Source organism: Gadus morhua, chromosome 12 (assembly GCF_902167405.1).
Source record: "Gadus morhua chromosome 12, gadMor3.0, whole genome shotgun sequence".
NCBI lineage: Eukaryota > Metazoa > Chordata > Actinopteri > Gadiformes > Gadidae > Gadus > Gadus morhua.
Genome location: NC_044059.1, coordinates 17,964,422 through 18,107,470, shown reverse-complemented (window position 1 = coordinate 18,107,470; position 143,049 = coordinate 17,964,422). Strand labels below are relative to the sequence as shown.

The following is a 143,049-nucleotide window of genomic DNA, read 5'->3' as shown; positions in this document are numbered from 1 at the left end:
TAATATGTTTAGAGGATGAGATAATGAAGGCTAAGGTTAACAAAAAGACTGTGGTGGCAGTATTTTTGGATGATGAGAAAGCTTATGCTATGTTATGGGTTGAGGGTCTTTTAATCAAGATGCAAACATTTAGGGATTGAAGGAAATATGTTTAACTGGGTTCTGGATTTTTTAAACAATAGGAGTATTCAGGTTAAAATGGGCCCAGAAATTTCTAAGAGGATTGTGGTAGAAAATGGTACCCCTCAAGGCAGTGTGGTAAGCCCGTTGTTGTTTAATATCATGATCAATGATATTTTTTCAAATGTACAGCCTGGAATTGGTAGATCTTTATTTGCAGATGATAGCAGTTTATGGAAAAGAGGGAAGAATGTTAAGCATATTGTGAAGAAACTGCAGGAATCAATAACACAAGTGGAGGAGTGGGGGAAAAAGTGGGGACTTAGGTTTTCTATGGAGAAGACCAAAACTATGTTCTTTACAATAAAGAAAATAGATGAAGAGATAAAGGTGAGGCTCTATGATAAGAATGTGGAGAGGGTTAAGAGTTTTAAATATCTCTGGGTGTTTTTTGATGAAAGAATTACCTGGAGGGTCCATATCATAAAAAGCAGGAAAGTTCTGAATATTATGAGATGCCTATCTGGAATGGATTGGGGGGCAAATGCTGCTTCATTAAAGCAAATATATGTATATTTGCTAAGATCTAGGATGGAGTATGGAAGTATTGTATTTGGGTCTGCGTCTAAGTCAGTTTTGTCGGAGTTGGATATAATTCAAGCTAAAGCACTTGGGATATGCTTAGGAGAACATCCCCAGTATGTGCATTGCAAGTTGAAGCAGGAGAGATGCCACTTGGTTAAGGAGAAAACAGTTACTGGCTAATTAATGGGTTAATTTGATGGGACAGAGAGAAGATCATCCAGTTAGAGTGGCGACTCAAGCAAGCTGGGAGAGGGGGGTAGCAAAGTTGTCAAGCTTTGGATGGACAGGGGAGGTAGTGGCACAGGAGCTGTTAGTAACAGATCAAATTTTTTGTCCAGCTGTTTTATGGCCTCGGATACCTCTCTGGCAATTGGATGTACCTAAGGTGGATGTAGGATTGCTAGAATGAAGGGGATATGGTATTTGAGTTTCATTGTTATGTGGAGAACATTATGGGGATCATCTACTAATTTTTACTGATGGGTCAAAAGATCAAGAAACTGAAGCAACAGGAGCGGCTTTTATGGTTCAGAGGTTAAAGATAGAGTCATCTAAGAGGACATCAGATTTTTTGCATGTTTTTACTATTGAGCTATATGCTATTTTAATGGCAATAAAGTGGACAGAGCAACTTGTAAATCAAAAGGTATTGATTTGTAGTGATTCTGTTTCAGCCATCACTAGTATTTGGGTAGGGACAGCGAAGAGCCATCAGGATCTTGTATACGAGATCCTGATGGCAATTAGAAGTGTGTCTGTGAGAGGAGTGGTGATCTCTCTGATATGGGTCCCAGCCCATACAGGAATCTCAGGAAATGAGAAAGCTGATAAATTAGCTAAAGCAGCTGTAAAGAAGGAAAATGTGGAAGTAACATTACATCTGTCTAAGGCTGAGGGGAAATGTCTTGTGTGGAGGGGGATCATGGCCCAGTGGCAACAATTATGGGAGAGAGAGACTAAAGGGAGACACTTATTCTAATTAAATGGAAGAGTGACTGAGTCAACTAAACCTTGTGGGATGAGAAGGAAAGAACAGGTTACTATTGCTAGAATGAGAATTGGTCACACATTATTGAATAGTACTCTTTTTATCATAGGGAAACATCAAGATGGAATGTGTGATGAATGTCAACAACCCGAGACAGTGCCTCCTGTTCTTATACATTGTAGGAGATACAGCAGGGAAAGGAAGGAGTTACTAGAGACATTGAGAGAGTTGGGTCTAGAAGAGATTTCAGTTAAAGGTATTTTAAATTTGGGGTCAAGTGGGAGGGTCAAGGGTGTTGTTTTTTTTATAGTATTTCACGCCACTTCGCCCGGGGCGGGACTTTACGTCCTACGTCACTCGCTATGGGTACAATGTATGTAGCCTGCAATGTAAACACATAAGAGAAGTTGATACACTTGCAAAATGGCATACAAACATCCAGTCCAAAATGAAAGAAAAAAGCTAGCTTCATTAAGGAATCGAACCCCTTATCCCCGCGTTAATGAGTTGTTCTCTGACCACTAACCCATCAGGTCTTAGTACATGTGATTCAAGAGTTAACCACTTGACAATCTTAAACTTCGGTTGCCTAGAAATTGTAAAGATAGTGATGTGTGTACATTGTGTGCGTATCCGTCACTCGCGATGTGTGTGCAGTCCAAAATGAAAGAAAAAACCTTGCATCACTAGGGAATCGAACCCCCAATCATCAGTCTTTAAACGTTGGTCGTTGGTAACTGTAAACAAAGAGATTGCATTTTGTTTAACTGCTAACTAACAAACGGGTTTATGCGTTCACTGACTGAACAAAGATTATGGAAATAAAAGACCACTTTTCCATCAGAAAAATCATCAGAACCGTTATTACCAACCCATAGACACTAAAGGTACGGCCACACCAACCGCGTTACCCGCGTACGATGCGTATAAAATCGGCAATTTTTCCATAGGGAACCATTGGTTTACGCATGCATGAGCTGCGTAGATGCGTTACATGCGCTAAAGCAACATTTTAGCCACGTTAGCCGCGTATGAGCTGCGTATATATACGCACCTAACGGTATGGCCACACCAAACGCGTAAAGGCCAATTTATGCTCAGTTACGTAAGCGTAAGCGCAAGCGCAAGAGGCCCTTGCGCGCCCTTGCGCACCCCTTGCGCGACTTCTCACGTCTTGCGTGCGTCGGGCGATTTTTCTAGACTTGCGTCATTTTTTACGTAAGCTTTTACGCGAGCCGCGCAGCCTGCAAGGCTGTGATTGGTCTGCTCGTCTGGTTACTACTTCCTGTCTGGAGTATCACATTTCCTGTTTTCATACCGCCACCTACAACCCGATCTGGCACATAATTATGCGAACCCTTTATGCGAACCCTTCCACAGGGCAGGGGCAAAGTGCTATTTTGATGCGCGACATCAAACAGCTGATGCGGGATTGTGAGCCATTTTAATGATCTTGTCACCCGATATTCGTTCTATTAGGCCTACTGGCCTTATTTGTTTTAGTGTTAGCCTATTTGAATTAATTACGTTATGTTTTGTGTTCACGTTCTATGTGAAACATAAGTGTTCATGTTCTGTGTGAAACATAAGTTCAGTAGCCTCTTTGAGTGAATGAAATTTGAAAGCGTGAGTGTGTAGTGAATGAAAAATGTGTGCGTGTATGGTGGGACTATTTTCTGTATTTGATAAATAAACCCCTTTTCTCTAATAATGCTGCCTACCATATAATTTATGTGGACATTATGCGCTATAGCTTAAAGCCTTTGGCTATAGGCCTACACTTAAATAATTCATTCATCTGTCAAGGCAGTAGCTGTTGTATAAACATTTTATATGGATATGAATTAATGAGTTTGACGTAAACCAAATTAGGTAACTTGTGTAACATGATAACTAATGAATCAAAAGTCATGCTTCCAAGTGACCAATGTATATATATTTATATATATATTTAGCCTATTGGTCAGTGCGCATACCCAATCGTAGCACATAGTACTGGTGGGGAAACACGCCAGCATCTGACAAAAAATAATCTGCCAGCTGCTCCCTGACAAGGGCCGGTTTTGGTGAGAGTCGGGAAGATATCGGATGACTCGCGAAAGGAGATCATCAAACTTTGGCACATAAACAAACCAACGACTCCCACAGACAAAGACGTCATTCTCGAGGTCGTCTTCAACGAAAAACTTTACTCCACATATTACTCCACCTACTGTTCTGGCGGTAAATTGCTTGGCAACACGCGCAACCTAATGGTACGGCCACACCAACCGCGTTGCTCGCGTTAGGGGCGTTGAAAATCGGCATTTTTGCATAGGGAACCATTGGTTTAGGCGCGGTACACGCGTTGAAGCGTTGAAGCGTTGCGTTGGGGGCGTTACGGTACGGCCACACCAACCGCGTTGCTCGCGTTAGGGGCGTTGAAAATCGGCATTTTTGCATAGGGAACCATTGGTTTAGGCGCGGTACACGCGTTGAAGCGTTGAAGCGTTGCGTTGGGGGCGTTAGGCGCGGCAGTTGCACGTAATTACGCACGTAAACGCAGTAACGCGCCCAACGCACCAACGCCCGGAGTTCAGAAAATTGAACTTTCAACGCTCCAACGCGTGACGCTTAGCCGCGGTAGCCAATCAGCGTGGAGCTTGACCCGACGTCACTGGCAGAGTAGTGAGCTTGCACAGAAGCATACGGCCGACATCTTTCTTTTTTCTGGGTGGAAATAGTAACATAGTTACGCCATTAAATGCGTTTATGGAAACATTTCTAGCGAGAAATGTGCATTTTACTTTCATAATGTTCGCTCGGTGAATGTGAAGGATGTTTGGTTTGATAGTTATGACGAAGAGGGAACGCTCCGTTCACTTGCATGGACAGAGTCTCTGGTTGCTAAGCAACCTCAACGTCTTGGCGGACTGCTTCTCTGCTGATCAACACTGCGAATGCTGGAAACACACCAGACACACCATGTGAAGTTATTTAACCCGATTATTGTTATTTATATCCGAGATTATTTAATCCAACCTGATCTAAACTCTATCACCCAAACACGGCGGCGTTTGGGTTTCCTACCTCGGACTCCAGCGCAGCCACGGCCGACATTTTTCTTTATTCTGGGTGGAAATAGTTACATAGTTACGCCATTAAATGCGTTTATGGAAACATTTTTAGCGAGAAATGTGCATTTTACTTTCATAATGTTCGCTCAGTGAATGTGAAGGATGTTTGGTTTGATAGTTATGACGAAGAGGGAACGCTCCGTTCACTTGCATGGACATGGACTCATCTAGCTGCGTTGGCGCGTTGACGCGTTGGAAGCGTTGAACCACCACACACTGGTCAAGCGTCAGGTTAGGCGCGTTACTCGCGTTGTCCAACGCGAGTAACGCGGTTGGTGTGGCCGCACCATTAGGCGCGGCAGTTGCACGTAATTACGCACGTAAACGCAGTAACGCGCCCAACGCACCAACGCCCGGAGTTCAGAAAATTGAACTTTCAACGCTCCAACGCGTGACGCTAAGCCGCGGTAGCCAATCAGCGTGGAGCTTGACCCGACGTCACTGGCAGAGAGTAGTGAGCTTGCACAGAAGCATACGGCCGACATCTTTCTTTTTTCCGGGTGGAAATAGTAACATAGTTACGCCATTAAATGCGTTTATGGAAACATTTCTAGCGAGAAATGTGCATTTTACTTTCATAATGTTCGCTCGGTGAATGTGAAGGATGTTTGGTTTGATAGTTATGACGAAGAGGGAACGCTCCGTTCACTTGCATGGACAGAGTCTCTGGTTGCTAAGCAACCTCAACGTCTTGGCGGACTGCTTCTCTGCTGATCAACACTGCGAATGCTGGAAACACACCAGACACACCATGTGAAGTTATTTAACCCGATTATTGTTATTTATATCCAAGATTATTTAATCTAACCCGATCTAAACTCTATCACCCAAACACGGCGGCGTTTGGGTTTCCTACATCGGACTCCAGCGCAGCCACGGCCGACATTTTTCTTTATTCTGGGTGGAAATAGTAACATAGTTACGCCATTAAATGCGTTTATGGAAACATTTTTAGCGAGAAATGTGCATTTTACTTTCATAATGTTCGCTCAGTGAATGTGAAGGATGTTTGGTTTGATAGTTATGACGAAGAGGGAACGCTCCGTTCACTTGCATGGACATGGACTCATCTAGCTGCGTTGGCGCGTTGACGCGTTGGAAGCGTTGAACCACCACACACTGGTCAAGCGTCAGGTTAGGCGCGTTACTCGCATTGTCCAACGCGAGTAACGCGGTTGGTGTGGCCGCACCATAAAAGGGAGCATGAATTGCTTTGAGTAAATTTTGCGCAACAACGTAACACCAACGCTGAAGCATGCAGCCGCCTTTACTCGCGTTAGGGGCGTCAAAATTCGGCATTTTCGCATAGGGAACCATTGGTATAGGCGCGTAGACGCGTTACATGCGATGAAGCGTCGCGTTAGGGGCGTTACGCGCGTCAGACGCACGTAATTACGCACGTAAACGCAGTAACGCGCCCAACGCGCCAACGCCCGGAGTTCAGAAATCTGAACTTTCAACGCTCCAACGCGTGACGCTTGGCCGCGATAGCCAATCAGCGTGGAGCTTGACCCGACGTCACTGGCAGAGAGTAGTGAGCTTGGACAGAAGCATACGGCCGACATCTTTCTTTATTCTGGGTGGAAATATTAACATAGTTACGCTATTAAATGCGTTTATGGAAACATTTTTAGCGAGAAATGTGCATTTTACTTTCATAATGTTCGCTCGGTGAATGTGAAGGATGTTTGGTTTGATAGTTATGACGAAGAGGGAACGCTCCGTTCACTTGCATGGACAGAGTCTCTGGTTGCTAAGCAACCTCAACGTCTTGGCGGACTATTTCTCTGCTGATCAACACTACGAATGCTGGAAACACACCAGACACACCATGTGAAGTTATTTAACCCGATTATTGTTATTTATATAAGAGATTATTTAATCGAACCCGATCTAAACTCTATCACCCAAACACGGCGGCGTTTGGGTTTCCTACCTCGGCTCGGACTCCAGCGCAGCCACGGCCGACAACTATCTTTATTCTGGGTGGAAATAGTAACATAGTTACGCCATTAAATGCGTTTATGGAAACATTTTTAGCGAGAAATGTGCATTTTACTTTCATAATGTTCGCTCGGTGAATGTGAAGGATGTTTGGTTTGATAGTTATGACGAAGAGGGAACGCTCCGTTCACTTGCATGGACATGGACTCATCTAGCTGCGTTGGCGCGTTGACGCGTTGGAACGTTGAACCACAACCACCACACAATGATCAAGCGTCAGGTTAGGCGCATTACTCGCGTTATCCAACGCGAGTAAAGGCGGCTGCATGCTTCAGCGTTGGTGTTAAGTTGTTGCGCAAAATTTACTCAAAGCAATTCATGCTCCCTTTTAGGTTGCGCGTGTTGCCAAGCAATTTACCGCCAGAACAGTAGGTGGAGTAATATGTGGAGTAAAGTTTTTCGTTGAAGACGACCTCGAGAATGACGTCTTTGTCTGTGGGAGTCGTTGGTTTGTTTATGTGCCAGATCGTGTTCTCCCCATACACAGTGAATCATGGCAACAGACAGAGGAACAGGGGTGATGAAGTCGTTGATCATTGGGGTTGTATAAATGTGCATATCTCTCTACATTTTAAAACGACATAATGTGTTGGCAGCAAAGTTAACTTCACTTCACGTTAATGCTTTTGTATATGAGCCTGCCGGGTCGTCCTTGCCTTCTGGCTTTTAAAAATGGCGGTATGAAAACAGGAAATGTGATACTCCAGACAGGAAGTAGTAACCAGACCAACAGACCAATCACAGCCTTGCAGGCTGCGCGGCTCGCGTAAAAGCTTACGTAAAAAATGACGTAAGTCTAGAAAAATCGCCCGACGCACGCAAGACGTGAGAAGTCGCGCAAGGGGTGCGCAAGTGCGCGCAAGGCCTCTTGCGCTTGCGCTTACGCTTACGTAACTGAGCATAAATCGGCCTTAACGCGTTTGGTGTGGCCGCACCGTAACGCACCTACGCGCTTATGCGCGGAGTTAAAAAAATTGAACTTTTTACGCTCCTACGCATGACGATTAGCCGCGTTGCCCAATCAGCGTTGAGCTTGACCCGACGTCACTGGCAGAGAGTAGTTAGCTTGGACAGAAGCATACGGCCGACATCTTTCTTTATTCTGTGTGGAAATAGTAACATAGTTACGCCATTAAATGCGTTTATGGAAACATTTTTAGCGAGAAATGTGCATTTTACTTTCATAATGTTCGCTCGGTGAATGTGAAGGATGTTTGGTTTGATAGTTATGACGAAGAGGGAACGCTCCGTTCACTTGCATGGACAGAGTCTCTGGTTGCTAAGCAACCTCAACGTCTTGGCGGACTATATATCTGCTGATCAACACTACGAATGCTGGAAACACACCAGACACACCATGTGAAGTTATTTAACCCGATTATTGTTATTTATATCCGAGATTATTTAATCTAACCCGATCTAAACTCTATCACCCAAACACGGCGGCGTTTGGGTTACCTACCTCGGACTCCAGCGCAGCCACGGCCGACAACTTTCTTTATTCTGTGTGGAAATAGTAACATAGTTACGCCATTAAATGCGTTTATGGAATCATTTTTAGCGAGAAATGTGCATTTTACTTTCGTAATGTTCGCTCGGTGAATGTGAAGGATGTTTGGTTTGATAGTTATGACGAAGAGGGAACGCTCCGTTCACTTGCATGGACATGGACTCATCTAGGCGCGTAGGAGCGTAGGCGCGTAGCTGCGTAGGACCATTTTTGACACAAAATGGTCAAGCAACATTTTAGCTGCGTTACGCGCGTAAATCTTACGCGGGTTACGCGTTTGGTGTGTTCGTACCATAAAGCCAAAACTCACATGCACACCCATCGCGAGTGACGTAGGACGTAAAGTCCTGCCCCAGGCGAAGTAGCGTCGATTTAGAGAGTCCCCAACATCAAGGAGAGATATGCTTCCGCATCACGGGAGCCTAGCCACGCCCTACTTCACGACGTACCGGATGCAGAAATATTCTTGTGTTTTAGCATTGTTAGCATTGTAGCATCATAAGCGAGAGGTCTGAGCGATCGTAGTCGCATTGTTTACCGACCATGGAAGTATAAATTACTAATCCCCCGATGATTCTCTATATGTTTAACAATTATTATTTTAGATTAGTTGGCCCCTTTTTGACTTTATAAGAAAAGCACCTTTAATTTTAAAACAGAAATCATAATTAATAATAGCCACTCGTTTTTTTATATATTTCTGTGACTGAAACGAGAATCAAATGCCCAATATATACACATCAGCTGGTCTACCCAGAGAATGTTAAATAATGTAAAACATTACAGCTCTCCAGAAATAGTAAAGTATGCTACCATTGGATGTCTACAGTTGATGTTTGCTGGCTGGAGTGCCGGGGCAACCCCCTATTCAACATAAGTATTTAGCATGTCTAACTGTACGTCCACACCAGAAGCGACCAAAGTGTCAAAGACGCTTTGGTCGCTCATAAAGTTTTGCTGCGAATATTTCTGTTCGCTTTGGTCGCTCAAGTCGCTCTTGACGTACAATTCAAAAGTGCCTGCCGGTGTTCCCTGGGATCCTCGCAAGCGAAGAGCATCTATGTTCTGATTGGCTGTCAGTGTTTTGCCGCTGAAACACGTCAAAGTAATTTGCATAAAGTTCAACAGTTTTCAACTTTTTTTGGACGCTCTGGTCGCTCGACTTTTGGCCGCTGTTAGCGTTGGTCGCTTTGGTCGCTTTGTTAGCTCTTGCCCATAGAAAGTGAATGACTTCCGGCGATTTGGTAGCTCAATTCGCTTCTGGTGTGGACGTACAGTAAGGAGAATATATTCACCGAATCTCATCTTGTATTGTCTGTGTGTTCCCTAATATGGCAAATTATTAGAAATACATGTTTACTGAATTCATACAAGTAGGCCTACTGCATATGATATATTAAGCTGTATTCGTCTATATGTTAACAGTCCATTGGAAAACAATCATTAACAAACTATTTGTGCTACATTTTCCCCTCATTCTGTATTTAAATGTACAGTAATCTGTGTTTTGTAATCTTTAGGGCCAGAAGTATGGATTATCGGGGACAGCTACGTCCGCAAGAGAGCCAGGGAAACCTGTGGCCCCCACCTTGGCCTGGAGTAGACCCCGAAGCCATTTGTTTTGAGAATAATGGCTGGCTGATGAAGTTATTGGCTGGCTAGCCGGCTCAGCCAAAACCTAAATGGCTGCTGCAGCCGCCAAATTTTTCATGGCTACAAATGGCCGAAATTTTTCGTGTGTATGTCTCTATGTGATAGGGCTTTGACTTTTGCCCAAAAATCATATTCGAAGTTTGTTTGTTTATTAATATTAATATTTGAATATATTTGAATATTTATTAATAATATTTTGACCATTAAATGCCTACAGTAAGACCTGGATTGGGCTTTGCGAGGTTTGTTTACCGGCGTTACTATGGTTACCGGTCTTACGCGATCTAACGGTTTATTAGGTTTCTACTAAATCGCTGTCTAATCAATACTTCATTCACATTCGGAGTCAAAGCCCTACTATGTGATGGAATTATAACTTGATGCAAATAATTCTAGATGGCTCAGCCAAAGTTAATCAGATGGCGGCTTATTTTGGCTTAAACAATTATTGGCTGGCGGCGGCTGCAATTCGAAATGGCGCAAATGGCGGCGGCTTCGGGGTCTAGCCTGGAGGCCAGGGTCAGTTGGTTTGGCTGGGGTGGACTGAGATGGAAGACCCTCATCCCTTTCTTCCTACAGTCCCTGAGAGGAAGAACAGCCCCGGATGTCCTGCTCATCCACTGTGGCGGCAACGAACTCGGACGCCTGGAGGGAGTTGAGGGTGTTGCCGCTGTCACGTTAAAATTGTACCGGGGGCGAAAATTGTACCGGCCTACGTCATCAGTTGTTGACAAATTCCAAACCTGCCTGGCAACAGACGACGCGATCGTCTGTTGCCTGGCAGCGGGCGATCGCGTCGAATGACGTAGGAAGGTTCTTGAACATTCGCAAACTTTCATGCTCGTTCATTGCACTTGTTCATTGAGCGTGACAAGACTGGTTTTTGAAACCTGCCATAAACACTCAGTTTACTAGCTAAATTCCATTAAACAATTCAATACAATACAAATATAAATATCGAAAAAGGAGGAGATGTGACCCGGCCCGGAGGAAGCCCGGGGCCCCCGTCTGGAGCCAGGCCCAGACGGAGGGCTCGATGGCGAGCGCCTGGTGGCCGGGTTTGCCACGGAGCCCGGTCGGGCACAGCCCGAACACACTACGTGGCACCCCCCCTCTCTTCATCCCATGGGCCCACCACCTGTGGGAAGACCCGTTAGGGTCGGGTGCGCAGCCACATGGGTGGCAGCGAAGGTCAGGGGTCTCGACGGACCAGACCCGGGCGGCAGAAGCTGGCTCTGGGGACGTGGAACGTCACCTCGCTGTGGGGAAAGGAACCGGAGCTTGTGAGGGAGGTGGAGCGCTATCAGTTAGATCTGGTGGGGCTTACCTCCACGCACAGCACAGTCTCAGCTCCGGTACCGTACTCCTGGATAAGGGTTGGACTCTATTCTTCTCCGGAGTTGCCGAGGGAGTGAGGCGCCGGGCGGGTGTGGGGATACTCATAAATCCCCGGCTGAGCGCCGCGGTGTTGGAGTTTACCCCGGTAGACGAGGGGGTCGCCTCCCTGCGCCTAAGGGTTGTAGGGGGGAAAACTCTGACTGTTGTTTGTGCGCACCAAACAGCAGTTCAGAGTACTCGCCTTCTTGGAGACCCTGAATGGAGTCCTGTATGGGGCTCCAGTAGGGGACTCCGTAGTTCTGCTGGGAGACTTCAACGCCCACGTGGGCAACGATGGAGACACCTGGAGAGGCGTGGTGGGGAGGAACGGCCTCCCTGATCTAAACCCGAGCGGTCGTTTGTTATTGGACTTCTGTGCTAGTCATGGATTATCCATAACGAACACCATGTTCGAACATAAGGGTGCTCATAAGTGTACCTGGTACCAGAGTACCCTAGGCCGAAGATCGATGATCGATTTCGTGATCGTGTCATCTGATCTGAGGCCGCATGTTTTGGACACTCGGGTTAAGAGAGGGGCGGAACTGTCAACCGACCACCATCTGGTGGTGAGTTGGATCAGGGAATGGGGGAAATTTCCGGATAGACCTGGTAAGCCCAAACGAATAGTGCGGGTGAATTGGGAACGTCTGGAGGAGGCCCCCGTCCTAGATATCTTCAACTCACACCTCCGGCGGAGTTTTTCTGGCATTCCTGTGGAGGTTGGGGGCATTGAGCCGGAGTGGGCAGTGTTCAAAGCCTCCATTGCTGAAGCTGCGGTGGCTAGCTGTGGCCTCAGGGTCTTAGGCTCCTCAAGGGGCGGTAACCCTCAGACACCGTGGTGGACACCGGTGGTCAGGGAAGCCGTCCGATTGAAGAAGGAGGCCTTCCGGGATATGGTATCCTGGAGGACTCCTGAATCGGTTGCAGGGTACCGAAAGGCTCGAAGGGCTGCAGCTGCTGCCGTGTCGGAGGCTAAGCAGCGGGTGTGGGAGAAGTTCAGAGAGGCCATGGAGAAGGACTTTCGGTCGGCACCAAAGTGTTTCTGGAAGACTATCCGGCACCTCAGGAGGGGGAAACGGGGAACCATCCAAGCTGTGTACAGTAAGGATGGGACTCTGTTGACCTCAACTGAGGAGGTTGTCGGATGTTGGAAGGAACACTTTGAGGAACTCCTGAATCCGAATAACACGCCCTCTATGTTGGAGGCAGAGCTTCAGGTTGATGGTGTTTCGTCGTCAATTTCCCTGGTGGAGGTCACTGAGGTAGTCAAACATCTCCGCAGTGGCAAAGGGCCAGGGATTGATGAGATCCAGCCAGAAATGCTAAAGGCTCTGGGTGTTGAGGGGCTGTCATGGTTGACACGCCTATTCAACATCGCGTGGGAGTCGGGTACAGTGCCAAAGGAGTGGCAAACCGGGGTGGTGGTTCCCCTGTTCAAAAAGGGGGACCAGAGAGTGTGTGCCAATTACCGGGGTATCACACTTCTCAGACTCCCTGGTAAAGTCTACTCCGAGGTGCTGGAAAGGAGGGTTCGGACGATTGTCCGAACCCTCATCCAGGATCCTTCACTCTCGCAAGGATCCTGGATGGGGCGGATAGGAGTATGCCTATCCGGTCTACATGTGTTTTGTGGATCTGGAGAAGGCGTATGACCGGGTCCCCCGGGATAAACTGTGGGAGGTGCTGCGGGAGTATGGGGTAAGGGGGTCTCTCCTCAGGGCCATCCAATCTCTGTACTCCCAAAGCGAGAGCTGTGTTTGCGTCCTCGGCAGCCAGTCAGTTTCGTTCTCAGTGGGTGCTGGTCGCCAGGACTGCGCCTTGTCACCAATCCTGTTTGTGATATACATGGACAGGATATCGAGGCGTAGTCGTGGTGGGGAGGGGTTGCAGTTTGGTGGTCTGAGGATCTTGTCACTGCTTTTTGCAGATGATGTGGTCCTCATTGGATCATCGGCCTGTGACCTTCAGCACTCACTGGATCGGCTGGCGGCCGAGTGTGAAGCGGCTGGGATGAGGATTAGCACCGCTAAATCTGAGGCCATGACTCTTAGCAGGAAACCGGTGGATTGCTTATTCCGGGTAGGAAATGAGTCCTTAGCCCAAGTGAAGGAGTTCAAGTACCTCGGGGTCTTGTTCGCGATTGAGGGTACTATGGAGCGTGAGATTGGCCGGAGAATCGGAGCAGCGGGGGCGGTATTGCGTTCGCTTTACCGCACCGTTGTTACAAAAGAGAGCTGAGCCGCAAGGCAAAGCTCTCGATCTACCGGTCGATCTTCGTTCCTATCCTCACTTATGGTCATGAGGGTTGGGTGATGACCGAAAGGACGAGATCGCGGGTAAAAGCGGCCGAGATGAGTTTTCTGAGAAGGGTGGCTGGCGTCTCCCTTAGGGATAGGGTGAGAAGCTCAGCCATCCGTGAGGAACTCGGATTAGAGCCGTTGCTCCTTTACTTAGAAAGGAGTCAGCTGAGGTGGTTCGGGCATCTGGCAAGGATGCCCACTGGGCGCCTCCCTTGGGAGGTGTTTCAGGCACGTCCATTGGGGATGAGACCTCGGGGAAGACCCAGGACTAGGTGGAGAGATTATATCTCAACACTGGCCTGGGAGCGCCTCGGGATCCCCCCATCAGAGCTGGTCAATGTGGCCCCGGGAAAGGGAAGTCTGGGGCCCCCTACTTGAGCTGCTCCCCCCACGACCCGACCCCGGATAAGCGGATGACGATGAGGACGATGAGGAGGACAAATATAAAGTAAAAACAAGTGTTATCTAGCGATCCGTTATCTGTATTATGTTATTTCATCTTTGGAAACATGAGCCGAATGTTTTTTGAAACCTGCCCGGCAACGGACAACCCAATCAAATCAGTTGTCAAGTTGTCAACAACTGATGACGTAGGCTGGTACAATTTTCGCCCCCGGTACAATTTTAACGTGACACCGCCATGAAGCAGGACCTGCAGTACATCCACCGGCAGTTCCAAGCAATGCTGATCGTCTACTCCAACATCAACGAGAGACGCCGGTGGAGAGCTGACCTAGCCTGGTCCTACCAGACCATCGTACTTCATTTCTTTTGTACAGAAGGTCTGGAACTGCTCAATTGACAAACGTTCACTCACTTGGAGGCGGGTGTCTGTAGAAGTTTTAAAATGATTGGATCTGCCCAGTGCCACTCCGGATCTGCCATAACCAATCGCATAGCGTTTGGTCGTGACGTATGTCATGCGACGGGGACCGGCCGGAAACCACGTTGCGCGCACGCGCAGACTGTACACAAACAAAACAAGATTAAGCGTGAAGATGTCTCTGAACGATAGCTGCAGGTTTTGTTTATCTGATTTAAAAGTTCAAGGAACAGTTGTACATTCTAAATTAATATTCGATAGTAAGGACGTAGATAATGTTTGTGGTCAACTTTTATTTAACAGGTGCATGTGCAGTTTTGTCAAATTGCACAAATTACAAACACATTTACAAAATATGTACAACTGACACCAACCATGATCCTGCAGAAGTACACAGAGGGTTTAAGTGCTCTTCTGATCACAAGCATCACCAAATTTAGTGTTCAGACTCAGAGCTACTGACACGGCTCATGAGTGCATCTTCAACATTGTCATCAACATTGTCAAAGTAGTTACTGTAATAGAGATCTGGGTCAGTTAAATACCTCTCTGAATCATATTGTAGATCCCCATCAATATTCCCCAAAACATCACTGATGATAATAAAATCTGGTTTCCATGGACACATTCATCTTAAAGATTGGGTATGGGATTTGCGAAAGGCCAGCAGATTTTGAAAATACACAACTCAAATAGTCCTACCCCCTCTCCTTCAACGCTGACTCTGACTCCACCCATTCCAAGTACCTGGACGCGCAATCATGCACGAGCGCGAACACAGATGCGCGAGAGCGAGCCAGGCTAGCGTAGGTTTTCGCTAAACAACATGGCAACATTAAAAAAAACAACATGGGGATGGTGGCGTCTTGTCTGCCATGGAAATTGTCTTCTACTGCTAGGTCCAAATGTGGATTAACTAGTTCCAGTAGGCTAGCTACCGCAGGATAACAACAAACAGGAGCTTGCTCTGAGTCACGAGCTATGGGTCACGAGTACTGCACGAAGGGGTCGCGCGCGGGGCGCGGGGGAGTGCAGTACGACCGTTTGATTGACGTACATACTTAGGCCCAATCCCATTTCTTTGCTCTGTCTCAACCCTAACCCTCATTGCTACCCCTCATTGCTACCCCTCATTGCTACCCCTCATTGCTACCCCTAACCGATCCCCTACCAAATGGGACAACCCTACCCTGTGACGTCATCATGGCCTCCCCGTGCCCCCGAGCAGATAACCAGACCCCTGGTAATGTTACAAGAGACAGACTGGCTGCCATTGTCTCGGGCAACAAGCAAGACCCATTGTAAAGATGTTTAACCTGAAATGGTATTTATATTTTGTAATTGGCATGTTTAAATAAAGTATTAAAAAAAAAAAAAAAAAAATTATACTATTTGTCCCTCGTAATATACCTTTATTTTGAATGTCACTTAGCTACATGTTAAAGGTGGTATTAGGGTGCACTCACACTAGGCCATCTGGCCGTGGCCGTTGGCCGTTTTCACACCTAACCGTGCTCAAATGGCCCCATTGTTCTCTGGCCTGCACTCACACTAGGCCATCTGGCCGTGGCCGTTGGCCGTCGCAGCTGTGGCCTGGCCACGGAAGGCTCTTGTACATACGTCATCACGTCGTAACACGTCATCACCAAGCGTCCGCTGCATGGACCATAATAAAGTCTGCCGCCAGTCGGAGTTTTAACAACAATGGACAACAACACAGAGAACACACCAACAGTTGAACTGCTTGACGCGATGTTTACCGTTTAATGGGAAAGAAGGCTCGTCGCCTTTATTATGTCCGTGGTCGTCGCATTGACTATACGTCATCCAGCTCAGGTTGCGTAGCCGTGCGTGTGCGCGTGTCGGCTCATTAGCATCTGTACCGTAGCGGCCCGTGCCGTAGCAGCACACCTCTCCACACCTCTCTGGCCACACTCACACTGGCAGATTTGAGCATGGCTAGGCCACGGCCACATGGCCTAGTGTGAGTGCACCCTTAGATAATAATCGGTTATGAACAAGAACACTTTAGAAGAAACACTTTATTTAAATAAGAAACACTGAACCACACATCTAAAAATACACACACACGCATCTAAAAATACACACACACGCACACCTAAAAATACACACACACACACACACTCTCTCTCTCAGCTTTTGAGAGAATGGTGGAGAATCACATCTTCTGAACCATTCCGCCAACTTTGCCTCGCTCTCCTCATGCCTCGCCTGCTCCCTGGCACTCTCCTCTTGGAAGGGGTGTCTGGGGTGGTGGAAGAGGTGCCTGGGGTGGAGGAGCATGAGGGAGAGGTGGGGGGGGGGGGGGGGGGCTGGTGGCAGTGGACTCAACGAAGTCCTGAAAGAAAACGAATAAGAAGGAATTAGGAATTATATGCCAGAACTGGTTGATATGGCCATATGTTATGTACAATATATAATAGCTATGTACACAATATAGTACTGCCAAAAAAATACATTGATTAACCATGTAATATTACTAATATAATATAATATATTAGTATATATAATAATACTTATAGAATATTACTAATATAATATTTCAATTTTCATTTCAATTTCAATTTTATTTATATAGCCCTTAATCACCATTACAGTCTCAAAGGGCTTTAACAGGCCAAATATTTGTGACACCCCCCTTTACCCATGCCCCCACACGGGCAAGAAAAAACTCCCTTGAATCAGCAAGGAAGAAATCTTGAGAAGAAACGCAGTGTAGGGGATCCCTTCTTCCAGGGATGGTCAGGAGTGCAATGGGTGCCACAATTGGCATACAGGTAAATACATGTACATCATATTAAAATGGTGATGGGGTTCTGGCCGGTTATCCATAAGGAGAGTCCAGGCATCCAGTCCAGCACCCGCAGCACGCTACAACTGACAGAAAAGTGAATTAGAACGGGAAAGTACATAGTGGGAATGTATAATGTAATAAGAAAAGCACAAGCAGACAGAGTAGTCTTCACTACGCATCTGTTGTTTTCACACTCCAAATGCAAGATTGTAGAGGTGCGTTTTGAGCTTCCCTTTGAATAGCTCCACAGAGTCAGCTTCCCTGATCGCTGATGGCAGCCTATTCCATAGAAAGGGGGCTCGATAGGCAAACGCTCTCTGTCCAGCCGATTTCTTTTTAACCTTCGGCAATGAAAGAAGGCCGGCTCCCGAAGACCGGAGAGACCGAGAAGGACTATAAGGAATGATCAGGTCCTTCAGGTACAATGGAGATAGTCCATGCAAGGCTTTATAGGTCAGCAATAGCACCTTAAAGTCTGATCTGAAAGTTATTGGTAGCCAATGTAAAGAGGCGAGAATAGGTGTAATATGATCAAACTTTCTCGTTCTGGTCAGCAATCTAGCTGCCGCATTGTGTACCAGCTGTAGACTCTTTATAGTAGAGTTCGGTAATCCCGAGAACAATGCATTGCAATAGTCCAGTCTTGACGAGACAAACGCATGAATCAGTGTCTCTGCATCCACTTCAGATAACATTGATCTGATTCTTGCAATGTTTCTCAAATGGAAAAAGGCAATTCTAGTTATACTTCTTATATGCTGATCAAAGCATAGTTGAGGGTCAAACAAGACACCAAGATTTCTGACGGATGCACTCTGTGGGATGGCGAAGCCATCCAACCACAGAGAGACATCCTCAAACTTTTCCCGGTCCCGCTTCGAGCCGATAATCATCAGCTCCGTCTTCCCAGAATTAAGCTGTAGGAAGTTTTGTGACATCCAGCCCTTCACAGCAGCCAAACAAGACTCAACCTTTTGAATCTGGGCAGAATCCCCGGAATCTACAGGAATGTAGAGCTGGGTGTCATCCGCATAGCAATGGAAACTAATTCCGAAGCCGCGGATAACGTCACCGAGGGGAAGCATATAAATTGCAAAAAGCAATGGACCAAGAACCGACCCTTGTGGTACGCCAAAGCGCAACTTACAATGCTTCGATTCTGCACCCTCATGAAGCACAAATTGGGTTCTATCTGTGAGGTACGATTCAAGCCAACCAAGAGCCGTACCCCCGAAACCAACATAGTGTTCAAGACGGTGGAGAAGAGTGCTATGGTCAATCGTATCAAACGCAGCGCTCAGATCCAACATCACAAGCATTGTGCTTGTATTTTTATCCAAAGCAAGAAGGATGTCATTTACAACTCTTGTAATAGCAGTTTCAGTTGAGTGGAAATTCCTGAACCCCGACTGGAAAGGTTCGAAGAGATTATTCCTCGCCAAATAGTCAACAATTTGCTTTGCTACAATCCTTTCCAGTACCTTAGACAAGAAGGGCAGATTCGATATAGGCCGATAGTTCCTGACTAATTCAGGATCTAGGCCAGGCTTTTTAAGTAGCGGTTTTAACACCGCAGCCTCTAAATTGGAAGGAACAATTCCTGTTGAAAACGAAAGATTCATAAGCAAGAGGATAACAGGCCCCACCGTTGGAAAAAGATCCTTAAGAACCCTAGAAGGGAGCGGATCCAACACACAAGTTGTTGGCTTTGAGGCCTTTATCACCCTTTCAAGTTCCACCAAGGAAATCGCCTTAAACTCCAAAAGAGTTGCGTCGGAATTCACCATCCTATTTGGCAGAACCCCATCCTGCCCCACAGGATGTGTAGGATTAGCCGCCCGGTAAGCATCAATTTCCTCTCTAATTGATTGAATCTTATTCTCAAAGAAATCCATAAATTCACCTGCCGAGATCGAGGAGCCTACGGTCTGATTCTGTTTCTGAGTGAGACTCCTCACCGTGTCAAAAAGAAATTTAGGATTATTTCTATTCAAATTAATGATACTAGAAAAGTAGGCGTTCCTGGCGATAGTCAGCGCGCCCTTATAGGTGATCAGACTATTATGCCATGCAAGATGAAAGACCTCAAGTTTAGTCGAGCGCCATTTGCGTTCAAGGATCCTGCAATTTCGCTTCAAAATGCGAGTTTCTGCATCAAACCAAGGAGCTGGTTTTTTCAATGTTCGTTTTTTAGTTACGTACGGAGCAACTGAATCAATGGCAACAGACAAGGCAATGTTGAGGTCATCAGTAAGGCACTCCACAGAACCACTATAGTTACAGAGAGGTGCAAGTGAACCAGATAACTTATCTTCCATAGCTGTAATGGTTGCAGGTGTGATGCGGCGACAGCTGAAAGTAGCTTGCTGATCGTCGCAGGGGCAGGATACCACCACCTGGAAGGTGAGCAAAAAGTGGTCTGATAAAGCTGAGGTGTAGGAAGAGACCACTAGCTGCGAAATGTCAACACCGCGGGTCAGAACGAGATCCAACGTGTTTCCACCGATGTGGGTTGGTTGCTGGACGAGCTGTTTGAAGCCAAGCGTATCTGTAATGGACAGAAAAGCCCTTGTGAGGGCATCAGACGGGTTATTCACGTGAATGTTAAAATCCCCAATAAGCAAAATATTGTCTGAATATGTGGCCAAATCAGCTGCAAAGTCAGAAAACTCATCCAGAAAGACTGAATACGGTCCTGGAGGACGGTATACTACAGCTAAAACAAAAGAGTCTGGAACTCGTTTTGCTTCTCGAGGAGCTGAGGTGCAGACCGCTAGCACCTCAAAGGATCTGAAAATATATCTATTCTTCGGCTTTAAATTAAGCTTAGAATTAGATATCAGGGCTACTCCACCACCTTTCTTAACTTCTCTAGATACTTGGGTGCTGACGTAATGGGGTGGAGTAGCTTCGTTTAAGGCTGGAAACTCATCTGGTTTTAACCAGGTTTCAGAAAGCCCCAGTATGTCGATCTTTTTATCAATAATTAAATCATGGACCAAGAGCGCCTTCGATGAAAGCGACCTTATGTTCATGAACCCTATTCTGAGTACTTCCCTTTTATTATTTTCAGAGGGAGTCTGGTTAACACTCAGCTCTGAAGCGGTCAAGGGGATACCGCGGTTTCGACATACTGGTTGCGGCCCTCGTCTGCGGGTTTTACACCTCGAGACAGCGCGAGGCCGCACCACCGTACATATAGGTACAGGGTTATTTTCAGAGGGAGTCTGGTTAACACTCAGCTCTGAGGCGATCAGTGGGATCGCCAGAGTTGGACATACTGGTCGCGGCCCTCGCCTGCGGGTTTTACACCTCGAGACAGAGCGGGGCCGCACCACCGTACATATAGGTACAGTGTTAATTTCAGGGGGAGGCCGGTTAGTTGTTAGTATTTGATTTGACGTGCGGTTTATCATGCGATTTGCCATGCGATTTTGCACGCCTGTACTAGGTACAGCGTTAATTTCAGAGGGAGTGTGGTTAACACTCAGCTCTGTCATGCAATTTAACATGCGATTTTGCACGACTGTACACATAGGTACAGCGTTAATTTCATGCGTTGCGTCATGCATCATGCAATTTACCATGCGATTTGACATGCGATTTAACATGCCGTTTGACATGCCGTTTGACATGCAGTTTTGCACCACCGTACATATAGGTACAGCGTTAGTTACAGAGGGAGTCTGGTTAACACTCAGCTCTGAAACAATTGGTGCAATAGATCCTGGTTCAGCTAACCCATCTGCTGTGCTAGACTCTGTTCTAGACTCTGCAACGTAGACTATCATGTTGCTAGCAGGTTTACTAAACTCCTGCAGCCCAGCGTGCTGTGAGTGGATGAGTCACGCCTGACTAAGACATCTGTCTATGTTTTTTGACATAATTGAGGCGCCTAACCCAGTAGGGTGTAGGCCGTCTCTCATGAGCACACCAGGGCGACCCCACAGGGAGGGCCAGTTATCTATGAAACCAAAGCCCTGCTCTGAGCTATATAGGGCCAGCCAGCGATTTAGAGACAATAATCTACTATAACGCTCATCATTACCCTTATCGGGTAGAGGGCCAGAGAGAATTAATCGATGCCGACACATCTTTCTGGCGAAGTCACAAAGCCTAGCTATGTTGCTTTTTGTGACCTCAGTTTGTCTTGCCCTAGCTTCGTTGGTGCCGACATGAACTACAATGTTGTCGAAGCTAATGTCGGTGTTTGGTGCATCTAATCTAACTCCGTATGAGGTCTCACCGCATGTTAGCACCCTAAGTTTAGCTTCAATGTCGGGAGCCCTGGCCCCGGGTAGGCAAATAACTGTCGCTGGCGAGTGTAGCCTAACTTTACATGTAACAGAGTCACCTATGACTAGCGTTTCTACCCCCGAAAAAGACTTGCGAGGCAGGGTACTGACCGCAACCTGCCTCGCAAGTGGTGCTGCCGACAGGATTGCCTTGACGGAGTCACTGCTAACGATAGCGTTAGCTCCACGAGTCCGCCTGGCGGGTCTCTTCTCTATACTTTCTGGAATATCTGTTTTCTCAACGCTCGCTACCCTTTTATCCTCTAACTGAGAGATACGTCTCTCTAACAGAGCTATCTTATCAATGAGAAAGGCAGAGCAAGGACAATCCCAATCCATGCTTACCGTGGTTGATGCAGACGGAGCTCCAGCGAAGAAGCAGCGAATACAATACAGAGTATGCAGAACAGGTCACAGATATAAATACCGAAAAGTAGATACAAACCGAGATAGCAGGTCGACGCTAAGCGTCCTGCTAACCAAACCAAACAAACCAAACCAAGCCGGCTACCCGGAAGTTGCGTCTGCGGCGTCACACGGCAGCCTCGGGTCAGCCTGTGGAGAGAGAGCACAGGTTACACAGGTTACACAACGATTCAACATAGATTAATATAATATATTAGTATATAAAATATTACTTATAGAATATTACTAATATAATATAATATATTAGTATAAAGCTTATTTTTAGCCTGGAGTCACTAGAACATGGAAGATCTGGATATCATACGACATGATATGCAGCCCGGTCTGCAGCCCCCGGTCGATGGCCGGGCTGCAGAGCCCGGTCGACGGCCGGCTGCCGGCCGAGAACCGGGGTCGGGCGGGCCGCGAAAGTCGGCCTCGCGATCTTCCGCGAATGTCGGCCACGGACTTTCGCGATCTTCCGAGAGTCCACGGCCGGGCTTCGAAGCCCGCGGCCGGGCTGCAGAGTATAATTAATAAAATAATTACTAGTTAATTACAGAGAAAACCCTTACATTTGGGTTTTTCCAATCCTGTCGCATCTTTTCGCCCTCCATCTTGTCTAGGATATTTCTTGATTTTCCGTTTTCTCGCAAGGTATTGTGGGAGCAAGTCACAACTGAAGCGCTTTGAGGGTACCCATGAAAATCTCAATTTTGAGGGGATGTTAGCCCTCCCCCTACCCCTTAAGCTACCTTTAAACTGGTATTGGGACATGGCTCCACGGCGCGTGAACGCGCAACAGCGAGGGTTAGGGCTGAGATTTTGAAGCGAGCCAAGTAATGGGATTCAACCTTACTGTCCAATGCAACTCGGTGGCTCTGGAAATCATTGGCTGGAGTTTTTCGAGCCCTGCCCGTTCCACAGATGATTGACTTGTTTAATTTTCATGTCAGTAGGCCTACTTCTAACTCAGTGGCTGTAAGTGGGTTATGATAAGGATTTCAAGTAATTCTGCAAAAATGGCCAAAAAAGCGAATTCCATACCCAACCTTTAAGCAGCCCCGAAATGAAAATTGAGCCGAAGAAGGTAGGTGGGCGGTGCCAGGCTAGGGCTGACTATCCGGGGAAGATAAATCACGCTGGGAAATGGGTGAACAGTGTGATGAACGCATTTGAGAATGAGGTCTGTTAGCAGAGTCCCACTCCCACGGCGGAATAATAATTCTAATACATGACAGATAACTTCTCTCTTTAGCCGTATGGCTAAGTTTGGCGTAGTTTATTGTAAACCTCGAACGGACACCCGCTCTCCAAGCGCCAAGTGCAGAGAGGGAAATTGGAGTAAACATTCCTATATAGTCACAGGCATGGCGCAACAGCGCCTCCTTTTGGTTCTGAACAGGTAACTACAGTTACATGCAATCATACATCAACATAAATATATCAACAAGGTCTCACTATATAATCGTAAACTAATTTGTCAATTCAGAAATAAATGTTGAGCAAATTGCTACCAGGCATGATGAGATAAGGCACTCTCCATCCGACTATGTGCAGGCCTGGCCTATATATTGTGTATGAATTCAAACACCAAGGTTTTCAATAATTACCTCACATAATAAGGTGAACAAGATTTCAGGAAATTTAGATAATTTAATTTGATCTAATCTAACCTCCAGTACAATAGGTGACGGTATAGCGCGCTGAACTTTGGAACGCATTCAACACCAAATCGGAGAAGAAGAAAGAATGGGAACGCCGCCCATCCACCAGGTGAATGAACGCTGGTATGTTTCCCTCTACAGGTAGTGCACCCTGCGATTCAAACATGTCGCGTTTAAAATTCTGTGCTAACATTTCTTGGCTGTATACGGAACTGCCCGATTTGACTCAAAGAATATGTGCTGCTGCATCTGATGGATTCAAGGCTGTCGAGGCGGCGTGGCCATACGATACCAAAATAGAGCACATCCAAAGAGCCAGGAATGACAACGGTGTGAAAGTGGTACTGATAAACACCCCCCCAGGTAGAGTTCAAACTGCTTATTTCTTCACTTCTTAACCCTTTATATGCTCGTGTGTGTGTGTGTGTGTGTGTGTGTGTGTGTGTGTGTGTGTGTGTGTGTGTGTTGAGTGAGTGAGTGAGTGAGTGAGTGAGTGAGTGAGTGAGTGAGTGAGTGAGTGAGTGAGTGAGTGAGTGTGTTATGGAAGGTATGTGTTATGGAAGGTGTGTGATCTAACGGGAATGGTTCAATAGTGGTCTACTGACTAATCCTGAGTTGGACTATACATTCCAGGAGACATGAAGGCAGGTGATCTTGGCCTTGCAGCAGTGCCTGGACGAGAGGCAGAGTTCAGACAGGGCTTACAACTTGCTCTGAAGTATGCAAATGCATTGGACTGCAAAAGGTGGAGAACTAAGTCCTACTCTATGTTCTGATAGAATGGTAAAATAAATATATCAAACCAATTCATTCAGAAGAAAATTTTAAAAGTCAGTGTGACTTTGACCTTTGATCTGAATTCAAGTTAAACCATGCTGTATCAATGTAAGTGAGTGAGTCTCAGGATTCTCCAACAGCTTCTATATAATGTATATCGTGTTATCCCCAGGATCCATCTGATGGCAGGACGGGTACCAGTGGGGTCTGACAGAGCAGAAGTTGCCAGTGAGATGGAGTCCACCTTTGTACAAAACCTCCAGTATGCTGCAGATGTCCTCATGAAGGTAAAGGATAAAAACATAGCTGGGAACAAGATGCACTGTTTAATTCTCCTGCTGCAGCTACTGTATATAAGAGCGGAATAAAACACACCCATCCACAATTGAAACCATCAGGGAATCTTTAGCTTTAAATCTTTTTATTCTGGTTGAGTCACTGTCGTCTGAAAATGATACAGCTATAACTGTAGCTACAACTCCAATGTGCCTTTTCATAAAGCCTCATAAATTATGATTCTACACTTTAAGGAGGGTGTGACTGGTCTGATTGAACCCATCAATACAAGGATTACAGATCCCAGATATTTCCTGGATTCTCCACATCATGGTAAACATGACATTCCATCTCCAGCAAGTGTATCCGTGTAGTGTTATATTATTTATTATATTTATTGAATCATATCAGTATAGGCCCTACTTGATTCGAAAAATCTTAATCTGCAAATACTTGTCGGCTGACTTTTCTGAAATCAATTTGAATCTCTGACAGCATACTGACAAAAATATTCACTGTCAACCTCTGAGGATCTTTAAAATAACATTTAATAATCTTGTGATCAAAAAATATTTGCCTTCCCTATAGCAGCTGCAGTGATAGAGAAGGTTGGGAAGCCGAACATCAAGCTGCAAATGGTAGGTTGCTGACAAAACTCACAGCTACGTTTAATGTAGCTATGCTTTATGTAGCTATGTATGTATACAAATATATATCAAATGTAGTAGCAGGGAGTGTTATCTATGGTGTTATATATAGATAACACTCACCGCTACTATATTTTATATACATATTTTTATGTTTGTTTACTTGCATAATACTTATTTTCATTTTCCACTGTAGGATGTATTTCATTGGCAAATAATGGATGGCAATCTCACACAAAACTTGAAGAAATATTTTCCCTTAATTGGTAAGTACACAGCACATATTTCTGTTCAGTACCGTGGAATTGGTCATACTTACTGTGATAATATATCCTGTTATATGTTCCTTTGGTCAAGGAATGACACAAAGCCAATAGTGTGATCATGTTCAAAAGTTTCAGCCCAAAATATGCTCCAGGGTGATAATCTTCATTTTACAGGCCACATTCAGATCGCTCAGGTCCCAGGACGCAACGAACCAGATAGCGCTGGTGAACTAAAATACCAGTATCTGTTCAGCCTGCTGGAGAGTATGGGATACACAGAATACATTGGCTGTGAATACAAGCCACTAGGTAAGATTCCCATGTCGTTCAGAAATTGTAGGCCTATTGGTTATTGTATGCATTACATGATTTGGTTTCATATTTTTTCAATTTAGGATCCACAAGTGAAAGTCTTGGTTGGTTTAGAGATTATATGACAGCAAGCAAGTGAATTCCAAAGTAAGATGATTGAAGACTCGATTGACGGGAGAAAATCGCATGCTGTTCTGATGGATTATTTCAGCTCTTGCCACTTTTGAATTGGTTGAAATTTGTTCTCATCTCAATTGAATGAAATATATATATATATATATATATATATATATATATATATATATATATATATATACATACATACATACATACACATATATATATATATACATACACACACACAATACTTTTTTTCCAAAGTAAGATGATTGAAGACTCGATTGACGGGAGAAAATTGCATGCTGTTCTGATGGAATATTTCAGCTCTTGCCACTCAGCTTTTTTTGAATTGATTGAAATTTGTTCTCATCTCAATTGAATGAAATATATATATATATATATATATATACACACACACACACACACACACACACACACACACAATTTACTTTATTACCCACTTTGTCTTGTAAAATCAACTTGCTTCTACATTTAAAGTTTGTATTCATAATAAAAGTGTTTCAGGAAATCTTTTTCTTTCACTGTAGAGGACAATCTATTTTATTGAGTTTTATTCATACAAATCCATCAATACATTCAAAATAACTGCAGTTACGGTGTGATATGGAAAATGCTTAGGGGGTAACCGTTCTGAATTCATCAGATTTCATATTTGACCACACCACCACCACCACTCCTTTGTTTGATATTCAAACAATATAACTATTAGTAATAAGCAACGAAGCCCCCTTCAAATTTCCATCCTTAAAAAATGCAACCACTTTAGAACTGATATCTTAATTTTTATGTTTGAACTGTTCCTGAAGACTATCTGGCTTCATCATACTTCAGTCTTGACGGTGGTTATTCAAAGTAAACCAAATAATGGGATAAACCAAAAAAAATGAAATTAAAGCCAAAACGAATAATGAAAGAACAATTGTGATGGTTGTTTGTGTAGCTCTTTGAAAATAGCAGTCAATTTGTTTAAACCAAATAACAGGCCCTTTGAAATTTATTTGACCAAATGAGTGTGTTTAATATTTGGGGGCAGATGCAACAAATACTATCAAAACACACAAAACAAGAAATCCAGAAAGGCACTTTAAGGTAAGCTGAGTCTGGTTCGGGAAGTGATTTAGCAGAATCATTTGTCACTCAACAAGTTCACTATTCAGTTCACCTGTCTGTCCTTCACCAGAAAAACTGGTAGTGGTATTTCAGTGTATATTAAAATAAGGTATTTACAATGCTTTTAATTATTTATAAAAAGTGGTTATATTACATTAACTATAAATAAAGACTGCTTATGCGAGTGAAGCAATAAAGCAAATCAAAACTGCTGTAGGTAATGAATTCCTCGTAGACCCTTTTTTGCAGGATTATTAACCGTATTGGTGTCAAAACATCTCACCATGTTAACTCAACAGCATTTGTGCTGCATTAAATCCCTGTGCCTCAAGTTGTGTTCTATTTTAAAAGGGCTCATATACAGCATAATAGGTAATGAACCCATAACAAACAAAGGTTTTCCCCCAACTGTTTGGCAAGCAATTATTCAAATTAACGCCCCTGCATGTTCAGTGTGTTTCAAGACCCTCCAAAGAACGGAGATTCTATTTTAAGAGGAAAATATCGTTAGAAATCTGTCTCCACACACAAAAGGTGCCAATGCATTTGACTTTGTGTAGAAGGCAAAGCATGAGCCTGCATGCTAAACATCCCAGAGAAGTCCTGTGATGTAGCAAAGGGTCTACAGCAGACCCGTCCAGAGGGTGTAGCAGGCGGTGTTGATGACCGATTCCAAGTGGTGGTACATGGACACCAGTTGCGGTGGAGGGCTGGTACTTCCCTGCGGTTGGGAAGGCAGCGGCTCGCGGAACACCACTTTAAGACTCTGGAGACAGAGACGAACAGTCAGTCAGTCAGTCAGTCAGTCAGTCAGGACAGACAGACAGACAGACAGACAGACAGACAGACAGACAGACAGACAGACAGACAGACAGACAGACAGACAGACAGACAGACAGACAGACAGACAGACAGACAGACAGACAGACAGACAGACAGACAGACAGACAGACAGACAGACAGACAGACAGACAGACAGACAGACAGACAGACAGACAGACAGACAGACAGACAGACAGACAGACAGACAGACAGACAGACAGACAGACAGACAGACAGACAGACACGAACGCACACACACACACACACACTTAAAAACTACTCACCGTTTTTCCAGCTTGTGTGTCAAGGAAAACGAGGACAAAGCAGTCTATAAATTTCTGATTTAGTACTGCCTGAAAGAAAATAAAGATTAATTTGTGAACAATTCAGTTTTTCTTTGCTCCTCCTAAAACCTTCCTTGTGACATTAAGTTATATACATTATTATCATTATACTTATTGTTTGGTTTCATCCCCTGAAAGACGGGAATGATATCCGAGAGCACGAACCAAAATATATTCTCATTCTCAAGACTGTTCTCACAATCAACATGAGCAAAGACTGCGTGTACAGAGTTCATGTGAGGAATATCCCACGTCCTTTACAGGCTTTCATCCACTTCCTCCATGTCTTACCAGATACTGGATGCCATTTTCATCAAAATGTCGGCAGCTCTGAGGGAAGCGGGAAAGCAGCACTTTAATGAGACTCTGGTACCAGCCAGGACTCATGGTGAGGAAGCAGTCCTGCAGAAACAGAACCGCATGTAAGAAACTGCACAGGATTTCACAGCCATTCACTTTTCTTTTTGCCATGAACTATTGTATCGTTGAGTATATGAGAATAGTTATATATATAATATTATATATATAAAGTAGCATTTGGCAAAGATGGGCAAGCTCGCTTGACAAGAGTAATGCTGTAATAAAATTTGTGTAAAAGAGATAATTGATGTGTTATTTTCACAGGTGTGGCACCTCTTAAGAGAAGCCCAAATAATGTGTTCAGTTGTAGACTGTGATAGATGGGCATCTTTATCAGGCTACGCCCCAAGAGGGAGTGGGAACTAAAACATCCCCAAATCCCCTCTTGTCCCGGAGGGGATTTACGTTCCCAACACATCTAATCCTCACTGGGACGCCGAGACCCCATTCCAGCTGATCCGTCTTGAGACGAGAGCGCCTGGGATCAGCGTTATCTGGGACGTTTAGTTTGAGCTCATACTTCTACAAGCAACACTGAGGCTCGTCAAATCCCCAAGACACACCGAAGGTCAAGTAGGGAACACGGACATGACTTGGAGGTGGGTCCTCGTGCTACACACAGAGAAAGAGAGAGTAGAGCTTTTACCAGCTGGGGATCGATTTCCCCAATGGAGCGGCTGACCACCATCTCCAGCAGCTCCTCCAGCTCGCAGAAGGACAGCTTGGTGAGCTTCAGCTTGTCCAGGACCAGGTCCAGCTGCTCGCCGTGGAACAGCCTCCTCCACAGGGTGTCCCGGCGGCAGTGGCCCATGGCCTGCTCCACGCTGGCCTGGATGTGGTGCTCCGCCGCCAGCACCTCGCTGTTGAGCAGGGGAAACGGAGCGAACGGGTACAGGAGGCCGCGGGCGTCACCGATGAGGGATGCTAGAATCCCCACCGGGGCCGTGGATTCGCTGGCCTCGGGGGAGGCGGCGGTCGCGGCTCTGTGCTCCTCCCAAGGGTCCGTATCTTTCGCTCCTCCTCCTCCTCCTCCTCCTCCTCCTCCTCCGAGCTCGGCCGGCTCCATTGACCTGCTGTTGCTGCTGGCGGAGGGGTCAGCGGGGTCGCGGTGGAGCAGAGGGGGGAGCTTCTTGAAGCGCCGCATGTCGGCGGTGAGACGAGGGAACAGTTCCCTCTGGCTCGTCATGATCACGTAGAACCGGAGCCTGGGACAAAGGGTGGTGTGCACACATATAAAGTCAAATTAACCTGTTTTCACATTAAGACACAGAGGGATCTGCCCTGTGCCTGTGTGTGTGTGCGTGTGTGCCCCCCCCCCCCCATCTCCCAAGAGCTCTTACTTGAGCACGTGTCGGTCTCCTTCCAGCTGTTCCTCGAAGGGGGCGGCATTGTGGCACACGAGCAGAGACACGTCAAAGTCATCATAGTGTTGGAGTCCTTCAGGGTCCTTATATGAACCAGAGCTGGAAAAACAATGAGGACGAAGTGTGAAAAAAATTATTCATGCAAAGTTATTGCTATGTAGTTGCAAGTACAAATCAAAAGGGATATCAAAAGATCACTAGAAATGTTACAAACCAAAATGTCAATCCACAAAACATAAAATTAAACAAAAACAATGCAAGGCGTATTTCTCGCCACCCAACGAGACATGAACACGGTACCGCCGTAACAACCTGTTCCACAGAGCCACCAGGGCATATTCGTGCTGCTCGGCGCTCGGCCCCCCCTTCTTGCCGTCAGCGGTGCAGGCGGTCTTGGACATGCGGACAGGCTTCATGCTGTAGGTGTTGGCGTGGTCCGTGATGTAGTTGTACAGCTGGTGGGCCGTGATCATCCCCGTGGAGACCGAGAAGCTCCCTGGTCGTGTCCCGGGAAACATTCAAAACGTGACAGTTAGAAGAAGGATGACAAGGTTGCAATGTGAAGGATAATTCTTGAATGTGGGCAGCCTCGTGAGACCGTACAGATCGGGTTCAGGTTTGCCCTCCGTAATGAATATCACATCATCCATGTGATGGCCAGAGAGAGACAGGACATGAATGAGATCCAGACGACAATGAGATAAGGCTTTGTTAAAGGCAGATTGATATTAGGGATTTCATTCACCCTAATCTCGTTATGATATCCTGGATAACTGGAACCAAGACTTTATCAAAGGGTGTTAAAAAAATATATGTTGGCCTGGTATTGCTCTTGACTTTCTCCAATTGTGTCGATACAGAACAAAAATCATAATATGTCTCTCACCTTGAAACACATGATTGCGACCAAATTTGGGAATATCAGGATGATGGGAAATGAAGTCCTCCAGGAAATGGGTGAGCTGGTAGCCCTGGCGGAGCATCATGTGGCAGCCCACCAGGTGCTGGTGGACCACACGCAGGTGGTAGTCGTAGCTAAAGGAGTGCACGTGCATGAGGTCCCGCACCTTGTCACACTCCTCGGTGAAGAGCATGGAGAGCTAGAGGGGGATGAGTAGCCACACAACAACAAAAACACAAACACCCACATCCAATTGGAATTTGAAAGGTCCAACTTCCCAGTCTACCGAATTCTATTTGTTTTGTTATACACATTATCACAATGCTAGCAGGAAATGCCTACTTTTGGTTTCCATTTATAAATGGTTAATTCATGTTTAATCATACTGGTACAATGGGATAATACCAGGTAAGAACATGAAATGTACCGTTTTTTTTTACTTTATAAAGTTCATATTCTATTTAATAAATCCCACATCGGAAGAAATTCTCTGAATTAGCAGCAGTGTAAGTGCGGAATGAATAAAATAAAGGAATCAAATACATTTCTATGCATTTCATTTCGGTTTCTTCTAAACATTTCCTCTGTCAAATTTATAAAAAAAACAATTCTGTTTCCATCTTGTGGGAAACATAACATGAACAGGACTTTGACACGAATTTAGTCTTGGCAAAAACAGACTTTTAAATTATAAGTACAAAATAAAATTTCAGCAAATTGCAAGTCTGCCATAAAAATGAAGCAAGGATCGAGCACGACAACATTTCAACAGCGTAATTCACCAAAATCAATCACTGTATGGCCTTTGATCAGGCCATGAACATATAAGAAACAGTCAATCTGAGGTTGAACTCAAAACCAAAACATTTCTCTCCCTGCTGTTTCAAAGCACAGAAGGGCCAGTGGAAGAGGGAAGTAGGGGTGTGATTAGCCAAATACAAACAAACACAGGACCAGAGCAGCAATCAATTTGGGGCGAATTGGAATAAAGAGCATCCAAAGTAAAGGAATAAGCATGACAGGAGCTGAAATGGGATAAAAACAAAAAACGATTTTCAGCTCCAAACCCGTTGAGAGAGCAGAGCGGTCATTCTTTGAGGTGCAACGTGTACGATTATTTGTTTAAAACATACCAGTATTAACTACTTTTATCTACAGAATGTGAAGAAATTTGCTTTTGACCTTATGATAAAGATGTCTGTGTGGCAGCGCCATCCCACCTGCGTTGAAATCCAACTCTGTGCCTAAAGAGGCGTGTATTTAACCTTTAAGGTCAATAGTACAGTAATCTAATTTCAATAGTCCATGAAAAATATAATGTTGGTTCAGACTTGAAGGAGAACAACTTGACAATGGCATTGCACAGTTCAACTGTAAACGGTAAGCATTACTCCATAGTCAGTGAGGCGATGTGTTTGGAGCGAGGGAAGGAAGGGGAAGGCAGGAGGAGGGACCAAAGATAGTAGGGGGGGACACAAATCGTACACATTGCACCTTCAACCAATCAAATTCCCCCAAACCACTGAAACCATGTAAAAACAAATGTAAAAAAATCCATCTAAATCATTTCCTGAGAGCAGATTTGTCAGGCAGAGGACAAGTGTTTCTGTGGAATTAGTGAAAGTTAATAGATATAAATGTAAGCACCATCCCGATTCGAGGAACAGAAAGGAATGAGAGGAACAGCCCAGGGATAGATTTGCTGCAAGCAGGACGATGGAGATGAGTCGGAGGCTGATTATTAGGATGAGAGATTTAGCGCCCATCTAAAAAAGGCTGGGACATACCGCGGAGTCAGACACTGGTATGGCTTCTGGAAACGGCTTGCAACGGGGTTTGGTGAGGAAGGTGCCCTGATGGAGAAAACACATGTGTAGGACCTGACAGACAGACAGACAGACAGACAGACAGACAGACAGACAGACAGACAGACAGACAGACAGACAGACAGACAGACAGACAGACAGACCGACAGACAGGCCGACAGACAGGCCGACAGACAGGCCGACAGACAGGCCGACAGACAGGCCGACAGACAGGCCGACAGATAGGCCAACAAATCTGGCAGGCCGACAGACAGGCTTTCGTAAAAATAGCCAGACAGGCAAGGACGGGAACTGTAAGACATAATGAAAGATATACAGGGACTGACAGACTGGAACACAGTACAGACTGGAAGCCAGGGACAGGCACAGATAAGTATAAGGCAAAAACAGCTTTGGACGTAAAAGGCTGATGAGATGTGATACAAATGAGTTAAAATCTTCCGAAAGTTTCTGAAGGAAGTGAAAATGTTTGAAAAATGATTAGAAGATGACAGCAATCCTTTAAGCCAGGTTTTTTCAGGGCGGACTCTCCTTGACCTAGTCCGACATTGGAAAAGGTTTGTTCCAACTCAAACAAGATTACATGTACATGAATATAGTTGGACATGAGTTTAAAACACTTATACACAAACACACTCAAGCACACATATTCAAGCTCTCGGCTCTATTAGAGAATCTTCAATGCTTAACACTTTAGCATCAAATACTTGTTGTTCTCAAACAATTTTCACTAAGATATTTTTTCAGCCAAGTACCCCTTTAAAGTTATTATGATGTGCTCATATTGGCATGATTTACAGAACGTATAACTGTTCGGATGTACTTATGTTAAAGGGGTTACTCAATCATTTTCTTAAGAATTTGAATTATTCCACAACTGTTCCTAACCGATATTAAAACCACAATGTTACTTTAAAATGTTTCTTGATCCCCCTGCAATCCCTTGAAGTACTGCACTATGAGAACCACAGTGGTACTGAAATTTGCAATGTTCGGTTGACCATAGAGCTCGTAAGTCCACCCACTTCCGGGAGACCTCCATTGGACCTCTTGGCTAGGAAAATAATTACTTTCTCACCATTGGGTTTCAATGGTGAGAAAGTAATTATTTTCTGGTCCCAGTCTTTATATGCCCTGAATTAGACATATGTTGTTTGTGGATTTAAATAATAATTTTTCATGCAAAGAAAACAGAAAAAAATTGCGAAGATGGTTGATAATGTTAGGTTTTGTGTGTGGCCGCTTTGTGAACTACAGCCCCTCGCTGCTCTCGACACGAATGATATACGTCACCACCACTCTGGTACAGACATGTCGTTCTCTCTGCTCCACTTCACCGCTTTTTTCCAACAGCATCGAAAGAGGTGAAAACCATTATAAGTCGGGGCATGTGTAGATTTTCAGTTATGCCGATAGGGAAATTGTTGGCCAGTCGCAGACAATGTGACGTCACATACGAGACGTGTAGCCTTTCTCATTGTGTTTTTTCTACAGCCTATTCATATTTTATGATCTCAGAGGTCCCATGTGGGTCTACCGGAAGGAGCAGACTTACGAGCTCTATAGGCTGCACATAGTCACTGGCACTAAATGTGCCAGCAGTTTAATAAAAGTCAAGATAATGAAAAGGATATGAGACTAAATGCCATGTCGAACCCTTAAACATTATTGCTTTAATCTGTGATTCTGCTGCTAACAATGAAAATAAGAGAAAAAAAATAAAATATATATATTATTATTATTATTATTTTAAATATTATATATCGTGATTAATATCGATATCGAAAAAAATAATCGTGATAATATTTTTTGCAATATCGCCCAGCCCTAGGTCACCCCCCCCCCCCCCCCCCCCCGGTGCACAACCCACTTTTGATGGGATTATCGTTAAAAGAGAATATTATATATAATATACATCCTAATCATAGATCATGTTTATTGTTAAGGGAAAACCCATCCCCTTTTTGTAATTTCATCCCATATCTGTAGTTTAGACTCTACAAAAAAAAAAAGAAAACCATCATTGAGCCACAATGATATTGTGTTATAATTGCCAAGTGGACCCCTATCAACTCTCCTGTTACCCAGTACCCACCTGCTATTACTTATCACTTGACTAGAATATTTGTACCAAGCCATCATTTGATTTTGGTTTGCAAACCATTAATGAACCCTTCCATGTCTGTTTGGTTGGGCAGGGTTTCAGATGCAAGTCAACTCATTGGCGGTACTTTAAAGAATAATCTGGAAAAGAAACTGCCTGTAGCGATACATTATACATGCAATTATACAACGGGGGACCTAAATCCAGCGATCTGATTGGTTCCCAACTGTTGTATAATGAGCGTATACATAACTGCTATGACGCCCGATCATTTTGTGAAAGTTTGCATATCACTCCGCGCCTGGAAGTAGAAACAGTTACAAAGTAAAACATATGTTGGATGATGGAGAGCGTGTAAATGTTGTTACTCCGGGAGTGAGCAAGGCGATGGAGAGACTAACGAAAGCTTAGGCACACGGCGAGTGAACTGCTCCATAGGATAAATTGCCGGCGAACCGCTCTATCGGAGCCTTCTCTCGGAGGGACGCTAAAGTGTGTTGCATAGCGACCGTCGATGCATAGCGGCAGCCAGGAGGGACTACTTTTTTGTATTCTTTAATAAAACGGCTATTTTGACTTTCTTGGTTTCTTTTTAAATGTAGTGTGTCTATGACTTTCGTTTCGCCATAACAGTAACCGTTGTATAAAAGCAATAGATCACTTCAGTCAGTGGCATGTGCTCATTATACCACTGTGAAGGGGGTCGCCGGCCCTCCGCTGCGCGTCGGGGCCGGACAACGCCCCTTAACAGTGGTATAATGAGCACATACCACAGCCTGGCGTGATCTATTGCTTAAATATACAACAGCATTGGCTATTGAATAGTTTATAAAACCACATTTAATTTAAGTCCTTTCTCAAGAGTTCTGTAACAGGGACATTGCCGCTTTGTCTGACCCGTTATGTGTACCAATTTTTCAGTGGGTGAACTTCCCAAACCCACTTTTCTAGTAAAGACACAAATTAAACAAAATCTTGGTAAGGCTAAAAATGTAAAACTAAAACTTCCCCTCTGCTACACAAAGGGACACTGCCAGTGTAGCACCTTAGCTCTGCTATGCTCTTATTCTGAAATGTATTGATTAATTTGGATCCTGCTCACCACTCTTGGCTAATACCATTAGGACAATTTTCCATATTTCAGCATTTCACATCCTCAGTGCATACCTGAGAGTTGACTGTCTGGCCCATGGGGATCCTTGTACACTCCAAGGCGTACTGTTTCACACAAAAGTAGCAGCCCTAGGAGCAGGGAGAGAGACAGAGAGATGGGGGATAACAGTGATTACATAGGGGATTTTAATATCCAATGAAACACTGTTTGGATCAATGTTGGGTTAATTGTTATCTTTTTTTTTATTATACAGGAAAGTATTAAAGGTAACAAAGTTACAATTTAAAACAGGCCTGAGTCAGTATAAAGCTGATTTCCAGCAGGTTCCTGTTCTGCAGCACGTTTAACATATAACAGGAACAAGGCACATCACACGGTACATTTACATACAGCACTGTGCAGCACATAGCAGGAACATAGCACAGACATCAGTAGGACAATCACATAAACAACAGACTGAACACACAAAGTGGTCTATAAACAGTCAGTGTTTGCAAGTGTTGGTATTGAGGAGTAACAGTTTGCATTCCTTTTTGAACTGTGTGATGGATTGTAATGCTCTAATGTTTTGAGGGATGCTGTTCCAGAATTTGGTGAAAGTATGCATGGAAGACCTCTGCCCATAGCCATTATTGTATACAGGCATTGGGTGGAGCGCCATGGAAATTGTTCTAGTGACATGCACCTTAGGGTATGTTATGCGTTAGTAAGAGAGAGATGAGTGTTTCTGAGGTACTGTGTTGGAGTTGAAAATAAAATCTGACGGCATAAATGTAAATACAATTTTGAAAGGACAAAAGAGGTGAGTGAGTGAGTACAGTGCAGTGGTGTGTCCATTTTGGAATTTTACTGTGGATATTTAAAGCTTGGTTTTATAGCCGTGCGATGGGTTCAGTAACTTCCTTTGTGATGAGAGACAGTTGCTAAACAGTATGAAATGGTTGAGAATACAATTGCCTACAGGTAGGTTTTTGGAGACAGTAGGATAGGTATGTTATAATCTTGACAGACATAGTAGACATAGATATAGTTTCTGGTTTAACTTTTTAGTTAACTTGTAGGCATGTTCACGGCATGTGAGGTGTGAGACAAGTAACACACCAAGATACTTGCATGTTTTGGTGATAACAAGATTTTGATTTGAGAAGATGATAGGACTGGTAAAATGACAGATGCTTTCACGATGATTAGAAATACACACATTTGTTTTTTTTTAACATTAATGGTTAAGTGATTTTTATTCAACCACTTATCAGATGACAGTTTGGACTTTATGATATCTTTGTTAGAGTCAGACAGAAAGAGCACCATGTTATCAGCATTCATTAGGCATTTAGAGTATTCACACACTTGTGGGATATCATTTATGTATAAAAGAAAAAGTAAAGGCCCAAGAAAGCTTCCTTGTGGAACTGCCATACCACATCCTAATTTTGACAACTTGTGATCTATCTGTTAAAGTGTAATTCCGGTGAAAATTGAACCCAGGGTCTTTGTTTTGGTATGTATAGCCATTAAAGAAGCCCTCCAGGTTATTTTTTCATTGAAAATCGAGTAAAGAGTTTGCCAGGCGCAATGTTTGGCTTCCGTGTTATTGGTTAGGGGCACCGCAAAAGCTTCTAAATCTGCACTTTTTAACCACTAATATTGCTCAAAATAGACCCAAACCTCTGCAGTAGCATTATTATATTATGATTATAATATAATGGAGACGCAAACAAATTTGAAACAGTCAAGCATCAAGAGGGGAGATTGTTACGTTTAATTTGTTGGCGCCTCTATTATATTATATAGAGTAGCAGGTAATCGGCTTGTGTGGACTTCCTGGAAACATGGACCTACCAGTAAGGCACAGACTTGGAAAACAGTCTTTTTAATAAACTCCCGGTACGCAAACTAAGTTGTTGATGCGCAGTTTTATGTGTAGGGACCCCAATCATGCTGCTGCAGAGGTTTGGTGCTATTTTGAGCAATATTAGAGGTTAAAAAAATGCAGATTTGGAACCATTCGCGGTGCCCCTAACCAATAACATGGAAGCCATAAATTGCGCCGGCCAAAATCTATACTGGATTTTCAATGAAAAAAGTAGCTGGAGGGCTTATTTGATGGGAATACATGCCAAAACAAAGACCCTGGGTTAAATTTTCGCCGGAATTACCGTATTTTCCGCACTATAAGGCACACCGGAGTATAAGCCGCAGCAGCTAAACTGAATGATGTTTACATATATAAGCCGCACTTGAGCCCGCCGCTTAAAAATCCATAGATTTAGGAGGTCCCCTAGTGGCCGTTAGCTATAAAATTCAAAGATTAGTCGCACCGTTATATAAGCTGCAGAATCGCAAAATGGGAAAAAAGGCGCGGCTTATAGTCCGAAAATTACGGTACACTTTAAATTAGATGAAATCATGTCTAATAGAGAGGGTGATAGACTAGAAAATGCATTTCCTGCAGAAAATGCGGTGAGTGCTGTAGTACAGTGAGGTTGAAAATATTTTTTAAATAAAGCCACATAGATTAAGACCTAAAGAAACGTTAAATGGCTTAAATCAAGCGAAGGGATTTTAACAAAAGTTCAAAAATCTAAATGGAGTAAACAATGTAAACATGCACACCATTTAAGAAAAAGTACAAACAAATAAAGTGACAGCTGATTGAAAAGCGCAAAGCATTGCTAAAAATGCAGAAATGTAAAAGGTCAAATGTATTGCACTCTGTCTGTCTGTCTGTCTGTCTGACTGTCTGTCTGTCTTTAAGAAAATAGCGCGCTGGTGTGTGATTAAAAGTAGTCCAATAGGGCGGGAAAAGCAGCCCAATCTGGCAACACTGCCTGAACGTCCTCCAAAAGTAGCCCAATCCAGCAACGCTGCTGTACGTCCTCACGCTCCAGCGTCAACGTAAAACAATGAGACCAACTGAAAACGAGGCCGGAATGAAACTAAAACTGTTATTCTGAATAAAGTTTAAATGATATCGGAATTCCGTATCGATATTATTGAAGATACAAGTGTGTAGATTTGTTTAATGGTTGGAACGATGGCAAGCGGTTGAAATTTGACTGAGTTACGATGTCTTAAGTAATTTAATTGTCAGAATGGGCAGACGGCTTCAATGGGACCAACTGTAGAATATGACGGTTTGAAACTAAAACTGTGATTCTGAAATTCTGTTGAGATATTATTGAAGATACAAGTGTGTAGATTTGTTAAATGGTTTGAACGAAGATAAAAGGTTGAATATTGATTCAGTTACGTCTTAAACATTTGAAGTACCAGAGTACCAACATGGGAGTCAATGGGAGGACGGAAGTAGAATATCTTAAAAAGTATAAAATATTTACAAAATCGGAAAAGCGCGCAATCCCAAGCTATTCTGAATATTTTAAAATTCGAATGGAGTCTCTAGGTGAATAATTGCGGAAGGAGATAGGTCCCAAAGTTTGTAGAGAATAAGAAAGAAAGAAAGAAAGAAAGAAAGAAAGAAAGAAAGAAAGAAAGAAAGAAAGAAAGAAAGAAAGAAAGAAAGAAAGAAAAAAAGAAAGAAAGAAAGAAAGAAAGAAAGAAAGAAAGAAAGAAAGAAAGAAAGAAAGAAAGAATACATTTTATGAAGACCAATAGTTGAGTGCGGCAGGCAGCACTCACCTAATTAAAAGAGTGACTTTTGGATAACATAATCATGTGTTAAACGCTTTACGAAAATCAATAAAAATAGCTCCAGTGATGAATCTTCTATTAAGAGAGTTACAGATTTCCTCTGTCAAGAGTAGTAAGTCTGACATGGTGGACCGCTTTGCACGGAAACCATGTTAGCAGTCCCTAAGCCAGTTGCTGTTTTCCAGATAGAAGCTTAATTAATTGTATAATGTTTTTTTCAAGCAGCTTAGACATTATTGGGAGTATGGCTACATGTCTATAGTTAGAGACCAGGGTTGTCAGCTTTACAAATTGGTTTAATTTGAGCTGTTATCCAGCTGGAGGGGAAAATAGACAGCCTGATACAGAGATTAATTAAGTGGTGGAGAAGGAGTATAAGGCTGTTATTTAGAGTGTTTAAATTTGATCATCTTGTGTGATCTCAGAGAAAGAAAACAAATCAGTTGTTGAGGATGGGTGTGGGAAAGACAGATGGTAGTTCTTGAACTGATGAAGTATAAGTTGAAGGCATTTGCAATCTTTACAGAGTCTGAGATACGACTGACATGGAGGGAAATCTATAAATTTGGATTTTTCTTATTTTAATTTTCTCCAGTGATGACTTTAAGAGCCTGCCATAGTGACTTTGGCTTGGAAGCAGATTGGATCATATGCTGTTGAAAGTATGTTGTCTTAGCCTTGCGTAGTTGAGTAGTGCATTTATTACTAAATCATTCATTTTTGCTCTCAGGCGTTGAGAGACGAAGCCTTCTCTTTAAGGAGTTTGAGTATCTAAGAGTTTAACCATGGTAATTTAACCTGCCGACCGCATACCTTACCGACAGAGGTATATATATTGTCTTATGTTAAGTTTAGTGTGAAATTGAGTCAGAATTTCATCTGGATTTTTCCAGTGATAGCTGAAAGCTACAGTGAAAGAACTCACCTGGAATGTCAACTCGATGAGCACGATTCCCCCTGGCAGCGCCCTCTGGAGGTGGTATGGTGTGGTGCCACTCGCTGTGATCTGCTAAGAGCAGTTTTAAGACAAGACAAAATGGCACAGTGTCATCAGGGGTGTAGAACGCATCCCTGTTTGATACGAGTCCGACTTTTGGTCAGGAATGATAAACGAGTGATTGGTGACGATGATGAATCGCTGCAGTTGCATTTCCCCCAATGGACTTGAAGTCAATGCTGACCTTGGGGCTGTCCTCGCTTTTCTGCTTGACGTAGGAGAAGGACATCCTCCCTTCAGGCAACATGGAGCTCAGCATTGCAGCACGGGCCCGTGCAACACTGCTGCAAAGTTGAACAAAATCACATTGGTGAGAGGCTGAGGTTCACTGGGACCTCAAACAGGAGGTCATTAATACAATTCAATAAAAGTGGGACTATATGTGATGGTCAGACTATGGGCCCTATCTTGCACCCAGCCCGATTGACATTCTACACCGACGCATGTACCGTTGCTAGTTTGCACCCAGTGCAAAGCTGATTTTCCCCCGCAGCAAACTCGTGCCACTAAACTTCCGCCCTGAGAGGCGTGCTCCGGCGCAAATGATACATGGTGCTATCTTACAGATCGATAAAGCAGTTGCGCAACTGACCGAAAAATACCTGGTCCAAGTGCACTAGCGGATAGCACAGTTGGTGTTGCTATTTTGACGTACCATGGCAGGTTGGAACTGCAACATAAGCTTACACACCAGTAGGCTATACGCAGCACAGATATGCAAACGATTTGCCTAATTGAAATATTATGATGATGATGACGTGGATTGTGGAAACCCCTTTTCCATTGCGCTCATGGCACTTATCCACCGGTAAAATAGCAACATCGCCATAGAACCGCTTACAGAGTTACTTGTGTTTGGTGCTTCTCACTTGCGTTTCAGACCGTTAAAATAGGGCCCTATATATGTGAATATACAGGACTAACTTGCGGGCAGGAGACTGAGGCCGGATCTGCACCAGGATGAAGCCTGTGCTCTGCAGGTACTGGATGTACTGCTGCAGGAAGGTGTTAGAGAGCTCCAGCAGCCAGGACTCCTCCTTCAGCCGACTGGGTATGGTGTCCGCTGAGTCTGTGCTGTAGCTCCGGTCGCGTCCTGAGGCTGCTGAGTCGCTGGAGCAGTGTCGCTTCTGCCACCCATACAGGAAGCATACACACAGGAAGCATCTTCTTAGTCCCATCAGACACACCGTCTTAGTCCCAGCATAGTCCCAGCAGTGACACCGTCTTAGTCCAAGCATACACACTGTTTTAGTCCCAGCATATTCCCAGCCTACACACTGTCTTTGTCCCAGCAGACACACCATCTCAGTCCCAGCAGACAAACTGTCTCCCAGGGTTAAGGCCCAGTAAAATGACAAATACCGCAAGAGGGTTGAAGAGAAGTATTACCTTAGCCGGGGGCCGGTTGAACTGCTCGTCCTGGATCTGCCTGCGGAAGGCGGGATCAAACAGGAGCGGGGTGGCGCAGTAGTGGACCAGCCTTGAGGACTGCTTCAGAATGTCCAGGTCTACCGCCTGGGAGTGGGGAACGACTTCAATGGGTTGTGCATTCAATTGTGTCGATTTAGAGCGTGCACCTTCAGAGTTAAACACTGAGGGAGTGACTGGGTGAGTGAGTGAGAAGATGAGATTCTGAGATTCTGAGTGAGTGAGTGAGTGAGTGAGTGAGTGAGTGAGTGAGTGAGTGAGTGAGTGAGTGAGTGAGTGAGTGAGTGAGTGAGTGGATGAGTGAGTGGATGATTGAGTTCATTGAGGAGTAAAGGAGTGTATTTGTGTGGTTAGTGTGTCCAACTGGAGAAGCACTTACTGAGATAGGCATGTTGGACTGTGCAGACCTCTGCTGCCAAGTCACAAACAAGTTCTCAATCTTCATCTGCTTCTCCATTTCTGTCAACAGAAACAGGGTTGGAACGGTGAGGTGCTTCGAATAAAGACTCAACTACTAAAAACGTATCCATCTATTAGGTGCTACGGACCTCTGCGCTCGGCTGCCTTGACCTCCAGAAGCTGGTTCCCATGCCTCGTCACGACATCTGGGCAGTCCTGCTCACCCACGGCGAACGGGCGCACCGTGCTCATGTCTCTCAGGGCCTCGTCGAACGGCAGCAGCTCTGAGGGGAAGTGAAGGGGGGCCAGGCTGCGGCCGGAGCTGCCCAGCCGCCCCGGGTCCTTGCTTGTCACTGGAGGCACGGGGCTTCGTAGCAGGGCGTCAGGCTCCACCGCAGGGTTAAGGAACGGGTTGGGCTCCTGTTTGTGGACACGGGAGGATGAGAACAAAATCCGAGGGGGGAAGTCAGAGGGTAAAATGGAATGGAAGTTTAGTGAAATATCATGACATTATTTTTCAGTTATTTTGATGGGATTAGTAACAAACAATTATCAAATGAAGTTACTGCCAACATGAAGGACCTGGCTGGAAAGTCCCAAAAATGCCTACATTTATTAACATTTTCTTTTACATAAGGCTGAATAAAGTTTAGCACAAATGTTTTGAAATGCAAGTATGTTGATATATTTCATTATGAAAACCATCTGAATAAATAAATAAAAATAAATCTGATCAGACATCAAGACTTCACTATTTCCAAACACAAACTTTCAGTGGAGAAAATTAAGCCCATAACAAGTTAATGGTCTTCTCTTGCGACTTTGAAGAAGACTTTATTTGTCTATTTTATTTCCGTCTGGGCCTTGCCTCTGGGAAAATGTGCTCGGAAGAGCATCTTACAGGCTGCTGGAGATAACTGGGCTAGAGGGATTGGGGGGGGGGGGACAGATGCCTCTGTGCTTAATGCCTATAGGCTGCAGGGGGGTTGTTTCACAGACCACTGGTGCCCGCTTCACGCCTCATTGGGGCACTGACAGATGACACTCGGCAAGGGCACATTTTCTTCTGCTCTGCCTCGGCCTTCTGTGCACCGTCACTCTAGCATGAGAGTAGTTCAGAGCAGAGGGGCCGTTCTGAGAGGGATTCAGTTTATTTAGGATTGGCTTTTTTAATCCTCAAAATGGGCCATCAAAACTTTCATATCCCACTATCGCAAAAGTAGTTCAATAGTTGCATATTGTGCAAACGGTCACAATGGGATGCAGACATAAAAATGTACATTAATAAAACAAATGTTCTAGTTCCAGACCAATGTCTGTCTTATTTATACAGCAAACCTTGCAAAATCTAGCTGTGTTCATGTTTTGGCCGAATATTCAGATATCTATTTGTTAGGTAGGTACTCTAATCCCAGTTCAATATTCAGATGCTTGTTTTACTTTATTTAAACATTTTTATACAAAAAACTGAAATTCTTAGATTTTTAAACCCTTTGCATATTGGCGAACCGCAGGTAGTAGGTTACATTTTGTTAAATTATCCCAGTTATATCCGAAGAATAAAATGCATGCAAAAGAGTGTATTAGTCGCATAGTCAGGAATTTGGGCCGACGCACTTAAGCACGTAGGGGGGATATTTTACCGCGCAAGGGGGGGTTATGTATCTTACGTGCTTACGCGTTACGTCTAAAACAGAGCATATATCGGCCTTTACTTGAAAGACTGTGATTGGCCAGCCAACCACATCCTTTCAGGAGTCTCACATTTCCGGTTTTACAGCATAATAGCGCCATTTTTAAAAGGCCGCGACAGAAGCGAATGAAGAATTTTGAAGAAGGAGAAGAAGAAAACACAAGAACGAATTATGATAATTATAAACAGTACCGCGGGAAGTAGGGGTGCTGGGGGTGCTGCCGCCCTGTCTTATCACAGAAAACGATTATTTCTAAAAACTCCGGCCAAAGTGGAGATTTCTGAAAACGCCGGTTATGTGTTGTGTCAACGGGGAGAAACGGGATTTTAGGTTCTGAAGCGTCACATTATGCACCAGGAAATGCTTAACGTCATGTGAGCGCCCGCTGTACCGTATTGGTCCGAATATAAACACAAACCCGACCTATGTTTGGAAAAAAGATTTGAAGACCAGATCTTGTTTTTATAAATAAATAAATTGTATTCATTGAAATAATATACGAAAATTAAAAGGCATAGAATAAAACACTGCATTGCCACTAAACAGTAGTGCAAATAGGCCGTACTGATGTGTACACAAAAGACTATTCCTGACACTCCTCTGCCCCGCTGTGGTCGCTCCGCACTGTTTCGGCCCGTGGCAAAGCGGGTCATAGTCGCTGCTGTCCAAGGCATTTTGAGATTTATTTAATGCTCATATGACCTAGTGCTGAAAAAAAGTTATATGAAAAAGTGTGAGGGGAGCGGTGGCGCGCTAAACTTGTTCTGTGAGCAGCTGGATGTGAACCATGGTGTGAACACAACGATCGATTTTCGACTGTGCGCGCATGCACTGGTGTAATTGAGCTGCGCTGCTATATATCTTTTTTATCAATGTAGCGAGTTGTGAGTCTAGTCCAGGCTGAGTTTTTTTTTCCAGCACCCCCTGCTGAGAATACGTTTCCGCGGCTATGATTATAAATATAAACAAGCCAGCGATTTCCACTTCCACGCCCACAGATTCGTTCGTTGCTCCCCCTACTGTTCTGGCGGAGAATCCCCTTGCAACACGCGCAATCCTTAAGGAACCTTACGGTAACCGTAAATCAAAACTTGTCTAAAACAAGTCCCTTGTGTAAATTACGTGCTTACGTCTCTGCGTCTAAAACGACCCTAAATAGGCCTTAAATAGGCCTTAAGGCATCCTTCGGTCTGAGAATACTTCACGTCAGCACTTAATTTGAGGTAGGGATAGCATCAACACAATGGACACCCATGGGAGGACTGAATTATCCTTTGTTAGTTTTGTATTCGGATATAAGAACATTATCCAAATACTTTGGTAGCACCGACACCTACCAACCAGTGTGAATATCGGCAGGTGTAAAGTAATAATAATAGTATTTATTAAATGTTCTAGGCTCCATGGGGCGCTCCCACTACCCACAAGGTTAAGAGCTTTAGACGGGTTCTAATAATGAACTTATTTAGCTTATATACTCAGTGTTTAAACAAGAAAAAAGATATCATAATAGATATCTAGATCTAGATATCTAGATATCTAATAATAACGGGTTGGTTTGATTTAATTGAATAAACATGAATGGAACAGGAAGGGAGTTTTTTCCTTTAATGGTGATCAGTAACCCATCGTGCCTGTTTGATTTCTCTTCGGGTGAGTAGTCTTGCCGTGTAATTACATCAAAACGTTGCTCTTTGTTCAAACTAGTAGGTCTACACTCACATACCATGGAAGCCCTGTGTCTTCAGAACCTTCAACGCTACAGTGAAGCTCTGCCCTAGGAGTGGATCCAAAAGCCACTGCGCGTCCATACAGCCATCCTATTGTAATACTGCTGATAGTGAACTTTTACTTTGGGGGTTATAAAAATGACAAGGTAGAAATTAAAAGGCAAAATGTTCCGTTGAGAAAACACGATTCTGCATCAGTGGCCTCCGGTGGCTCAGATTCAGGCAGGGCAGCACTTTGAATTACCGGTAACTTCTTCTTTCTTTTGTTATTTTGTCCCCTTATTTGTCAGGAAAACCTTATTATTATTCAAAGTTTTGAATGATGTATTCGACCCATCCCTCATGTGTTTCCATCCATCGTTATCGTCTAAAACTTGGGCGTCACAATGTGTCGTAAAATCATAGAATTACGGTAATAGAGTGAATTGACGTATTAATTTATTTGCGTCCCATACCACTCATAAACCACCCACTGTGTAGATCAAACATCACCTGCTTGGAGTCGTCATGGCTGGGAGTGTCTGAGAAGCAGTAGTGATGGAACAGGCCCATCTTCTGGTTGAGTAGGCAGTGCACCACATGGGCCCTGGCGTTCTGCCACTTGAAAAGCTGACCCAGCCTCCGGTTCAAATCGGAGCCAAGGTCCACATGCCAGTTATAGCAGTGGAGAGTGACCTGGTACACATTGTATTGGGGATGCATTGTTATGTACACAGAGCAATTAAATCCTCATCAAATCCGCTTGTTATTTTTTATATATTCATATGCAATCTTTTATATACTTTTTTTTGGAGAGGCTAATTATTCACAAGCACTATTGATTGGTGTTTGATCGGATTTGATTTATTTATTTGTCTTTCACAAATTTAAAACAATAAACGGAAAGGAATGTCAAAATTAAAACACAAATACATGAAACAAGCAGAGCATACATCTGGTATATTATTGCAATTCAATGGTACATTTGGCAGTCACAGTTCAAATGGAACCAACATATGACTGAAATGTAGTGATTTGTATTTGGAAGTATATTATTATGCAGTTTTCTTTTTGTATCCACATCATTACCTTTTTGCCCTGCACAGCGATGAAGAGGAACCTCTGTCGTGGTGCTACCCCTCCATGGGCCGTACCCGGGCCAGGCCAATCAGCTGGCTCCAAGGCCTCGAAGCGCTGGAGGCCTTTATGAGCTGTGATTGGGGAGAGACACATTCACGTAAGTCAGGGAGCGAGGAAGAGCTGTGCAAAGCCAGATACTGCAGTGTCAATTTAATCCTCTGAAGCATCGTTATCTTTGTTTACATAAACTAGGTTACACCACACCAGGAACTGGAAGCCAAAGAGCCATGTGCAGTTACTGATTGTAAACACCCTGTGGTGTTTGCATTAGGAAGTTATGAGAAAAATACAAATGATGTGGTATATAGTAAACATAAGGATAGAATAGATAGAAACAATAAGTGAAAGCATGCATTGAAATTAAAATGTCTGGCAATCTGGTTAAGATGAGACTTTGAAAGGCCAATAGTGAGCTCTCTTTTCATCTTGTTCAATCAAAGTGTTGTGAAATAAAAGGATATTTTTGTCTGTGCTTTTACATTTACATTGTACACAGTACTCACATTTCTACATGCATACATGATGTATGCATAAGTAAATCAGTTTATCGATGCAAATAAACAAAAACACCTCAAATGCATTGGAGCTGGATAGTGGACTTACGTGTGAACCTATTTAGCAAAGGGCTGTGCTCCTCATCTGAACTTTGCTCTGCAGGTAAACAGAGATGGGTACAGCAGCAAGGCAGACACAAAAGGAACAACAGACGAGTCAACAAAAAAAGGGCAGCTGAGGCATGGATGAAAGCCGTGGAACACTGCCTACATGTTAAAGGAGCACACTGGACAACGAGCGCGGGGAAGGAGGTGCAGCAGGCGACAGTATGGGACGAGCAAGGTGACAAGAGGGGAGCCTCGGGATACCTTGGTCTGTGCTGCAGTGCCACTGATGGAAGTTCCGTCCGACGAGAATGAAGGTCCTGGGGTTCGAACTAGCGGGTCTGGAGTGCTGCACCAGTGGCAACGGGACGAAGACGTCTGTGCTTTGAGAACGACTGAAAGGTAGGTGAATAGAAAAGGAGGGGGATGAAACGCATACAATGCAATATCATTTTTTTTTGTTATTGAATTTAAGAGACAACACCACACCAGAAGCCATGACCGACCTTTGCTTCTCAAACACCTTCACTGTTGTATCATTGGCCAGTGAACTGACCAAATTAACAATCTCCATCAACACTGAAGGCAGCAGAAAGTGTGACGCTATTTCAGCTGTACACTGCTGGACTGACGTGCAGCCTGTTCAGCAGAGATGAGCGACAGAGAGAAGGAGAAAATAAATCAACATTAAGAAAGAGAAAAGGGCTCAACATTTGGAATGACACCCCATACGAAGCAATTTAGCTATTCAACAGTCGAAAAGTGACATGATTTGAAATTAAAAATGTTGCGAGGAGACGGACCAAGTTGAGCCATGAAGGTCATCCATGGTTGGCAAATAAACTGGTAAACAGGATGCAGGGTGCCCAGATCGCCCTCCTCTAACTGGGACACTTGTTTCCTAGGAGACGCCAAAGCAGGAGAAATTACCTTACTGAAGAACCACCACAGTAGCCACATTAAGACATGGTAAACATTCAACATTCAAGAAGGAAATAGTTTGCCTTGGTAACAATTCTAGATGATTTCAAGGCTTATTGGTTGGAGGTAGTTCATCATAAGTGAAGTATGTTAGTGAAGCTCCGCAAGTACAAAGAAAGCATGCTCCTATAAAGTACACTTATATAGCAACTGATAGAAATAAGGTTGGTAAGAGAAATGTCCATTTTTTTGAAATTTGATCAGGGACTTAAAAGATTATTTTCTTTAAAGGTCCCATGACATGGGGTAGGCCCAACTGGGTAGGCTGGTAGACTGATCTATCCAGCACACATCTAGGTGGACACGCCCACCTGTGATGTCATAAGGGGCAGATTTAAAAAACGGCTTATAACGGCTAATCACACCACACCTGGTGGTATGTCATGGGACCTTTAATGCTAATGGTCAATGCTAATTGTTGGCTGGGTGGAGGAAGGCACCTCTGGAGCTGCTCCAGTTCTACCGCCCCAGCCCTCTCCTGGCTCCACTGCTGCTTCACACTCTCCGTCTTGTGCCTACGACGCACCACCTTCCCCTCCTCCACCTTCTCTGGCACGATGTCATCTGTCGTCTTTGGGCTCACCAGTTCCGAAGACTCCGCCTTGCCCTGTGAAGACACGTTATAAAACCGTTTGGTTCCTATTTTACCAGTAAAAAAGCTGGGTGTTAAAACATTCTTTGACAACATTAGCCAATGTGTTCCACTTTATTACATTTTGTTCAGAACACAAGTTCTGACTATTAACATATTAATTTGGGGGTGTTTTTAGAACACATGGATCTGCTTAGTGCATGTTGAGAAGGGATGCTGATGCTGATGCAGAACCCCCCCCCCCATGTCTCACACACCAGCATCTCCCAGAAGCTGCGCCGACCGCTCTTGCTAGTGGGGGTGGTAGACTCTGGCGTGCTGCTCCCCGGGGTGGGGGTGCCCCCCTGGGCCTGGGGTAGGATGATGGGGGAGGGGCTGTTCTTGGACACACGGGCGCTGATGCGGTGCGTCTCCTTGAGCTCCTTTGTTTCAGGTGAGGGACTGAACACTGCTGGAATGAAAAACGACAGCACCATGAAACACACGTCACTTCACATTGACTGAAGATTTAAGAGTTGTAAAGGGATAGAGCAGAAAAGAGCAGAAGACAGCAACTTCTTAAAACTACGTAACTCCAAAAAAGAAGTGTTGCATTCATGCACACTTCTCACACTTCAACAGGCAAAGATTCATTCCCCGAACCAATGACATGCCCTGATTGCTATACAATTATCAAATGTTTGGTTTAACCAGGTTGGTCTCATTGATAAACGATGAATTGCTTGAAGAAAGCAACATACAGTACATATTACACACGGTTACAACCTCAAACCGATTGGTCAGAAAGCAGCCAGGAACGGTATCACACCTAAATGTTCTCACACAGGGGCAGGGGCAGTCAACCAGAGCAGATATTCTCACAGTGCATTTCACTCACCAATAGGGGACAGGTGGCTTTGGCATTTCTCTAAAAATACCCTCAAATCATGGCTCTTCTTTCATACCTACAGCAGCTTTAACTTGAGATACATTTCTAAAGATCCTTACCTTTACTCTCTTCCTTATGAACTATTGGCGCCGCACAGAAGGCCCCCAAACAAAGAGGGTTGGGCAGCAGGTTCAGCTCCATGACCACGTCACACAGTGCATGGCGGAGAGCTCCCTGGAGCTTGACTCCGAGCTGCAAGGGGCTGATGTTGCCTTGCTCCCAGACATCAAAGCGGACCTGCATTTGTGGCACTGATAAAGAAAAAGCTTAGTACAAAGACCAGTAGCACGCTTGCTGTTTTTGTAATACACCTGTGTTGTTTCTAAAAATACAGTCTCAAAAATCTCATTGACAGTAGGGCCTAAACGATAATATCTGTCCAAATCAAAGTGACGTGGATGCATCATTGTCATTGAAAATATCACAGTGAAGTCATGTCTCTAATGTTCACCGTTGAAATGCCACTTCATGAAACTTTGTTTTCAATCCACACCGCTCATTGAGAACTTTCAGGCATCTACTTTACATTGTTTCACAAAGATATCATTTTTTTATTGTAGAGAAATTTTTAAAATTATGATAATCAATTAACAAACAGGAAACTGTGGAGACAACAAGGAGTTTATTGTCTAGGTAGGAAAAGCTGTAGCTGATATTAGCAAATATATAATTATAATATACCTGCAATATACAACTGACACCAGCAATGGAGAAACAGGATCATTGAAATGTGAAATGTACTTCATGTTTCATAGCCTTTTTGACTGTGAGAACACTCAATAAAATACATAATTATATTAATAATAATAACGCATCAATTATTAATTTGACTGTACTAAAGTGAGGAAAAAAAGGATATGATTTTCATGTTTGATAGTGATGCATATATTAGATAATGGTGACTGGTAGTTTTAGCTCATGCAATAACAGACCATACCTGAGAGGCTATTTGAAGAATCCATCTTAAAAACAGCTGTAAGCTCTTCAAACTGATCTGGGTGGAGGGGGGTGTTGAAAGGGTTCTGCTTCTGCAGTGCAGTGCAGTCCTGTGCTGGCACCACTACAGCGCCCCCTTGAGCATCCACAAACGACAGCGTGATGCAAGCGATCCCTGAATAGCAAAGTAGGCAGAAAAACAAAAAATTAAGAATACAAGAACAAAAAATGAATGCATAAAACATTAAGAATACAAGAACGAAAAATGAATGCATAATGGTTTCAGGCTTTGAGTAAATATTTGTACATTTTCCGTTGGTAGGGATTTGGATAAAAAAGTATTGTTCTCGCCTTAGTTATTACCTCAACCAGGGATTAAAGTGAAAAAAAATCTTCTGACTGAAATTTTATTCGCGCTACAGCCAAGTCACGTGCAGTGTGTGAAACATGTTCCAGGTTAGGTTACTTGACACCTGCTTAAGAAATACAAATGTATAAGACGTCAGCACCAAATGCAGCCATCACGTTTAAATGCTCGACCAATACTGTTTTACAGGAGGAGGATTTTAAACAGCTGTTCTTTTGCATCTATTGCAATTTTTTTGTTGTCTTTTCAATTAGACTCTAAGATTTTTTTTTTGCAAAGCTTGTCTCATATTTTACTCTCTAAAAAAGGCTTGCCATCGTTCCCCGTTTCCGTCAGCCATGCCCATCTCCATTTATTTTTTTGTGTTTTATCAATATCCGATACATCAGAGCCGTCAATCATTATAAGGGAGTTCATACTAGCTTAACTTTCGCTCTGACACTCAACACTAACACAACAAAGAGACGTAAGATGTGGCGCGAAAATGGTGTGTATATATATACATTTGTATATAATATATTCAATATATATTTAATATATAATCGGGATGTACATTAAAATGCTTGTGTTTTCAGTCAATTTTAACGGTAGACCTTTTAAATACTCACTATATAATTTGACAATTTTACCGGCGTTGACGTATGACGACATAATACACGCGTGTATTATGTCCATGTTCGAAACTGCATACTACCGTACTGCCGACTACATACTGCGCGGTATGTACTGTATACTGCATACTGAATGTGGGATTCAGTATGCAGTATACAGCAGACCGACTGCACCGCAGTATACAGTATGCAAGTTTCCCAGAATGCATTTCGCGGCAGCGGTAGCGGTAAAGCTGCTAAAAGCTGTTTTAATTCTCGCTTCAGTGCTGTTAATACATCACTTTCTTAAGTTTTAATATTTTTTTATGCGAGAAAGTACCTATTTAGATCCTTAATATGCGATTAGTTTATCCAAATGACGCCTGTTTGTAAATTTGTCCCGACGTTATCGGAGATGTGAAGTGGCCTCTGTGAACTCCAAATGACGGAAATCCGTCGTAGCGACGGAGAACTTTAATCCATGACCTCAACATTAACACATTTTAAAGTGTTGTACATAGCTGCAGGGGGTGTAAGAAAGAATCGATGAATCAAAGATTTTTTAATCTAATCGTGACCCGAAGAATAGAAATCAAATTGTGGGACACAGAACAATTCCAGCCCATGTGAAAAGAGGATCCATGGTTACCTTTGCCACCGGTCCCCTGTCCACCGGGCTTATTGTAGAGGTAGATATCACCATCAGGCAAACCACTGCACGCATGGAAGTAGTGCTGCAAACAGGGTACAGGATGTGAGGCTTTCACTATCAAACACAAGGGGTCAAATGTGTTACTGCACATGAGGAGCTGGTAGTCAGCTCACATGGCTGACAATGGTGTGGATGTAGGAGTCAGAGTTTGAACTACATAAGAATAGGACTGTAATGATTAGGTTTTTGACTCACCCAAACAATTAACATTATAGTTTTACTAATATTACCTGATTGTATATTCTCAGGATAAAAGAAACAACCAGGTAGTGGCCAGCTCATTTTTTGCCAGGAGGATCAAATCTACAAACCCGCCTCAAAGTGGTAAGGCAGAGACTTACCTTGAAGTGGTGTGCTGTGTTGCTGTCTGTGTACTTTGGGACATGCAGGAAGATGAGGAGATTCTGCCTGATGTAGTGGGCTACTGCCGGCAGGATAGACAAGCAGTACTGCGGGAGGCTGAACTGCATCACTTCGTTTGAAGGAGAGCCCAATGGCTGGATGAACTATGCATTTAAATAATGACATAATTTTAGCATCGGCATCCCACAGCACATTTGACAATAGAGGAGCATGAGCGTCGTCCCGGGGATCTGGTGGAAAGGTGCTGCTTGGGATAAATAGATGGATGTTCTACCCTCCACAAGGATTAGCCTTACCCTAATCTGGGCTCCATCAGTCCTACGACTTTATAGTAGAGCTTCTGTGCTATACAACTGAGAGGTGGAGTAAAGCCTTGTTTACAGGTCTTTTTCAGCAATACTGACACCGTCAAAGGAAGTATTTAATCTTTCCTAATGCTAATACGGTAGTGAAGAAGACTTAGATCTGACTATGTTCACCTCCACATCAGCGGGGGTCAACTTGCAGTTCCTGACCAGCATGACCGTGATGATGTCCAGAGTGGTCTCGTCGAGACGCTTGCGGAGCAACTTGACCAGCTCATCGGTTATCTCTGGACCTGCAAAGGAAAAAATTAAAATACACCATGACATAACAAAACAAATTTAGAACTGGGGCCGTAACAGACCTCAGAACAACCTATATGCACCTGTCACACGGGTTGGAGAGATTTCTTCATTCAATCTTTTGAATTATTTTACTTATGTTATTCATCTTGATGTTGCATGCCTACATGTATGCAAAAGAATGATTAACCAAGTGCTTTTCTGCAGCATGTGAGATGTATGATTCAATAAAAACTTTTATACTTGGCTGGGAGGTATACACGTTCTTATATTTCCAGTTATATTAAGTTTGGGTTCTTATACATAGCCAGTGGAACTGTTTCCCTTCCATTTAAGTCACCCAATTCTCATCTCTAACTCTCATGACTCGCCTGCGTCCCCGACACCATGCACCAGCAGTAGGATGTGTTTGTCCACCAGACCAATCGGCCGAGAGCTCTCCATAGGAGACCTCTGGTACTGATGAGGAAGACGGAAGGAAAGACAATCAACACAACTGAATTGCCCCCAAGTGAAGTTGAGTGACGGATGGATCTAAAGCATCACTACATATACATTTTAGGGTGAAGAGTATGTATATTAAATAATGTACACAGCTTTTATAAGCAGTTTAAAATGGTTTGTTGGATACTTTTGGTTTAATATACAATATATTCAATAAACTTCCAAGGTTTATCAGCTAACCAAAACTTGCGAGAATCTGTACATTTTGGAGGTGTTATACACTGGAAATGTTTTATCCTGTAGATTAAGTTTGTTTACGTTCATCTCCTCCGAAGGCTCCTGACTCCTTGACAGTCCTAGCGAACGACTGGCGGAGAGGTTGCCCTCCATTTCACAGTACTTCCCCGCTTGAGAGGTCTCAGAGAGCCTGGTGGTAGGTGAGGAATGTACATATGACGCATTTAAGAGGTGCTGAGGGTAAGCCGATATAGATTTATAGACACTAAAATAGAACAAATTTCAGACCAATCAGAGCATTTAATCCCTGATTAGTTTGGGAAATCTATCTTGCCGGACAATAACAAAGGTGCATGAATCAATGATGGAGAAACATGGGTTAGGAGGGAGAAGAGAGGGAGATTTGGGTTGTTCTTTGTTTCAAAATCTTGTTCTCTTCTACAGTCTCTTTACAGCTCTAAAGTCCTAGCGAAAGCACCCTTAAACGCATACAATTACACTAATGTCAATATACAGAACAAATGAAAGTAGCCAACTGTGGCGGCGTCTACCTGAGATAGAAGACAGATTTAGTTGTTCGCTCCTGGTAGACAAACATGTTCTTCCTGTTGCCCACGCAGAAGGAATTTAGCACAGAGCGCAAGGCCTGAATGGCTGCAAACAATGGAGGAGAGGGAGACATATACACAAGGAAGAATTTAGCAGTTGTTCCCAAGATATGGTCAATTATCATATCTCAGGAAAGGAAAGGACATTTCTGATCATGGCCCTTTTATTGGCCTCAAATCAGAAGAGAATGCTGAAGAGAACCAGCAGGGTGGAAACTACGGCTGGCACGGCTGACCTCGCGACACACCCATGTTGGGCCCTATCTTGAGGCGCGGGTGGATGAGGATGATGGTGCTCCACACCACTTCGCAGGCAAAGTATCCAGGGATGAACTCCATGGTGGCAGCCAGGTAGTCTCTGGGTTGGTAGTTCTCCTCAGTAGTGTAATCTGAAAGTTGAATTCAAAGGGGGTGCAATTCAATTTAATTCAATTCAAAAAAACTTTACAAACAGGGGAGAGAGTGGGGCGAGAGTAGTGGACGGCCCAATGGGAGTGGGAAGGGAGGGGGGAGAGTGGTGGACGGCCCAATGAGAGTGGGAAGGGCGGGGGGAGAGTGGTGGACGGCCCAATGGGAGTGGGTAGGGCGGGGGGAGAGTGGTGGACGGCCCAATGGGAGTGGGAAGGGCGGGGGGAGAGTGGTGGACGGCCCAATGGGAGTGGGAAGGGCGGGGGGAGATTGCTGGGACTGAAGCAGACCAGTAAATGTCTGCTGCTTCCAGCAAACTGGAGAGGACCAATTAACATGTTGTTTTGTTTGCATGAAAATCTAACCTGCTAATTTTTTATACTGCAACAGTTACACACGAAAGCCTTTCAGTGATATGTAGTGGTAGTCGTCCTTCATATATCATCCTCACCACATGCAGTATTTAGTAAAGGGGGAGGATATTTAAAGCCCCATATAAAGAAACTCTAGGCCTACTATCTGATCATTTAAAAAGCAATTATTGCATTCCCAAATGCAAGATCTTTTCTGATGTTTTCAATTAAAAAAACATCTTAAATTAGGGGATGGAATACATTTCGAGGTATATCGTAATGATCAAGGTAAAACTCACCATCCGAGATGGCATGCCTATGCCTGTAGAGGGAGTCGTTCTTCCAAATGTCGTCTTCGCTCTCCGCCACCAGTAGAGAGTTGCATACGTGTCTATCGTGCAGATCCTGCAACAGCATGCGCTACACAGAACAGAAACAGGCGCTGACCACAGAGATCTACACAACAAAAATTGATCTATCTTTAACTTATACGCGGATGCTTATCCAAACGTTCATCGATAATTGATGTCCTTTGGATCCTACAGAAAACATTTAGGTTTTTTTGTACCGTCGACTTATCTTGTCTCAAAGTGAGCGATGAGAAATAGAAAAATTGGGTTGGAGAAGAGAGGGAATGACATGTAGTTGGAATCCAGCCCGTGTCATCGCAAGGCGTCTGGTTAACATGGTTAACACACCAGCGACTGGGGCCATACCATGACGTTCCATACTAAGCGCTCCTCTATTAGAATTTTTCTGTGTAGGCCTGTTTTTTTCCTGCATAGAGCACTCTTGGTTCCTAATCATCTATATGGCACACACCTCATTCACTCACATCCCTCAAGGGGTTCTGTGCACACCCATGTATGCATTTCGGGTTATGTGTTGAAAAATTACAACAAATTATAGAAAGATCTATAATACTCAACTACTAATATACAAGCAATAATAAGTCAGATTGTACAGAACTTGGAGGCATAAAAAACACAAAAGAGAGGAATAAATAGAATAGTTGCGGATGTGTAAGGAAAGTTTCAACGTCAGAGTAAACACATTCTGTGCCTCACTCCAATACCTGATTGACGACTCTGCACATATCACTGATCTTGCGCACCATCATCTGATGCAGCTTGAGGTACTCGGGAAGGTCTGCCGGTTTCTCCAGCTCATCTTTGTCTTCCGTGAAGCTCCTGAGGAAAATAAAAAGACAACGCGGGAGAGTCAAGATGTAACGAAGAAGGAGCTCCTGGTCATGTCCACCGTTCCGGCCACCCGTCCTACCGAGAGTGGGAGTACACCTCCACCCTGTCCTGGTGGATCCTAACGATGAGCCAGAAGTTGGGCATGAGTAACACCTTCGGCTCCTGTTCGTCCAACGCGGGGCTTTCGCTTTCCGAGTCACTGCTGTCGCCATCGTACCCTTTCCATGCAGAGAAGGCTTGCATCAACATCATCATTCACAAATCATGCTTTAAATGGAAATTGCAATGCCATAAGAGAGCCATTACTGCTTCATGTGAATTCTGAGCTTTTACTATTAATGCTAATTCAAGTGCTATCAATGTTGAAGGTAACGGACCAATTATCTTCATTATCTCATGTTATCTACTTTTGTCAGAATTCTGTTGATTGGCATACCCAACATGTCTGAATCAAGACTTCCTTGGCTGGACACCACACTTTGGACACGGTTAGTTCTTAGTTTTCCACTACCTGGGGAAACAAAATACTTGTCATCAAGGATCTGCTCTGCTCATGATGAGCAGATCCTTGTGAGCATGCAAGGGCTTGTGTTCAGACCTGGAGAATACATCTCCAGTCACAATTCACTATGTCTACATCCCTGGGTAGCAAGCCAAACTTGCCATCGAGCCTTCATACAGTTAACCTTAAGTTAACAAAAATGGGTATTAAGCAGCGCATCAAATTGGAAACACTAGTGTTTGAGCCAAAATGCCTTTTATTGACCTTTAATTCTGCAAGTCCGTTTTTATAATTAGTGATATTGTATGGCCACTGAGATGAAGCGGAGCTCACTTACAATGGGTGGCTGACTGCAAAGACTCTGTCAGGCTGACAGTGGACGGGGTTTTGGGGAGCGAGGAAGGCTCCGAGCCTTGCTCAGCGCTGACGGGTCCTGGCAGCAGATTAAGGCTGATGGGGGACTTAGTTGAGGAATTCTGTGAGTGGAAGCCTTCAGACTGTTGCTTGACCACTTTGACACCATCCGTCGAGGATCCAGACGGCAGGCTGCAATCGGTGTTAGAAGGCTTCATCTCTTCGCCCTACGAGGGGACAGACTCAAGGTCACTCAAATGGAAATCATTGCACAGAATACATCTTAAGATAAAATGTACCTTGTTAACCTTGATGAGAAAGGTAAAGTGAAATGAAGTAAGTAAAGTATTACATTAGAGTTTGGGGTATTTCTTGTGTACCTAGTACAGACATCATAGCAGAGTCACAGAGACCGCAGAGGGAAAGAGCTATCGATGATAGTTTCACAATAGTGTTGTAAAAGTGAATTGCACTCAGAAACTGTAGGGGCGCAAAATCGCAAAAATACAAATTCTTACATTTTGTTGCTTTAATAGTTTCAATTAAGTGCCAAGGGACAGCTCCCTAGAACCACTGGCAGTACAATCAGTGTTTTAATCGTGTTTTAGCGTTGCTTATCTACTTTTGATTTTACTTAAATGAAGAAAGATATGATGATGTCAGTTACCTCACTGTCTGCCTCCGTCGCTCCTACCGATTTTTCATTCTCTGGGACTTTCCCGAGAGAAGCCTGACTACACCCGGACTTGTCTCCAGCGTTCACTCTGATGGCACACAAGTCCAGCTGTCGGCGGAGGTCCAACGCGTGGTCTGCCTTGGTCTTGCCAGCCAGGGCCCTTCGACTCAGGGACATGTAGTGGAAGCTGTCTTGTTCACCGTTCAAAACATACCCATGGAAGGATATTCTGCGGAACTCCTGCAGCAGAAAACAATGCATTTTGCATCATTAACTGCAGCCTTGTGTCACAAAAATGTTCTTCTGTGGTATGCCAGAAGAGGCCTATATTTAAATTTCATCCCAACTATTGACTTCATTTGAGTAATTATACAGACCGGAATTGCCATAAATGCTTGGAATACGTTATCTGTACCCAACCGTTAGATATATTGCGCACCATATCGAGATTTCAGATATGTTGGGTAAACTTCAACTGATGGGGCAGCACTTACCTGTCTGAATTTCTCGAGGGACTGCTCTGGGCCAAAGACAAACTGCAGGGGGACAATCTCGTGCTGGCAGCACATCCGCCCGCTGGACCGCACCACGTGGTCCGCCACCTTCTGCAGGACGGTCGAGCTGATGGCCTGCGAGCACCTCAGCGCCGACACGATCTCGTCCTCCAGGAGCCAGCGGATCTGGAACATACTGGAGCTTTCACCAGGAAGACCTCAGAGCAAGCTTCTTCCCAGACAACCCTTTGATAATCCCCCCATGTCGGTAGTCAGTCCTCTTGTCTGAGCGTATATTTGATTATATACAAAATGTCGCTCTGACGTGACGTTCATTCAGGATGTAAATGGGCATTGTTGATATTTATCACTGCCTAGCAAACACAAACACCATGAAGTGTTGTTTGGGGAGGTAGGCCAATACGCCAATATGACCATAAGGTCATTGAAAGCCTCATCCAACAGCAGCGAGTCCCCATCTTGGGTATGGCACACTGGCCCGACGTTGGTGCTGGTTTTGATTAGTTGGGGCAATGAGGAAACCCTGCAAGTGTAGAGTTCCAACTGCAGTTATACCATGTTATGTGGTGTCTTTAAGGACAATTCCGGTCTAAAATGGATCTGGGATATGTTTAATGTGATAACGAGTTAGAATGTTCATTTGGGAGCAAAAAAGCCTGTACAGACACATTCTTAAGTTAGTTGTTTTTAGCTGATTCCACCACAGTTGTTATGGTAAAAACTAAATCGCTACTTTAAACGACTTAAAAGGTTAGAAGTAGCCCGACACTTCTTTGGTAATATAATAAGGGTCTTAACATATAAAACGAGGCATTGATAACTTTGTAAGTGTACAGATTGTTTATTAAAAAGGACATTTTATACACACAATACCATCAGTAGTTCACCCGTCGACGCCATCTTGTTTTTAAGACTTGAGTAGATTAGCAAACACAGAGCTTGCGTGTTGCTGACGGATGTCATAATCTCTGTGTTCGTCAATCTACCTATAGAGTCGTAAAAACAAGATGGCGCAGACGAAGTTTATAGCGTTTTGGTGGAATCGGCTAAAAACAACCCACTCAAGAATGAGTCTATACGCGCTTTTTTGCTCCCAAACAAACATTCCAACTCGTTATCATATTAAACATATCCCAGATCCATTGTCCTTTAAGCAATAAATAACTGAGGCACGGCAGTGGGAAATGCATTCTCCATAAAGAGAAAGCAGGATGAATATTACCATTTTTTCAGGAAAAGTCCTACACAAAAAAAGAAAAAGAAAACACACTGACCTCTTCCATTGTAGCCAGCAAAGCCAGCTTTTGTGGCATTGGCAGTTTGGACAGAGAATCTCCAGTGACCCTGTTGAAAAGACCACAGGGTCATTCATATGCTGTTCCATATTATATACAGTATTCAGACCGATGGTCTCTTGCTGAGGTAAGGCACCCGTTAACGTTGGTTCCTCTGAGGTCGTCCAGCCCACACATCATCTCCTCATCCGAGCGGTATGAGGAGGGCTGTCCAGGGGAACGGTTCAGAGACACACTGCTCTCCGATGTGTACCTGCAGACATGACAACCTTAGCTGGAATTGTGGCCACAGTATGCCGTACAAGAATTAATAGATTTGGTTATTTTGGGATGGAATTTGAGGCCATTTGCCATGAATTGTTGAAATGTTGTCGTGTTAATAATAACACGACAACATTTGACATTTATTTGGAATATTGTTCTTCTTTGAGCCCATTAACTAAGTTGATTATATCAGTCCCTTATAATAAGTAGCACAAAAATAAATGGAAATCAAAAGAATCAAATGAAACCAGCACTAGCTTCAATAGCGGCCAATCTTCGATCATTTTGATGAACATCTTTTAATCGCTTTTGATGTACCTGTTGTGATGGAAGTCTGCCATGACTTCAATCTCGGATGGTAGCGTCAGGACAAAAATGTCCAACGTAACCGAGAGCTCGTTCAAATCTACAATCTGAAGGGACTCTGCATTGTCCAGGCAGGATAACACTTCAGCTGGGACCACAAGACAAAATCAGCACAATTACAACAGGGTCAGAATACAAAAGAGATCAGTCATAAATATATAAAGACTTGAACATCTGATCAAATCATTTAAAAATTGTGCATTTATGTGACGTTTTCGTCATACACATGATTTTATATATTTAAAACATGAATGAAAATAGTTAGAAAGAGTTACATTTATGGCCAGGTAAGTTTGCACATACTAGAAGTGCAAACCTCTAGGGGGGGGGGGGTTTGCACTTCTAGTATGTGCAAACTTGGGGCCTGCCTAGGTGAGCAACGTGCTCACCTAGGCAGGTGGGCAGGGTCTGTATGGGCTTGGACCCATGGCAGCTCTTCAGGTTGACAGAGCAGGTGAGGTGCACGAACAGAGGCGGCATCTCCTGTGACGTGGCCTCGGGCTCCAGGAGGGAGTCTGCGTCCAGGATGCTGAAGGAGTCGTCCTCGTCCTCATCCTGGTTGACGGTGTCCGAATCTGACAGTGACCTGTCGTCCCCCTCGCCCCCGTCCGACTTGGCGGCACCGCCCTCCTGGTACTCCACCTCCAGGTCGGTGTCGCTCTCCGTCACGATGCAGCAGCCCGACAGGTTCTCTGCACGCAGCAGAGACCAAGGATCGCTCAATGATAAATGACATAAAGCAGCCGCAAGTTCACGTGTGCACAATGTACCCAGTCTCTTGTTTTCAGCACAGCGCGCAGTGGTCCATTCCTCACATAACTTAAACTTTATTCAAACAACAGATCATTTGGCAACGAAGACTGTTCGATTGATATAAGAAATTGGCATTTTAAAATAAAGCGCTTTGTTTAGCTGTTTTGTTTTTCCTTGTTTCAAAACAAGGACAAACAAAGCACCTATGCACCTTGAGGGTATTTTGACTAAAATAACATTGCATTTCCCATCCCTCTATGTCTGCCCATTTTTTTTTCTTTCATCTAGCACAGAAAAGGGATTTAGAAGAATCAGTATCACCATCCTCAGTGACTGGATCGTGTTCAGACATCAATTCCTCACTGGGTCTCCTCTCGTCTCCATCAGAATCCTTCTGTATTACAGAACAAACATGCTGCATGTTACACGCTAAACATCTGACTGGCAATAGCATGCTGACGTAAGCAACACAGCAATATTAGTATCATATTGTGAAGGGGCAAGGCGGCACCTGGCCAGCACCCACACTCCTCCAGCCATCTGGCAGATCAGCACCCTGGCTAGCTCCACTACCTGGGGTTAACCTGGCCAGCAGCACCCTGGCTAGCTGCACTACCTGGGGTTAACCTGGCCAGCAGCACCCTGGCTAGCTCCACTACCTGGGGATAATCTAGCCAGCAGCACCCTGGCTAGCTCCACTACCTGGGGTTAACCTGGCCAGCAGCACCCTGGCTAGCGCCACTACCTGGGGTTAACCTGGCCAGCAGCACCCTGGCTAGCGCCACTACCTGGGGTTAACCTGGCCAGCAGCACAAGGGAAAAGAAGAAACACCAGGAGAGCTGGTCGGTTGTCCCCCAGGTATTGGAGCCAGCCACCACTAACTGGGTGAAAACTGACCAGCTCTCCTTGTGTTTTTTCTCCCTCATTTGTCTTGGCATCCAGATGGGTGCTCCACAGTGGTGGTGTATTTGACTGTGGGAGAATTGCTATACCATTAGAAGGATTATAATCAATATCTTGCCTTGGATGCTATATGGATAAGATAAGTGTGTGAAAAAAAAAAAAGAGTCTTCTGAGGAGACTCTTGTATCTGAGAAAAGGTCATCGGATGTTCTGTGCCCCAAGTATGTACTACTATTCAGGCCTGGGAACCAAGGTGACACAAGGCAATCTCACCATTAAAGCCCTGAAGTTGACTTCAGGGCTTTAATAACAAGATATGTGAATGACACATGCATGACCGTGTGTGATACAAAGTTAGAGAATGTTAAGACAAGAGCCTGCCCCTAGCCAGCTATAAGGTCACTGAGGTCCAGTCCAAAAATACAATTGGAAACTAAATACCACTGAATAAAAAACATCAGCGGTTGAGAACTTCTCAGAGATGAGTGCATTCATAATTCAGTTTTGTAGCTTCACCCCTTGCTTGGTTCTGGAGCCATGACATGAGTTTAAGGGAGGTGTCACAGAAGCAAGAGTATAAAAACAGTTTGCAGTTGTGCTCTGCATTTGTATTACTTTGTTAACATTCTAAATAGAAGTCTTCAACTTTTTTCTGTGGTTTCCTGATCACTTTCCTTGTTAATGTGTTGTCCGAGACAAGACTTAACAATACACATTCCCTATGTAAAGCGCTTTGGGTACCTTGAAAAAGCAATATGTAAATGCGATTCATTATTATTATTATTATTACTACATGAGATCAAGTAATGTTGCTAAATGATAAGCCTTGCCAACAATAGGTGCGTTTCATCCCCCTAATTTAATGCAAACTTTGAAGTATCGAATCAGTAAACGGTGATGGAAACACCAAAATTCGCATCAAAATCCTCTAATTCGCAAAAAAGTTTATCCGCTCGCTTGAGGTGGTTTTTGAGAAATGCGAAACAGAGTAAATTCGCAAAATGGGAGATGGAAACACATTTTGCGAATCAGCTGTGACGTAGCGAACTTTGAACACACAGGACTGACAGTCTTTCCGATTTCCGCATAACGACCGTCCATAGCAACCCTGCCGACATCAACGTGTAACTTCATCACCCTATTCCGCTCCAACCACTTGATGGAAACGCACCTAATTTGAATTACTTTTTTGCGAACTTTCTAAAGATTCGCATCACCTTTTAGATGGAAACGCAGCTAATGACACACACACACGCAAACGCTTCCAACTCACCTCATTCTTTGATGACGGGGGACAATAGAAGAAGTAGTGGGGGCTTAAGGGCACCATCTTGAAATACTGAGATCCAATTTCAGTAAACTTGTCCTGGTGAAAATAAGATGTAATGTTTAGTTAAAAAAAAATATATATATATATATATATAATTCAATAACAAAGATCCACATAAAACAAGAGGCTATGCCAGAACGCTCACTACACACTGGAGAGGGGAGGACTTTCTACTGAATGTAAAAGTTAAATACCTGTATTATTTTGTTGAGATCCGGATGCACCTCACACGTGTGCTGCGTCCTAAGCAGAGACAGAAGGAGGTCTTGGCTCTTGTTAGTCCTGTTCTCCTCCAGGATGGCTGGAGATGCTTGCTCAGTGGACGATTCCTCCCATGGTTCTTTTCCTTTTGTCACTTCAACACTAGGGAGGACCATGTATGAGATATCTTAAAGATAGTGCTCAATCAATTTTAATACCGAAAGACACAGAGCCTGTATCAAGTGTATTTCAGCCATAAAATATCTATTTCATTATGATGGAGCCTTAACATTACCTGGGTGAGAAGGAAGAAGTCCCATCTTCCTCTGTCTCACCGATGACCAACATCGGGGATCTTGTGGAATTTCCCGGAATTTCCTCACTTTGAATGTCAGCACTTTCCTGAAAGTCCCGGACGTGGCCACAGAGGGTCTGCAGGAAGGATGTGATATCAATCTCCTGGAGAGATTCCTCACAATAGTCCATCGCTGTCAGGAGGTCCTGGGAGCAGATGTTATAGGACTGCTGCAGGCTTCGGTACACACCTGCAGGACAGCAGTAATAATGAGGACACATAAAGGAGAGGTAGGTACGATTTAAATTTGATTGTCATTTGTTAAAATACCATGTGAGAATATCTCTTCAAGGTGACTGAACCTGCCCCTGTATTTAAGACTTCTTCTGGCTAATTCAGATGTTCTTTTAGGTTGCATACTTTCAAAATGTCGCTGTTCTCTCTTTACAATTCTCAAAATCCTACCTACAGCGCCTTTGGCTATTACACCTTTTCACTTATAGATCCGATCCTGATGTTGGAAATAGTAGGACGGATTAGTGACCTTTGACATAGCTTTGGTGGTAATGCTCCTGAAGAAGACTGCAATAGTTGGCTAGCTCTTTGTGCTTGTGAGACTGGGTTAGAGAATCTGTCCAGGAAGACATGCTGCTGCGCTCCTGAGACAGCGACCTAGCAGAGGACACAAAACAAAAAATTAATCTCAAACACAATAAGGAATTGTCAATCTCCCCCTCTATTTGAATTCACCATGCTGTTGTTGTTTAAAAAGATACGATAAAGGTACCTCATGGCAACACGTTGGAGTATTGGCTCTCCGACGGCAATGCCAGAGCCAGTATTTTCTCCTTTAAAATTTCCGTTCTGTTTTTGTAAGAGTTTCCCAACCTGGGCTCGCCTGTTATGCATGTGGAGTCGCGAGAGATAGCGGACAACCTATCTATAGATAGCCGATGATCAATCTTTTATGTTTGAGATTGAGGTTTGTTTGGAAGTTTGTTTAACCTTCATGACACCTTTGGATTTGTAGTCACGAGCCAACTGCTAGTTTGTTGTGCATATGTTATCTAGGACATAAATACCTCAAACACAACAATGTGTAGGGAGGCAGATGTGCAAAAAACGGGGTCCCAGGCTAAATCAGAGAATTAATCCACTAGATGACACAGACAGCTCTTGAACCGTCTTGGTTGCCAGTGCACACTATACATCTGAATCCGTGTACAGAAACCTATGTGCTTCACATCTCTTAAATATTGCAGATTTCACACATGTCCTCCGTCTTTTCTCCGCATTTGTATAACCGGAGGTTCGACCGCATCACACTTGATGCCCGATATGCGGACATCGGTGTCGCTCAGACATCAGTAGAATCAACGGGGGGTTTAGTGGGTCGGGCTTGCAAGGGGCGGGATATGACTAAGGGTCGAGGTTCGCAAGCGGCGAGGACTCATCGCAATCATTTTAAATGTTGCTGCAGCGATGCATCATATATTCTGTTGCTTCCACAACATCCGCATTGATCGATAAAAGATTGGAGCATGAGTTAGAGACAAATAGAAGAAACGATGAAGAAGAAAGGCGTCGTGAACGACTGCATTACCGGAGAAAGAGAGCATATTTTTTTGCTTAATTTCACATATAACAAACACTGGGACCAATGTAGTTGATTTCTATGTTTAACTGAGAAAACAGGGAGTGGAAGGCCGGGACCCTATAATGTTAAGCTAACTGTTGTAAATAATAATAATAAAAAAAACATTTTCTATGTACGCTTGCAGCTGTGAACTCATGTATTGTAATTTATTGTATGATGTGTACTTTGTGGATATGATAAGACCTATCATTAAGCATCCACCACGAATTACTCTGAAAAACAGTGCCAACATTTAAATATGTTTGAACCATTCAGCGAACAAAAGGCAACAGGCTGATTATAATTTAGGGTGCCACTCAGTGACATAATAATGCCATAATAAACCCAAGCGTCATCAACACGCCCACTCAAATGGTGTGAAATGTCGACTTTCTACTCCTCATTCACATATAAGGTAATTAACATTTCCACCGGCTAAAATACTAGCTCAGGGGTAGTATTTTTTCAGGATGTTTTCAGGATACCAATGTCAGGATATGACGTTCACATATACGGCCAGTCGGGAGAATAGCAAATCATGTGGCGATCATTGCCCTAATGGTGTGGCAAAAATTATCCTCATTATCTCTTAACATCCATAAGCCCCACACCAGGTCTCATTAAGCAGGTTCAAATGTCTGGTTGCAACAACCAAACATAGATTTTGGATTATTTTACAAAACTGATCATTTTACAATGAATGAGAGGATGATAATATTCCTCCATTACATCTTGCAAATTAAACTGTATTTCAAGATTCAGAATTATCTTTATTTGAATCCTGACTGACGGAGATTGCGTGGTTTTGTATTGTTCTGACTAAGTTAACATTATGAAAATACGAACACTGGAACACTGAACACTGGTATTATGGTCACGCGTGAAGAAGTTTCCAACCAAAATATTATGCTACGATCTATAATTGTAAAAAAGGATAGATATTGTAGGACATCTGCAGTTTCAAAAGCAACATCTCCCTATAGTGGAACCAGGTCAGGTTAAGCATTGTATAATAAACAAATAGCTCCGTCTCCACGTGCTGTTGCCTTCCTTCTGCCGGTACCTCATGAACACATCGCGGCTCTGTCGGCTGGAGGTGGGGTGGACCAGTTGGTCCTTCAGGTGGTCCAGAGAGACGTGGTAGACGTAAACGGGGCAGCGCAGGTGGCCTCCGTGGGCTGGCCTCTGCTGGGATGGAGGACTGACGTCACTCACCTGGGGCTCCCAAAACTGCACTCCCTCTTTTTCTGGGAATACTACAATCCAAAGAAGACAAAATATGAGGTCATAATCGCTCACTCATAATGAATCATGAAGAGTCGTTAGATTAGAATATATTTGGTGGTATTATAACTAAAATCCCCAAACATGATCCAAATATGGACAACTAAACTGGACCTGCAGTAACATACTTGCTCCAGCAGCAAACATTCTCGGTACAGCAGTGAAAGTTAAATGTTTGTAATTTCGAGTGGACACAAATGCACATGCAAACACACACACACACCTTTCTATATTTCCCTTTTCTTTTTTTCTGCAAAAGACGGTAACAGGAGAGAATATCTTCCGAAGAGTACAAAGTTATGACTTTAGTCCTACCAAGAGGAACACGGCTCTCCTGACCTGACTGGGGCCTTGGGGTTTCAGTCTCCGAGCGCCTCCTGTCCCTGCTGTCCTGGTGCAGGGTGAGGCAGTCTGGGGTAGGCCCCTCACCCTCCAGACCAGGGGACGCCCCCCGGGAACAGTCAGACTGCTCCCCTCTGCTCAAGTAGAAAGACAGGGCTTCGGCCTGGGCTCCGCCCACCGAGTCATGGAGCGAATCATTGGTCTGGGTTACGTCCACATTGCCTTCCGCTTCTGCCCCCGCCTCCGAGGACATCAACATTACAACATCTGGGGATGAGGAGACAGCAGCAGACGACAAAGGCATGGGATTGGGGTGATTGGGAAACTATTTGGCTGTTATACTTAACACAACAGTGGCCAACAGGCAAATTAAGCCCCAGGATCTAAATGTTACATGAATTGAAGGAAGATGCATAGTTCATTTTTTATAACACAATTCAAACCTAATCAATCAAATGTTTAGTAATTAATGGGATTCTTTGGTCACTATTAGACATGTATAACCACCTTTTGGATGTTAATGCTGGGGATTTCATTCAACTAGGATTTCCCTTCAGAGCAAAAGGGCCTGAATTACTCCGAGCTAAAATAGCGCTCTACGCATTAGAGAAATAGGAGGCTTCTTGCCTGTTAATGCTGTGGGGAGGAAGGTCAGAAAGATCTGCTGGGAGCTTATGTACTTGGCGTAGCACCTCCACTGGGGGGCAGCATAGCGCCGGCCCGGTTGGACCGGCTCCTCATCCACAAGGTCTACGTTACTGAAGCTCTGAGGACACATACACACAGATCAACACGCATATGCACACAAATGTTCCTAGAAAAAGCGTCTATAAAAAGGTTTCAAATCAAACTGTGTGGACTCGCCGCTAAAAATACAGTAGTTGAAATCCCCTTCGAGGGGATAATCCACGCGAATATGGTAGAATAGGTAGAATAGGAAGAATTCTCCTTCAAGAAACAGGAAACAAGTTGTAACTCCGCCCCTTGCAGTTTCTGGTTTCCAGCCCGGGCTCCGTGACGTCCTCCCCGGATGTCCTGCTATAACATAGTAGGAATGCTGGAGATGAGATGAGGCTACCTGTAAAGTGCTTGTGGAGCCCGTCACCTCCTGGCTGCTGCTGATGGTGTGGAAGGACATGGTCGTATCCTGCCGGTCTGGAGTCCCGAGGTACTCCTCTACAATGGGAAGCAGACATAGGATGTCTCTTTAAAAAGATTGCAACCTCAATATAAAATAATCATGAAAAGTATGACCAAGTCAATAGCTTGCAAAGGAACTCTGTGTGGCAAATGTCAAATCAAAGGGAATTCCCTTAATTGTTTCTATCGCCAACACAAAACAATCACACACGCACACAAAAGTATGAACATCCATCTAGAATATATATGTGGAGTACAAGCATAGATTTTTCTCTGTTACAGTCTGTATCTTAATAAATGTCAGTAGTAAGGGACACCAATATAAGTAGACATATGATCATCTCCAATGAAGCCACACGTATTCATTTAAGAAAAGTATGACTTTGTTCCCATAATTAAATCTGTTGTTCCCTGAGAAACCGTTTAATCTTGTTCACTCTGAGCTGCATATGCATGCTGAATCTGAAAATATTATTCTAATATTATTCTATCTCGCATTAGCAAATGCAAGAAAATAGACGCATAAACGAGCGAATCAGAAAAGCCTCACCAACTGACGTCATTTGGTGAATTATTATTCTATTATTGGCTTGCGACGGCCCACGGGAAAACAGAATAGATTTTGCGTCGAGGTGACACAGAGTCCATCTCAGCAGGTAGGAGGTAACAGAAAGGTGCTTACACTGTGGAACAAGTTTGTGCCTGTGCTATTTGTGGCAATAACAAATCAACGTTGCATCTCTTGGCCAAGAAAGAAGAGTTGAGGAAGAAATGGTTGGATTGGACATTCATTCACCGTGACTGCGGCCGGGAGTCGCGGGAGTGCTCGCGGTGTCCCGACCCGCACTGCGGCCCGACGGGATTGCCCGGGGCGCGGTCACGGTGAGTGAATGAATGAATGAATGATATCGATCGTCGGACACCAATGTCAGGATATGTCGACCCGCACTGCAGGTCGACATTCCCGCGACTAATCTCATACCGCGAGCACTCCCGCGACTCCCGGCCGCAGTCACGATGAATGAATGTCCAATCCAACCATCTCTTCTTTCTTGGCCAAAAGATGCAACGTTGATTTGTTATTGCCACAAATAGCACAAACATCTCTCTCTCTCTCTCTCTCATCTCTCTCTCTCTCTCTCTCTCTCTCTCTCTCTCTCTCTCTCTCTCTCTCTCTCTCTCTCTCTCTCTCTCTCTCTCTCTCTCTCTCTTCTCTCTCTCTCTCTCTCTCTCTCTCTCTCTCTCTCTCTCTCATTTGCATGTCATGAGTAAGAGCCAAAATCATGTTGTGCCTCCCCGCCCACCTCCTCCACAACACCCGACTCACAGGGCATTCATTGCTACTAGTGACCACCACAACATGAATGAAAAAACTATGCAATGACACCTTTAAGACCTTTCACAATATATTCAGTTATTTGCTTGCTGCTGGTTTGGGTGTGTATTTGCATATATTTGGGCAAAACCCAGCTTATTGACTAATTTAAAAAGCGATTTAAGAGACACTTAGGTTGCCCTGGTGTGTATTAACACCCAGGTAATTCGTACACACACCTTTAAGAATGGGCAACGAAAACGGTGCAACGTGCCCCTCCCGCTCCCGCTCCAGGATGTTTTGAATGAACAACAGATGGTCACTGTCAGCCAGCAGTATCTCTCGGTCGCTGAGGTCCTGCTCCAGACTGCTGTGGAAGAGGCTGAGCAGCATGTCATTGGGCAGGAATGAGAGGCCCTGGTTTGCATCCTCATTCTCCACTGCAGAAAGGGAAAAAAATGCTGATTCACTGAAATAGAAAGGTGTTATCAGTCAACATTTAATGAATATCTAATCTTAATTACTAGAAGCAATGTTTAGGCATCGATGCACACACATGAAGCATTTGAGATATAATAGACTCCCTAAAAATTAAACCAAATGACCATAACCTACTCTAAGAAGTGATAGATAAATACAGCTTCATTGACAAACACTTTACCTTTGCCAAACATGAGGAAGAACATTTCTATCTGCTGACACTTGGGGAGCAGCTGGATGAGGTCAAACTGAAACGGAACAGTTAGAATTCTGTCTTCAGATGCCAGGAACTCTCCTTCCCCTATGAAGTAATACATTGAAAAGAAATACATACATATACATGAGGGATGCATGATATATTATACATCTATCGGTATTGGCCAATAATAGCTTAACCACTTGCTCAATATCAATTATATACCTGGCCTGAGAGACATAAAAATACTTAAAATGTAGAGATATATTGGATTAAATGCATCAAAAATGTCTACCATCGTGGAGGTCTGCTACTATGGGCTGCATCTGGTCCTTGTTCTGACACATTTGGCTCAGGTACTCAAATGTCAACATGGTTGACATGCAGGACAAATCCTTTGGGAAGATCTATCAAAACGATAGCACACATGTACATGCATAAACACCAAAACAGCATTTGTTAAATAAATGTGTTGATTAAGGGAGGTTTGCAGAATGTATGTACTGATGCTAGACTATTGGCCGTACAAACAATGGGTAAGAGGTCATGGACCACCGTTCTGAGATGAACATAGTGAAGTGTTTCCCCCTCTGGGAAGCATCTTGGGTGTGTTGACAACGGAGCTCCAATTATCCAGACAAATTTTTCTTCTACGTGAATTGAAAGAAGGTGTTGTGTTGGTGAAACATATCACTCTGTTTATCCCAGGACCTTGGTTCAGGACTAGTTACCCGTTTTTTTCAAACTATGTTTGATGTTTCAGTCTATGGGGATAGAGAGACAGCTCCTAAATTGCTCCTGAAAAATACCTGAAGGTGGTCCCTCTGTACTTGTACTGCACACTGGTAGCTGGTGAAGTGTCATAAACAACATTCACCAGAGACCTGGCCCAGACATAAATGCAGAAGACGACACACAAGCTGACCCACCGCTTGAGGGATCTCTTGGTACTTGAGGCCATGGTACTGGTGATGCTGGTCAGTGTGGCTCAGCACTGTCCCAGTCTGCGGCTCCACCCAACACTCTGTCACCAGGTTCAGCTCCACATCCGCGTCGATGGCCTCCACCTCTGTGTCATTGTCATCGTCGGTGGAGAAACTGGCTCCCAATAAATCCATATAACACACAAACACACACACACACACAGGTGGTTCATAACAAGGGAGGATTTTAATGCCGTCACTACTGAGCTAATAGTACTGCATGCTCTCATTTTTCAGTTCACAAAAGGAACTATCTTTATTATTGCTATACAGAATGAAGAATGTGATCAGACAGAGGCCAAAACTTTACAGTAACAAAACCCATTTATGGAAGCCAATCTAAACTCTTACGTACTGTATCTGTTTAACAGGAAGCTGTACCTATCTTTGGTAGCGTTGGAGTGGGGCGGGAACAAGATGTATTGAACCATGCATGAATGACTCTCTTTGTCCAAGTCCAAAGATGTGCCCTTCAAAAACAGCAGACGAGTTACGCATTAATATCCACAAACATCTCCACATTATTTAAATTTACAAAATAAAAGAGTAAGTGCATCGAAAATGAATAATGATGCACTGATAAATTCTGTACACGATTAGTAGGGGCCAATCCCATTTCAACCCCTTCCCCCTCCCCCTTTCCCCTCCCCCTTGCCCCTCATTACAATGGAGGTAAGAACGTTCCGCTAAGAAATGAGACACCCCTCGTTTCCCACCGTGTCATCAACGCTTGATGCTCGCGGACTGCTAAGTCAACAGAGGCCAAAATATTACAGTCAACTTTACAGCATGAGTCTGTGAGTTAATGATAACCAGTGTTGGGAAAAAAGTAATTAGTTATAGTTACTCACAACTTGTTCCAAAAAGTAACTGAGTTAGTGACTGAAATACTCTATAATAAAAGTAATTAGTTATCCGGCAATTTGCGTTACTGTAAAAAATCGGATTGCTCCAGACTCGCCATTTCTGCTGCTTCATCAAATCTGTTTGGTGTGTGCGTGCGTGTGTGGCACGCGTGCCCTGGCTTGTGTGTAAAAACACTGGCTCCAATTGGCTACCATGAATTGGCCTTAGCCAATCAGAATCGCTTATCTTGTTGTTAACCCATCCAGTCTCCTCACTAGTAGTTTGTGTTTGAAGCCAGGGGTGCGTTCGGATTACGCAGTTTATTCAATCAATTCATAGTAACGCCCCGCATTTAATGTATAGCAACAGTCACGGAGTTGTAATGACGGAAACCGTAATTAGTTAGATTAAAAAAAAAAACGGCGTTACCTAAAGCCGTTCTTTTAAACAGCGTTATTACAAACACTGAACCTCTCCTGGAACCGTCACCTTATCGTGGTGGAGAGGTTTGCGTGTCCCTGTGAACCTGAGGGCTGTGTTGTCTGGAGCCTTGTGCTCCTGGTAGGGTCTCTCATGGCAGAGTGGTCTCAGGTGAGGGGCCAGACTAAGAATGGTTCAAAAATCCTCAATGAATAACGTAAGAAGAGGAGATGTGACCCGGCCCGGAGGAAGCCCGGGGCCCCCGTCTGGAGCCAGGCCCAGACGGAGGGCTCGATGGTGAGCGCCTGGTGGCCGGGTTTGCCACGGAGCCCGGTCGGGCACAGCCCGAACAAACTACGTGGCACCCCCCCTCTCTTCATCCCATGGGCCCACCACCTGTGGGAAGACCTGTTGGGGTCGGGTGCGCAGCCACATGGGTGGCAGCGAAGGTCAGGGGTCTCGACGGACCAGACCCGGGCGGCAGAAGCTGGCTCTGGGGACGTGAAACGTCACCTCGCTGTGGGGAAAGGAACCGGAGCTTGTGAGGGAGGTGGAGCGCTATCAGTTAGATCTGGTGGGGCTTACCTCCACGCACAGTCTCAGCTCTGGTACCGTACTCCTGGATAAGGGTTGGACTCTATTCTTCTCCGGAGTTGCCGAGGGCGTGAGGCGCCGGGCGGGTGTGGGGATACTCATAAATCCCCGGCTGAGCGCCGCGGTGTTGGAGTTTACCCCGGTAGACGAGAGGGTCGCCTCCCTGCGCCTAAGGGTTGTAGGGGGGAAAACTCTGACTGTTGTTTGTGCGTATGCACCAAACAGCAGCTCAGAGTACTCGGCCTTCTTGGAGACCCTGAATGGAGTCCTGTATGGGGCTCCAGTAGGGGACTCCGTAGTTCTGCTGGGAGACTTCAACGCCCACGTGGGCAACGATGGAGACACCTGGAGAGGCGTGGTGGGGAGGAACGGCCTCCCTGATCTAAACCCGAGCGGTCGTTTGTTATTGGACTTCTGTGCTAGTCATGGATTATCCATAACAAACACCATGTTCGAACATAAGGGTGCTCATAAGTGTACCTGGTACCAGAGTACCCTAGGCCGAAGATCAATGAACGATTTTGTGATTGTGTCATCTGATCTGAGGCCGCATGTTTTGGACACTCGGGTAAAGAGAGGGGCGGAACTGTCAACCGACCACCATCTGGTTGTGAGTTGGATCAGGGAATGGGGGAAATTTCCGGATAGACCTGGTAAGCCCAAACGAGTAGTGCGGGTGAACTGGGAACGTCTGGAGGAGGCCCCCGTCCTAGGTATCTTCAACTCACACCTCCGGCGGAGTTTTTCTGGCATTCCTGTGGAGGTTGGGGGCATTGAGCCGGAGTGGGCGGTGTTCAAAGCCTCCATTGCTGAAGCTGCGGTGGCTAGATGTGGCCTCAGGGTCTTAGGCTCCTCAAGGGGCGGTAACCCTCGGACACCGTGGTGGACACCGGTGGTCAGGGAAGCCGTCCGATTGAAGAAGGAGGCCTTCCGGGATATGATATCCTGGAGGACTCCTGACTCGGTTGCAGGGTACCGACAGGCCCCAAGGGCTGCAGCTGCTGCCGTGTCGGAGGCTAAGCAGCGGGTGTGGGAGAAGTTCGGAGAGGCCATGGAGAAGGACTTTCGGTCGGCACCAAAGTGTTTCTGGAATGCTATCCGGCACCTCAGGAGGGGGAAACGGGGAACCATCCAAGCTGTGTACAGTAAGGATGGGACTCTGTTGACCTCAACTGAGGAGGTCGTCGGACGTTGGAAGGAACACTTTGAGGAACTCCTGAATCCGAATAACACGCCCTCTATGTTGGAGGCAGAGCTCGAGGTTGATGGTGTTTCGTCGTCAATTTCCCTGGTGGAGGTCACTGAGGTAGTCAAACATCTCCGCAGTGGCAAAGCCCCAGGGATTGATGAGATCCAGCCAGAAATGCTAAAGGCTCTGGGTGTTGAGGGGCTGTCATGGTTGACACGCCTATTCAACATCGCGTGGGAGTCGGGTACAGTGCCAAAGGAGTGGCAAACCGGGGTGGTGGTTCCCCTGTTCAAAAAGGGGGACCAGAGAGTGTGTGCCAATTACCGGGGTACCACACTTCTCAGCCTCCCTGGTAAAGTCTACTCCAAGGTGCTGGAAAGGAGGGTTCGGCTGATCTTCGAACCTCAGATTGAAGAGGAACAATGCGGTTTTCGCCCCGGACAACTACGGACCAGCTCTTCACTCTCGCAAGGATCCTGGAGGGGGCCTGGGAGTATGCCCATCCGGTCTACATGTGTTTTGTGGATCTGGAGAAGGCGTATGACCGGGTCCCCCGGGAGAAACTGTGGGAGGTGCTGCGGGAGTATAGGGTAAGGGGGTCTATCCTCAGGGCCATCCAATCCCTGTACTCCCAAAGCGAGAGCTGTGTTTGCGTCCTCGGCAGCCAGTCAGTTTCGTTCTCAGTGGGTGCTGCTCTCCGCCAGGGCTGCGCCTTGTCACCAATCCTGTTTGTGATATACATGGACAGGATATCGAGGCGTAGTCGTGGTGGGGAGGGGTTGCAGTTCGGTGGTCTGAGGATCTCGTCACTGCTTTTTGCAGATGATGTGGTCCTCATTGGATCATCGGCCTGTGACCTTCAGCACTCACTGGATCGGCTGGCGGCCGAGTGTGAAGCGGCTGGGATGAGGATCAGCACCGCTAAATCTGAGGCCATGACTCTTAGCAGGAAACCGATGGATTGCTTACTCCGGGTAGGAAATGAGTCCTTAGCCCAAGTGAAGGAGTTCAAGTACCTCGGGGTCTTGTTCGCGAGTGAGGGTACTATGGAGCGTGAGATTGGCCGGAGAATCGGAGCAGCGGGGGCGGTATTGCGTTCGCTTTACCGCACCGTTGTAACGAAAAGAGAGCTGAGCCGCAAGGCAAAGCTCTCGATCTACCGGTCGATCTTCGTTCCTATCCTCACCTATGGTCATGAGGGCTGGGTGATGAACGAAAGGACGAGATTGCGGGTACAAGCGGCCGAGATGAGTTTTCTCAGAAGGGTGGCTGGCGTCTCCCTTAGGGATAGGGTGAGAAGCTCAGCCATCCGTGAGGAACTCGGATTAGAGCCGCTGCTCCTTTACTTAGAAAGGAGTCAGCTGAGGTGGTTCGGGCATCTGGTAAGGATGCCCACTGGGCGCCTTCTTTGGGAGGTGTTTCAGGCACGTCCAGTGGGGAGGAGACCTCGGGGAAGACCCAGGACTAGGTGGAGAGATTATATCTCAACACTGGCCTGGGAACGCCTCGGGATCCCCCCGTCAGAGTTGGTCAATGTGGCCCGGGAAAGGGAAGTCTGGGGCCCCCTGCTTGAGCTGCTCCCACCGCGACCCGACCCCGGATAAGCGGACGAAAATGAGATGATGATGAGATTACAAACACTGATGATAACAACTAGCAAGGATTCATGACAGCTGCCAAATTTGCCGGCCGGCTTTTCCTCAAAGGCCTCACTTTCAAGTGTGGTCCTTCGGAAGCTTAATTTCAAGGGCTACGTAACCCTTTGTCTTGGCCCTAGCCCTTAACCCGAATGAGAATTGAGACAGCCCTACCCCTCACATGAAGGCGCAAAAACAAGGGGGAGGGAGAAGGGGGAGGGGGAAGGGGTTGAAATGGGATTTGGCCCTAAATAACACCAGTGCCACAATACAATAAGTATACAGTAGTCCATTGAAGAGCTGTATCTAAGGTGCCACGCAGGTAAGACGCGGTAGACTAGTTAACTGCTGGATGTATAGGCTAAGAGCTGTAGTGTGATGTGCTTTGACGCACACACTGACAAGAGCTCAGAGGACCAAAAACGCAAGACAGCAGATCGACATGCATCCCGTTTCAATTAACTAAATAGGTAAATACATTGATCATAACTTTGTCAGTATACTTCATTTCAATTACCTTCATTGGAAGCTCGAGAACCATGTTGACAATGCCCTCTCCACTGGCTGCAAAGTGAAACCCCTCTGACAACCTGATTCTGGAGACATAACAGACCGCATACCGTTGTCAGTGATGTGCTCAAGCTGCATCGGTCATCCTAGAAGAGGGGAGAACTCACTCAGACAGAATGGAGAGGATGTGACCCATGGCCTGGATGGACACAACGGGGCCCTGGTTCCTCTGCATGGCCCAGACCCAGCGCCGGTGGTAGAAGTAGCGGGAAAGGGAGGCCAGCGTGGACGAGGCGGAGCGGCTGGCAGCCACGTTGAGCGGGGTCCCGGTGTTAGGCACGTGAGCGGGGTTCTCCATGTTGAACATGAAAGGCACTTGGAAGTCCAGCGGTAGCTTGTCATACCTGTGGGGTAGTGAGCGTTCATTGTATATTAATTACTCTGTAACGATATAAAGTTCCACATTTTTCACTTCAGCCTTCTATGAACAGGTAGATCTGAAAAAATAGATAATTTAACATTGATCATAAGTTATCTTGAAAATGACCAATCCTTTTGGGGTTTGGTTTCAAGACATGCCTGTGAATATCATCTGCAATTCTCAACAGACCCATTGATCCCTGAAAGGAAGGCCTTTGCACCTGGATTAGATATGTATGTAAATTAGAACACCAGAGAACATGATCATATTCAAATAATTAACATATTTATATATTTACTGTTACAAATTATATTGAATTTATTTAAAAGTGCTCTTTCTAGAAACAGCTTTTTATCAGCCTTTGGTCTAAGAGTACAACTGCTCCATGCTACCATCACATGCAGGCACCTTATCAGCAGTCTCTCCAGGGGCTTGTTGAGCACCACCACGCAGGGTCTGTCTGACAAGGCCAGCTTGGGGACAGGGAGAGAGGGGGACTTGGATGGCGACGGCTGGCCAGGTAGCTTCCTCTTAGTCTTGGGAGTAACCTCCTTGATGTTTTGAACACGATGAGGGAAGCGCAGTTTAAGGATCTGGTCCCGGAGCTCATCCACAATCTGTGGATTAGTCATGGGAAACAAAGAGGCCGGCATGATATCCATGCAGAAATACAGTTATAGTTAAATTATTAAGATAAAGAATTATATTGAATTAATACCTATCCATTAATGAAATGAAATGGTAAAACAGGACGTATCGAAAATAATAATATGGAGATAAATTACCACTGAGATTCTAACCAAAGAAAGAAAGAATGTATTTGATCTATTTTATCAGAATTAACTCACTTTCCCCATACACGTTAAGGCTTAGTTATGGTTCCCTTGCTGTGATTGATCTTATAACCTTGCGCCACGAAGCAAAGTTACAATTTTTGGGAGGCGCAGATCAGGCCCTTGAGGTGGACGGAAGAAGGGGCTGCACGGATGTAATGGGTCAGTAAACCAACTTGCGTTGCATTAACGTGGAACCATAACTAAGCCTTTAGTCCAGAGAGACACCTACAGGCCACTAGAAGAACTACACATTAGTCTATACAGTGAGATACATACAGGCCACTAGATGAACTACACATTAGTCTCTACAGTGAGATACCTACAGGAAACTAGATGAACTACACATTAGTCTCTACAGTGAGACACCTACAGCTCACTAGATGAACTAAACATTAGTCTCTATAGTGAGACACCTTCAGGCCATTAGATGAACTACATGTATGTTGCTTTCACATGGGCTTCACCAACAGGCGGTCAAGGCTACCGCTAGGAAGCAAAAGGCAACATTCAACACATGATATTCAGAAATAATACCTACAGCACATGTCATCGTTATTTCCTGGTAAAATGTGATCTTATTGAAGAGGTTTGACAACGTTCGACAATATCTAACCAAAAGCTTGTTAGCATAGGGAAAGAGGTGCATTTGAGGGATCATTGCGCATATGCTCAGGTTAAAGGTCCGATGGCATGAAAATTCACTCTATGAGGTTTTCTAACATTAATAAGAGTTCCCCTAGCCTGCCTATGGTCCCCCAGTAGCTAGAAATGGCGTTAGGTGTAAAACGAGCACTAGGTATTCGGCTCTGCCTTTAAAGAATGAAAGCTCAGACGCTCCGATTTCGAATTTGGCCCTGTATGTCGTCATAAGGGGCCAAGTTACCTCCCCTTTCTCTGCCTTGCCCACCCAGAGAATTTGGCCCGCCAATGAGACGATGAGCTACGACCATTCGAGCGCCACATGTGTGTGTGTGTGTGTGTGTGTGTGAACATACACACTGTAACGCAAGTGTTATACATTTGTTGTTGTACACTTTGTAAACTTTGTTATTTGGATAACCGTTCTGCGGTTGGTATTATGCCGCATAACACGTCAGGTTCTCTGACGTCTATGGTATTTCCACAACGAGACTCGTAGTGGTGGTTATCTCAGCCATGGTTGAGAAGAAATTGGGAGAAAGGAACTTTGGCTATGACTCCCTGAAGTACATGAACCGTGACATGGAGGAGAAAGGGATTGTTGCCCGCGATAGTCTCCCGCCGGAGCCCCGCTGCCCGCGGGGCTCCGGCACGATAGGCTCCGGAGCCCCGCGGGCAGCGGAGCCTATCGTGCCGGAGCACGATAGGCTCCGGAGCCCCGCGGGCAGCGGAGCCTATCGTGCCGGAGCACGATAGGCTCCGGCGGGAGCCTATCGTGGTCAACAATCCCTTTCTCCTCCATGTCGTGGTTCTGTCTACTTCAGATTGATGTGGAAGTGGAAGAACCAGAGACGTTGGAGAACCCGACGCAGTCGTTAGAGATGCATAATATTGTCTGGAGGCGAACACAGCTTTTGGCCATGATAATATTATAATCTTTATTATTAAGGACTCAGATGGTCCACTCACATCCAACATACACACACACATATAACACATTAAAATACATACTCAAAAAATACTGTACTAAAATAGGTGCAAGCTATCATGCCAATGCTTTCGAAGCCTGGATGTGAACCGATAGCCCATCATAGGGTTGGTTAAGGCTATAATGATGCTATTTTCTGATGAATCCAATCGACACATGAAATTAAACATTAACTTTCGTAACAGTGCCTGACATGTCGGTACATTAGAGGACACAAATAGCTGGCTAGCACTGTGCCACCTAGGAACACGGAGCAACAACCTCATGGCATCATTATATGCCACTCTAAGCCTCTGCATACTTCTCACTCTGTAAGAGGACCAGATATGAGCTGTATACAGCGGCGTGACATAAGCCCTAAACAAAGCACACTTAACATCAGTGGAACACATGGAAAATTTCCTCAACATCACGTTGGCCTGTGCATATATTTTACAACTTTGACGACGAATGTCACCGTCAGCCATGAGATCATCTGAGAAGATATGTCCTAGATATTTTAATTCCCTGCATGTTTCTAAGAGGCCATCTGCGAGGTGGAAAGCAGGAAAAGAGTATTTTTTGTCCTCTCTAGATCTCACAACAACAACCTTACTCTTTTTGAAGTTATAGTTGATGTCAAATTCACTTCCATATTGTGTGCATATCCTCAACAGCTCTTGTAACCCAGCAGAATATGGACAAAGTAAAACCAGGTCATCAGCATACATGAGATGATTCACAACTTGATCTCCCACAATACATCCTGTTGTACATTCATTTAGCTGTCTTGAAAGGTCATCAATATATACATTAAAAAAAATAGGGGATAATATTCCTCCTTGACGGACCCCATTCGCCACATGAAAAGGATCAGAAACAGTATTATCCCATTTGACCTGGAATGTTTGCTGAGCATACCAATACATTAGAATTCGGACAATATATTTAGGAACATCTCTCATGAGTAGTTTTTCAAATAGTTTTGCATGGTTGAGTCTATCGAATGCCTTAGAGGCATCAATAAAACAGAGAAACATAGAGGTGTTTTGGCGCTGATATTAAGCAACAATCTCCTTTAAAGCATAAATGCATAAGTCAGTACTATGTTTTGTCTTGAACACAAATTGATTGTCTGTAGTTAATACATACATTTCGATCCTATTTAAAATATTTTTTTCCAGCACCTTAGACAGGGTACTGGCAAGGGCAATTGGCCTATAATTGTCCATGCTGTTTAATTTGCCAGCTTTCTCCTTAAGCACAGGAACCAGCAAAACAGACAAGATGGAATCAGGGAGAACACCATGCACCATGATACCAGAGAAACACATGGCTAACAGTGGAGAGAGCCTATAGCTGGCATGCTTAAGATGCTCTGCAGCAATACCATCTGTACCACATGTTTTGTTGTTATCAAGCATCTCAATAGCATGTGCCACCTCCGCTGGCCTTACTGTAACATTAGTGTCCAAATCAACATTATTAACAGCAACAACATTACTCTTGACACAGTTGAACAGCTTGATATAATGCTCACGCCATAATTTTGCAATATTATCTGAACCAGAGATACTTTCAATGTCGTATGGTAAAGACGTTTTATGGTTATTCATCACTTTGATTGCTTTCCAAAAGCCAACATAGTTGTTCTTTTGTAGATTCCTAGCAAGCAAGTCCGCTCTAATAGTATTCTCTTTTGTCTTAATATGACGAAGAGCATACTTATATCTGGCTTTAGTTTGTTTTTTACACTCAAACACATCACCCTGTCTAGGCCTTCCTGCATCAATCCAAAGTTGAAAGGCTTCCCTTGCTGCAGCATGGTGTTCAGACACATACTCCTTCCACCCAGGTTTGATATTAACCACCTTCTTATGACTGCCGAAAGACCTAGCAGAGGCATTTAAAACTTTTGTAATGTTATCATATAAATCACAAATGTCAGCAGCATGCTGTGTGTCAGCACAGTTCATGTTAAGACACATAATGGCATCCCTCGGCAATACAACATGATTTAGTAGGCTGTCAGTTAAGCCAGTATATCTATCAATGTCCTCTTTAGATAGATTAGCCCAGTTTAATTTCACTGAGTTGCCTGGATTCCCAGTATCCACCAGGAGGGGCACAGTGTCAACATTTAACAACATAGCTATAGGTATGTGGTCAGAGGTAGCCAGACCATAGCAAATCTCCATATTTTCTAGAGAGGCATGAGCATCTGCTGTGCACAGACAGTGGTCAAGCCAGGAGGTTGTGTGCCATGCCTCACTTACATAGGTAAAACTATTATCTGGTAAGAATACTTTACTAGATAAGATAAGTTTATTGTCATTACAAAAATGTACCAGATGTTTTGCAAAAAGAGAATTGCTATCTGATAAGTCAGCATTAAAATCCCCATAGACATACACACAAGTAGAATCATTGTCCTCAATGAAGGAGTGGATAAAAGCTAGTCTGTTCAAAAATTCATCCTCAGCCTCATATGATTCACATGGTGTATATATATTTAAAATGGTAATCCTCTTACCATTAAAGCATACTTCTAACCCTATGGCCCAATCAACATTTAATCTAATCACTTTCACCATTGGGTCATATCTACGGTTCCAAAGGATGGCCACTCCACCTGCTATTCTACCTTTAACTATTTTCATGCTTAGATCAGTAGTGGATTCCCCAGCACCATGAAAATCCTTGTGTATTGTATTTAACTTGTCTAAATCCTGTTTGGCAAGCCAGGTCTCTTGGAGACACAGAATATCACACTCGTTCAACAATTTATCAACAACAAAGCGTCTTGATTTATCTGTAGCAGTGTGTCCCACACGTAGACCCCGTACATTGTACGATACAATCCGCATATTGTTCTTCATTACGGGATATTACTCAGGCGCACGAGTCACATCAGCATTCGCTTGTTAGCTGGCTGACAGCAGAAAGGGACTCCCCATCACAAACCACAGACTGTGGCGCAGGTAACTGGTAGCGTGGATTAGTTTCCAATCGAACCGCCCCCCCACCAGCGACTTTAGCCCGGCGTGGCTCAAAATACCTGCGAACAAAAGCACCTGCCGGCCACAGATGAGGATCATACATCTCCGCTACATTGTCACATTCAGCAGTGACACAAAAAGAGCTGAATCTACTTAAAGTTGTTTCGATTTTGCGACATTTCACTTCCCGATCCAGTTTATCTTTCAAATAGTCAGAGAGAGTGATGGCATCTAGATTAGGGTCAAACTTTGAGACGAAGACACTCACCATCTTTGTTGTGATCGTTTTTATGTTGCCCGCCGTGCCCGTACCAATTATTCCAGTCTTATTTCGCTCCAATCTCGCTGACGTTTTTCCGAGGCGAGGTCTGTGCTGAACAGCAGTTACCCGGCGCCGGCTTACTACGACCCGCTTTCTTTACTACCGTGGTCCATGCAGGGGAATGCGCTTGACACGGTGACCGATACGCCACAGGTGATGTTGGGGCTGTGGTCTCCTGGACTGTCACATCTAACCGTTCAGCAGCCACGGGGCCCAACGTTGAGGGGAGCGGCTGCTCCACGGCAGTCAAACGATCATCTATGGCAGCTGTCACCTCTTGCAAACTTTGACAAACATTTGTCTGAGCTTCCAGGGCACTTTTCATGCAGCTGATACTGTTTATTTGTTGCATTCTGCCGAGCAGTGTTGAGACATCTATATGATTGAACGAGACGGGTGGCAGATCGTCCAATAAGTAGATATCCCACAAATCTCGGGATATCCTCCCCACACTCGTTGAGCACTTTCATGCACAGTTTAACATTATTAGTATCTTTCTGTTGGCCTTTGAAGGCAGTACAGCGCTGAGAAGTGTCAGGGCACACCTCAAACAAAGCTTTCTTGACAGGTGTCATGTACCGGCCTACGTCATCGTTTGTTTACATCCTGACAACCTGACAACCTGCCCGGCAACAGACGACGCGATGCAGAAAACATGTTTCCAAACGACGAAATAACATAATACAGATAGCGGATCGCTATCTGTATTATGATAGATAGCGATAACACTTGTTTTTACTTTATATTTGTATTGTATTTAATTGTTTAATCGAAACAATAAAAAAAATTGCCCGCGAAACGGGCGATCGCGTCAAATGACGCGTCAAATCACGTAGGAAGGTTCTTGAACATTCTAGACTATGAAACCTGCTTAAAACACTCAGTTTACTAGCTAAATTCGATTAAACAATTCAATACAATACAAATATAAAGTAAAAACAATGGTTATCTAGCGATCCGTTATCTGTATTATGTTTCAAGAACCCTCCTACGTCATTTGACGCGATCGCCCGTTTCGCGGGCAAAACATTTGTCATTTGACGCAATCGCCCGTTTCGCGGGCAAATTTTTTTATTGTTTAGATTAAACAATTAAATACAATACAAATATAAAGTAAAAACAAGTGTTATCGCTATCTATCATAATACAGATAGCGATCCGCTATCTGTATTATGTTATTTCGTCGTTTGGAAACATGTTCTATTTCATGTAGGCTACGCCGTCTAGGCTTCGCCTAATGGGCTTGTCCCGTGCGCGCGCCTGCGCGCGCTGAAAATTCAAACCATGCACCTATCAGCGTGAACGGAACAACGGATCTCCCAGGCCGGTGGCAGCGGCCCGGGAGAGGCCTCGGACAAACGGCCCTTTTCAGGGCCACCTAAGAGCGCTCCTGGGGCCAAGTCCTTCGCAGGACTCCTTTGCGCCTCCTGTCCCGCCTCCCTGGCACCGGGTGACGGGCACGTGGCGTGTTTTCGGTGCCTCGGCGCCGACCACGCCGCGGCTGCTATGGCGCCCTCCGTCACCTGTGTCTCATGCCGGGAGCTGTCTGAAGAAGGGATCCTCTCCAGGCACCTCTACTTCTCCCCGGCGGTGGACCTGGCTGACGCCATTGACCTGTTCAGGGCCAGCCCGGACTACCACGATGGCGTCACCGACGGCGACGCTGTCTCAATGGACGACGACTCGGCGTCCGGTGTTTCCCACTCCCGGGTTTCAACCGTCACCGCCGTGGAACGAGAGAGACCGCGCCGGATGGCCGATCTCTTCGGGGAGATCATGGCTGAGACGGCGGCCATCAAAGGGATTCCTATGCCGGCCCCGCCTCTCGCCCCCATATCGGATGATATGCAGGGCGAGTGCTTTCGGACCCTTCTACATTGAAGGCCCCGGTGAAGTCCTACACGGACTTCACCAACGTGGAAGGGTGGGCCGACACTCAGGCGAGGGGGATCCCTCGCCTGGAGCCTCCCCTGGCAGCGCTTCTCTGTCCGGGCGCCGGATGGCGCCCTAACGAAAGCCACTGCCCCCCGACCGCCTCCAGAAACAGATTGTCGGCCTAACGGACAGGGTTGTTCGTTTGTGCCTCTCAATCTGCGGCGGCGGTCAACAACATCGCCATGCTCTCCTCCGCCATGGTCTCCTTGTCGGCTGACCGGGAGGCCTACGGCCCAGAGGAAGCCGCAAGATGGCTGGCGGTTTCCCGCTTTTCCAGCGCCATCCTCCAGCTATGCCAGCCGATAGCCGTTTCGGCCGGCCGGCATATGGCGTGGGCAACCATGATTCAGCGAATCATATGGCTCTCCCACACTGCGGTGCCGGAACGGGAGCGGGCCAGCCTGGTCCAGGGTCCACTAGCGCCGGATGGCCTATTTGGACCCCGGTTTTCCGAGGTTCTCGCGCACCAGCAGTCTGTCCGTGAGAATCGTTCCCGGTTCGGGGCGATTCTCACGGGCTCCTCCGCAGGGAGGAAGCGGGGTCCAGGCCGGGCCCAGCGTTCCAGGGGACCGCCTCCGACTCCAGCCCCGGTGCCGCAGCAGCCGCGGCTGCCGCAACCGCGGACGGGTGGAGCAGCGCCACGGACCGGGAAGTTCCGGAAGCTGGCTCCGACTTTTTCCTTCCCCAATAAAGAAAAAAATAAAGACCGTTCGACTGAACGGCAGTACATGGTACCCAAAGAGCGATATTCCTTAGGCCACCTGCGTCCTACGCTTGTGGCGCGTCCCTCCATGTTGCCTCTTTCCCCCCCTCAGCCCGGTGGCTGTAGGGTGGCGGTCGGACGGCGTGTTCACATGGCCTCTGGTTCACCTGCTTCTAAGAAGCGGCGATCCTTGGAGCCTCGTGGACGGTTCAGAGACTCGTTGCACCAGCCCGTGGATGCGGCCGCTTGTACCGATCCCCTGGTTCCCCACATTAAAGGTGAGGAGACAGGTCCGCGCGCTGTGGCTACAGCCTGCGGACAGCGCATTCGCATAGGTGCGGCGGCCGGACGGCTCGCTCCCTGTTCAGCGGTCACGAGTGCAACGTCTAGACAGCTCGTTGTTTTTACAGCGGCTGGTTCTGGTACGTCTCCTACGCTCGCTGAGCCTCCTCCCTTTCATGGGAAGCCCCCCTTGGTTCACACGCAGAGATGGGGCCATCCCATACAGTTCAAGCGTCGTCCCCCACCCTTTATGGGGTTGGTGGAGACCACGCTACGGGACCCGGCTGCGAGCACGGCTCTGGCAGCAGAGGTGGCACGTCTCTTGGTAAAGGGAGCCATCACTGTCGTTCCCCCCCACGAGTCTCACCTAGGTTTTTATTCCCGCTACTTCCTGGTTTCCAAGAAGTCAGGGGGAATGAGACCTATTCTGGATCTTCGCGTGTTCAACAGATTCGTTGCCACGAGGAAGTTCAGAATGCTCACGGTCGGAGCATTGTTCCGGTGTGTGAGAGGGCGATTGGTTCACATCCCTGGATCTCAAGGATGCTTACTTCCACGTCCCTGTTCGGCAGGCGCACAGGAAGTTTCTCTGCTTTGCCTTTATGGGGATGGCGTACGAGTACCAGTGTCTGCCGTTCGGCTATTCCCTGGCTCCGCGCACCTTCTCGAAGTGTGTGGAGACGGCGTTGGAACCGCTCAGGCGTCAGGGAAAGAGGATTCTCTTCTACCTAGACGATCTGCTTATTCTGAGCAACTCAGAAGAGACCGCGAGAAGGGACACCATGCTGGTGATAAACCATCTCTCCTTCCTGGGTTTTGCCATCAACTGGGAGAAAAGCTCCCCGCTCCCCAGCCGGCAGACAGTCTACTTGGGGCTTTGCCTAGACTCAGCCACCATGACTGCGATGCTTTCGCCTCCTCGGCGAGACGCCATCCTGTCTGCGCTCTCCCGTTTTCACGTTCGCAGAAACGTGACCGCACTGTCCACCATGCGCCTGTTGGGGCTGATGGCAGCTGCCCACCCCGTGGTCCCCCTGGGTCTGCTTTTTATGCGCAGACTCCAGCGGTGGTTTGCTCGCCAACGGTTGGACCCCAGGCGACACAAGCTCAGGGTGCTCCTCGTTCCCCGTTCGGTGTCGCCAGACCTGGAATATTGGAAAGGACCCTCCGCCCTTCTCAAGGGTGTTCCCCTTGGCAGGGTGGCGTCCTACGTAGTGGTCTTCACGGACGCCTCGTTGACGGGTTGGGGAGAAACGTGCCTCTCTCACTCGGTCGGAGACGAGTGGCGCACGCCCCCTACAGCACACATAAATGTGTTGGAGCTCGACGCTGTGAGGAAAGTGCTGTTGCATTTCTTTCACCTGGTGCGCGGCCGCCACGTTCTGATCAGGACAGACAGCGTGTCGGCGGCGGCGTACATCAACAGACAGGGGGGAGTCCGCTCCCCTGCTCTCCACCGAAAGGCGGTCGAGCTCTGGCTTTGGGCTCATCAGTATCTCCGCAGTCTGAGAGCCCTGCATATCGCGGGCGCCCAGAACTTTGGGGCGGACCTCATGTCTCGAGGCGGTCCCCGCCGAGACGAGTGGCGGTTACATCCCGACATTGTCAGACTGATCTGGCAGAGGTTCGGGACAGCGCAGGTGGACCTCTTCGCGTCCCGGGAGAACACGCACTGCAGGTGGTGGTTCTCCCTCAGCCCTTGGGATCTTCCCCCGTTGGGGGTAGATGCGTTGGCACACACACCTTGGCCGCGGGCTCTCTTGTATGCGTTTCCCCCGCTCCAGCTGATCCTTCCTCTTCTGGAACGGGTCAGACAGGAGAGACTGTCCCTGATATTAGTGGCCCTGGAGAACCGTTCAGCTCTGTGGTTTCCAGAGCTGGCCGCGCTCTCGCGGTCGGCGCCTTGGCCAGTACCATTCAGGCCGGATGCGCTTTCACAGGCCCACGGGACGGTGCACCACCCGCCCGATGTCTCGGGACGGCTGTTGGTTTGGCTCCTGAGAGGTTGATCCTGCAGGGCAAAGGTTTGCCTGAGACGGTTATCAACACTATTCAGAGTGCTCGTGCGCCTTCTACTTCTTCCCTCTATGCGGCGAAGTGGTGCGCCTTCTCTAATTGGTGTGAGACGAACCACGCTGTCCCATCTCAATGCGAGGTGGGAAGCGTGCTTTCGTTTCTGCAAAACTTATTGGAAAAAGGTTTGGCCTTCTCCACTATCAAGGTCTATGCGGCAGCCGTTTCGGCTGGCCATGCAGGCTGTGATGGTGGACCGATCTTCAGCCATCCACTGGTCAAGAGATTCTTGCGTGGGGCTAGACGGGTTAGGCCTGTTTCACGCGTGCTTACACCACGCTGGGATCTCCCCACCGTGTTGCGCGGATTGTCCAGGGATCCTTTCGAGCCTCTCTCCCAGGCCCCTTTGGATGCCCTGTCATTTAAGACGGCGCTCTTGTTGGCCTTGGTTTCTGCCAAGCGGGCCGGTGAGCTAACCGTCTGTCTGTCTGTCAGCCCGAGTTGCTTGTTGCTAAACGAAGACAGCTCCTTCGCGTTGCTCAGACCTAATCCTGCGTTCCTCCCGAAGAACATTAATAGTTCTTTTCGGTCGAGGGATATTGTGCTTAAGGCTTTTCACCCCCCGCCTCATTCTAGTGAGGCGGAGGCGGAGTTGCATCTCCTGTGCCCGGTTCGGGCGTTGGCTATGTACGTGAATCGCTCGGCAGCGTTCCGCTCCACACAACAGTTGTTTGTGTGTTATAGCGACGCTAGCAGGGGCCGCGCTCTCTCTAAGCAGCGGTTTTCTCGCTGGGTATGTGAGGGTGTTTGCCTAGCCTACTCTCGGCAGGGCTTGGCGCCACCGTTGGGCGTTAAAGCTCACTCCACACGGAGCGTGGCCGCTTCAACGGCTCTACTCAAGGGCGTTTCGGTGGAAGACATCTGCGCGGTTGCGTCTTGGTCTTCCCCCGGCCCCTTTGTCCGTTTTTACATGTTAGACATGTCCAGGGGCTCACTCGGCAACTCTGTGCTAGAGTCCGAGACCCCTTTTACGGCTTAAGAATATAGAAATGTTCTTTAAAGCGGCGTGGTTGGATTTCCTCTCGCCGGCTGGCGAGTTGGTCTTGATTACCAGTCTCTTACTCTCCCACCTTTTTTCAAATGAAAAACAGGCTAGGGGGTTTTCTATTGGCTCGCCAATCGTCTGGTGGTTTTGTTTACCAGTGAGGCACTCCCGCCGTTTTCTTCAAATAAGAAACGGCCGAGAGAGTCCCATTATTGGAGAGCCGAATTCCGTAGCTCTGCCCCCGGTGGTAGCGGACCTAATGGAAACCGTGTTGCTCTGGTTTTCTTTTCCTTTTCATGGGTTCCATGAAGCACGGAATAGAACCGGAGTCTTTACAGACTCACTTTTTTCTCCCTTGATCATTGCCTTGCTTGATCTAGGAGGAATTAGTTTTTATAAAGCTGTTGTGTTTTACACTTCCTTGGCTTTTTGAGTCTTAATGTGCTCTGGTGACTTAGGTCGTTTTGACTGGGGTCCAGCAGGAGTACATTGATCGGGCTCCGCTCGCAGCTTCACCTTAGCCCATAAGGCGAAGCCTAGACGGCGTAGCCTACATGAAATAGAACGATAGTTATGTTATTATAACTCTAGTTCTATGATTGTAGGCGTAGCCGTCTAGTTTCCCACCTGCTGTACCCTCCAAATGCTGAAAGAAAAGCGTGGAGGATGAGCGACGGTATACACCGCGTTATATAGACACGATACCGTGGGAAATGTGGGCGGTGCCCACGCTGATAGGTGCATAGTTTGAATTTTCAGCGCGCGCAGGCGCGCGCACAGGACAAGCCCATAAGGCGAAGCCTAGACGGCTACGCCTACAATCATAGAACTAGAGTTATAATAACATAACTATCGTTTTCTGCATCGCGTCGTCTGTTGCCGGGCAGGTTGTCAGGATGTAAACAAACGATGAAGTAGGCCGGTACAATTTTCGCCCCCGGTACAATTTTAAGGTGACAGCTGTGTCAATCCGTTCGGAAGTAAAAGTACTAGTCACCAGCAAAACAATCTCATCGTGGCTTAAGGTTCTCATTTTAACCACAAGAAAGTTCAGTAGTTCATCTTCCACAATCACTTTTCCGTCATCAGTTTTGTAAATGATCGGTTTAAGTCGAGAAGACGCTGAAGCAGCAGCACGCCGTGAAGGCAGGTCGGCCATCGCAGAGCTGGGCCCTGTACCACGAAGCTCGCTTAGAGGGTTAGCGAGGTATGTTGAGCTCCAAGCCTGGGTTAGTTGGACCACGAAAGTCGATCTCTTTTAGCGTCGCTGTATCACCATGGTGACTTATGCTCGCAACCAAACCTGGTCGGGAGCAGTTTTTCGGCTTGGTCTAGCCGGAGATCGGCTACTTAAATCGGCGTGCGCAGCTTCCTAGCCCCTCCTCTGACAATGGCGTCACCATTTGTGGGTGTGCCCGTGGACCCCGGCGCACTTCTCGTACAGGCGTCTCTCCGGAGACAGAGGGTTTTACGGGACAGAACCGATCCCTTGGCATTGTCTGACGATATTCAGATTTCAGACTTTATTGTCATTGTGCAAACAACGAAATTGGGGTTCTTCATGAGAGATACAGATTCTCATCAGAGGGTGTTCGTTATTTGATCGTCCTTTTGGACCTTACGTAGACAATGATTACTGTTGCGCATTGTGTTTCCGTGACAGTGTGCTAGAGTGGAGGTAGCGCGTCACGCCTCGTTTCCACATACGTATGTTTTTCGTGTCCGTGCTTCCGTAAATTTACGGAAGGAGTCGCTAGTGTTTTACGTACGGGCATGAATTTATTTACGGACAAAAGATGTTAGAGAAATCAGCGGATTGCTTACTCCGGGTAGGAAATGAGTGCCCAAATGAAGGAGTTCAAGTACCTCGGGGTCTTGTTCGCGAGTGAGGGTACTATGGAGCGTGAGATTGGCCGGAGAATCGGAGCAGCGGGGGCGGTATGCGTTCGCTTTACCGCACCGTTGTGACGAAAAGAAAGCTGAGCCGCAAGGCAAAGCTCTCGATCTACCGGTCGATCTTCGTTCCTATCCTCACCTATGGTCATGAGGGCTGGGTGATGACCGAAAGGACGAGATCGCGGGTACAAGCGGCCGAGATGAGTTTTCTCAGAAGGGTGGCTGGCGTCTCCCTAACTCGGATTAGAGCCGCTGCTCCTTTACTTAGAAAGGAGTCAGCTGAGGTGGTTCGGGTATCTGTTAAGGATGCCCACTGGGCGCCTTCCTTGGGAGGTGTTTCAGGCACGTCCAGTGGGGAGGAGACCTCGGGGAAGACCCAGGACTAGTTGGAGAGATTACATCTCAACACTGGCCTGGGAACGCCTCGGGATCCCCCCGTCAGAGTTGGTCAATGTGGCCCGGGAAAGGGAAGTCTGGGGCCCCCTGCATGAGCTGCTCCCCCCGCGACCCGACCCCGGATAAGCGGATAGGAGACCGGTACTTTGGAACATGAGGATCGACATATACAGAGATAAAAACAAAACCAACAGGCTTGGAAAGAGATCGCTGAGGAGTTTGGCCTGCATGGTACTTAGCCTACAAGTTTTGTGAAAAACATAAAAACTTTCATACGGTATCTCCGTAAAACGACGGCGAAAGTTAAATTTTTTGAACGTATATATTACGGACATACCGGACAGAAATGTTACGGAGGGGAGGAGTCTCGGAGGAAAAACGGAAATTACGGAGAATCACATAGGAATGAATGGACTTTCGGTCGGAGACGGTTGGATCGCATACGAGAATGTGTATGTGGAAACGAGGCGTCAGTCTTGAATATCTGCGCGGGGGGTTCGACTCCCAAGTGATGCAGATTTATGTGAAGCTTAAAAAGTCCTAATTCTCATGCATATGGAATACTTCACTAAAGCTTATGGAATTATATTTTTGTGCTTATTTCGAACTTGAACCCATATTTTCAAGGCCGTGCTGGCACCACATCTATGGGGGTAAAATGCATATGATAGACCGGCGAAATTGAACCCCGGTCGCTGGCGTTCGGGTCTTATACCATTCCAATACGCTAGAGCCGCTACCTCTCAGCGGTCGAAAACATGCCATACATTTCTTAAATAGGGTGTATTTAAAGTGAATTCCCTAAATGATAGAATAAGGCAGGATGGACGTTGCTTATGCATTTTTAAATCATCATCATTCTATTTGGATTAATGGCGAACAATTCTGCATTTGGCATAGTTATTTTACAGACAATATGCAGAATATTTTCACATATACGCATATAGACTGCTTGATCTATCGTAAAGGTGAGAAAAATGACGCAAAAAACGCCCCTTTCACGTGACGCGCACTGAACCTAAAGCGGAAAACCTGGTTCAACTAATTGAATCTAAGGTGAGCTTCGTGGTACCATTTAACTCTGATTGCGAGTTGCGGCTCTGTCGAGCCAAGAAAGCCTGGGTATGTTCAGCGAGCTTCGTGCTATAGGGCACTGCTCCCCCAAATCCCCCAAATTCTCAAAACAAAAGTATTTTCTTCAAGTATAATTATTTACAATTTCAAACACAAATTATATTAACTAAAAAAATCATGGACAATATGGACATCTTCTAATAATTATCTTATAATAATATATATTATAGGATATAGATATCTGATATTATTTAGATATAGAGCTCCAGGACTCCCGCCGGAGCACCCGGAGTGTTCTAGAATATTTACAAAACACGGCCAAAAGCTGTGTGCGCCTCGCCATTGCGATGCATCCACTGTAAACACTAGCGCATGGCACCGTGGCTGCAAGCTGCTCAGGGCCACACCCCCACCCTCCACCTTGACCAACCCCTAAAAAACATCACGTTTGTGGAAAGCTTATTGTGGGACTGGCTTGTAGTGGCTGTAACTAACCCTTATGCACCAAGGCTGAATTTCCTGAACGCCTTCAAGTACTGCATTAGGGGCAAGCTAACAGCTATATAAAGCATTCATAAAGTAGCATGCCATGGGATCATTAAGGGTCACCTTGTTCCTGATGTGGGCCAGAGTGCCGATAGGGAAGCCCAGGCGCAGCACCATGCAAGGGGTCTTGGAGATCAGACGCACCAGGTAGAAAGAGGAAGGTGGGTGTTCAGGCGAACTGGAAAATAAACATTTAAATCTTTTTTTGGTTTGTTTTACAGATATCACAAAAATGAATATGATGTTAGGGAGGACCAGAGACACCCACACAAACAAACATAATAGTAATAAAAGTATAAAAGTAATCTCAAGGTGAATTTTCTTGTAAATAATTGCTTATTTTCATTCAATTACTTCTCTATGATCCATTCAGACTCCCAAGTACTAGTTCAAAACACAATTGAGTCACACTAATCAAGAGGCTAGCCATCTGCTTTGAGGTTTACAGCTGTTTCTCTTGTGTACGGCTACTGCCACTGACTCACCTGTAAATGACCTTAATGTAGGAGTAGCCCTCAACCAAGACAAAGCTGGTCCAGTCTTTGAGAAGGGATGTAAGAGCGGAGTGGGAGATGCGACACTGAATGGTACTGAAGCGCCCATTGTTTCCAGGGGTATGAACGTGCTTCGGTAGAGGCCTGCAAGGGAGACGTTGTCAATGCAATAACTGGACAAAAAATCCCTACATATGCATATTCCAAAAAATAATTGAATGTCCGATTAAATACACATCAAGGCTATCTATATTATGTTGATACCTGGCTATGTTGCCTATGTTTTCTAATTAGCAGCCTCAAGAGCCTTGAGTTGTAACAGTTGTAACCGTTGTAGCTCGTGAGGAGACAGTTACCAGAAACTAAACAAAAAAATTATAGAGGACAATTCACTGGATGGATTGACTCATGGATGGGTTTGTTTTATTTTGGAGAAACAATCTAGTTCACATATTTTTTATGGACTAAATGGATACAGTAGAAATGCTTTAAAGTGCAGGTTTAAATCACTGTTCTAGAAGGTTCTGAAAGAGCTTACATGTCATGCTCCAGGATGATACTGATGCGGTGCATGTGCAGCCACCTCTGCCAGAAGTTGGCATCCATGGAAAGGATGGGCTTCCAGTAGGAGGAAAAAAGTGAACGGGACGAATCTTTGGATCCACTGTGCTGCAAGGACAGAACCTGGAAAAATGTAAGACTTTATCAAGCTGGATGAACACAATTTAGCAAATGGGATCCAGCCTAACTTGGGAGAGAACAGAAACCATTACCAATTTTAGATGGATTTTTAGTTGGTTTTGTTTAAATTTTGTACAGGCAAGAGGTCTGCAAAGTAATCTTTTAGACTCATAGAGCACTTTCACAATGGGTCAGGGTAAGGTTGTGAAGCTTAAACTGGTTTAGATTAAAGATAGGTTCTCTCTAAACCAGAGGTCAAAGATTTGATGGTGATATTATGGATATTGCGTTGAAATAAAATGCATTTCTTTATTTCAATGTGTGTGAATCATGCATGCGATTAGTTCAGCAAGATAGCCTACCGGTGTTGTTGACCCCGGAGGTATGTAGAAGAGTGGGACTCCATTCTTGGTGCTTTCTGGGATCATGTAATTCTCAGGGAGAGAGTTGAAGGCCTGCAGGTGCACCAGCATTTGATCTGTCTGGTTTATACTTGAAAAGCAGAACATGAACAAGAATTGAAACTAGTGGTCATACATACAAGGAGTTTTTACTGTGTATTAAAAAAGCTCTAAAACCTGGCCTACGCATGAAATTGCGATTTTAAGTATGTATCATATTTAATAGTCAATTTCCCTTGATAATCTGGCAATTATCAATTATACTTGATACAATAAATGTAAACTCGAGTAAATCAATCAACTAAAGCCAAAAAACGAATTGCTAAATCCCATATTTGTTCAAATTAATAAATGATTAACTATTGATAAAAGAGGGCCCAGGATTGGTAATCAGGCCTAGATGCCAGGGTAACTACCCCTACTCTCTTGATGAGGGCCATTGGATCTTCAGTGATCACAGGGTTTAACATCTCATTCGAAAGACGGTGCTCTTCCACAGGACAGAGCCCCTATTGGGCTGGGGCCGTGGGGGATTACGTAGGCCGAGTGGTGAGGGATGAGCACCCTCTAATGGCCAACCAACACCAGCACCACCTGGTCTCCCATCCAAGGATCCAGCAGGCCCTCCAGCTTAGCCACCAAACAAACCAGCAGTGCTAGGTGGGTACACCATGGGGCTAACAAATAAAACAAAAATAAACCATAAAAACGATGGCACTATGCTCTGGTTCAGACGGTTCACCTCTGCAGAGTGTTCCAGAAGCGCCGGATGACGGACGTGCGGTAGGGGCTAGTGATGGGCTTCTTCTGCGTGCAGCTGATGTCATGCAGGATGTCGTAGCTCCCCTCCATTATCACCTCAACCCTAGTGTTGCGCAGGTCAGGATCCAGCGGCCAGGCAGCGGCCGCCAGGTACTCGATGCTCATGTTGTGTTTCCATAGCAACACCAGCTTCACCTCCAGCTGACTGCCACCTTCCAGCGAAAGAAATTAAACCGCAATGAAAAACAGAACAGTGGAACATAGAGCAGGATGGCTGTATGCATGTGAACTGCTTTGGTTGGTGTTTGCACATTGTGTTTCCTCGTTTGAACAGGGTCCCTGTTCTAGCCAGGAGACATTTCGGTCGGTAAGGATTATTTGAATCTGTGTGAGACATGACAAAGTCCCACAAGGCAATCACCTTATGTTCTGCGGTGAAGAGCAGGGTTTAATTTATAGATATCTTTACAGGGTCCAACGACCGTGCAGATGAGAGATAGCCTTTAATTCCAATTCAATCAAAAACCCACCCTCATACATACATACATATATACTTATCCTCGCGACTTATTGAAATGTCTGCACTAAGAATGATTAGTCAGCGCATAACGCAGCCACTATCTTTGCACAGGATTCAAACTGCTCACTTCATTCTCCCACTAAAATAACATATTTTACATAAAATAACAGAATCAAACTTGGTTTGTTCGTTTTTTTAACAATAGGAGGATTATTTGTTTATCAACACAGTGGATGCTCGCACAGAAAGATGGCAAAAAGAAAATTTGTTTGACCGGTTGCCATGGTTATCTCGTGTGGTTAACTTGCAGTTGCGGTGTTAATTAGCGATTTTGTCAGCTTACTGTTACATTAAACTGTACTCAGACAACGCGGTTATATGCTATAGACCCTCTAGTATCTGTGGTATAAAGGCTGGGACGAATTTCGAATTATAAATATGTACAATCCATAACGTTAGCTCTCTGGCTCATAGCTCAGCGGACTAGATTACCTCCCGTTGCCAAGTCGTAGCTACGACCATCCTATTTATGAGAAAAATGTTATATTTGGATTGTAAATTGCATGAAAATACAAATGAATGATCTTAATTAATTTTCTTTGACAAGTGACCATGGTATAAGCGGGATAATGCCCTTCGATGGGTCAAAAACAGGTTTGATCGATCGTAATTAAAGGGGACTACTTTTTGAGGGAGATGAACTCAAACAGAGTATACATTTAATAAGCATGCAATACAAATAAGAAAATGCTTAATTATAAAGTATTTGAATTGATTGATTTATGCCAACGACATGCGAGTAGAGCGGGGAGTGACGTAGAGTGATGTAGACTGGATAATCCCTCTATACTGGCAACCATACATCATAATATTGATTACTGCAATATTATTAAATACATTGCTTGGACCGACACATGTCGGTCCATAGGCTAGACCAGTTGAGAACAATTGCATTAGGAGAACATGTTTAAAACCCTGAATGGTATAAAATTGCAATGTGTTATTCACATTAATGTTTAGTGTTAGGTTGTTTCTGAAAATAGGTTCAGACAAATTCATCAAAGTAGCCAGTTCCTCTTCTTCAGCCAAGGACTTTAAAGCAGTTGGAGAGACGGCAAGTTTAGTACACCCACCCACACAAAAGCAGTTGGAGCTCTTAACATTCTGCATGGACTGTAATGCACATCAATTGGTGGGCGCGCCCGTTACGTTCATGTGAATGATTTGATTGCATGTTTACCTTTGGTTAGGTTGATCTCCCTGATGGTGTAACCCTCTCGGAGTCTCACAGAGACCACGCTAATGAGGTGGGCGTGCACCTCCTTCTCCCGTGTGCTTCTTTCTGCGCATCACCAGGGCTGGGTTCCCACTGGTGGACACCAGGTGCTCATTTGAACAACTTATGCTGGCTCACTAAGGAAAGGAAGAGATGCATTCCAATAATACATGGTTCAGGGACATTTAGGGATGTATGCAACACATACAGTAGCGAGACCATCCAAATATTCAAGCTTGCGTTTGGCAATGAATAGCAGTCTTCCGTGCTAATTGTGTTCAGCTTGACACCTGTTATTCTGTCTATTAATGGATTGCTACACTCTCGTTGGGTGCCACCATTGTTTAGAAGTTTCTGCAGACTGCGGCGCTCCTTGTTCCTCATGAACTGAAACTCTGTCCTACTAGCACAGATTTACATTTAAATATACATTCAGGGCATTTAGAAGACGCTTTCATCCAAAGCGACTTGCAATAACTACATTTGAAGATGAAGGAGAAACAATATATCGCTGTCGGAACGGATGTAAGGATGTTCATAGAGTCGAGTACAAAGCACCAACAATTGCTAGGTTAATCCATTCCCCGTACACAATAATATTAGCTAGGATAAGATGCTGCACATCCAAGTACTAATTTTAAGTGCCAGGATGTACAACATACAATAAGTGTGTACATTAAGTGCCGGGACGTACAACATACAATAGGTAGGTGGGCTATACAGAGTCTAAGTGACCTCTGAACAAGTGAGTCTTGCGTCTTTAAGGAAGCTGGTGAGCGACTCTGTGGTCCGGACATCAGCGCAGAGTCTCTCTCTCTCTCTCTCTCTCTCTCTCTCTCTCTCTCTCTCTCTCTCTCTCTCTCTCTCTCTCTCTCTCTCTCCTCTCTCTCTCTCTCTCTCTCTCTCTCTCTCTCCCTCTCTCTCTCTCTCTCTCTCTCTCTCTCTCTCTCTCTCTCTCTCTCTCTCCCCTTCAGACATCATGAGCGTCACAATAAGGCCTTACCACAGAAGTACTCTGAGAACATGGACTCCGTTGTCTTTAGGAAGGAGTAGCTGAGGAGGGCCTTGTGATAGGAGTTCATCTCCAAGCTGTCAACGTCTACTTCCGGACAGCTGGCTAGGTAGGAGCCGAAGCTAGCCAAGGATATAAACTTCATAAGTTCCACATTTGGGACATAACCAAAGCTGCAGTCGTAGGAGTATGTGCCGCCTACCTGTTGATGCAAGGTGTAGAGCACATTGTTAGTTCATAGCATCCAGCAAAGCCATATCCTCCCATGCAACCAAATACATCAATTTGAAAAAAGTGTAGTATATTTATTTTTATTTGACTCTTTTCAAATAGTTGCAAAAAGATTGGAATGGAAAATGGCTCCAATATATCATCGACATGATACATCAATTACATATTAACGATTTTCAGCATTTTAATTCGGCATTCTGTAGCTCACACTGACAATATTCTCTGTACCTTAACAAAAGAACAGGCAATGGTTCCACTGCGGAGCTGGTTCAAAAGAGTCTCGCACACTGCCCACATCAGGCACGCTGGTCACTCCATCTGTGATGAGATTATACCTGAAAGGTAGATGGTGGCTCCATGATTATTGGAGGTCATCATGTATGTTGAACAAAAGATTAGCACAATCATTTGTGCGATTGTTCCTTTAGATTCAAGGATAGAATGGTTGGGAGTGAATTATATCTTCAATTTCCTCCCATTACAATTTGTAGAAGCATGCTGTAACCACGAGATAATCAAACATAGCTCAGTCTGATACATGTTTGACAGCCTAGCAAAAAAAACGAATGCTTGCACATAGTATGGACAACATACCTGCACTTGAGTTGGGGGGCAGCAACTGAAGGGCCAGAATCCCCTTGGCGAACCATACTGACCAGTCCGATGTCAGCCCGGTGTACCATGGTAATACCCTGCTTCTGGTGGAACTGGCTGTCCAACTTGCAACCATCAAGTGATGAACTCAAAAGAGGCCGTTCAGACTATTGGGAGGAAAAAACATGGAATTCTTGCTTTACAAAATATATAAACACTTTATAATGGTAAGATGTGAAAAGTTTGTCCACTCCTAATGTAGTAAAATTGCACTAAAACGCCAAAAAGAATTCTCATTATATGAAATTGTTCTTATGTATAACATGAAACGCCTACTCACTGATTTTACCAAAGCAAGGAAACATTTAACCCTCTAGAAAAACTACCAAATATCAATAGCTTGATTTGCTGTGGTTATGGAAATATAGTTCATTATATTGTCTAATAAGGAATGCATTTAAATATCTGACCTGCTCATGCTGCTGCTGCAGAAACTCTGCAATGTTGTTCTCCACGCTCTGAGCTCTGGTGGTACACCTTTTGCAGGAACTGCGTCAGATCTGTGCAATCAAGCTGGCAACATTGAACCAGTACCTGTATGACAAAGGATGCAGTGGAACAGTTGTTTTAAAAGAAGAAGAAGGAAAGTGAATGCATATTTGTGCTTGGTCTCAAATCCTGGGATACAAGCCAAAACGTACAAACACCAAGGTATTTTACCTTCTGCTGTGCCTCAAAATCTACAATTATTCATAATAATCATAAACACAGAAGAATAAAAAGGACTCACCTTGGTGGGAACTAAGTCCAATGATTGAGGAATAAGCCAGGATAGTGATGAAAACCTTTGGTTGGAAAACTTGACTGGTTGCCAGGAACTTCGGAAGGGTCGAGCAAGACCAGCGAGACATTTTGAAAAGGGCATTGAAGACTTCATCAAATATCAGCTTTCCGGCACTGTCATCCTGTAGAGTACAAAGCAGAGGTTTATTTTCAACCGCCAAAAACCAAAGATTAATCTAAAGTAAAAGTAGTCAAATAATAATTCCAAACAAATTCACTAAATTTGTCAACGTTATTTGTTGTTCTTATTTTTGACAGGTGGTATGATTTATGTATAAATATAAAAAACAATTGAAAGTAGAATATGGCAATCAAGCTTAAAATCCAATATTGGGCTAAGCCAGTTTTTACCACAATCCCAGTTGAAGGGCTGAGGTCCAGTTCAATGACCAAAGCTGGTATCGGCGGGCCAGGAACATGGCCCGGGTGGAAGGTATCAACATACAGGGTCGTGCTGTTGGAGGCTGGCTCTGGCTGCCATCCTTTTGGGGCAAGACACTTAACAGGTCAAGCTCGTTCTCTGAGTGTAGCTGTAGAAGATGTTCTAGTGTAGTAAAAGATTGACACTTATGAAAAACTAAACAAAAGTCCAGACTTTGCGCATATTGTCTGTTGAGGACTTATATTCGCAATCGGTAGTTGGTGGAGATCTAACATTGTAAGAAAGAGCATTGTTTGTGCATTCATAAAAAATATATAAAAAGTCCGGTCTTTATGCGAACAAGTGGTTTGGTAAGATAATTTGCACTTTCCTGTAGATTTAAAATGAGCTCTGATTGTTATAGTTTCATATGTCAGTTCACAAACTGAATCAACACCAAGCCCTACAATTCGGCAAATGGAATACAGAAATACAGCTCAACACAGAAAAAGAGGTAAACAATGCATCCTGATGAGCTAGGTTATTATATTATAGAAAAACTTGCTGCTGAATGTTTATGAAATTGTAGTTCAAGATTGCATTGCGATGTTTAAAGTATTGTGATACTAAAATCAGGAGAAAATAAACACCAGGCAACATGCGGGAATCGACATTGCACTGTCAAGCTATGTAAATGTTTAAGAAAATTGAGAACATTCGTTCCACTGCTAAAGACAGAATTAAACTGGATCATGCAACAAGACAAAGACAAAGCCTCAAGCCACAAGTAAATGCAAACAAAATCCAATACAGCAAATGGATTAAATGAATCCGCAATCACATTGACATGTTGTGGGACTCTAAGGACTGCTGCAGATATCAGTTTATTTTGCAAGGGCTTAATAGTGGAAACCGCTTATAAAATGTTTGTCAATTTTAGGGAGGATTAACCTTAATTCATGGCTCTTTGAGAACCACAATTTTTTTTTATCAGGTCCAAATAAATAACATTCCACAATCGAAAAAGAAAGCTTAGTTTTTTGGGGAATTATCACAAACTGAATATTACAAACATTTTCACAGAGCTGACTGTGGATCATGAATCAACAGTAATTACTTTAATATTAGAGGGAACACATTTGGAAACAAAACAAAATCATAAAAACACTGTCAGGTCTAACCCACCAGTTCAGAGTTTGAGGTCGGCCTGATGACTTGGTTTAGTTTGCCAAGAAAACCAGGCAAGGCGGACATTCCTGGATATTCGGTACTCCTCCTTCATCAGAAGGTATATTTGGTCTGCCTTCTTCAATCTTCAAATTTAGTAAAGTTCAAAGACATGTTTAATTTACATTGCATACATTACTGATAGCCTTAACATATGAATGTTTTTGAACACGTAAAAGACCAGAAAATGTAAACTCTAGCACAAAAATGTCCCTAAATACTCAGGGGCCATTAAGTCGGTTGTTATTATGGCTATTAAGCATTTGATGGTGTTGTTGAGGTCCATCAGCTGCAAGTCTAAGGCAAGTTATTTGTAGTTTCGTAAAGAGATGGTAAATTACACGAGTATTAAAGTGTTTAATGTGTTGACTAGTAACTCATTTGAGGAAAGGTATTGCTTAATTATTTTTCATGTTCAAGAACTTCCTCTGTTCTAACGTAACGTTTATAGACAAATGTCTGTACCAATTTTAATTCATGAAAAAAACACATTCAGACGGTGCCAGGGGTTGAGTAGCTGTCAGTAGCACAAACGTTACTCGTATTTAGACAATTACTAGTTTGTAATGAAGATACCTCATTGTCCTGTCTTTCCGCCATCCCGTGTGTAGCATAACTTGCAGATGAACCAGGGCCTTCTGTTCTGTTTTGGTTTTCGTTTACTTTGTTTGTTTGTTTTAATCTTTTTGCGTCGCAGTCTTTTGTACGCTTGTTTATTTCGTTGAGCTGCACTTGACCTGGAAGTATCTGATATTGATTAGGGAGCGATTTATACTAAAAGGACGACCAGGCGGTTTACTTGACTCCACTGTGGATATGTTTACATTAAGTCATAAATTCAAAAGTACATCAAATTAAAAATGTTAAGAGTAAAACATCGTAACGTCAAGGTAGAAAAATGCACCCAAAGAAGTTTCTGCACGGACAGGTTGGACGCTGCAACGATGACAATACTTCCTGTACGCACGGTGACTTCCGGTTCCACTCTACAGTGACGGCAAAGAAGAAGCATAGCAATACATTTAAAACTGCCTTTTATGCCTCATCCAATTGTACATTACCGTACTCCGAAAAATGTGTAAATTAAGTCAACAAAAAAATATTTTCATAGGCTAATAACAAAAATGGATGAGGTCTATATTGTATGTTATGATTACGAAATGACTGATGTATTAGTATTATGACGTTTTGCTCCGTTCATTTTCTGACCACTCATCTTCTTGGTCCATCTACTCCTTGCCTCTGTGCCACCTGTTCCACATAGTCAACTAAACTTATTACAATACATATGAAATGGCTTTGTATTTAGGTTTTTAGAGGCAATTTACGACTAGATCTTGGTTGGACGTTGATGCAATTAGTTTAAAAAAAAAATCTAAAAAAATCCATCGCTAATTTCACACTAACCCTGTCCTCATTGCGGTGAGGCTTAAAATACTACATGTGGCAAGGCATGTTGAAATGCACAACACAATATTATAATATTAATATTATTAGTTTTTAACATATTAATGGTTATATTGTTCAACTGTATTTGCTATAGTAGAAACATTAAAAGTACAAATACAAGTATTTTATCGAATCATTTTATTAGTCAACACCTTAGTAAAAGATGCATACATATTATTTCTTTAAAGCATGAAATCAATGAGGTTATACAATTATAAACAGTATTCTATTGCAGACTATTTAGTCAAGAAAACACTATTTGCCGGCTTCTTGTTCCACATATGCCAAATAATCATACAATATATTGAGAAAGAGGAGCACATAACTGCAAATTCCAAACATAAAATATCAGATTAACTGCTACCAAGTAAGCGCAGAACCAGCTCCTCATCTTCAGCCAAGGAGAGCCCTGTATCGAGAGGCTGGTGATGCAGCGTTCTCTTCCTTTTGCTTGCTGGGGACACGTCGCTGTCGTCACTGCTGCTTTCCCCACTCATATCTCGAACGATCAGAGATGTGTTGGTGCTAAGCTCCCAGGTTGTCTGAGGTTTATCTGGATCTGGCAGTGTACTGGGGTCAAACTCCTCACCACTGTGTTCCAGATATGCCACCGTTTCCTCCTCCTCCTCCTCCTCGTCAGACTTATCTGTTGAGCGTTTGCTGGCCTCTCTCCTGGCATCCTTAGCCTTTAGCCTTTTCTCCCTCTTTTTCTCTTTGATTTTTCGGTTGTATTCCTGCTTGTCAAACTCTTGGTCCTCCCGCTGAAGTCTCTCCCGAGCCTTTTCTACATTGATACCCGAGAACTCCTCCTCCAGCTCTTCATTTGCAGCCTGCACTGCAGACTTCTGGACAAGCGGCCACTGCTGCACCGTGTCCCCTTCCTCAGAGAAAGTGATCTTGGTGTTGACTTGGAACTTTCTCTTTAGGATCTTCTTAGCCTCCGACAATGTTGTCACTTTTTTACCCTTGGGAAGGTCAAGGTATTCATCATCATCCAATTGGTCTCCAGACAAACTGAAGACATCTCTCCTCTTGACTGTCAGCAAGTCTACCTCCCGGAGATCATCGTCATCATCATCGTTACAGGCTGCACCGAGAAACAGTGCAGGGCTGGAATCCTTCTCATCCTCCTCTGTTTCTGATGTCTTCCTTTCTTTACCAGAAACCTCTCCTCTCAGTTTTGCCTTGAATTGTGTGAGTTCGGCATCTTCAGGCTGCTCATGTTCCGCCTGGCCCTTCAGTTGCTTTTTTTTGTACTTGGGCCTTATTTAAAAATCGCACCCTCGGAGCCACTGCAAGGCCGAGTGAAAGAGCGAACTCGTGCATTTTCAGCTGGAATACATCAAAGACATTCTTGTTCTTCATGAGGTATACAGAGCGTAGGTAGGAGACAAAACACCTCTGTGCCCGCTCCTTTTGATCCATCTCCTGGGCGAGGAAGGCCTCCAACTTCAGCTGGACATTTTGAAGTTTTTCTGGATTCACCTGCATAAACCAATGAGAACACAATTATTGGCCTGAATATAACCTAACCTGCCATGTATCTTACCAGTCAGACCTGCTAATCAATGCATGAGATGAATGTGTCCTGAGTACCTTCCTTGAACATTCAACTTTATCTGAACTTACTTGAATCTTGTTGATTGGAACCTTCTTGTCCTGGAGCTGAGTGATCATGCCCTCTTCTTCTGACGGCAGGAGCACCAACAGGGCTTCGCCTCCCTCTTTATACCTGGCGGTACGGCCAACTCGATGGATATAGGTGTCGGCATCCTCTGGACAGTCAAACTGTAGCACCCAGTTGACAGAAGGGAAATCTAGCCCCCTGGCAGCAATATCCGTAGCAAATAGTACAGCACTTTTCTTCCCAACAAAGTCTTTGTAGACCTCCATTCTCTTCATCTGCTGCTGCTTGCCATGAAGGGCCAGGATAGGCATGCCTGGACGCAATCGACAGAACGCGCGGAACAAATATTGCACCTCCTTGCAGCATGCAAAGAAAACGATGACTTTCTTTTGCAGGTGGCTCCGGATGAAGGAAAATAACATGTTTACCTTCTGGTGGAGCTCACACACCACAAAGCTTTGCTCCAGGGTGGCAGGAGTGCTGAACATGGCCTTCTCGTGCACCCACACATACTCTGGGTCTTTTAGGCTGAGACGAGCCAGGTCTTTGACAGATTTGGTTTGCGTGGCTGAGAACAGCAGTGTCTGACGTGTCTTAGGGAGATTCTCGATTATTGCGTTAAGAGTGTCGGCAAAGCCCATGTCAAGGATACGATCAGCTTCATCCAGAACAAGAACATGTAGGTCAGAGACGTGGAAGGTTGCTGTCTCGTCCATGTGTTGCAGCAGCCGCCCAGGGGTGCAGATGACAATATTCGTTCGATGGATTCTTTCAGATTCAGTTTTAAGATCCTTGCCTCCAATTATGAGTCCTGCGGAGAACTCGTGGTTTTTACCAATCTTGCGTAGCACCTCAAATGTCTGGTAGGCGAGCTCTCTGGTTGGTGAGATGATTAGCGCACCCAGCCCATCCATGGCAGTCCACTGATGTCGGTATAAAGACTCCAACACAGGTATTAAAAAGGCCAAAGTCTTACCAGACCCGGTCTTTGCGGCCCCAAGAACATCTTTCCCTTGTAAAGCAAACCCTATGGTCTGCCTCTGTATTTCAGTGGGTTGCCGATACTGCCCCGCAAGTAAACCTCTGAGAGTTTTCTTTGAAATTGGGAAATCTGAAAACTTAATAGCGTCCTTAGCGTTTATCTGGTCATACTTGCAGACAAGTTTCTCTATCTGTTCCCTCTCCACTTGCCACTCCGGTTTCTTTCTTTGATTTCTCTCCTTCTTTACTCGCATTTTCGTCTTGTGGTACTTTTTCTTCCATTTTTCGAAGTTGATCACTGGGTCATCCGCATGATTTATCTTGAGAACATTTACTTTGCCTAATGTAGCAAACTCTTCTTCTTTTCCCATTTTTACACGACAACAGAAATATGCTTTCACAACGTGGAAAACTCAGATCTCTGTCGCATGCTGTATGACGTTTCTGAAAACGCGACGCAGTTGTTTTTTTTTCAACCACCTTTATTAGTCGATTTACTTCCACATACAGTGATTCATAAGTTCCTAACAACGATATAGAACATACATATAGATGCAGGTTCATTTAAAATAAAATACCTAATTATTAAGTTATATTATATGCCCAACCCCGCATATCTACTTGCAATAACAAAATAATGACAATAACTGACTAATAATAAAAATATGCACAACATACAAAAGAAGTTGCACAGTTCTGAATATTAATTCTGTACTTATTCACGCTAATACATGTGAAGTATTTTCTGTTCATTGTTGGAATAGTAGAAGAAGTTGATTGCGGAACGAAAACGCTGCAGTGTGTTTTTATCCGATCATAAAAACGCTGCACAGTGGCTGTCATGTGACTGATCATCTTTAGGAAAAGTAATTTCCCTTTGCCGTCTGGTAGGCTGTTTGATAAAGACTATTTGAGTCACATAGAGAGAACATTTAATCAATAAATAGTGAAAATGTTGCTAGTTTTGTCAGAGGAATATAAAGAACATCTGGCTTTCCTGCCTCAGGTGGATCCTGCAGGTAACGTTTTATCCAACTCCCACCTCAGGGAAATACTCTGGTCGATCGCAATGTCATTATTTTGGGCTTTTTCCCAAAAAGTATACTTAATCAACGGGACAAGATAGTTCATTGTATACAGCGGTATACAGCCCTTAATCAGTTTTCGTGCATATTTCGTATTGGTTTTGCATCACGATTCATCTCAGATTTGTCTCCGTAGTGGTGTTTGAGTTTGGGCGGATAGCAGTGGAGTTTTTGAAGAGAGGAATAAACTCAAAAGTCTACGACGGAGCAGCAAGTAAGTTGCTTTTATTTTTAACCACTAATCTGGACAAATTTCATTTGTCAGACCCCACAAGACACAAAAGGCAGTTGTGCAAACTATATTACTAAACTATATTCAACTGTGACTTGATTAATGCAAAGATTGCCACCAAAACGCATGACTTAACTTAACCTTCATTCAGAACAGTAAAGATGATATTTGGAAAGCCTGTTTCCTTTTATTTTGTTTTATTTGACAAGCTTAACCATCCTCCAACCTTAAGACTCTTAACACTTGTTTTCCTTTTATAAATGTCCGCTGCCTCTTCACATAACACCAAATATTGATCCCCCAACAAGCTTGCTTGCTGCTGTAGATTTTTTTAATGTGTATGGAAAACATTAATAAAGCAAATATGGATCACATTGAATAGTATCACAGTAGTATGTATTTTATTTTTAACCTAATATTGCATTATATTACAGTTGTTAACAACCATGAGTGTTTTCTTTTTAAGGAAAGCTTGGTTTTCCTATCACAACTGTGCAGCATGGAGTAGAAGGCCTAATGTTTCTGTTTACTGAAAGTTCTAAACTTATGGTGCGTCTAACTCAAACATTGGTACTTATTTAATCTTTTGTGGATGTAAGTAATTCTAACCGTGTGTGTGTGTGTGTGTGTGTGTGTGTGTGTGTGTGTGTGTGTGTGCGCGCGCACCCATGCACTCACAGATTACAGATATTGATTTCAAGGACTCTGTGATGGTTTTGGGTTTCAGTACAGAGCTAAACGAAATCCTTTTACAGGTGAGTTTCCTTTCTGTCATGGCATGTCGAATATTGTACACAATCTCTTCCATGTTCCCATTAGACATCCTATGATAAATAAAAACATTTTATTAGAGCTATTAAGTCTATAACTAAGCAAAAGTGCACATAATTAAAATAGTTAGGCTAGATGACACAATTTATAATGTTTATTATATTGTAATATTTATTTGTTCATTCAAATTGTTCAATACTTTTCGAATGTCTGTTATATACCACCTCAGACACGGACATCGGTTGTCATGTCAACATTAAGACAAGATAATGTGGGGTTAGGATAGTGTAGTGGCTAGCTAGGGTATCGACTGCCAGCCGAAAGGTTGCGGATTAGATCCCGAATGTCTACAGCCTAGCTGTCGTAGGCATTCTTGAGCCAAAAAACCTAACCCCCATATGCTCAATAATGATATATCTGAATTCATTGTAAGTCACTTCTGCTGAATAATGATAATGCTGCAAATAGTAAGAGTATATCAACTCAGATGTCAAGATGGGTAGACAGATGGTTCGCACATTGACGTTTTTTTTCGTGGCATGCATGCGGCTTACATACAAATACTAAAATATCCATCTTTTTGTTTCATATTTGATTGTAATGATTAAATAACATGCTTGAATATCAACGCCTGAAGGGGAAGTGGCTTGAATGTGAACAAATAAAAACAAACTTTCTTCAGTTTTTCTCATTCCAAATAACAATGTAACACTAAAGCATAATAGATTCTCTGTTTTCAGCTCTATGTGGAGAACCAGACTACGATCCGCAGCACACTCACTCAGCTGGCGCCAAGTCTGCCTTCTTACCATAACTTAGAATGGAGGCTGGATGTACAGGTTGGTACAACATCTATGAATGCAACTCAGCCTCAATCTGTATGCTTGCAAAATAAAAGGTAAAAGCACAAAAACCTCACGGTCAGGAAATTCTTTGCATAAATTGTTAGAAAAAAAGAATTCACCATGATATCTACTACTTGTATCAGCTGGGGAGCCGCTCCATGCGCCATCAGGTTGTTCCCGTGGTAACGATGCTGTTAAACCTGACAATGGGAACCAGTGAGAACAGGAGGTGCTGTTTACAGACCAACCCCTCAACACTCCTTCACCTAATCGCAGTGCTGGAAGCTGCACTGGCTTCAATGAAAAACAACCATGCACGCCGCATCCTGCGCAACATTAAATGAATACCTCGATTTTTTTTGTTTTTTCTACAACCTTATGATAATTTCTATTGCTAGACTGAAACACCCTGTTCTTTATAGCACACAACTCTATTTTGAAACAAGAACGTTGTTGCTTTTGATACTGCATTAATTTGTGTATTGTTATTAAACATATATTGCCACTTTGTTTATTGTAATCAGCTCATCAAGATTCATGTTATGTAATCTGCATTGTGCCACTTAGAATTTATTATTGAACTGTGTTTATTGCCCATATTAACCAATTGTATTGTTATGCACATAATCTATAATATTAATAAATAAATTATTAAGACCCCTTGAGATAAGGAGAAAATCAAATGCTTGGTGTAGTTCTCCCATCATCAAATAACAGGCCCTTTCATTTTATTGTGAAAATATAAGAACTGTCATGTTAGTGGTAGTGTGAGTGTGTATGGATGCTCAGAGCCTAAAGATTTGCCGTCATTGAAGTAAAAAATAATTCTAACAGACAATTCAGAAGGAGAATGTCCAGTTGTCCATTTTGCAACCAGACAACCAAGAATAAATCTACCTGCTGTGACTTAAATTGAAGATGTTATGATTGTTACATTACACTTGCTTTATGCATACTAGCTAACCAAGTTGCATATAGATTAAAAAAAAACAACTAATACCTTTTATTGAAGTCTGCTTGTTACTTATTTGATCTCTGTCCTCTCTACAAATGTCTGCTGTGTGAGTATCTAATGTTTTCTTAGAAGAGACAAAGATGGAACATGAGTTCATTAGTTCTGTTGGAATATCTTGAAGTTGTCTTATGGCCATGAAAGCAACAGATGATTGGCCAAGGGAGGTCTAGAATTGCAGAAGTCTGTTAATTTATGTTTAAGTCGTGTTGATATCAGAATCAGGTTACAATTTTTTTTTGCATAGTGCTGTGAAACATATTTGCCCCCTTCTTAATTTCCTATATTTTGCACATTTGTCAAAGTTTTAAGTCGTATTTATTTAAAGCAAAAGTGTGTGTTTGTGTGGGTGGTTGTGTGTGTGTGTGTGTGTGTGTGTGTGTGTGTGTGTGTGTGTGTGTGTGTGTCCCCTTAGTTACTTTATCATTAATCCAAATGTGATTGATCATAGGATTAAATTGATCCGGACACACCCAGGCTGGTTGATAATTTTGAATCCAAACATGATCTTAGCAATCGTATCATTATTGTGGAGTTGTCTCAACAAGCAGTGATGGTCATCACTGCCGCCATCAAAATAAATTCTTGGTGAGATAAGAAAGCAAGTTGTTCAGCCATATCAGGTTGAAAAGGGTCACAAAGCAGTTCCGAAGGCTGTAGGAAAACCACTGAGATTATCATCCATCCATTACCTCCTGTCGTAAAGCAAATGTTATCATCACACACCATCAAATCAGAAGTCAACCGTGGTAAAAGTGTGAAGGATTTTGGCTGCTGTTTTACAATATGAATGAATAATTATGTTCTCTTACCAGAACATTCTGCACAAGAATGTCTTGCTCAGTCAGTTATCCAGCAAAACAATATATCCCAAATAAAATAATAATTCGTGAGAAGAGCTCTGATGAGGCAATTTGTCCGATTTTCAACAGTATTTCTTCAAGGCATTCAGTTGATTCATTCAAACTTTGATGGTGCCCTTGCTGTGTAGGCTCTCCCCAATGCCACTCCCTAGCCATGCCCATTGTTTCTCCTCCATTTTATCCCTATTACCCACTGGTAAGCTAAGCATATAGAACTGACAGCATATATATTGAATGGACTTCATGCTGTCAGTTCTACATCGTTCTGTCAAAATAATTGATAACTGACCTTTATAATTGTTATTCTGTTTCCAACTCAACATCTAGAATTGTTTGCACACGTGTTAATTGTTTGTGTGTTAACTAACATCTTGCCACCAGCTCTGTTTGAAAGATGTAAGTGTGAAAGTTGATATCTGCAGAGATCAGTGGCACATTATACTTTTCAATAATCTTAAATAGTTGATACGCTTTTCAGTGGAGCAGTGATTGGGAAGTTGGATAACTCTCTTTTATCAAATCATTATCAGATAACATAAGACCATGAGTTTGTTCACATCTAGACTTTTGTATTATACCATACCCTTTAATATTCAATCAATAGGCAACTAGGGTGTACAACATAGTAGCCTACAATGACCAAGTGAATAGGGGGGTCTAGGGGTTCTGCCCTGGAAACTGAGGGCAACCTCCCCGAAACAATTTTAACAACCTTTTAGACAGATTGAACTGAAGCCTACATTCGTAATAAACTCAAGCATATTCTTTTGGCAAAATACAACAAGTGAAGGAGCGCCATTCCCTGTCATACAACCAGTACACCGGTGCAGCCTTGCCTAACTTGAATAAACTAACTCCAAGCCCTCCCCTGTTGAATATTCATGAGCACCGCCCGAGCGTCCGGTCCCAGCAAATTCCCCAGTTACCAACGTTGAGTTGGGACGTCGACCTACAAGGGGAGAAAAACAAGCAAAACTTGTTGTGAACCGTGGAAACTATCGCTATTATTATACTATTGGAACTTTTCTAGCACCGGGATCGTCTTTCTAATCGTTCAAAGTTATTTCGGTCGGTTGAACAAAAAAAAAGTTTTTTCCCCAAACTGGAGTGTCGGTAGAGAACACGGTGAGGGTACTGTTGACAAGACTGGAGGCCGCAATCTGTACTCTTTTGTCGTCATCGAGGGGACAGTTTATTGTCCAGGCATTCCGACATTATACTCGTTTCCTCGTCCCTTTCTTCAACTATTTTAAAGCGATATGAACTCCAACCAGCACCAGCTCATGCCGGGGCAACAGGTCGTGCACGTAGCCCAGGACTCGGACACTGAACTACAGGCCCTTTTCAATTCTGTCATGAATCCAAAACCCTCGTCGTGGAGAAAGAAAATGCTCCCAGAGTCATTTTTCAAAGAACCAGACTCGGGGTCTCACTCTAGACAGAGCAGCACCGACTCCACCTGCCAGCCTCCCCGTCTCCAGGTCTCCCACACCCGCTCCCACTCTTCTCCGGCCTCCCTTCAGCTCGGGACCGGGGCCAACCCCAGCTCCCAGAACCTCCACCACCACCAGCGCCACCAGTCCTTCGATGTGGCCGAGGAACTGCCTCTGCCTCCCGGCTGGGAAATGGCCTATACCAGCAATGGGCAAAAGTATTTTTTAAAGTAAGTAGTAATCGTTACTGGATTCATTTTGTATTTTAATTGTTTAACTGGGTCTGTTTTAGGGCACAGGAAGATTCAACAGACATTAATGGGCATCTTTAAGTGTGTGTGTGTGTGTGTGTGTGTGTGTGTGTGTGTGTGTGTGTGTGTGTGTGTGTGTGTGTGTGTGTGTGTGTGTGTGTGTGTGTGTGTGTGCGCGCGTGATTGAAAACAGGCGTAACACGCTGAAATGTCTCATGTCTCTATTTAAAAGCCGTCAAAATAGACCACTGTAGACCGACCCACAGACACCTAGTGACAACAATTAACATAAATGTTAATTGAACCCTGTAAATGTGACGTGGTTTCATCATTGAATTCACAATTAAATGCCCACAAGGACAGGCCTTGATATATTGAAGCATAAGTACGATTTAACAAGAAACAATTGAAAATAATTATATATTTTTTATTTTATATATGTTAACCTAGAAAATAATCTTGACATAGTGAGGGTGGGTGCAGCTCAGGGAGGGAATCCCTGACACCTCCCACACCTCATATTGCGGCAGTGAAACAGAGGCTACTCCTACAACACATCAGACTATCAATGTTTAAGGGGAGATAGAGAAAAAAGTGTAAACGTGTGTGTATCTTCAGTGTATTTGTGTTTAGTCTATGGGGCACTACAGAAAAGCTACCACATACTTTGTCTATCTTCCTGCTCTTTCTTCCACTTGTTTACCCTCTGCTAACATCTGCTCCTATCTCTTTTAAAAAAATCGTCATAAGTTTAATAAATTCAACACTGAAAACAAAGGCTGGTAGAGTAAAGCATGCAGAAGGCCAAATGATACAACGGATGGAACACAATGTTAATAATATTAATGTAAAATAAAATTGAAGCAAGACGAAGGCCAGCCGCCTGGCTAGCCTTTTCTTGAGAATGTATCCCCTTCACCTATTCCTTATCTCCAAATATACAAATTGTGTTTGGAGAAAAAGAATGATGACTATTTAAATAGAAAACGGGAGCTTCAGATAAACAAAGAGACATGAATAAAAGAGCAAACCTAATTGTTCTCAATACTTGGAAATTGGGCTTAATGATTCTGTCCGGTCCCACGTGTTGTGTGCTGTTGAGGTGCGAGCGTTTAATGCTAGGAAGGTGGTGGGAGTCTCTCTGTCTCAGCACGTGACCAACCATCTACCAACATTTGTTTGAATCGTTAATTTGGTTCATATCGAAGTTCTTAAACGCAAACACACATGGTCAACAAGACAGGAAATTGAAGTCCAGGTTTTCTGCTGAAGCCTCAGAGCGTCTCTGTGGAAGGAACTTATAAATCACTGCCAACAAGAGACCTTTGTTGTACAGTGGTTTCTATCTTCTTGAAATAATAACTGCACAGAGCTGTCACGTGCGGCTGAACAGACAAAATTGACCCAACATCATTCCTCTCCCTGTTTGCATTTGTAAACTAGTGGGAAAATCGTCCCACATTTCTCCTCAACTTCCTATACTCTGCCTATGTGTCGCTCCCTCTCTATCCCTCTCACTCTATTCATTGCTGTGGAATTTGTATGTGAGCAGCAATCATGTGGGTGTATTGTTGTTGTGTGTGTGTGTGTGTGTGTGTGTGTGTGTGTGTGTGTGTGTGTGTGTGTGTGTGTGTGTGTGTGTGTGTGTGTGTGTGTGTGTGTGTGTGTGTGTGTGTGTGTGTGTGTGTGTGTGTGTGTGTGTGTGTGTGGTTGGGGGAGGGTGGTAGGAATGGGTTGGACTGCTAAATGTTCAAAACAATGTTAGAAAACACAGTCTGAACATTGGAGTCCGTCTGTCCTCAACCCCCCCCCCCCCCAACACACACACACACACACACACTCTGCCTGTGTCCTGCATGGACACCAGGCTGTCCTGTGTGATGCATGGTGCATTCTGAGGTCCCGTTTGATCTGGCCTGCTATTGGCCACTTGACAGTCTGACTGACAGCTTTGTCCGCCTCATACTGAGTGGAATGTGTGCATGCATGTGTGCTAATACATGCAGCGGGACAACACATTCCTTAAGTGGGTAACCATCCTCTTAATTTTTAATAGCAAATCCACAAACAGACATAGTTTGTGTATGTGCGTGTGTGTGTGTATATATATATATATATATATATATATATATATATATATATATATATATATGACAAAATGAAACCAATAATATGGTCCACATCTGTTTATGAAGCAGTGTTTCTTGGAGACAGCCTGTCTTGAAAACCTACCTGTATCATGCTATCCGATGTGGGCTACGTTCTCTTAGGGATTATCAATATGTGGTTCGAGCAATATTTGTTAACATTGCAATTATATTTCTTATAAAGATGATAGGCGTTCACAAATAACGCATGGGTTAACACAATGTGTTCTCTTGGATTTAGCTGTGATTTCATTCATTTCGTATGTCCTATGTTCTTACAGTATCTAATGCAATTGCAAGATATGCATTTATTTTTTATCTTTAGATTTCATTTCACAACTCACAAATCAAGTGAATTTTCATTCTTCCTTATTCTTGGTATCTAGTGTGCATGGGCAAAGTCTTAATATATTATACTAGTCAATTTAGTTGCAATGGCTAACAAGTGGCTAACAACTTTTAACACTATTTGATCACTATATTATTAACAAAAGTGTGAGCTAAATGATATTAATCCCAACATGAACTGATAATAAATACAGAGGAGAATATTAATACCAATCAAACCAATGCACCGTTCCCAAAGGACTTCCTTGAGTCCTATACCGCTTATGAAAGAAGGCACCTAATTTAAAGTAGACATCACTTATCCTCTATTGCAAATTATCGGTTCTTATATATTTATGCAAACTGCTTTGCATTCTAATTTTGGTTGACATTTTTTCACATTATTCTATTCTATTGCTTAACCCTGCATAGCTGAACTTACAAACCAGTATGACAGAGATATCATTTTGCTGTGCCTGGATTCCATGAAGCAATCTGTAAAGTGTTTGTTTCAGTTACGTGATTTTCTTTAACTGACTTAATCTTGAGTTCAGCTTTTTATTCTGATTTTCAGTTATTGCTTCTGTTTTTCTTTCTTTAAGATGAACTTTGGGTTTATAACATCTCCAAGGCTCTAACCCAGGTACACAATTTCCTATGCAGTGGTTGTTTTTGCATTGACTTCATGCTAGTGCTTGTAAGGGGGCCATGAAACAGTGACTCTGTGATTGATTTGGTATCCAGACACACTGATCCAAACATCTCCTCCACCGAGTTGCACAAGTTGTGTGTTGGCCATAGCGTTGTGTACACACAATAATAAACAAATATGTTAAAGTGGACTTGATAGTGCTCTTAAAAAATTACTTTCAGTGAGTTAACTTAATTACGGGATATTATATCATGGGCTTATTGCAGTTGAGAAATTAAGACATTTCAATTCAGTGAAAACTCCCATCTGATTTTACTTCTCCTTCTCAGGAGATTTCATTGGCATCTAGTGTACCACACAATTTTGGGTGTGGGTGTGTTGAATTCTTGCACATGCCATGTGTGTGTCTATCAGGGGGGAGGAAAAGACAACAGCTGTTGTCAGGAAGTCTAAGTATAGCCTCATGACCGGCACACAAGCAGTTGTTGCAGCCAATAGCTTTGTGGAGGCTAGTTGAGTCTGGCAATACAAGGCGTTATTCCTCAACATAAAGGGTTGGAATAAGTTATTGCTGCGATGTACGAAGAAAGGAAGGAAGAGCCATGAAGCAGTATGAATGTGTGTGTCAGTGGAGTTTCCCTGGAAGTAGCTCGACAGTGTTCAAAGGAGAACTAAAGTGTAGGAGTACATTTGTAGCCTTGGTATCGGGTTTCTCAGTATTTTTAAGGTTGTTCTTCACCTGGACTTTATACGTTTAACATCCATAATGCACATACAGAAACAAATGAATGTGTCAAGTCACATTTGTGTGATTAGAATAGACACCGAATATTTTTTTTTCCTGCACTAGCATGAAGAAGTCAATGCACAAACAACCACTTCATGGAAATTTGTGTACCGGGTTTAAGCCTTGGAGATGTTATAAGCACAATGTTGATCTTAAAGAAAGAAAATCAGAAACGATAACTGAAAATCTGAATAAATAGCTCAGCTCAAGATTAAGTTAAGTAAGTTAAAGAAAAACACATGACTGAAACAAACACTTTACAGCTTGCTTCATGGAATCCAGGCACAGCAAACAATATCTCTGTCATACTTGTTTGTAGGTTTAGCTTTGCAAGGTTAAGCAATAGAATAGAAGAATGTGCAAAAATGTCAACCAAAATTACACGGCAAAGCAATTTGCATAAATAAATAAGCATGCATAATTTATAGCAGAGGAAAAGAGACATCAATTAGATTCCTTCATTAGGTTTTATGTAACATACATACTAAGTGTTTGAATATAATTTAATAATTGTTTGCGGTCGTATGAAAAAGAAAAGTAAAAGCTCACTGACCACAACAGTGTCAGATTTGAAGATTTGAAGAGCATAATTTAATGATCAATGTGCTCGACGTTGAGCCATTGAATGGATGCCATTTTTAAATATCCCCTGCAATGCAGATCAACTAAATGGAATCATGTAGACTATTGATACCGTGCTGATGCAATTAATAACCCTTGAGTCCTTGACCATGTGTGAGTATTTAAAACCTGTGTTGTTTTGAATTCCCCTCACACTCTTATTCAGTTAAGTTTGAATATCTCTGATTGCTGTGCTGATGTCTGTGATGGAGGCAAAGTAGCCTATAGCTTAATTTCTTCCAAACTGGTAAATGTGTATGCATCCACATTTACATGTGCATACAACCGTGTATGCGTTGTCAGTTTACAATGTTAGAGTAATCTGGGATCTTCCCCGATAACAAGCCATTGCCTTTTAATTCATGTAAAACCTAGGCTTGGGCGGTGTCATGGTTTTACGGTATACCAGGGTATTTAGGAACAGTATGATTTAGTACAGTCAAAAAAACAGACACTCCCATTTTTTATTACGTTGATATGTATTTTGGCCAAGTTATGGAGCAGGTTATAGCCTATAATGAAATACTCCAAAATAAAATCTTCACTGTTGCATTCTTGTTGAGACTGAAATGGGTTTGTTCACCAACGATGGTGATCACACATATAATCACACATCTCAGTCGCAATTTAAGTATTTTGAAGTTAGAAAGATATTCCACAGATATTCACTCTCCTAAATAACCCCGATTTGACGCGTTTGAGTCCTGTGTGTTTAGCAGTGTAAACCTGCAAGGAGACGGTCAGGCATCAGCTCTCATTTCTATAGAGCCATCCTCTGGGCAAGATCTCTACACAATCGGTGATATTACAAAGTACCCTCTACTAAACAACAGCCAAGCAAAAACCCAATCAATCAGGAGATGTACCCAATGTATTTAATACATAGGGGACATTTTTGATGGATGTTCAGAAGTATATCCCGCTAGCTTTTCACCTGTAAAATGCCAGTCAAAAGCTGTTTCAGTGGAGCTCGGTGTGGGTGCAACGCACATAGACAATATAAAACAGGTTAACATAGACCGTATATAATAGAGGTTAAACTGAATTAACAAAGACTGTATATAATACAGATTAAACTGACTTAACAAAGACTGCATATAATACAGGCTCAACTGACCTAACAGACTGTATATAATACAGGTTAAACTGTCCTACCATAGACATATAAAAATGTTGGCCATATATTATCCATCATTTTTGTTGAGGTTGTAGCTCTGAAGGGAGTGTCCCATCTACTGACTTTTATTCAAAGTATCTCTTAGTGTTAAGGATTAGTATTATGCCTGTTATCATAATGATCAATACAAAATTCAATTTTTGTCAGTATTCTCTGTGGTTACTGTAATTGTTTTCTTAATACATTTTAAAACCAAGGCCTTTTAAAGTAACCATATACACTCTGCTTTCCTATCACTGTCATTCCAGCCACATGGAGAAGATAACAACATGGATTGATCCCCGGAAATCCATGGCACCCAACATGGCAGCCATGTCCCTGCACCACAATGCGCAGAGCAACAACACACACAGCCTTGCTCCACCACAACGAAGCCTGGTCCTGTCTCAACCAAACCTGGGTACGTTATACACACACACGCTCTGCCTTCCAGCAGCATACGTTTGCTAACATGTCATGTACATTCTCTCAAAGTAAATATTTTTACTTTAAGTGAAAGCTACTTTTCTTTTCTTGCCAAACCATCTCAATACTCTATGGAATTTCCCTTCTACTAAACTTCCATTTGAGAAGAATAAAAGGGTCAAAGGTTTAAATGTTTGAACTTTGAGTGCAGCGGCAACCTGGAAAATCGGAGGCCTTCCATAATGAAGGCATGAAGGCCACTTCTAAAAAGGGGTTAACTTCTAAAGCTGTGACTTTTCGGTAGATCATTTCATAGGGAACACTGATGACACATCAGTCCCCTCTAAAGCTAATGTGTAGCTGTGCTGGGACCACCACTGGTGACCGATTCTTTGAACACAGAGTTTTGGCTGTCGCAATTATGAGGGAGTCTTTCTTTGTTTCCATTCACAGTTAGAAATAAAGTGTCTCCATACACTTCATACACATATAACTGAGTGATTCTGATGAAGATAAAAATAGCCTTATAGTTTTGTCGGGCTGTGCATGGGTACACAATGTTCATTTTGTGTGTGACGTACATCTGATTACAAATGTGTTTCTAGTGATGCAGCATCAGCAGCAGCAGCAGCAGCACCGTCTCCTCCAGCACCCACAACAGATGCAGACCCAGCAGGTACCGGTTTCGACCCTGAACCCAGCAGGTGGCCTGGCCCAGCAGCAGCACAGCTCGGGGGGCCTCATGAACCTGCCGGGACCCCTGGGTAACGGCTTGGGTGGCGTTGGTGGCATCAAAGGTAAATCACACTTCTTGTTGTCTGTATTAAGTTTGACACCAGATGTAAACCTGAGCAGTTTATCAAATGGCCTGTAAATGGTCAAATAAGTGCCATTATGTAATGAGGTTGCATGTATCTGTACCCATTCAACAGTGAAAACACACAAATGTCGTTCTTCAATGTAGTTGGGCTGTTCATAATGTTTGTTGTTTGCTTGCGGTATAGGTGCCATCAGTCCTATCAGTGTGAACCAGCAGCAGAAGATGAGGCTCCAAAGAATCCAGCTGGAAAGAGAGAGGATTCAGAGACGACAAGAAGAGCTCATTAGACAGGTGACGCATGCAAAAGTAGTGATATCCTTTTTTTCTTTTACTCACACATCAAGCTATTTAACAGCAATACACTTTCTTTCTTGCTTTTTCTTTTACATTTAATTTAATCTATTTTATGTATACATATATATATTTATAAATAATATATGCATGTATATTTTATGTATATATATAAAAGCATGTTGGTCATCATATAAATCTTCTTATTTCCACATTTCTTCTATCGCACTCCCCTCCCCTCTCTTTTTCCGTTAGGAGGTGGCACTGTGCCAGCAGCTCCCTACTGAAGCAGAAAGTATGGCAACAGCAACCCCCTCTGCTGGCGCAGTCCAGAACAACAACAACAACAACATCCCAACAAGTGGCTCCGACCCTTTTCTCAACAGGTGAGAAAAACCTTAAGTCCTAAACTTAAATCTACTGGACTATAAGCACTGCAGTCATTGCAAAGCAAACAGTGTGATGAATTACAGTTAACCAAAACAGATGTTTGAGATTTGTTGCTATATACTGTAGTTGTATATGTTTGCTATAAAAGGCCTGTTCACACAAGGCCTACTTTTAACCAGGAAGGCACCCGTTTTTCCAGTTCTTTCAAGGACATCTCGTATTAATTTGTACCTTCTCACCTTTCAATTAAAACCATGTTGGTGCACGACATTAAGATGAATTGGATGGTTATTTAGTTACTCATTAAATTTGTTTTGCTGCTTTCTTGTTGGATCAGTATTTGCTGCTGGTAGCTGGCCGCTGGTATCTAGTAACTCCAGAGTCTGACTTTTGCATCTTTCTCTGTCATGTCAGTGGTCATTTTCACCACTCAAGGGAACAGAGCAGTGACAGTGGATTGGGATTAGGCTGTTACAGTATCCCCACCACACCGGAGGACTTCCTCAACAATATGGAGGAGATGGACACTGGTACACACACACACACACACACACACACACACACACACACACACACACACACACACACACACACACGTATGTACCTAATTAACCTCCGCTGTCCTCCAGGTGAAGCCCTAGCCCACGGGACTCTGAGTGTACCTGGCGGGCAGCCTGGTCGCTTTGCAGACTTCTTGGATTCACTCCCAGGAACAAACGTCGACCTGGGAACACTGGAGGGTTCCGACATCATACCCATCCTCAACGACGTGGAGTCTGTTCTGAACAAAACTGAACCTTTCCTCACCTGGCTTTAAAGATGTTTCAATATGAATGCACACACACAGTTCACCACAAGAATTTAGACCCTAAATAGAAATGTTTTTGAGCGATTCCTCCTCAAGCAAGTTTTGGCATCAACACATTATCTCTTTACCATAAAAGCTTGGTGATGTTCAGAAGGAGAGTGTATGGTATACATCGTGTTGTTCTCTTGAAGCGTGGGCCAACACACCGACTGGATACCATTAGAAGTACCTATCTTCAATCCTATTTCTAGCATCAGTCATAGTTCACATATCTAATTTGTAGAATCCTATTCTGTTATTTATTTTACAGATGAGCAAAAAACCTGCACACATCTGGCACCCACATAGCTAAAACGTAATAAAGCGGATTCCTATATCTGCAAACTCAATCCCCTAATCACGGGGGATTGAGTTTCTTAAGCTTTGCATGATGCCCAAGTGCAACAAAACACATTTCTTGATATATATATTTTTTATTACATGTTTGTATTTCTGGCCTTTTTTGTTATCTTTTTGAAGATATTTTAAATGATGAATCCTATACATATTACTAGGATTGTAGAGACAATTATGTATTGATAAGGCCATGTGAACAAGAAATGGTGTTGTGGAATCTACACTTTATACTCTTTTATACTCCTTTCTACAGTATATTATTACCGTGTTGTGAAATTGAATTATCAGACAAATGGATTAGTTATGCCATTGCTGCCTGTAGAGCACCTATTTCTAATCTACTAATAAGCCAGTGGGTTAGCTGTTTCTTTGCTCCTTCCCGTTGATATAACAGGACGGCTCCAGGCACAGTCTGGCCTGTTTTTTTTACTCTGATCCCAAGAATGAGAGGCCATAATCTCTGCTCTAAATTAGATTGTATATGTATTATTTATCAAGCTTTTATCATGGCAGTTTTGTTATTTTTATTGCGTTTTTTTGAGGAGGGTTTTCTTAACCGTTTCTGTCAATGACAGATTTTTTTTTATCCAAAGACGAATTCAGTTGTTTTCACATCCCTAACATGAATTGAGAAACTCTTCGAAGCTGGACACTGGGAGAGGATCACATGTCAATCCCTCCTCCACAGACACTGGCATGCACACACACAATCTATCAGCTGTCGCTGCCCACCAAATAAGATAAAACTTGGAATATCCCAACTGGCCAGAGGAGCATGCCTCCCAGGATGCCTTTCCACAAGGGAACGTTACAAAAGCAAGTCAGTGAGGGCTCGTTTTTTTCAGCTTTTGAAGGTTGGCAATTATGCATTTACTGTAATACTACAAAGGGATATAAACCAATTATAGAAATGTTTTGTTGGATTGGATGACACATCTGCCCACCCTGTGGTAATATTAACAAGACGTTGGATGATAGGGAATGATATCCACTCAACATTGCCTCTAAAATTATATCAAATCACAAGAATACTCATCTATTATACATTATTCAGTGGACATGAAGCAGTATTCCAGCTAAATTTGAAGATGTGATATATTACAGTAAACACATTGAATGGAATACACTGTTTCTTCATTGCATGAAATTATTATTAGTTAGAATATCAGCCAACTTCAAAGTCTTTGAAACCTGTCACAGATCAGTGTTTACTACATTACGTAATAGTTGTATTATCAATACCAAGGACTATGTTAACTTTGTTTGATGCTTGTTTTCTTTAATGTTTTTGTTATGTTTCTGCAGCATATTGGCCTGTTGAACAAGATTTACTGTTATCTGGTGGTTTCCTTGTTTGCGTTACTTTTTGAAAGAAAATGACAGAAATGGTTATTATAGTGTTGATGATTGCCTAAGATGAATGAGCATGTTCCCACCGCATAAGAAAAACATGAGGACCTAAACTAATCTGAGGTGTGAGCCAGCCAGCGATCCAACAATACTTGTCTTGTGGAATTACCTTTTTTATATTAGCGATCAAACAAGTTGCAACTGCTTTGTATCTCATTTTGCATCTAGGCTGGATTCTGCTTAGTTGGGCAGCCTTTGTGTTCTACAGGTGGTCTTTGGACTCTAGCTACATTTATTAATATAACCATCACTGACAAGAGGATATAAGTTTGGTTAAGTTGTTGTCCTGAGGAGAAATTCAAGTTGATTGATTCTACACTAGTAAGGCTTGTTACTGATTACAATCAAGGAGGGACGGAAAGTGATAGTGAGATGAGCAGACTGAGGAAAACAGTTAGAGCAAGGATTGGTAAAGCTTAATAAAAGGAACTCGATTTCACATCTGACTGATTTGAATTGTTCCCCTGGCCAAACATACAAAAAGGCAAGGTTTTGTATTTGGAAGATAAAGAAGTATATTGTTAACAATGTCCTGCAATCTTTGCAAAGGACATGCAAGTATTGTCTGGAATGTGTCTACAAATGAATTACATTAAATGGTGTAACTTGACTAAAGAATAAACCACAATATCTTATGCAATGATTGACTCTGATTAATGTGTGTGGTTTTGCTTGAACTCAGCATTCTGTGGTGGAGATGCTTGAATGTTGGTTAGATCCTGTCTTTTGGTGGGGTAAGCCTATGACGTTAAGGTCAAGGAGGGAGAGTGCCGTGCAAGGATTCAAACTGGCTGAATTAATTGTCCTTGATGCCAACCCAGGTAAGTGGTATAGTCCATTGTACTTGAGCTGTCAGTTGCTAAAAGCAGCTACTGTGTAGGTGGCCATGCATTAACTGCCAGCCTTTCTTAATTGCAGAGGCCATGTATTCACTTTAATTGTATACACCTTACAAACTAATGAAACCATATCAAATCAACTTTTTCACCCACTAGTGGTCTTTTAACATTTGAATGTAGCAGTTAAAGTAGCACTATTTCGCTAGACAAGTTGCAACTCTGCAACATGTTGACTAGTTGATCGGGTTAGATTGGAAAATACTCAATAGTTACACATTTTCTCTTAACCTAAGTAGTAAAGTTACATTTTTGAAGTAGATAATTGTGAGAATTAGGTATCAGAGTATGAGAAATACATCGACAGGGTGGTACTACCCAGCGTGGTAACATGAGATTAAAAAACAGATAGCCATTCAAGATAGATAGATTGAAATTAAGGGAGTTACTGCACTGATTTGATAGTTTATGGTTTCCCTTATTGCATTGGAAAAATGTAAACCTCAAATTTGATAGGTTGAGAGTTTGAGTTTCCTACTTTATGTCTACAAAAACTAATTTTGTCCCTAAACAATAAGTTGTAGAATAATTTTATTTATTTATTTAAAAGCAAACTTGTATTAATGCTGAATTCGATTGTGAGACTTTTTAAGAAATTGAAACAAATTGTGAAGAGAATTACCAGCAATGCATTATCATTTTAAATGGCAATTAAATGCCATTTTGATACGGTAAATATGACAAATTGAACAACCTAAAAACATTGAATAAAAGCAGACAGGACATTTGTTTTGATATTTCCTAAGACATTTAAATTTAATAAGTATTATACAATTTACATTTCTGACAATTCCTTTTCAGAGTTTCGGTTCTGTAGAAAGCTTCCAGCCCTCTACCTTTCCAACCTTGGTGAAAAAAGCCAGTGCCCCCAGACCAAGACAGGCTGATGTACCGGTCACAACACTGTGGGCTGGAAAAGAGACTAACAGGTCAGAATACACTGAATACACATGCTCCTTCCACTACGTCTTACTTTTCCTTCCATATAAACCTCTAAAAATAGTTGCTCAGAACACTGTCTAATTATATTGCAGGGGTTCCTTGCATTATTATATTTGCTTTCTCGTGTATATACTTACTCTTGGCTCCAAGCAACGCACCGGAGGCGCAGCCTCCAATGAAGTAATTAAAGGGGTCCTCTGGGGCGTCACGGGCTTGAGCACTCAGACATGTCGTGATACCAAAGACTGCTCCCAGAGCAGCTGAAATAAATAGGGACATGTTGAAATGGGAGATAAATGCATACAAAGATGATATCACATTCATTTAGTATGTATAAGAGCAATCAACGATAAAGATAAACATAAAAAGTGTGAGAACCATTTAAGTGCCAACAACTTCAAAAATAGGCAAAAACTACTTATTTTAAGCGTATATGTAAACTGAAAGAAGATATAGACAGATAAAGATACAGATAAATTGTTCGAGATTCTTTTTTTGTTTCGCATTGTGTGCTAACACTCATGGTTGACCACTGCTGGTTGACCACTCAGCAGTGGTCAAATAGGCAGTGGTCAAACCACTCAGCAGTGGTCAACCAGTACATTATGACAGCATTTTAAGGAATTGTCGTACAGCTTCTATGCTTATTCCTACACGTTTACTGGAAAAGCCATACTTTTGTAAATTCATGGAATAAACTAATAAATTGTATTTATATATATCTTTTTTTTTTCAAACCACCCCAACTTCCCAATTATATACTGCATCAAAAAGAGTGGCCCTAATTTACTGTGTTAAGGCCAGAGTAACACCAACCCTAGAAAACTTGTTAAGAAACTCTTTTTGTTTTGGTGACACATTCAGAGCTGAAAGGTAGGAGTAGCTGGATTCGCCACTCTTTAACCATTGGGCTTTATATGGTAATGTCTTCTGCTCTTTGCTAAGTAGTACTATTTGTACCACCATTTTATGTCTTGACATTGGATGCTGAGCTGTACATATGGAGAAATGATTTACCCATGGTAACAGTTCCATTGGTGGCTCTCTGGAGGGCAGCCACTGCAGAATCTGGCTGGAAGGCCACAATGTGATAAGCGGAACCCACTAGTCCTGAAACATACAAGACAAAACTGGGTCAAAGCTAAACTTTGTTATTCTTGTATACATCCAATGTTTTTACGTCAATGGGAATTTAAGTCCTATTTAGCAGGATATGTGTTTATATATTAACACTTATTGTTGTCCACTATGGTGTTAGTGCATTGAAGTCGTGATGTTTATCCATAGCCCACATATCAATATCCATGGTCCACTGTAAATCACTACTAATAAGAGTGAAGGGAGACTATGTCAAGATAAATATTCAAAAGCTACTGGTCCCTGACACATCATTCGCCATTTTGATGGTTACGACAATCATCATGACTTCAAGATTATGTCGAAATGAAATGGTGCAGCAAGCATCAATTGCTACATACATAGCTGATATGCTAGCGTCATTAGCTAGCCTGTTTCCCCACAGTGCTAGTTTGAAGTATTTCATTCCTGCTAAGGCGAGCCCGAGTGTTGTGGTCAAATTATGCTGCTGATATTTACCCAAAGCCGTCCCCAGCTTGGTAGTTATCCATGTTTTTTCAATGCAGTCCTTGCCCTCTTGCAGATCCCAGTATCCCATTTTGGACAATTGTGAAGGACACACTGGCTACTGTAGAAATGTCGCGAGAGAGGATATTTGCAAAACTTTATTGACAAATGACCGTATACATCCATGACGATCACTTTTACAACAACCTTTCCTGGCAAACTTTCAATAATTTTAAATATAAAGGCAAAGAAAAAATAACAGCTGTTGTATGTATGTATTTCTTCTGACTACATAATATTACATTATTTCAAATGTTACAATATAGTTTTTTAATAATAAGAAAGATTATTGTGATTATTACGATAATAATAATAATAATAATAATAATAACAACAATAACGAGTACATATATTTTGGCATTGATTTTATACACCTATCTTTTTGGGTTTTGTAAAGATCAGTGCGCGTTTCCGGTTTATTGCACAGGTAAGATGCTTCTTCGCGTCAGTCAGGGGAGAAAAAGCCAGAGAGCCTTATTTTGTACAGTCTATGCAAAAGACTGACATAGTATTCCAAACAATTTCAACAACTGGTGGTAAAGGTACTTGAATTGTGTCAGGTGAAATGTTTACTCGCTAACAAAATAGGGTCATCGTTATAAAATGTTTTTTTTCTCGAATGACATTATATGTCAGGCGTATGCCACGAAACTTGTTCAGGGAATCCAAATTGATGGTAAAATATGAACAAATGTAACAACAGCAGGGTAGCTGAAGCACGGCTGATACCATACTGGTTGTGTCGCCTACTTGGTTAACTTTTGGCGACTTCCGTATAAAGCCTCGTATCAGACTTGAGGCGAAAAACAAGGAGCGGACCGCGAAGGGTTCCGATTTGAGCATTAGCGTTCGACAGTAGTGTCTGCCGATTTAAATGTTTAATAGACATAAACTTATTTAGAGCAGGCTGGATACAAAGTTCCACCACCAGACATGTATTCGCCGTCCTCGGTGCAAATTAGAGAAGCAAATGCCCACCTAGCTGCACTTCACCAACGAGTTGTGGAGCTGGAGGCTCGGCTCCAGACGGCGGAGAACACCGTGAGAGAGCAGGCTGAGAGTCTGATCCGTAAAGATGAACAGATGAGTGCTGCAACTCGAGAAGTAACAGAGACCAAGGAAAGGTGAGGACACATTGGAAACGCTGGAAAGGAATGACTATAATTACGTTGAACAAATCTGCTGAATAAACATTAAGTAAATATTACAACGTATTGACATACAATTTAAGTCGCGCTGTAGTACTATTATGCTCCAAATAGACGTAGGCCTATCGGATTGTTAAAGAAATATCAGAATGTTGGTGCATACCTATTTAATGATGACATGTGCACAATTAATCCACTCTTGTACGTCTCAGGGAAATAACTTTTCTCTACAAGAAACTCTGCAAAAGTGAAGAAACCATCCAACATTACCAACAATCTTTAAAAGACAGAGAGCTTCTTGTAGTCCAGCTACAGCACCGTTGCCACCTCCTGGACAGCATTTGTGAGAACAGGCCAACTATGGACAGCATGCTTGCCCTGATGGCTGAAGCGGAAAGGATGGAACCTGTAGCCTGGGCAGCTGGGCTGAACAGCAGTTTGGATGCAGGCATTGGAGCAACCAAGGAAACGGGAGGAGAAGCAGTCGCTCAAACAGTAGAAGAAGAGGGCACAGGAGGAGATGAAAGAAGGGAATTCCCAATTTGTTTAGTATCAAGGTGCATTTCTATGCAAGCAGAGGGAACTATAGATTACAACAAAATTATCTCAAATCATCATAAAGATTTCTCTCTGAGTGACGATGATGTAGATAATAAGGAAATGGATGACATGGAGTTTGGAACTACTGTTTAGGTATAGGTGCAAATATATTGGTTAATACTCACCAGTTTATTTACACAGTAGTAAAGCAAACTCCCAGTACATGGACAACACTTCTGCCATGATGGGTTTGAAACTCCATAAGTTACCAAACATGTACTAGGTTCAGTAAAGGTCCACCACACATTGGAGTGACATTGCATTGGGGTTAAAAGATAAATGGCCTGAATGAAATCCAGTGCTAATAAATAAATAATAATAATAATAATAATAATAATAATAATAAATAATAAATCAAATGTTTTTTAAGACGGGCCCCTGAACTGATTCTGAGAAGGTGACATTAGAAATGCTATGAAGAATGAAATGCACCTTTTAATCGTCAGTGAATCAGAAAAAAACAATGCAATCAGCCCAGATGGTAAAATATGTGGTAGTAATAATTAAATGGTGATTTGGTTTATCTAACTTACATTGTCAATAATGTGAAATACTTATAATGTGTACAATTTGTGCTAGAGCTGATGGCTTTTTTTCAGAATCTTTTTATTTGATTGTATTTAATAAACTAAATTAATTTGATATGTAACGTTAGCAAAAAAAATCTGAAGTATTCATTAAATGGTTTAAAAATACTTGATTTTCAACTTGCTGCACATGCATTTATTAACATGTAAGAACCTCAAACGCTACTCTGCACACAATATGTAGTACGTTTCTAAATGTTTACAGGACATTCAGATGAAAAGAGTTTATCGCTGCAACCAAGTTTGCAATGATTGAGTTTTATCGACTATACAGACACCAAAACTAAAGACCCTCTTTAACTTGATCTGATTCTGTTCTTCTGGCCTTGGTCCTCAGGATCAATGAAGCCATGCTTGATACCATTTGCAGGGCCTGCCACTGGCATAAACACACTGTGCAGTTGTTTAGGGCCACAACTGCTAGGCCGGGCCACAGGATAAGGGTGACTTTCTGTGTTGCCCATTCCTCAAACTTTGAACAGTGTTAAGTTCTCACGACCAATGTGTAGCTATGGTGACGCTGCCTTTTTTGCAATAAATGCACTGGGAGTAGCTTGGGGCCACAAAGAAATTTTTGTTATGGGCCAGCAAAGTCCTGGGCCGGCCGTGACCATTTGTAATATACCTAAACTTAAAACTGGAGGATGTTGATTTTAGTAATCCAGAATCTCAGTTAATTTGAATTGTGGGTACAGCGTTGCTTGTTACATCCCTTTGCTGATGATTGGTCTAGATTCTAGAACGAGTCACCAGACAATTTCAATGTCTTTTGTCACTCAGGGAAAGAAAAAAAATGATATTATGGACCATGAGAAGGCCTAATGTATCATTACGCAACATGGTACAATGACTGTTCAATTCAAACAAATATGCATCCCACATTTATCCATCCTCTACTTCATATACTCAAGTCTCGTAACTAGGAAATGGGCAAACGTTATTTTTGGTCTCAAATTAATGAAATTTAAAAGTTGTGAAATGGACACAGACTGGCGTAGTGGCAGATAAAGACCAACTCCACCACCTGCAGGATGGGAGCGACGTGCACCTGAGGCAGACCTTGGTTTGAGGTGGGGACCGTTAGACCATTCTGCCCTTGTCCAGGAGAGAATGCTGTTGTTGAGGTGCAGACCAGGGAACAGTAGTGATCCCCTCGGACCTGGAGGGGCTGTCCATAAACCAGTTTAGCTGAGGCGCAATTTTATTCCCAGGATCACCACGCTGCAACGTTGTTGGTGCCATGGAGAGCACCGCTCCACTTAACACACACACACACACACACACACACACACACACACACACACACACACACACACACACACACACACACACACACTGTTGGTGTGTGTGTGTTTGGTATGGAAGTATTTTTCCGTTTGATTATGGGCAATTGATGTTCTAATGCTATCACTGATTAATGTACCAAACTCTTGCGGCCTTATACTCATGGTGTGTACTTTGTCCTGTAATATTGTTATATTAAGTCTCATTTATTTTTTTTCACGAATTTGCAACACACATGTTATTAAAGTATTTCAAATTCAGGACATCGTAAAAAAAAACATATATTTGAAAGATAGTAAAATAAATAAAAACAAATATTCCATAATATTGATAATGTATGTCATACGTTGTTGACTTGGTACTTGTATCACCTCATTGAGACCTGAGAATACAATTCTTATTAAGTATTTATTGGGGACATTGTACTTTTTTTTATCATATCCAATCCAATGCTGAACAAACACACACACACACACACACACACTTTATACATTATGAAGTCACAATAACCCAATCGCCCCAGAAATTCTAGAATTCTTAACCCACATTATAACACACAGCGAGTGCTCAGAAATCATTTACAAACCTTTGCTCTTTAAAATACTATACAATGCTGGGAACTGCACCCCCGGTAAAGAAGAGGGTGTGCTTACCCTCTCTGGAGGGAGCACCGCCCTCCTCCAGACTGAGGAGAGTGGAGGGAAGGAGAGGGAGGAGGACTCGCTGCCCCTCCCCTGAAACACCATCCAGCTCCTTCCAAGTAAGGTCCCATTTAACAAATGTATCTAATGTGTTACTGCTAGTCCTAACATCGTATTGTGTTTGTGCTGATGTGTGGTCAATATATATTGTTTTTGCTTTCTAACATTTGCCCATGTCCCATGATGATCCCAGCACGAGAGGACAGAAGATGTTACAGCTGAGAGGCCCGGGGCCTGTATTCAAGATTTACCACCTGAGATTGTAAGAAACTCCCCTTTCCCTGCTTTCAACCTTTTGAGAACTTGTTGGATGAATGAGCTGCTTATAGTCCAATGTAAGATGCCTACATTATTTATAGGATAAAAATGAAAACATTCAAGAATTTTGTCTGTTGGCCAGTTCAGAATAAATTAATCCCGTGTATATATTTATCCACGACGTAGATGGAGGTCATTCTGGGACATCTCTCGCCATGTGATGTCATGTCCTTTGGAGCGACCTGCGCCAGATACCACCAGCAGAACAGTGTCCCCTGGGTCTGGAAGAGCTTCTGCAGCCGCATGCCGGGCCCATCAGAGCCCAGTGACTGGCAGCGGTTGGCCATTCTCAAACGTACGTTAGGGATACAATGTGTGCAGCACAGCGGTCAGGATAACAATCACAAAAAAATTAATGCTTTGATGCAATATCACCAGTATAAACAACCTACATATAGATCACTGGAACTAAAATAACCTTGTGAACTATCAATACATAAAACGTCAATGTTGTCCTTTTGTAAATTAACACAATCAGTAGAGAGATTCTGTGTGGTGAACTGTGCCCATTTTTGTCTAGCTAGTAGTATAAGTTCTAGTCACTTCTCCCTTGTACCTCGTTCTATTTCGGGATATTAGTTAATCCAAGTAGTTATCTATCTACACTCTTTCTCTATCTAGTTAGTAAGATATTCCGCTATTTATACTCTTTTTCTCTATAGTTAGTAAGATATACCCCTAATTACACTCTTTCTCTTTCTAGTTAGTAAGATATACCACTAATTACACCTTTTCTCTATCTAGTAACAAGATAGTTACTAGATAGATCATATTAGTTAGTCTATATACACTCTTTCTCTATCTAGCTAGTAGTACGTCTAGTCGATCTGCATTATTCTCTATCTAGTTAGAAGTATATCCTAGTTAGTCTATTTAAATTCATCTAGTTACTAGCATATCGTAGTAGTGAGTCGATCTACACTCTTTATCTAGTTAGTAATATATCCTCCCAGAAGTTTGTCTATCTAAACTCCTTCTCTATCTTTTTAGTATTATATCCTAGTAGTTAGTATATCTACAGCTATGTACTAACCTCCCAGTGTTTCCTGACAGACACCCAGGCACTGCACACTCAGCGACTGGGCCCGGCCCAGCGCGGCTCCCCAGGCACCAGGTCCCGCCGCTCCCAGCCCCCCACTTCCAGGGCCATGGAACTCCCAGAGGCCCATGGGTACCGGCGGGTGGTGCCTGCTTGGGGCAGCGTGCTGCTCTGGGACTACCAGGGCACCCTCCACCTGCTGAGGCATGATGGGGCTGAAGGGCTGCTGTCCCAGCCCAACGTCCTCTGCCACAACGTCAAGGATGTAGGGAGTATACAGTAACTATTAGGACTTGCTTCCAATTGGATGTTTGGTTTTGATATATAATAAACTGCAGTTACCAACACAATGATAGGATAGGATTAGGATATTGTAAAATGTTGACCTGCAGGCATAAGTTGTTTACATGTTTAGTTACTTACTGTATTAGGTGACCACAGTACAATAGGAACAGATTGGCCGACCCCTCCACCCTAATCCCTATTTTGGTTATATTCTTCGGCCACACAGTTTGCCGTTGATCCTCGCAACGACGCCCGCCACCGTGATCACGTTTACGTCTTGGCCAACCCCCAGGATGTCTCCCAGGGAACCAGCAGAGTGACCTTCTACGGCCTGGGCACCGGTGCACCCGTGTTCCGGATGACCTTTCACCCTTCACTGGCCTTCGCGCAGATCTGCCTCACTGGGACTAAGATCCACCGTCAGCTGCTGCTCCTTTCTGGTCAGCAGAGATATTTCCTATGTAATAAGCTTGTAATGATCCAAAGAAGATGGACATTATATTGACCCTGATATGTGAAGACTTACAGTATTGCAGAGGCCCATACGTAATGCTCTACCAATCCACACCGAACAGGTATATTCCATAAAAACATGTTTTAGGTCAACTGTATATGTATGTATAAGTATGTTTTCTGTATCCCTTTCCATTCAATTTCCAATGGAAAAGGACACGGTCCAAACCTTCGCCATGCTCTGTCCCTCCGTCTCTCAGGCACTGGGGCAGTGTATGGGCTCTCACTCAACGAGGCCAACATGCTGCTGAGGTGGCACAACTTCTCTGTGCACATGACACGCAAGATCATGAGTGTCCCTCAGGGTCCGCTGTCCATCCGTCAGGTCCAAAGCAGCCAGAACAGCGCCCTCTACCTGAGTGGTAGGCAACAGCTCCACACTGGAAGACTAATGTATTATTGCCAGTGCTGCTAGGTTCTTTTTCGACTACTTCTCAATTAAATAAAGACATATCCGGATCTTTGGGATCATCATCATGTGATTACTGTTTGACAACACCTGGCCCGAACCAAACTGTCTTTTCATTGAGTGTCAGGGACCGCACACGCTCCAATCTCTCTCTCCTACAGATATCTCCACACATACGTCCTTGAATCGATCTCATTTCATGGTTAGGATGGCGGTTCCCGTTGGTAGGGGGTGTGTTCACTGTCGTCTCCCTCTGTTCTCTCTGAAGGGGATGGGACAGTGTGTCTGGAGGTCTATTCCCCCGCTCTCTACAAGAAGATGTTTGGCGACCAGCAGGTCTGCCCTGCCTTGCAACCGCCTGTGCATCTGCCACTGCCTACCAAGGTAAAGTGTCAACCACTTCACCATACTAAATCATGCAGGTTCAAAAGTGTTTGTGAAAAAGTAGTTATCCATGCTATATCCAGCTTTTAGGAATGTGTAATTGTGTATTTTGACATTTGACATTCAGAATTCCATTATTGTCAATTATTCCGTACAACCTTGGCAGGTGGTGAAGTGTTCTCTGGGCCCCAGCCATATCTGCCTGGTGGATGAAAGGGGGGGCATATTCACGCAGGGAGATAACAGCTTTGGCCAGTTAGGTACTGGAGACAGAGTTGACCGCAGACAACTCACTCAGGTCTGTTTTGACGTTTGAAATAATAAGAATGAATTTTTGTAATGCATTGTAACTGTTCATTTTATCTTTTTTTCAAAGTGTATTAAAGCCAGGTCAATCGGGATGGTGACATTGACTGAAATAATCCAAATGTAATATCAATTTTGGTAGATAAAGTCTAGTCTTGTATACTCAATCCTGCATCTAGTTCTCTCAAATTAGTCTCAACTTCACTGTTTGAGCTCATGGTGGCCTCCTCCCCTCTAGGTGTCAGTGTCCATGAGGCCTGTGGATGTGTGGTGCGGGCCCAACCACACTCTGGTCCTGCTACAAGATGAGTCCGGGGCCAAGGAGCTCCATGGCTGTGGTTTTGGTGCCGCAGGCCGCCTTCCCGGCCACCCCAAAGGCAGCGATGTGTTGGTCAAGCTCAACGTCCTGGTGGGAACATGTGTTTCCTATACATTCTCTACTGTTTTCCTATTTACCGACTGTTTATAAGACAACTGAAAAACATTAAGTGTGTCTTCACTTGCCATCATGATGGCCATCTCCAACTTTTACCGCCACACACACACATGCACACACGCACATATAAACACACACACGCGCACACGCACACACATGCACACACGCACACACAAACACACACACACGCGCACACACACACACACTCTAAATGTATATACAGTAGTGCAGTCAGTTAAACGCGTTATAAACGACGTTAACGCAAACCAATTTGACAGCGTTAATTTTCTTATCGCGCGATTAACGCAATTCTTTTATTTAAAAAAAAATAAAATGTTTTTTTTTTTTTTCTTTGGCTCAAACCTAAGAAGCAGTAGCCTGACTGCTATGTTCAAGGCAGTATGTTTGTATGTTCATCGTTTAATTGCACTATAGGCTTTTTTTTTGTATCGTCCTGTTTTGATCAGTATGTGCCAATGTTGTTATCAATAAAAAAACATTTGCACAAGGCAGGCCGATGCACTTCTCTATGTTGATAAGAGCATTACAATTAGAACAATTAATGGGACAAAGAAATCAAGGGATATTTAGCATAGAAAAAACATTTGCGATTGCTCGCGATTAATCGTGAGTTAACTATGGCATTAATGCAATTAATCGCGATTAAATATTTTAATCGCTTGACAGCACTAATATACAGACAAAATTATCCCTTTCTCTCTCTCTCTCACTCTCTTTCTCAGGTACCCCGGGCCTCCCGCTCAATCTGTGCCGTCAAAAACTGCCTGTATATCATGAGCAGCCATGATATTGACGAGGCATTGTTCGACAACGGCCACAACTGACCCTTCACAGCGCTACCATCCCATGCCAACACTAACATCAACTACTGCTGCAGACATCTAATTTGATTTAATGCCACCTAGAAATGACTTTGGCTTTCATACCTGTAAGCACAGGAATTGTTTTTGTCATCGACCTACATAAAAATACACTTTGTGGCATCATCATGTCCGTCTCTTTATTTCTCTTTCTCTTAAAGTCATCAGAGAACGGGAGGCATTTGTTAGTGTTGGAAACACACTTTTTCATCGTGAAAGCAAATGAAAAATAAACAGAGAATAATGGACAATGTAAACACAATAAATATGTGAGTTAGGAGCCCAAGTATCCAACATGCTGGCCAATAATTTTTTGTGCATCAGTTTTTTTATTGTTCCCAGCCTGAATGTTCTTTTTCACACATTGCGTATACATTTGAACAAGGTTACTTTTTCTTATTTTTATCAGGTTTGACAAAAAATTGAGCGTTAGTTTTGTCAATATCAAAATATATCTTTCATGGAAAATAGCAGAGGAAAAATAGTTGTGTAGATAACAGATAATAATGTAGAAAGATGTCTGAATTTGGATGTGATTCCACAATCATAAAAAGATTAAATGGCATGAACATTTCACTTTATGAGGTTTTCTAACATGAATATGAGTTCCCCTAGCCTGCCTATGGTTCCCCCAGTAGCTAGAAATGGCGTTAGGTGTAAAACGAGCACTAGGTATCCTGCTCCGCCTTTGAAAAATGAAAGCTCAGACGCTCCAATTTCAAATTTTGCCCCATTTGTCGTCATAAGGGGCCAGGTTACCTCCCCTTCTCTGCTTTGCCCGCCCAGAGAATTTTGCCCGCTAATGAGACAATGAGCTACGACTGTTGTACACTTCTTTGTTATTTGGATAACCGTTCTGCTGGTATTTCCACAACAAGGCTCATAGTGGGGGTTATCTCAGCCATGGTTGAGAATGAATTGGGGGAAAGGAACTTTGGCTTTGACTCCCTGAAGTACATGAACCGTGACATGGAGGAGAAAGGAATTGTTGCCGGCGATTGTCTCCCGACGGAGCCCCGCTGCCCGCTGCCGAGGCACCACCGCCGCAAAGCACCACCGCCGCGCGGCGGTGTTGCCCCGGCGCTGCCCGCTGCCTGCTGCAGTGACGGTGGTGCCTCGGCAGCGGGCAGCGGGGCTCCGGCGGGAGACAATCGCGGTCAACAATCGCGGGCAACAATACCTTTCTCCTCCATGTCGTGGTTCAGTCTACTTCAGATTGATGTGGAAGTGAAAGACCAGAGACTCTCCGACGCAGTCGTTTGAGATTCATAATATCGTCTGGATGCGCACACAGCTTTTTGGCCCAGCTTTAAGAGCCCAGTAACACCTATATATAAGCATCCATAAATTAGCATGCCATGGGACCTTTAATCAATGTTTTCGTTCATTAGACATAAAAAAAGCAATAATGTCAGTACATTTGATGTCCTTAAGGTTATGAGGAAAACATTTTCAATTTTAAAAAATTGACTTCCTTTTCTCTATGTAAAATTCAATATGTATAAGGCAATAACACTTTTCTTCTAACCCATCAATATATTTACACAAATTCGAAATCTACTTCATTGTTAATAAAGCTTGTTGGAAATTGAGACAGTTGACGGAAAAATCTATCAAACTTCTGGGATATCAACCTATCCAGTTAAGAAGCAACACTGATTCTGAATCAATTTAACCTGCTGTTGTGCAAATGCAAAAGACAACAGGTGGAAATGAGAGGCAATTAGCAAGACAACCCCTATAAAGGAACGGTTCTGCAGACCATTTCCCTGACCTCATATTTTCTGGCAGATTTTTGGTCACTTTAGCATTTTTCCAGTGCCCAAACCGCTAGATATAGCAGGAGGCGGTGTCTGCAACCCACAGAAGTTGCTCAGGTAGTGCAGCTCATCAAGGATGACACATCAATGCACACTGTGGCAAGAAGGTTTGCTGTGTCTCCCAGCACAGTGTCAAGAGCATGGAGGAGATACCTGGAGACAGTCCAGTACACCAGGAGAAGTGGAGGGGGCTGTTGGAGGACAACAACCCAGCAGCAGGACCGCTATCTGCTCCTTTGTGCAATGAGGAACAGGAGGATCACTGTTGGTCAGGGGAGGCATATTCTTGGAATGCCGCACAGACATTTATGTGCTAGCCAGAGGTAGCGTGACTGCCATTGATGCTATGGACTGGCCTGCCTGTTCCCCAGACCTGATTCCAATCTCTCACCTCTGGGACATCATGACTCGTTCCATCCAGCGACGCCATGTCGCACCACAGACTGACCAGCAGTTGAGTGATGCCCTGATCCAGGTCTGGGAGGAGATCCCTCAGGAGAACATCTGTCATCTCATCAGGAGCATGCCCAGACGTTATAGGGACTGCATACAGGCACGTGGAGGCCACATACATTACTGAGCCTCCTTTGAATTGTTTGAGGAATTTCCACAGAAGGTGGATCAGCCTGTGATCTGATTCTTCCACTTTTATTTTGAGTACGATTCTGAATCCAGAGAGTCTCAACCGTCTCAGCCAGGGCCAACTTGTCCTTTAACTACAAACACAAAAATAGAAGACAATTACATTTGAAAGAGATTATATTTAAAATAGCATTTTCAACAAAGTTCAGTTAGAATTAAATTCAATGATATACCCACACTAACTGGTTTATCCTTCTTGTGACGTCTGATGTGTGGCTGCAGGAACCCAATGACCTGGCGGATGAACTTGTCACTGTCACGGTCATTCTCACTGGCCACCTCAGCAAGGGTGGGGTCTTCCTCGTCACCACTCGACAGCCCATCACCGGACCTCTTCTTGGGTTTCTTCTTGGGTTAGCCCTTCCGCAGCTTCGAGAATCGAGTCCTCTGTGTGTGGTACCATTTCTGAAATGAATCATCTGACAGAAATCCAAAACAAAATATAACCGCAAGCGGTGATTAACGGGGTCCGAGCACAATTAAAAGTCAAGAACACACTAATGGAAGATATATAAACATAAAATATAATTGTCATATTTAAATTGTCATATTTAAGGAAAGATGTTCCACTTATAAAACTGAACTGCAGCCTCATTCACATGGTCAAAATGTCTATTGATAAGCACACAACATCCAGAAAACTCAAAGCACACATTTCTCAAGTGAATTAAGAGCTTTCTTCAAAGCATATACCTGAAAAATCTTTGAAAATCTTTGAAATTCAAGAACACTAACGGAAGAAATATAAATATGACAGAGTTAATAATGAAGGAAAAATGGTTAATGAAGAAGTTCCCCTTAATGCCATACTGTGTCTTGGCAGTCCGATTCTTGGAAACTATGAGCCGGAATGTTGATTGCCTGATGAATTTCAGGTGCTGTTCAATGTTGTGTTTCTTAAATGAGTGGCAATGACAAGTATTCAGGCCATCCTCAACTCTTGCCTGACCAGGGGTTTTGTTCCAGCAAGTTTTAAGCAGGCGGTTGTCCAGTCACTGCTTAAAAAACATAACCTGGATGCAAAATGTCAAAGAAACTACCGTCCCATCTCAAAATGACCATTTATTTGAAAAATCCTGGAAAAGGTGGTTTTATCACAACTATTGCCCATTTTAAACCATGCTGAGATTTTGGAACCCTTCCAATCAGGTTTTAGATCACGTCACAGCACTCAGACAGCCTTGCTAAAAGTAACGAATGACCTGCTCCTCACTCTAGACTCTGGAGAAAATGCCATTTTGATCTTACTAGACGACCACAACACCCTCTTGTCGCGCCTAGAGCAGTGGGTTGGTATAAGTAGCACAGCTCTTCAATGGTTTTCCTCTTATCTCACCAATAGATCTTTCACAGTGTCTATCGGACAGTTCTCCTCACCCTCTGCCCCTGTGTCCTGTGGGGTCCCCCAGGGGTCCATTTTAGGCCCTGTCCTCTTCTGCCCATACATGCTCCCTCTAGGTAATATAATCAGGAAGCATAACATTGCATTTCCCTTTTATGCTGATGACTCGCAATTATATCTTCCTCTCAGATCTGCGGACTCGCTCCAGACCCCCCTTGACTGCCTTGAGGAGGTAAACGTTTGGATGGGTAGTAACTTCCTCCAAATTAATAATGACAAAACGGAAGTCATTATTTTTGGCCCTTCCAAATCTAAAGCCCCCCGCGCCGCCGACAGGTATTCTCTCCCCCTACGTCATACCCCACTCCAGAAACCTGGGTGTCATCTTTGATTCACATTTCTGCTTTGATAAGCAAATTGCTGCTGTAGTCAAGAGCAGTTTTTACCAGCTCAGTCATTGCCAAGATGAAACCCCATTTATCATTTCACAATCTGGAAATGGTAATACACACCTTCATCACATCACGGCTGGATTACTGGATTACTGCGACTCCCTCAATCACTCCTCTCTCGCCTTCAGTTGGTCCAGAACTCTGCAGCAAGGTTGCTGACTGGATCCAGAAAGCGGGATCATATAACCCTCATCCTAGCATTCCTCCACTGGTTGCCCATCCAGCACAGAATTCATTTTAAAACCGTATTTATGGTTTTTAAAGCCCTAAATGGCCTGGCCCCACCCTACATCACAGAGCTCATCCACCACCACTCAGCACCCAGGTCCCTTAGATCAGGTAGCTTGGGTCTCCTGCACGTTCCACGCACTAGGTTGAAACAGAGGGGTGACAGGGCTTTTGCTGTGGCTGCCCCCCGCCTTTGGAACGAGCTGCCGCCTGCAGACAGAAATGCCTTTCCTCCCCTTTTGTGATATGTCGTTTATTTTATATGTTTTCATCTATGTCTATGTATGTGGTATGTGTTCTTTTATATGCCTCTTTGGACCATGTACGGCACTTTGGCAAGTGAAAACTGTTTTTAAATGTGCCTTATAAATAAATTTTACTTACTTATTTACTTACTTACCAACAGCGTGGGCCTCAATCACGTCCGCGGGGCTCAATCACCTTCGCAGATACAAGCGGGCGCCGGCGGACTTTCTGCTCCCATTTTCTTCAGGACGATCCTAGCATAACTGGATGGATACCATGGACTCCAAGTCGTGTTACATGGGTTACATCTTTCCTCATGACGACCATGAATGTGCGAGGGCTGCCTGGGGCATGGAAATACCCTCTTGGCGCTCTCACAGCTCTGCCTGTGTCAGCATTGTAAGGCGCTGTCGGTGGAATACCGACAGCGCAGAGCCGACACTGCCGCCGTCATCGCTGAAAGTGCAGACGACTTTACCGTCCTGCTCGACGATGCCCTCTCTCTCCTTGCGAACTCGGAGTCGGATGACTCCAACCGCGGCGAGGAGGGGGCGTCTCCCCCGGCTTCCCCTCTCCGAATGGAGGGGTCGGAGCCCGGGGCAGCAGCATTGCCCGTCTCTACCACCACCTCACTTCCAGTGGTTGGAGCTTTGGTGGCAGAGCTTCCGGGCATTATCGCCAGGGCAGCCGCAAACCTTGGCCTTGTGGTGCCCATGCCTCAGGCCCCCCAACGCCCGGACCAGCTCCATGGAATCTGGGGGCTCGAGGCAGCGACATGCCCCGCCCGTCTCGACCCGATCTGGCCGATGTTTTCCGCCATCAGACCGTACTTCAGTGGGGCTGCGGCGGAGCCCGGGCAGCTCGGAGCCCCGGTGAAAACATTCATCCAGGTCACGAAGACTGAGGGTCTGACAGACCGGGGTTACAGGGCGGTACCGCTCTGTGCGCTGTCTTTGCAGTGAAGCCGGGGCTCGGCGGCCGCCGCCCCACTCCCAAAGACCAGCTAGAGGCTGTTATGAATAACATCGCCCTGCTGGCACATGACATCTCCACCATGGCGGCTGACCCTCATCGTCTGGCCGAACGGGCAGTCGACGTGGCGAAAACTGCCGGTGTCATCCTCTGCCTCTGCTCCACCGGTGCGGTAACAGCGGCCCGGATGGCAGCATGGCAGCACCTCATTCAGAGGAACCTATGGCTGCATCAGACCACGGGCATCTCTGAGCCGATGAGGCGACAGTTGCTGGAGTGCCCCATCAGCCCGGACGGGCTGATTGGGCCCCGACGGGGCGAGGGAGAAGCGTGTGACAGCGAGAAACACCTCTTTACTAAAGACGGTTGTTTTCTCCCCACATCCCAGTTAACGGCCCGGCCATAACTGTTTCACACGCATCTCCCACCACATATAGGCAGGCCGTCAATAAACCTTGTATTATTGATCGAGCCAGCCCTACATTACTTTCCCCTCACCACATCATGCCTGGCATGACATGTGGCGAGACGGCTGCTAAAGCGAGCTCTCTGTCTACGAATGACACGCAGCTCGTTCACAGTGTCAGCATTCTGCTGCCCAGTCACAGTGCTATTCCTCCTTGCGTCCCAACGCTTAGGAGAGAGGAAGCTACACTCTTGTCACAAGCTGAGCAGGCATGGCATGCCTCTGCTAATGACACACACACCCAGCCCTTTCGGGCAGAGCTCCCCATGGGCTGCGGGGAGGACTCGCAGCGGGGCTCAAGCGTGGCTCGTTTCCAGGATAGCCGCATCAAAACAAGAGGCTGCACAGCTGCTTTCAGAGCATTACTCAGAATGGCTGAACGCGTGCACCCTGGCCAAATGGATGGACAGGCTGATCAGCAAGGGTCACACCCTGCAGTTCACCTCTGTTCCGCCACGATTCAACGGGATTGTGGAAACAACGCTGTCATCCAAGGATCAACAGCTGTCACTTTTGGCGGAGCTCCAGCAGCTTCTAGCGAAAAAAGTGATTTCCACAGTCCCGAAGGGAGAGGAGATGCAGGGATTCTATTCCCGTTATTTGTCGGGTACCCAAGAAAACAGGAGGGCTGAGACCGATTCTCGACCCTAGCCCTATTCAACAAATGCATCGCGGAAAAGGCCGTTTCACATGTTAACAATCAGACGAGTGTTACAGTGTGTAAAACCAGGCGACTGGTTCACCTCAATAGATTTGAAGGACGCATGCTTCCACGTCACAGTGATCCCCAAACACAGGAAATTCCTGTGTTTCTCATTCCAAGGGTCACTCTACCAGTACAACCGGCGCCCATTCTGCTATTCTCTAGCCCAATGAACGTTTTCCAAGTGCGTGGAGACGGCCCTCCGGCCGCTGCACGCAACAGGAATGAGAATACTGTTCTACTTGGACGATCTGCTTATGATGGCTCGCTCCAAGGAGGAAGCAGCTATTCAAACAAAAAAGCTGGTAATTCACCTGTCGGATTTAGGCTTCGCCATATATTGGAAGAAATGCTCCCCCCTCCCCTCACAGAGTGTGATGTATTTGGGGGTAGAGCTGGATTCAGCTGTAATGAGAGCACGGCTCTCACAGCAGAGGATGGAGACGCTGTGGTCTCTCCTCCGCGACCTTTTAAGTGGTCGGCCTCATTGTCCTTTAAATAGCTGAAGAAAAGCTGTTTTTTGGGAGCAGAACGTCCGCAGGCGCCGCAGATTTCCCTTTCGTAAACGGTCTTTGCCATCTGAAAGGGTCGATGCCATTCAACGTCGCTCCTGACGTCACGACGTAAGGTCGGTCCTGTTATTATTAGGAAAAAATGGCGGTGCTAATGACTCTGCAGGTGCAAAAAAAAAATCCATTAAAAAGCCGACAGGATGGAATACATTTTTCCAGGCAGTTGCGGTATAATTTAGCATTATATTGTATTATTATATGTATGTATTATATTATATTTAAGCAATAAGCCCCGAGAGGCCGTGCTTTAAACTGTGTAGGCTAATCGAACAGCTAAGGGGATTTATTGTACAGTACAAAGCACAGACTCGAGTGGCTTATTGCTTTTCTTAAACGGTTACTACGTTGATCTAGCAAGATTTCATTAAACAAAGGCACAGCAACGAAAAATGTAACGATATATTCATAGATAATCATTCTTCCGCCAAGAAATATCTTCCCTCCATATGAATGGTTGCCATGTAACACCGTTAACCATTGCTATGTTTAACAGTCCGCTGTCATAAAAGAGCTTGGAAACGGGGGAAATGAAGCAGACATTGGACACGTTTCCTAAAGTGACTGGGAGAATGTGGAAAAACTTGCCCTCGGAAGTACGCAAGGTTCTGTATGCACTAGCTGCTACCATAATTTCTTAATAAATAATGAAATGGACACAAGTATAAGCTTATTGTCACATCATGCATTAGGCAGCCGTGGCCTAATGTTTAAGGTGGTCTTAACATCCGAGGGTTGTAAGTGGATAAAAGCGTCAGCTAAGTGTAATGTAATAATAATAATAATAATAATAATAATAGATTCACAAGTAAGATATGAAGTAAATTGATGTTGGTGTATGTATGTGTCTTGAGAGAGAAATTCAGTATTGTAGAAAAGGCAACAAATGCAAAGGCAAACCTTGATTTTTGATATATATATTTATAGGATTGGAAAGACAAAGCCAAACAAGAGCGGGAGGACAGGGACACAGGATCTGTGC

General features: G+C 44.0%; 8 protein-coding genes and 1 pseudogene across 14 annotated transcripts; 5 read left to right on the top strand and 4 right to left on the bottom strand.

Moving 5' to 3' along the window:
- The first annotated feature begins 23,689 nt into the window (after positions 1-23,689).
- Positions 23,690-26,588, top strand: hyi (hydroxypyruvate isomerase). Of its 4 annotated transcripts, none has more exons than XM_030373529.1 (9): positions 23,690-23,784; positions 23,925-24,024; positions 24,295-24,406; positions 24,611-24,725; positions 24,969-25,047; positions 25,303-25,352; positions 25,558-25,627; positions 25,802-25,936; positions 26,023-26,588. In XM_030373529.1, exons 3-9 carry the CDS (start codon positions 24,300-24,302, stop codon positions 26,076-26,078), a joined length of 612 nt encoding a protein of 203 aa, XP_030229389.1. In that variant the 5' UTR covers positions 23,690-23,784; positions 23,925-24,024; positions 24,295-24,299; the 3' UTR covers positions 26,079-26,588. The 4 variants fall into 4 exon arrangements, with proteins under 4 accessions (XP_030229389.1, XP_030229388.1, XP_030229387.1 ...); XM_030373528.1 differs by having other exon boundaries at positions 23,732-23,770; XM_030373527.1 differs by having other exon boundaries at positions 23,751-24,024; positions 25,306-25,352.
- A 16-nt stretch (positions 26,589-26,604) lies between these two features.
- LOC115555031 (KICSTOR complex protein SZT2-like) lies at positions 26,605-99,132 on the bottom strand. Its single transcript, XM_030371711.1, is given in 72 exon segments — positions 26,605-27,956; positions 28,297-28,365; positions 28,648-28,758; positions 29,363-29,921; positions 30,057-30,179; positions 30,381-30,576; positions 30,967-31,180; positions 32,769-32,834; positions 36,079-36,153; positions 40,605-40,688; positions 40,861-40,960; positions 41,601-41,803; positions 42,066-42,191; positions 42,484-42,563; positions 42,653-42,923; positions 46,420-46,602; positions 46,996-47,117; positions 47,650-47,697; positions 47,910-48,040; positions 48,152-48,284; positions 48,449-48,546; positions 49,067-49,233; positions 49,476-49,669; positions 50,206-50,397; positions 51,084-51,257; positions 52,689-52,773; positions 53,093-53,257; positions 53,594-53,712; positions 54,091-54,178; positions 54,482-54,590; positions 54,952-55,054; positions 55,245-55,397; positions 56,069-56,189; positions 56,845-56,959; positions 57,051-57,189; positions 57,408-57,482; positions 57,811-58,054; positions 58,495-58,743; positions 58,998-59,183; positions 60,293-60,362; positions 60,450-60,566; positions 60,896-61,031; positions 61,333-61,635; positions 62,018-62,090; positions 63,874-63,966; positions 64,125-64,293; positions 64,427-64,676; positions 64,971-65,098; positions 67,126-67,318; positions 67,662-67,955; positions 68,316-68,454; positions 68,767-68,864; positions 70,383-70,583; positions 70,805-70,924; positions 71,115-71,226; positions 71,749-71,917; positions 72,184-72,272; positions 77,006-77,084; positions 77,166-77,402; positions 77,828-78,036; positions 93,136-93,250; positions 93,558-93,710; positions 94,105-94,250; positions 94,610-94,739; positions 95,391-95,622; positions 97,171-97,258; positions 97,260-97,322; positions 97,324-97,343; positions 98,210-98,420; positions 98,678-98,740; positions 98,742-98,784; positions 99,044-99,132. Coding segments are annotated over 72 exon segments (10,446 nt in total). The 3' UTR covers positions 26,605-27,812.
- Positions 98,675-102,055, bottom strand: LOC115555030 (KICSTOR complex protein SZT2-like; annotated as a pseudogene).
- A 989-nt stretch (positions 102,056-103,044) lies between these two features.
- On the bottom strand, positions 103,045-105,988 carry ddx10 (DEAD (Asp-Glu-Ala-Asp) box polypeptide 10). Its single transcript, XM_030373525.1, is given in 3 exon segments — positions 103,045-104,174; positions 104,176-104,408; positions 104,553-105,988. Coding segments are annotated over 3 exon segments (2,481 nt in total). The 5' UTR covers positions 105,903-105,988; the 3' UTR covers positions 103,045-103,276.
- Positions 105,989-106,347: 359 nt separating this feature from the next.
- commd2 (COMM domain containing 2) lies at positions 106,348-109,470 on the top strand. 3 transcript variants are annotated; one of them, XM_030373232.1, is made up of 6 exons: positions 106,348-106,550; positions 106,753-106,830; positions 107,315-107,397; positions 107,529-107,603; positions 108,360-108,458; positions 108,608-109,470. In XM_030373232.1, exons 1-6 carry the CDS (start codon positions 106,484-106,486, stop codon positions 108,806-108,808), a joined length of 603 nt encoding a protein of 200 aa, XP_030229092.1. In that variant the 5' UTR covers positions 106,348-106,483; the 3' UTR covers positions 108,809-109,470. The 3 variants fall into 3 exon arrangements, with proteins under 3 accessions (XP_030229092.1, XP_030229091.1, XP_030229093.1); XM_030373231.1 differs by having other exon boundaries at positions 108,345-108,458; XM_030373233.1 differs by having other exon boundaries at positions 108,360-108,517; positions 108,608-108,703.
- Positions 109,471-111,235: 1,765 nt separating this feature from the next.
- Positions 111,236-122,894, top strand: wwtr1 (WW domain containing transcription regulator 1). Of its 2 annotated transcripts, none has more exons than XM_030372258.1 (7): positions 111,236-112,002; positions 117,983-118,134; positions 118,745-118,936; positions 119,144-119,265; positions 119,506-119,636; positions 120,055-120,170; positions 120,270-122,894. In XM_030372258.1, the coding sequence occupies exons 1-7, from the start codon at positions 111,599-111,601 to the stop codon at positions 120,455-120,457; spliced, it is 1,305 nt and encodes a 434-aa protein (XP_030228118.1). In that variant the 5' UTR covers positions 111,236-111,598; the 3' UTR covers positions 120,458-122,894. The 2 variants fall into 2 exon arrangements, with proteins under 2 accessions (XP_030228118.1, XP_030228119.1); XM_030372259.1 differs by having other exon boundaries at positions 111,599-112,002; positions 119,144-119,250.
- A 981-nt stretch (positions 122,895-123,875) lies between these two features.
- ndufa11 (NADH:ubiquinone oxidoreductase subunit A11) lies at positions 123,876-125,845 on the bottom strand. Its single transcript, XM_030372261.1, has 4 exons — positions 125,689-125,845; positions 125,110-125,202; positions 124,230-124,352; positions 123,876-124,060 (listed from the first exon to the last, which is right to left on the bottom strand). The coding sequence occupies exons 1-4, from the start codon at positions 125,765-125,767 to the stop codon at positions 123,948-123,950; spliced, it is 408 nt and encodes a 135-aa protein (XP_030228121.1). The 5' UTR covers positions 125,768-125,845; the 3' UTR covers positions 123,876-123,947.
- A 293-nt stretch (positions 125,846-126,138) lies between these two features.
- On the top strand, positions 126,139-128,179 carry vmac (vimentin type intermediate filament associated coiled-coil protein). The gene is made up of 2 exons (XM_030372260.1): positions 126,139-126,860; positions 127,097-128,179. The coding sequence occupies exons 1-2, from the start codon at positions 126,670-126,672 to the stop codon at positions 127,575-127,577; spliced, it is 672 nt and encodes a 223-aa protein (XP_030228120.1). The 5' UTR covers positions 126,139-126,669; the 3' UTR covers positions 127,578-128,179.
- A 1,611-nt stretch (positions 128,180-129,790) lies between these two features.
- Positions 129,791-134,745, top strand: LOC115555983 (F-box only protein 24). The gene is made up of 10 exons (XM_030373063.1): positions 129,791-130,115; positions 130,250-130,318; positions 130,501-130,669; positions 131,428-131,678; positions 131,925-132,138; positions 132,412-132,573; positions 132,889-133,004; positions 133,171-133,302; positions 133,549-133,719; positions 134,490-134,745. The coding sequence occupies exons 1-10, from the start codon at positions 129,966-129,968 to the stop codon at positions 134,589-134,591; spliced, it is 1,536 nt and encodes a 511-aa protein (XP_030228923.1). The 5' UTR covers positions 129,791-129,965; the 3' UTR covers positions 134,592-134,745.
- Positions 134,746-143,049: the final 8,304 nt, after the last annotated feature.

What these genes read in the sequence shown, in the direction of transcription:
- hyi (XM_030373526.1), top strand. Translation starts at nt 23,775, where the DNA reads ATGAACGCTGGTATGTTTCCCTCTACAGGTAGTGCACCCTGCGATTCA. An exon ending in ACTGATAAACACCCCCCCAG is followed by an intron (nt 24,025 to 24,294) that starts GTAGAGTTCAAA and finishes TATACATTCCAG; the next exon opens with GAGACATGAAGGCAGGTGAT. An exon ending in CGAACATCAAGCTGCAAATG is followed by an intron (nt 25,353 to 25,557) that starts GTAGGTTGCTGA and finishes TTTCCACTGTAG; the next exon opens with GATGTATTTCATTGGCAAAT.
- commd2 (XM_030373231.1), top strand. Translation starts at nt 106,484, where the DNA reads ATGTTGCTAGTTTTGTCAGAGGAATATAAAGAACATCTGGCTTTCCTG. An exon ending in AGTCTACGACGGAGCAGCAA is followed by an intron (nt 106,831 to 107,314) that starts GTAAGTTGCTTT and finishes TTTCTTTTTAAG; the next exon opens with GAAAGCTTGGTTTTCCTATC. An exon ending in TAAACGAAATCCTTTTACAG is followed by an intron (nt 107,604 to 108,344) that starts GTGAGTTTCCTT and finishes AAAGCATAATAG; the next exon opens with ATTCTCTGTTTTCAGCTCTA.
- LOC115555983 (XM_030373063.1), top strand. Translation starts at nt 129,966, where the DNA reads ATGCTGGGAACTGCACCCCCGGTAAAGAAGAGGGTGTGCTTACCCTCT. An exon ending in TCTGCCACAACGTCAAGGAT is followed by an intron (nt 131,679 to 131,924) that starts GTAGGGAGTATA and finishes TCGGCCACACAG; the next exon opens with TTTGCCGTTGATCCTCGCAA. An exon ending in CAGCGCCCTCTACCTGAGTG is followed by an intron (nt 132,574 to 132,888) that starts GTAGGCAACAGC and finishes TTCTCTCTGAAG; the next exon opens with GGGATGGGACAGTGTGTCTG.
- wwtr1 (XM_030372258.1), top strand. Translation starts at nt 111,599, where the DNA reads ATGAACTCCAACCAGCACCAGCTCATGCCGGGGCAACAGGTCGTGCAC. An exon ending in GGGCAAAAGTATTTTTTAAA is followed by an intron (nt 112,003 to 117,982) that starts GTAAGTAGTAAT and finishes CTGTCATTCCAG; the next exon opens with CCACATGGAGAAGATAACAA. An exon ending in TGGCGTTGGTGGCATCAAAG is followed by an intron (nt 118,937 to 119,143) that starts GTAAATCACACT and finishes CTTGCGGTATAG; the next exon opens with GTGCCATCAGTCCTATCAGT.
- vmac (XM_030372260.1), top strand. Translation starts at nt 126,670, where the DNA reads ATGTATTCGCCGTCCTCGGTGCAAATTAGAGAAGCAAATGCCCACCTA. An exon ending in GTAACAGAGACCAAGGAAAG is followed by an intron (nt 126,861 to 127,096) that starts GTGAGGACACAT and finishes TGTACGTCTCAG; the next exon opens with GGAAATAACTTTTCTCTACA.
- ndufa11 (XM_030372261.1), bottom strand. Translation starts at nt 125,767, where the DNA reads ATGGGATACTGGGATCTGCAAGAGGGCAAGGACTGCATTGAAAAAACA. An exon ending in CAATGGAACTGTTACCATGG is followed by an intron (nt 124,353 to 125,109) that starts GTAAATCATTTC and finishes TATTTATTTCAG; the next exon opens with CTGCTCTGGGAGCAGTCTTT. An exon ending in TGCGTTGCTTGGAGCCAAGA is followed by an intron (nt 124,061 to 124,229) that starts GTAAGTATATAC and finishes TCTCTTTTCCAG; the next exon opens with CCCACAGTGTTGTGACCGGT.